Genomic DNA, 144,179 nt, shown 5'->3' on the forward strand with positions numbered 1-144,179 from the left:
AGATGCCATTCACGGAATACAGCTCTAAGGGAATACATCTCCTAGTTGGGGAATACAGATGCCATTTGTGGAATACAGCTCTTAGGGAATATGTCTCCTAGTTGGGGAATACAGATGCTATTCACGGAATATATCTCTTAGGGAATAAGTCTCCTAGTTATGGAATACAGATGCTATTTGCGGAATACAGCTCTCAGTGAATACGTCTCCTAGTTGGGGAATACAGATGCCATTCACAGAATATAGCTCTTAGGGAATATGTCTCCTAGTTGGGGAATACAGATGCCATTCGCGGAAAACAGCTCTTAGGGAATACGTCTCCTTGTTGGGGAATACAGATGCCATTCACAGAATATAGCTCTCAGTGAATACGTCTCCTAGTTGGGGAATACAGATGCCATTCGCGGAAAACAGCTCTTAGGGAATACGTCTCCTAGTTGGGGAATACAGATGCCATTCACAGAATATAGCTCTCAGTGAATACGTCTCCTAGTTGGGGAATACAGATGCCATTCACAGAATATAGCTCTCAGTGAATACGTCTCCTAGTTGGGGAATACAGATGCCATTCACAGCATAGCTCTTAGGGAATACGTCTCCTAGTTGGGGAATACAGATGCCATTCACAGAATATAGCTCTCAGTGAATACGTCTCCTAGTTGGGGAATACAGATGCTATTCGCGGAATACAGCTCCTGGCCAGGGAACACAAATCTGATTATGGACAATGGACTTCAATGCAGCACTCTAGTCTTCATGTACAACACTGTACAGATTTGTGAAAAAACATGCCAAGGAATTCATGCATAAGTATTGACAGTCACATCAGCACTTATCTGGTAGGTACAGTTAAACAAGAGTAGAACCATGATACTTATTGCTTTCTATTTACAAATATTCACAAGTCTAAAATCCAACTTATATATTACAGATAGATGAAATATACAGTTTGAATTCTCTATAATATAAATAACAACAACAGTCCACTCCACTTTATTGGGATAGTCAGGAAATGTTAGTGTTGTAGGTCAACACACTGAGGGAGACACCTCCACCCCTACATGGGTCCCCACCCCCACACCACCTTCACCAAATGAGATGTGTGCGTCCCCACCCTGTCCTACCCTTGTTATATAAGTGAAAAATAAATCAAACAAAATACATATTATATCTAAAAAAGGTAGAAAGGACCAATGCACAAAATATGTCAAATGCCAGCACGCTCTCACTCCTTAACACTGAACATGCATAATATTCTGATGATAGTAGATGTGAGGCTGTGCTACATCCATGCACAGCACCTTCTACGCTACATGACACAACCTTTGGATTGAATGGCTGTTGTGACCTGGGTTATAAGTGAGAGACTGAGTGAGTATTCCAGTTATATCATGGCATGTCAGCTTGATGTGGGATTAAAGACCCAAGTGATGCAGGTCTCAGACGTTTACCACTTTGGGGAACCCAAAAGCACGAGTATGATGCTGACAAACCTGGAGACTAATTGGAGTGAACCAGGATTCAAACCCATGATCTTAAGTTTCTGGCGTGACTAAGGGATGCAACTCTGCACAGCCAATCGGGGCTCGTAAGATGACTGGGCACCTGTGTCCCTGCTCTCTAAGTCTACTGAATGATGGGTCACAAAGAACCAGGCTTTGTAGTTGTTCAGAAAGAGACACAAATTGGTTACAAATAAAAGAAACGAAAAACTGAAGGTCACTCCAGTCTGCCTTCTACCTTCTGACTGAAGCTAATCCTTGACCTCCGTGCACACATAATACCACTTCTTTGGTTTGACAACTCAATGCAAATACTGTTATAAAATGCAAAAACTGTGTGCGTGGTTTGATATACATGACTGTACAAGAGATATAGTACATCAAGGCAGGGGAAAGAAATAGCTACAACTGACTGTGATATGTAAACTGTAAGTGTCTCCCTCAGTCCATGGCCTCACATCAAATATGTTCTCGGGGACCTTCCTGAGTAAGTTACTGTAACAAGGGAATCAACTCTTCGGGATATAACGTGACAATAACTTTCAATAATAACTTTAACAGAATGAGACTAAGTTGAGTAATCCTCAGAGATTCTGCCACTCTATGGCAGTGAAGTTGCTGTTAAACTCCAGGTTGTGTGCAATGGTTTCCGGGATGGCGTGCGAGAACCAGAGTTTCTGTAGGCCCCTGTACTTCTCCTCACACAGTCGTAGAGGGTTCCCGCGCCTACAACACACATGCATAAATCTCATGACGACTTGTACATATTGATTGTGAGTAGACTTTGCACACATATTTTCCCCATCAGCACTGCCCACACCAACATGCATCACTCAAATCACTCCTTGTGTAGAAATGTCTGAAACATCTTCCAGGTATTCCTCACCTCTCAGTGATTTTACACATGAACACAACTGCCAACTTTCCCAATTACAGTTAGTATTTTGTTACCACCTTCTGGTCAGGCAACAAAGTCTGACCGCCCCTTTTCGGGGAGGAAGGAGGTGGGGGTAGGTATAGGAGGGTGCACTTTACTGCTTAGTCTATATTTTGACTACAGTATCTTCGAGTGGTGTGTCTCAATTGCAACACTATAAGCAGACTTCATACCAGTTGATGAACAAGACGCTCTTGCATTTGTAGCATTCAGTGTAGGGCTAAATAATGACCCTCTCTTTATCGGTGTCTATGAAAATTTAGTCCAGTTATGCATTAAAAATGCTGACAATGTTGTGATGAGGACTTGACACTGATCCAAGCCACCACGATATGATCTAACACTCAACCACCCAGTCACAGTGACACCATCTATTAATCTGATACGTAACGCACTGAAGGCCAAAACACTGTGAAATAAAGGTGAGATCCCAAAGATTATCAAGAGTCTGTAGTTTCATCATGACTTGTGTGTACATTATTAAGTGGGCATGACTAGTATACATATATGCATTATTAAGTGGGCATGACTTGTATATATATGCATTATTAAGTGGGAATGACTTGTATATATGCATTATTAAGAGAGCATGACTTGTACATATGCATTATTAAGTAGGTATGACTTGTATATATGCATTATTAAGTGACCATGACTTGTATATATGCATTAAGAGGGCATGACTTGTATATATGCATTATTAAGTGGGCATGACTTGTACATATGCATTATTAAGTGGGCATGACTTGTATATATGCATTAAGAGTACATGACTTGTATATATGCATTATTAAGTGAGCATGACTTGCATATAAGCAATATTAAGTGGGCATGACTTGTATATATATGCATTATTAAGTGGCCATGACTTGTATATATGCATTATAAGGAGAGCATGACATGTATATATGCATAATTAAGAGAGCGTGACTTGTATATATGCATTATTAAGTGACCATGACTTGTATATATGCATTATTAAGAGGGTGTGACTTGTATATATGCATTATTAAGTGGGCATGACTTGTATATATCCATTATTAAGTGGGCATGACTTGTATATATGCATTATTAAGTTTACATAGCTTGTATATATGCATTATTAAGTGGACATAGCTTGTATATATGCATTATTTAGACTTACCTGAGCCCTTGATCAGTCTCGCCATAGTTGTCCAGATATGGGGGTGCTATGAAACAGCCTTTGGTTTTGCCTGCTAGCAGCAGTATCTGGCAGTCCCGCACCCTGCAACAGTGCGTCAGTCAAAATAATGATGTGCATATTCATCCTGTGCTAAATCCACAGTCTAAAGCATGCTCACAGAGCACCATTATTAACCGATCAGTGTGCACTCCATTGTCATTCTCAGCTCCCTGGGGAGTATACTACCCAAGCTACCTGTTAGGCACTAGAAGGTTAACAGTCACATTACCGTCTCATCCTACCAGGTACCTATTCACTGCTGCTTGAACAGAGGCATATTCAATGTCACTTGCTTTAGGCATCACCACATGTGGCAGCCTGAAGCCCTAAAAACTCTCAGGAGTCAAGCTGTCAAACATTGGTACCCATCAGACTAATCTCTGCAACCACTGTCACTGTCACTTAACTTCACCTGATTTGTGACCTGTGCACTGTACACCCGAGTATGTGCCATCTCTACACAATGGTCCACTCATATACACCACAATCGTGCCAGTCAGTCTTTATGTCACTGTCAGCAATATTTCATACACATTACATGGACCTGCTTTACACGAGTCATGGACAGGTGGTTGATAGTGTGAGCATCACCGTCTGAACACACCAGGGGACTGGCCAACCAGCCAGTACACACAAGACTCAAATTCTACACAAATTTCAAGATTATTATTAAATTGATACTAGAGTAATTGTTACGCTCTCGACAAAAATGTCTTACCCGAGATATACCTACACATACATCAAATATGGATGTGGCAAACAGTGGCTGTTTCAAACCTAGACTTACCCCATCCACCTACCACCTCAACATGCCCAAGGAGTAGTAACCTAATACTTATGCAGCAGTAGAAACTAACAGGTATGATCCACTAGTCCTTGTAATGATAACATATAGCAAAACCCTTAAAAAGGGCCAATTTCTACTAGTCCTTATGATACCTTAACTATTGGGCAGTTTGGCAAGGACTACAGGTCTAGTGCCAATTTCTAACGCTGTTGAGAATACTATTGTTCATGTAATAACAAACTACATACATATTACAAATTGATTTGCAACTTTATAAATGAAGTACCACAAGACTGACCGACTTGATGCTTGATTATGCCTCATCAGCATCCATCCAGTTACTCTCTGTCCAAATCATATCGCCATGGACACTTCTCCACTAACACAATTGGTTGACGTGTGTATGTTTGTGCATGTGGGTATTGTTTTAAAGCCACACTCTAAACCAGACAATCCAGTGACTGATATTGTATACAATGTTCCACGCAGTTGGGTACACTGACATGCTGTAAACTAAGTGACCAGGTGACCACCCGATCCATTAACTTGCCTCTTGAGACAAGCACAGGTTGCTAAGGACTACTGCTAACCCTGAATCCCCAGGGTGTGGGTAAACTTACCGCAGGAAGATGCCGATACCAGCGCCGCACCTAGCTGCATGTTCTGTGGCGGCGCCGACTGACAGCCCATCTAGATCAGTCTGACAACAGTAGCTCTGTGAGCACAACATCCGTCCACAGGCCAGGCACATTGTCGGGGCACGGCTGTCATCTCCGTCCGACTTGGGGCATCTGGGAACCAACAAAAGAGACACGTTAACCTCTCACTGGTTTGACATTACAGCACCATCAGCTATATTGGCTCATTATCCAGCTGGTGTATTGTCTGAGAAACACTCAAACAATAGTGTGGGGTGGAACATTATGTAAAAATTGTTACTATGGCTACAAAGGAGTTTAAATAGCCTTCTGTAATTTTGAACTAAACAACAGTTTTAGTGACATACACACCTCATTAATGTAAAATATAGTGCTATGGCCCTGTAGCTCACCTGGATAAGTGTTCAACAATCTGATTGTTACAAAGTTTGTTTGTTTGTTTGTTGTTAAACACCTCATAAAGCAATATTCCAGCTATATGATGGCAGTCTCTAAATAATTGAATCTGGACAGACAATCCAGAGACCACCTGATCCCACATTGTTACAATGTGTGAGTGAGTATGGCTTTACGCTGCTTTTAGCATTATTGCAGCAATATCACGGCGGGGGACACCGGAAATGGCCGTGACACATTGTACCCATGTCGGGAATTGAACCTGGGTCTTCGGCGTGACAAGCGAACGCTTTACCACTAGGCTCCCCGACCGACCTTATTGTTACAAAGATGGTCACTTAACAAAAGTTGCCAAAACTATTAACAAATATGAAACAAGAAACTAAATTTCCATAAACAGATTTTTCAGTATAGCTGCCATGTCGGCCATATTGAAAATCAGATTCAAACTTTGTGAAGAAATTCAGGCACTGGTGGGAACTAGCAGGTGAAATTTCAGTATCATTGGTCCAGTGGTTTCTAAGGAGGTGTTTACAGATGCCACCAGACAAACAGGTCAAGAAACAAGGTCACTGGACTCCATGACAGGATGTGGCAGGGTAGTGACATGAATTGGTGAGGGTACTCACGTGAAGGTGGACACCTGGTTGATGAGTTCGCTAAAGTCCTGGGGGAGCACCACCAGCGTGTTGACCTGCAGGGGGTAGTGGACCAGCTGGACGCTGCTGGCCGACAGGCGCTCCTTCAGCTTCCGACTGCAGCACCAACTGAGGTAAACAAGACCAACAAACATCAATCAAACATTCATAAGGAATGAAAAAATAAAAGAATTGGTTCTCAGGCAATGCCTTTTGAAATCATGTGCGGGTGGGCGGGCTGTGTCGTTTTTTGTTGTTTTTTGGGGGGAGGGGGGGCTTGTTCAAACTAGTATGCAACCCAATAAACTGTGTGTACCATCAATCTGGGATAGGCCTCCATGTATAAACAGGAATGCAAAGTCCCATTGCCACCATGAACATAATACAAGATGCACAGTAAAGCAGTGAGCATGAAAAGGGAAGTAACTGTGTTATATTGGATTGTAATGTTTTTATACTTTAGAATTTATTTTGTTGTTTTTATAATGTGGAAATAAAAACGAAAAGTGCGACAGACTTTATGATGATGCACCAGGTGCCTGAGAACCAAGACTATTATTTTTGTTAGCCTAGTACATCCTGTGCACCCTGATCTGTTGGTGAGACACTTAACACATACTGCAAGTAGGTCTCCGAGTGACCAGTTGAGCAAACATATAATGCCAGATCAATATTAAAATATTCTTGCCTCTGGATTAGAGTGCTTGTGATGTCGCCTTGCTTCTCAAACAGCTCCGACATGCAGACAGGCAGAGACAGGTACCGACACAGAATCTCAAACTCATGGGTCTTTTTCCCTGAAAGGTACAGATTCTGGGTTAGTTCTGTTCATGCTAGGAAGGAATCCCTTCCCCTACAAAGACTCACCGGTTGTGCCTTCATTCTTTAATATGTATGGTGCACCATTTCATATACAGTGATTGTGTTGCAGTCATTTAGATACGATCAAACAATCAAATAACATTTGACTAAAAGGGAGACAGCAGAGAAAACAAAGCTCTGAGAGACAGCAGTACAAAGCTTTTCTCAGTCCTACAGTGCTGAGGGTTGAAACATCAGGTATGTCCAATTTGTAACATAAATAGGAATAAGAAAGAAAAAATATGTGAGTTGAAGTTTGTTTGTTGTTGGAACACCACACAAAGCAATATTCCAGCTATATGATGGCGGTCTGAAAATAATCGAGTCAGGACCAGATAATCCAGTGATTGACATCATGAGCATCAATCCATGCAATTGGAATACAATGACATGGATCAACCAAGTCAGCGAGCTTTTTACAGCAACCCAAGAATGGGTTGCTGAAGACCTATTCTAGCCCGGATCTTCACGGGTCGTGAGTTGAAGTATGACTGTGCTCACCCTCAATGTGGAGATCCTCTGGTGCGATGACGCCAGTGACGTAGTGGTAGAGGATGGCGGCACAGCGGAGGAAGGGGAGAGCAGCGTGGTGGACGTACTGCAGCAGCTGGTGGGGAGATGGAGACTGGTCCGTCTTCGTGCTGCCAGATGACAAACATGCACTTCACAATCATTGACAACAGATACAGTTGGCCATACAATGTGCGAGAAATATACTGCTCAAAAGAAGGTAAGGACCACCCGATTCATTCATTTTACTCTAGCTATTCTGTCATGCCAAGACAGGATAACTTTAGCAATATTAGGGAACTGCATCTTTTCACTTGAATAGTTCAGCTAATGTTTTAATAAACATTTTAAAAAATAGTTTCAAGACATTTTTTTTATTAGGATATAATCTACAATACTTTCAGCCTGAAAGTGAGTGAGAGAGTTGGTTTTAATGCCACTTTGAACAGTATTTCTGTTTTATCACAGTATGTCAGCTAAGGGTGGGAGAAAAGCCTGAAGTGATGCAGGTCTCAGACGTTTACCACCACAAACCTAGAAACATAATCGGAGCAAATGGGTCTTTACACTATAATATTTCTAGGAGGAGTAAAAGCAGTGACAGCTTACCCTGCACACTCTCGGAGCTTGTTGTACACTCGGACCAGCGACTGTCCCTCGGTCTCCCCTTCAACTTCCATTGGCTCTGGAATGTCAAGGTGACATGAGTTAACACACATACAAAGAACATGATCAGGAATTCATCTAGACCAACCTAGAGGCTGATATTCAGCCCCAAGTCTTCAGCAAAAATTCCCAAACTGGAATTAGACATTTCACATTTGCACTGATCTAGTTATCACTAATATTATGTCTGGATAGGTGACGTGTATTTCACTGGTAATGACTTACATAGAGAAAAAGGCTTTCATGCTTAGTTTATCATTGAATGAAAAGTTAAAAATGAAGGCTAATTTTGGAAAATAAGAACTAAAAAAAAACCCAACTTTGAACAAAATAACGATTTTTCCCAAATTGCCTGCCAAGGACACTTAGTTTGGAATCCTAGCTAAATCCTTGCATAATATAGGCAATTATTGTTAAATTAAACTTTAATCCTGATATGCTGCAACATAAGACCTCATCATTCGATCAACTTGTTTGAGTAAAGTTTTCGTCTTCCTCCAACCCATCACTACATACCTTGTGGTGGCTCATCGAAGGCGAGCATCAGCTGAGTGATGTGAGCTGTCAGCACCAGCTGCAGAGCATGCTTGTTGTTGAGGCCCCCTGTTGGCAGGGTGGAGATAGACTTCAGCTGCTCCGCATACAGGGTCGGCAGGGTCATGGTCAAGGTCACCAGATAGTGGAAGAGGTCAAGGTCAAGTAGACATGGCGATTCCTTGTTCCTCTTCTCCAGTTCATTCGGTATCAAGGCTGAACACAAAGCAATTAATCACTTGATCAGCACAATCTGAATCATAACATCGTCTTGAGTAGCGTTTGTTGCAAGTGTGATCCTGTATCCAGACAAATGGACACTTGCATGCATAAAACAGAGTTCTCGCTGTCATACAACACAGAATATTAATCTACATTGAAAAGAAAATGAGCTATGGCACATCCAAACACCTCTTATCAGAACTGATTTTATACATGCTTCAACATGGGACCTGCATTCAACATGTTGTTTAACAAACACAGCAGTTTCAAATGGGATTTAGAACCATCAAATCTTATTAATATAATTGCAAACTGGAAACTACATACAAAATTTGTGAACAAATCCTTTGTCAAGATGCTTTGTGTATCAGCAGAGTATTGTACTGACCTTTGAGTAGCATTTAGAAGTTGGCAACCAAGCAACTTGATTTATGCCAAAATTTACACTTCCACCTAAAGTGGTCACTACACACATACAATTTGGATGGTGCGCTCATCAATTACAGCTAAGTGATGGGTAATCCACACATACAAATCTGATGGTGCGCTCACTAAGATTACAGCTACCTACCCGAGAGCAGCCTGACGCAGTGTTGCCGCACCTGGTCTGGGGACATCACCTGACTCACAACTGCCCCGAACCGCACCAGCGACCCGAGCAAGTCAGCCTGCCGAGTCGGCAGTGACCCAAACAGACTCTTTTCATCAGACTGTAGTACTTGCTCTGAAGATACAATCGTCAAGAATATTTCAGCTGTTCCCATACTATATTCCATAAACAAATACACACATAGTGGAACAAAACATAAGTACCCGTAAAGCTCTGTCATGCAATACTATATTTATAAAAAAATACAACAACAAACATATACAAGTTGCGTCCCTTAGATATGACAGGAACCTGTTTCTAAATTTCTGTACCTGTTGGTTTCACGAAAGTGGGAAACATTTAAGACCTGTATCAATTCAAGTTTTCCTCTGCTTGACTACTGACTGCCACCTACTTATAGCTTGTACAGTGAAGGCAACTTGAGGCTTTCCTCTGCGGAACTACTGACTGCCACCTACCTATAGCTTGTATAGTGAAGGCACATGTGCTCCAGGCCATCACAGACACTCTGGGGTTCTCGTCATCAGGGTCCACATTCAGGCCAAACTGTCAACAGAGGTCACATTTAGGAACACGGCACACCACATGACACTGACAATTGAACCAAAATTGTCTGTCTATAACTTTTCAGCAAACTAAACAACACTCTCTGTCATCATCAATGCTATTTGCAGTTCTTTATCAGGCTGCTTTTATCAAAGATATTAAAACATTTTTAATCCTAAGAGCCATTCATAAAACAAGGATTTCAGATCAGAATGATGTCATGATTTTGAGTTTACAGACAGGAGATGCTATGTGTTACTGTGGAAGGTGAGCAATACATCTAGTTTTGCCAGTGAAGACCTGTTTGTCATGTTCCTGCAAGATCCACTTACTGAGTACACATCACGAGCAAACTTCTTCAGCATCTCACGCATCCCCTCAGAGAAGTGGCCGCTGAAACATGAAGAAGATTCATTTAGTTCATCATACATTGTCTTTCTGTTCCCCAGGCCTACCAAATTGGGAGAAGATAGTGAAGGCGAGTTGTTGTACACTGCAGACAACAATGCTACAGATACACTCCCAAACATCATGAAAACCTTGGGTTCAACAGAAGTACATCTAATCATGGAGCCTACATGCCTGGCATTGTCATACATACGTCTACAGTAGTATATCAACATGGAGCCTACATACCTGGCATTGTCATACATACGTCTACAGTAGTATATCTAATCATGGAGCCTACATACCTGGCATTGTCATACATACGTCTACAGTAGTATATCTAATCATGGAGCCTACATGCCTGGCATTGTCATACATACGTCTACAGTAGTATATCAACATGGAGCCTACATACCTGGCATTGTCATACATACGTCTACAGTAGTATATCTAATCATGGAGCCTACATACCTGGTGTCATCATACATATATCTACAGAAGTATATCTAATCATGGAGCCTACATACCTGGTGTCATCATACATACTTCTACAGAAGTATATCTAATCATGGAGCCTACATACCTGGCGTCATCATACATACTTCTACAGAAGTATATCTAATCATGGAGCCTACATATCTGGCATCATCATACATACTTCTACAAAAGTATATCTAATCATGGAGCCTACATACCTGGTGTCATCATACATATATCTACAGAAGTATATCTAATCATGGAGCCTACATACCTGGTGTCATCATACATACTTCTACAGTAGTATATCTAATCATGGAGCCTACATACCTTGCATCATCATACACATACTCCCAGAGCAGCTGGAAGTTCTTGGCGACACTCTCGGCCATCATGCGTGTGATGGTGGAGATCGGGCATGGTTGGAACAGGGGGAAGTCTTCTGCAACAGAAAAACATCATCCTACATTCACATCACACTGACACAAGCCTGTTTAGCCCACATACTTGGATGTGCAGATATAAGAACATGCTCACTGCATGTGTTGAAGAGATAAGTATAGAAGTTGCAGAGCATGTTGTTTTAAGATGATGTCAGCAATATTCAAGCATGGGGGATTGGGGAGGTCATAGGGAATTGGGGACCACATGGGGAATCTGGGAACACTTTTAGCAGTGTTTAGAACTTAGGACTACATGTGGAATTGGGGACCACATGGCGAATTTGGGAAAATGTGGAGACTAGGGGCATTGGAAATTGGGTAAATGACGAAATAGGTACCACATGGGGAATTTGGGAACTACATGAGGAATTAAGGGGACCACATGAGGAACTGGGAACCACATGAGGAATTGGGGACCACATGGGGAATTGGGGACCACATGAGGAATAAGGGACCACACGGGGAATTGGGTACCATATGAGGAATCGGGAACCATGTCTGGAATTGGGGACCACATGAGGAATTAGGGACCACATTGGGAATTGCGGACCACATGAGGAATTAGGGACCACATGGGAAATTTGGGACCATCTGAGGAATCGGGAACCACATGAGGAATTGGGCACCACATGGGGAATTGGGCACCACATGAGGAATTAGGGACCACATGGGGAATTGGGGACCACATGAGGAATTGGGGACCACATGGGGAATTGGGCACCACATGAGGAATTAGGGACCACATGGGGAATTGGGGACCACATGAGGAATTAGGGACCACATGGGGAATTGGGGACCACATGAGGAATTAGGGACCACATGGGGAATTGGGGACCACATGAGGAATTAGGGACCACATGAGGAATTGGGCACCACATGGGGAATTGGGCACCACATGAGGAATTAGGGACCACATGGGGAATTGGGGACCACATGAGGAATAAGGGACCACACGGGGAATTGGGGACCACATGAGGAATAAGGGACCACACGGGGAATTGGGGACCATATGAGGAATCGGGAACCATGTCTGGAATTGGGGACCACATGAGGAATTAGGGACCAAATTGGGAATTGCGGACCACATGAGGAATTAGGGACCACATGGGAAATTTGGGACCATCTGAGGAATCGGGAACCACATGAGGAATTGGGCACCACATGGGGAATTGGGCACCACATGAGGAATTAGGGACCACATGGGGAATTGGGGACCACATGAGGAATTAGGGACCACATGGGGAATTGGGGACCACATGAGGAACTAAGGACCACATGTGGAATTGGGGACCACATAGGGAATTTGGGAACACATGGGGAACTAGGTGCATGTGGAACTGGGGACCACATGGGGAATTGGAGAAATGAGGAAATAGGTACCACATGGGGAATTTGGGAACTACATGAGTAATTGGGGACCACATGAGTAATTGGGGACCACATGGGGAACTGGGGACCACATGGGATGAACAAGTAAGGTGACATATGTCCTACCTTCGGACTCCTGATCCTTGGTTTCCTGGATGCTGTTCTGTACAGTCTTCTGGATGCCATCCAGCCAGTCATCATACTTCAGGTCCACCTCTTTCTCCCTACACACAACACACAGCAGGTCAACCTCAAACAGGTCAGACATTGGAAGGACTGACAGACACGAAATGAAGCTGATAACATTAATCTGATAAAATGTTCTTTCTGTGAGTCCTAGAATACCAAATGCTAGTGGATTGCTGCAACATCACAGCAATAGCATGGCAGTGGGTGCCAAGAATGTAGGGCAGGGGGATGAATCAAACTTTACTACCCGGGTACCTGACACGCTAAAGGCCTCAAGAGTTTGGTACAACATGTCTGATAGGGAAATGTGTTATCGGAACCCTAGGAAAAACTATTTAGATACACGTCAAAAACGATCTGATCATGCATACACTGATGCTTTATCTTTACTAAGAGGGAAGGAATGCGAGCATTGTCAGAAAGAACTGCCCTGATTAGCGATTTGTAATGTGACCATGGAATTTTATTGTTATTGTCATTAAACAATCTATCATGTGACTAACCACGGGTGTGGGTAGTGCTGGGGGTACAGACGGATCCTACACAGGAGCCACCTGACCCGAGTGCCTGAGTTACCCCTCCCAGCCCCACTAGAATGGTCTTTAAAACAGCCAAAGTGGTGTGAAGAACCAGGCTGCATGACAACAAGTAATTCAAAGCAAACGGTGACATCAAGTGTCCGAAATCGCATTGCTCATAAACTTTCTGTCACGTTAGAAGGAATTTATTTCTAACTGCTTGACTGTCTAGTGGAAAATTTAGGCACTTATTATTGTATCTATTTTGACAGTCAGTAATGATTTGCAAGGAAATGCAAATTTTGTAATAATGCCCAATGCAGCAATATTCCAGCTATATGACAGCATTCTGTAAATAATCGAGTCTGGACCAGACAATCCAGTGACTGATATTGTGAATAAAATATTTGTTTGTTTGTTGTTTAGCGCTGCACTCAACAAGTTTCAGCTATATGTGAAAGTTTGAAAAATTAGTAAAATCTAAATATTTTTTACATTTGTATACTTATCCTGCATTACTCCGTATTGCATTTACTGCTGTCTTTGACAGAGTGACGAACTGTGTGAGATCCAGCTGCTGAAGAAAGTTGTCCCAACCAGCTCAGGAGGCAGCGCACTCTCACAGTCGGCACGTGACCCGGAAGTCATGACGTCACACAAAAACACATAACTGCTTTAAACATAACATCTGAAACTTCGTGGGGAGGTAGCGTAGCGAAAGGGAGGGCACTTAGACTTCGTAATGCAGGATAAGTATACAAATGTTAAAAATATTTAGATTTTACTAAATTTTTTAACTTATCCTGCATTACTCCGTATTGCATCTTTATCAGACGGCATGGCCGGTGGGCATACCTGCAGATGTGAACCATATTAAACCCTCGTCAAGGTCCGATGAATCCGCACCGCATACAAGTGATGACCGGAACATCTACGACCATTCCTGTCTTCAGGAAACAAGAGTCGATGCAAAAACGAAACGCCCGAATAGGTAACCGAAATACAATGAGGCGTGTAGCCAAAATATATAACTTACCGAAGAGCGAAAGCGAAACGCAGTAGAGCCCTCTAATCTGAGGCGATAAACACCAGAGAGTTCGACGGGCCCCGCTCGGGGAATCGAAGAATCAGCGGCGTCGGCGGCAAAATCTACGACCAATCCCAAGAGCGAATGCGAAACGCAGGAGAGCCCTCTAGGCTGGAGGCAAGGAACACCGGTGAGGTCGACGGGCACCGCTCAGGTATCAGAGAAGCAGCGGCGTTGGCGTCGGCGCCGGTGTCCACATCTACTACCATTCCTGTCGTCAGGAAACGAGAGTTGATGCAAAAAGTAAAACCCGGATAGGTGACAGCAATAGAATGAGTCGGGTAACCCAAAACTAAAACTGACCTAAGAGCGAATGCGGAACGCAAGAGATCCGTCTCGTCTGGGGTGATAAACACCAGAGAGGTCGACGGGCCCCGCTCAGGGTATCGGAGAATCAGTGGCGTCGGAGATAGATGACCTGTTGGGCTATAACCAGGGACCAAAACTGTGAACGCCGGCGACAACTTTCAAGGCTACATCACGGAAGTAGTGGTTGGTGAAGGTGGTGTCCGATCGCCACGAACAGGCTTCCCTGAACGACTGGATGGAACAGTATACCGTGAAGAACCAGTGTAAATACGATCGCCCTGATCTCATTTTATTTCAGGTGATAGCCTTTGGGGGGAGGGTCCAATCCGGCGGCTCATAAGCTTTAAGGATGACCGTCCGGAGCCACAGGGAAAAGTATTCCGGCTGACCAACGACTGCGACGAAGGGGAGACCGGCAGAAAAAGGTGTTTCCTAGACTTGCGGCAGTCTTTAGATCGTAGAATAACCTTCAGTGCCCTTACTGGGCATAATGACGCTCATCCTCATCCTCGGCACCCACACTGGACGAGGGGGGAGGGGACAAGGAATGATCTATCAGGCTGTCCTGGGAGTTGAGTCTTTACGCTGACGTCCCAGTACGGTCCATGATGAACGGCGCCCTGGGTACCGCATTCGAACCGGGCACGGGAGACGTCGAGGGCGTGCTGTACATGGACTCGAGCGGCAGTAGTCAAAACCAGTAGAAACACCCGTCTTCTACTTAAGGTCGTAGAAGGAAGATGAGGGGAGTGGTTCGAAGGGCGTTGAAGACCACATTCAGATCCAACGCAGGCGGTCCGAACTTGGCCTTCAGGTCTTCAAGACTGAACGAGCGCAGCCAGGCCCGTAGGTCGGGAATTTTCGTCTTTCTCCGATCGTCCGGGATGGCCAGAAGTAGATGGCGACCAGGTGTGTGGGGGTGGTAAGCCCTTCAACCGACGGGTGCTACGCAAGTACAGAAGGAACTGATCCAGGATCTGCGGTGACGCTGTCATCGGATCCTGGTGTTTGTTAGAACAAAATGCCTGGAACAAGCATCATTTATCAGCATAGTCCCCCTGTAGATGGACGGTGGGCTGAAGCAATAGCCTTGGTCGCTCTAGCCGAATAGCCCTTGGCTTTCTGCAGGTGTGTCAGGCGTGCAGACGATAACATGCGGGTATGAGGGTGTGGCAACAGACCGTGTGGATGGAGCAGAAGGTTGGACCACACCAGAAGTTCCAGGGGTTGTCTCTGGGTATGTTTCGGAGGTCGATAACCCAACTTCTGGCTGACCAATAAGGCGAGACCAAAGTCAATGGCAGGGGTCGAGTGGCCTGGATCTCTGAAGAACCATGGGAGGGAGAACCGGAGTCGGAAAAGCGTACACGCGTAATCCTTCTCAGGAACGATTTAAGGCTTCGACTGCCACAGCGGTCGTATCCGGCACAGGTGGAATGGAAGACGACAGCTGGCCACATTCAGATATGAGGCAAACAGATCTAGGGTTGGGGTGTCGACCGTTTGACATATTCTGGCCCGAGGCGCCGGAGAGCGTGAGGCGTCGGAGAGCTTGAGGCGCCTGGAACGCCGAAGATGGTGATTCTCGGGGGCGCCGGTCGAGTTTGTAGCGCCGGGAGAGGGGCGAGTACTCTGGGTCCGCAAACACCACACTACGGTGACGTCGTCAGTGGACACGATCAACAGGGCGTGACCGAGAAAGCACTGTCAGCAAGCGACGTCCTGGATAAGCCTTTATCTCGATGCTGTTGCTGTGCCAATGGTGTTGATCTCTGGATCACAGGTGGTCACAATGTGGGCTAGTGTGGGCGGGGGAGGTAGTCAGCAACAGGGGTCTGCGATTGCGTACCGTCGGTACGATTCGGAAAAAGGTGTGATCGCCTGCGAGCCAACCTCAAGTAGACGAAGTAAACCAGCTTCACAATCGACCGCCGGGGCATCGACGTAACCGGGTAGTAGGAAGTCGAGGCAATATGGCCATTGCACGAAGTAATGAGATCGTTTTCATCCCTGAAGCGGCGTATAAGTACTCCTGTTCTTATATCGAGGTGACGATGGAGGACGACAACACGATACGAGGCAGGTATGCAACAGGGGTCAGTGGGACGGCCGAGGGACTTTAAGTATCAAATCGACACTGTGTCCGGTAGTCAAGGCGGAAGATAGGAAGGTGTCGTAGTCGAAAAGATCAAACCGGACGAAGGAAGGCGATCTTTTCCATCCCTTGAACGCCTATAGGCGCTATCGTTCTTATAGCGAAGGGTTGATGAAACAAGGTTCCTCGTGACAGCCGTGTTGGTAGAGGAGGTCTATTGTTTCCAACATCCGTGCATGGATGGACTGCGACAGGCGCCTGGTTGAGTGGTAGCACCAAGCGTACAGGTAGACATGGAAACCAATCTGTAGAAATACATGGCACCCCTTGCCATGGTAAGTTGACCTAATTCCGGTCGGAGTTGTTGACAGTCCGAGTACTTGACACATGACATGTAAATCACTCTGCGAAGTAGCTGAGAAAACCGCCTTGGAGTCGGAACTGAGGTGCAAACTCCACACACAGACAATCCTCAATGAACTGTGTGAGAGACGATCAAGTGGTGTACCCGAGTTTTGCGATAAAACACGGAACCCCATGGGCGTCGTGGAAAACCCGGTGAGCGCCGAGGAAGAGTCTCTTTCAGGAACGCTGGCGCTAGGGTAGGGTAGAACAGCGTTGGTGTCGGCGATGTCGACGAAGTAAACTCTTTGTAAGTGGATGTCGTCGTCGAATCTGATACAGACGCTGTTCACATGGCGCTCTGTTTCGATGGAAACCCGCAGGTCATCTCTCCGGAATCATAGCGCTTTAAACGACGGGATTATGGATAACGTCTCAGTGGGCAAGTTGAATCAGACCAACTGTCTATTGGTTGAAAAGATTCCACCCAGGAAGTAGAACGATAGTCACGATCCCGAAGACCGACGGGAGAGTAGCGACAGGAGCGGCGACAGTTGTTTCACCATGCTTCTCCGTGTGACGAGTTATGAGACGGCAGCAAGAGAAGAGGGCAGTGGCGCCGGGGAGGCGATTGCCGATGGTGCCCCTTAAGCCGCAGTAGAAGATCGGAAAGTCGGCTCGTTGATCTGAGCTTGATAAAGCTTGTTGATCTGGGCGCCGGAGGTCATCTTAGGCGCCGGATATATCATAGGCGCTTCTTCCGTAACTCTTGAGGCAACGGAGTAGTCAGAGGCGCCAGAGACATTAGAGGCGTCGAAGATCATGAGACCAAAGACCTCAGAGGCGCCGGGAGCGCCGAAGACATCAGAGGATGCGGAGGCGCCGGAGCGCGGAGACATCAGAGGCGCCGGGAACGCCGGGACATCAGAGGCACCGGGAGCGCCGGGACATCAGAGGCGCCGGAGGCGCCGAGACATCGGAGAGCGCTGGGAGCGCCGGGAGCGCCGGGACATCAAAGGCGCCGGAGGCGCCGAGCCATCGGAGGCGACGGGAGCGCCGGGACATCAGAGGCGCCGGAGACATCAGCGTTGGGAGGCAGACTCTACGTTGGGAGCCGCCGTTGGTGCTGGGAGCACTGCGAAGCTCCGCTGAGCGCTGCTGCCGTCAACGTAGGTGGGGGTCGACGAGCACGTTGAGCGAGGTGTGTCCTGGATACTCGCATGAGCTGAAGGATCACAGCAGCGAAGGACTGCAACATCGGCACTGCCTTGTGAAAGTACAGGGCATCGTACAATCACGGCAGAAAGGGGCGGCCCCGACCAGATTTGTTCCCGCGGCAACAAGTGCAGCGAGGCAGAAAATCTGGAATTTAAGCAAAACATAACTATGTGGCAAAGTGCGGGAAGCATAATGTGATTCAGAAACTTTGTATTTCAATGAAGTTTATGATATCAAACAATGACGCTAAAAGGTAGCGAAAAAGCATAGCTTTAAGCAAACACATAACCATGTGGCCAATCACAAAGTATGGGAAGCATAATGTGATTCAAAACTTTGTATTTCAATGAAGTTTATGAGATCAAACAATGACGCTAAAAGGTAGCGAAAAAGCATAGCTTTAAGCAAACACATAACCATGTGCAAACACGTAACCATGTGGCAAAACCACAGAGTACGGGAGACATAATGTAACTCAAAAACTTCGTATTATATTGAAGTTTATGAGAAGAAACAATTACGCTGAGAGGTAGCGAAAAGGCAAGGCTTTAAGCACACCAAAACAACATACATAAATGTAATGTATTACCCAAGCCAAAGAGAGAATTCAAAACGCAGAACACGACATTACGTGGCCACGTGGTGAATGGCCAAAATGGTGGGAAAGAAAACAAAATGGCGGGAACAACATTGCGCCCGTAAATTACTGTGACGTGAGCCACAGACGAGCGATAAACGTTACAATTTACGAATGGGAAGACCCTAAGGTCACGGCCCATAACAGGTAACAATGTAGCAGCATATAATGAATGTAGAAACACGCAAAATATAAAAAACAAATAATAAGCTTTAATTTCCACAAGGGATACAAAGTACGTCCGTCCGTGGAGGTGACAAAGCAGTTATGTGTTTTTGTGTGACGTCATGACTTCCGGGTCACGTGCCGACTGTGAGAGTGCGCTGCCTCCTGAGCTGGTTGGGACAACTTTCTTCAGCAGCTGGATCTCACACAGTTCGTCACTCTGTCAAAGACAGCAATAAATGCAATACGGAGTAATGCAGGATAAGTTAAAAAATTATATATATCAAATTTGGACCAGTCAATCAGTGACTGACATCATGAGCATCGTTCCATTCAATTGGGATACGATGAAATGACGTCAACCAAGTCACTTTGCCTGACCATTTCATCACCCCTTTCAATGAAATCTAAACCAGAAAATCCAGTGACTGACATCATGAGCATCGATTCACGCAATTGGGATACGATGACATGCATCAACCAAGTCACTTCGCCTGACTATTTCGTCACATCTTACAACAAGCATAGGCTGAATGGGTCTGCACTCCTCACAGAAAGAATGTTACAAGCAATGTGAGAGGTGTGTACTCACGTATCTGCCAGCATGGAGACGAGAGGAGGGACAATGGGTATCACAGTGTTGCTGAGGCCCTCACAGAGGGGACATAAATATTCCATCTTGTCTATGTCGTAGCTGTAGCTGTGGCGGAAGCGTAGAGGCCGCCGCCGCTCCTTGTTCATCACATTGTCAAAGTACCTGGGGATAAATCACACAATGGTAAGCACACACCCACTTTTCATCAATTCAAGTCAGCTTTACTCTGTCTGAAAAGGTTTTCCTTCACTGAATCATGGTTTTATTGTGGAGTAAAGAGTAAAGTTGCTAAGTGCCTATCACAAAAATGTCTGGATGACTACAACACATTAATAAAACAACACCAGTTTTTACCCTTTTCGATTAGGATCTTTAATTTAAACCAGGCTAGTGCCCTGTAAAAGCCATGATTCCTTCCCTAGGTTGGTTGGTTTGTTGTTTAATGCCGCACTCAGCAATATTCCAGCTATATGACGGCGGTCTGTAAATAATCAATCTGGACCAGACAATCCAGTGATTGATATCATGAGCATCGCTCCACGCAATTCGGATCAATGACATGCATCAACCAAGTCATACTGTGTTTTCAATTTACATGAATGTATATACAGTCTGGCCTTCACTACAAAGCATGTAGCACTGCAAATTGGTAAACTATCATGACGTGGGCACCCCTAAAGAAACCTAAGCAAGCCTTGTAAAGTTTCTTTCTACACTGCACTTCACTTATATGACGTCATATTGCTCATTGTGATGCAAAAGATATGTTGTCACAGTTGTATATAGACTTGAATTTGAAACTTGAAATACATTCTCCTTATAGATTTCTATCATGTTTTTTGCATAAAATGTATTGACACACATCCTTTGAATATTGTAGTAACTGCAACTTTGTAACCAATAATTGTACATATCATTATTTAAATATGCCTATCGACAATGACTAAAAAGGAAATACTAGTCTATAAATAATAGCTTCCATGGTGGTGCGGAATTTAAATCAGCAGTTTCAATCAGAGAGGGTTTGTTGTGATTTGATACTTTTGATTTGTCAGATTAGAATCGAGTATCTTCAATTTCCGGGTGGAATATTGCTATGGACCAAGGAAATAGAATCAGGAGTCAGGTGGCTTCCAAGGACAAATTCAAACTTTGAGGCTAGGTGGACACCTGTGATAACCAATTGATGAGGACAGAAATCATGGGCAACAATCCATGCCATCAGCGCAGGATGACAGGCATCAACCAGGAGATGACCACCTGATCTGAACTAATCACTTCTTTTGACAATAAATAAATGAGGCTGGGGACCGAAAATAACCTGGCTTCCCACTAAAGATTCCCAACACAACTGAAGGGAGAGCTTTGTCCTACCTCTGCCAGCAGTCGTGGTGCATCACGTGGCCACAGGAGCTGGTGTAGGTGCCGACGAGGAGGTCTGGGGGCATGAACATGGGGTCGAACTCTTCCTTGTTCTCTGCACATTTGCCCCGACACTGTGACAACACAGTGGATCTAAAACAATCAGGTTCACATGTCACTTGCTACGTTAACACACGACAAGGTTCATATGTAGACACAAAACAACTTGTAATGATAGTTACAAGGTACAATTCACCTTTCAAGTGGCTCTAAGACATCATAAGTACCCCACACATATCTGACATCACAATTTCAGATTACTGCAACTATTAACAACAGTCAAACAGAATCACAGCAGAGACATCATGAAGGGGCTTCACATGTCTTATACAATCCAGGTCTTTGGAATTTTAAGAATCTGTACTTTACCAAGAAAGTGTTATCCCAAATATAACATTTGTTACAATTGACTGCTTTGAAAAAGGGTTTTGTGTATTCATAGCTTTTAGTCATGAGAGCTGTGCCAATTTACACTTATCAGAGGGGTACACAAAGTATATGATCTAGAGAGCAATTTGTCAGACTTTCATTTCTGTGGAAGCCTCACTAGCTGAGTGGGTTAGATCGCTGACTTTGTTTGCTGGCGATTAGATGCCTCACTCTGGCAATGTGGGTTTGAATCCTGGAAGGGACTCTACCCCCACAAAGTACTAGAATCTGTTCTTTATCAAGAAAGTGTTATCCCAAATATAACACTGCCAAATGAAGTACAAATTGTTGAACCTACCGCTGTACAAAAGCTGCTAGGACCATAGCTTTCCCGCTACATGTGACTTCCTGCTCCTCCTGACACAGGATGCATGTGGCGTGGATGGGCGCCGTGACGACCGCGCTGCTGCGACAGCTGCCCAGGGCGACAGGGAACCCGACAAGAAGAGAATCACTGGAACAGAGGCAGCCTACGTGTCAACACTGAGGGAGGTTTATTCCAGTGGTCTGTAAATAATCTAATCCAGACCAGACAATCCAGTGATTGACATTGTATGCAACAATCCATGTCGCCAGGTTACAATGACACGCCATCAACCAAGTCAACTGAACCTGACCATTAACTGACCAGCAGAGATGCTAGGGACCAATTCTAGCCTGGAATCCCCATGGGGGCTTTACTTCCGTAGTATAAATCACCAGTAGAGTGATTCAGTGGGTGATTCAACAACATCCCAGTTGCCATGGTGGCCATGAATAAAGTCTTATAGGAATAATATTTTCATGTCATCATTGAAGGTATTATCCAGCAAAGGTGAAGACGTCATCCTTACAGCATAGAGCATATTACACATTATTATTTGCAGAATGATAGATTCAGCATGGTTTCCCTGTAGGAATCTAAGGCATGGGACTTAAAAGTGACGATGGGTAATACAGTATGCGATTTTCGTCACTAGTCCGAACACTGAGTAAAGTAAAATTCTGTTTGGTCAAGTAAGATCTAATAAAATACAATATAAGACAAAAATGAACTAAAAATGATATTAAGAGCCAAATTTGGCATGGTAGACTCAAAAGCTTTTGGTAATGACATCGAAGAGCAGAACTCACAAGGGACACTCAAGCTGTTTTAATCATTATTACACTTACAATCAATACAACTCACCTCAGATCCATGTCAGAGGTGGCAGCCTTCAAGTCTGTGCTGGTGTTTTCAAAGAGGTCAGCATTCTCTGCAATGAAGTTCCTCTGCATCTTGGACATCTGGGCCATGACCCTTGCCCTGCGTTTAGCTGCCCGCTCGGCCTTCCTCTTCTTCTCCGCCTCTGTCTTGTGGTCCCGGCCACTGGTGATATTCCCCAGCGTCCCCACATCCACAGAACTGTCCTTCATGGCACAGATCTCCGCAAATTGCTGCACAAAACATTCTTGAATAAGTGTTTGACCAGGGCCATGTTCCACAAAGTCATCTTAGTGCTATGATAATTGTATCTCCCATAAACAAACAAAGTCATTTAGAAAGTGGTCAAATGAAACAATGATATATTTGGGATAACACTTTTTTAGTAAAGTACAGATTCCAGTACTTTTTTGGGTTGAATCCCATCCGGGATTCGAACCCACACTGCCAGAGTGAAACACCTAATCGCCAGCACACAAAGTCAGAGATCTAACCCACTCAACCACTGAGGCTTCCACATTTATCTGACTCTTATTTTTGTGGAAACCTTGGTGGCTGTGTGGGTTATTTCATTTTGGTAAATGGACACTTCGATCACCATGAATCTGTGGCAATCTTCTGGAACATGACTTATTTAAAAAGAAAGCTCTGGTAATTTCAAACTGTATCCTCAGCACTTTGTAAGCAAATGTTAAATGGCAAGCATCCTTTCACTTAAAATCATAAGTGTTTTACTGTAACAAGTTTAAATCCCTTCTAAATATTGAAAGTATTTAAGCATAGGTGATCTCCCTCAACATTTGAGAACATACTATTCTTGATTCAGATGTTGCTGTTGAGACTGGCAGAAAGCTGAGAGGTTATTTTACTGTTGAAGATGAATTGCACATCTTCCATGTATGTGACTCCTATTCTGAATTAAGAAAGAATTGAACTGCTAAATGTTTTTTAGTAAATATCCTTCAATATTATTTTTTTTCTATGATGCAGAGTAAAAGAGTACTGATATAATCACAAAATATTTGTTTATTTCTATATCCTGTAAATAAATAATGAAACACCCAATTGTAAATCTGATATAGACTGTGCATGCATGATCATGGTTTTGTATGTATTTTGGGCCAGCGTCCATTACGGACTGAAGCTGTCTGTCTGCATTGTAACTATTTTAATAGGCTAGAAATAAATAATAACAGTAGGAATGAGGAACAAAGTGGAAAGGCCACAGAACATAACATGATTTGATTGAGCAAGTTAATGAACATGGTATTATTCTGCTCTTAACACTCGAGCCCATCACAACAGAGGGTAGTGTTGGATTCACTCGTTGTACCCATGTGAAGAATCAAACCAAGCTGTCAAAGGAACCAAGGAATGTTTAACCACATCGCCACCCAGCTGCCCCGTTCTACAGCATCCTACAGATCCTGTCCTCCAGTGTGACCCACCTTCAGCATCCAGGTGAGTAGATCTTTGACTGGGTCCTGGCTGACGTTCTGGTTGCCCACCAGCGTCTGCAGCAGTGACAACAAGCCATTCTCTGCAAACACAACACAGTCACCATAAACTTGTGTCACACCACCGGCCTGGTTGAAACACTTCACAACAAGCCATTCTCTGCAAACACAACACAGTCACCATAAACTTGTGTCACAACACTGGCCTGGTTGAAACACTTCACAACAAGCCATTCTCTGCAAACACAACACAGTCACCATAAACTTGTGTCACAACACCGGCCTGGTTGAAACACTTCACAACAAGCCATTCTCTGCAAACACAACACAGTCACCATAAACTTGTGTCACAACACCGGCCTGGTTGAAACACTTCACAACAAGCCATTCTCTGCAAACACAACACAGTCACCATAAACTTGTGTCACAACACCGGCCTGGTTGAAACACTTCACAACAAGCCATTCTCTGCAAACACAACACAGTCACCATAAACTTGTGTCACAACACCGGCCTGGTTGAAACACTTCACAACAAGCCATTCTCTGCAAACACAACACAGTCACCATAAACTTGTGTCACAACACCGGCCTGGTTGAAACACTTCACAACAAGCCATTCTCTGCAAACACAGCACAGTCACCATAAACTTGTGTCACAACACCGGCCTGGTTGAAACACTTCACAACAAGCCATTCTCTGCAAACACAACACAGTCACCATAAACTTGTGTCACAACACCGGCCTGGTTGAAACACTTCACAACAAGCCATTCTCTGCAAACACAACACAGTCACCATAAACTTGTGTCACAACTAGGGGTCCGGAAAATTTAAAATCCCAATCGGACATTTACATTTATGCCACGCCCCCTTCAAACAGCGTGTTTTAGTACGACTTTTTACACACAAATTACAAGTTGTTACGTATTCATAATATGATGAATTATGAATTGTTTCAATTTAAATTGTTTAATTCACCAGACAATTAATAACAAATAATATCACTTTAGATATATATGGAAAACATACGTTTGTTTCGGTTATAATAACGATCTGTCAACGTAGTGAACGGTCTAATTAATATTCATGAGTCTGCTCAAGTGTATGCGTTGTAACATTTGGATCGAGACTATTATCCCATATTTGGTGACCTCACGGGAAAAGTTTGTTTTTTTAAGCTAAAGATTATTTAAAAACAAGACAGATAATATAATCATAAATCCTAAACTATCGTTGATAGCAATAGTTATTTGAATACTTTTTCATCTATACTTAATTATTGACCATAAACAAATTTGATATCGATCGTCACAGAAAGCAAAATGGCGGTCAATCAAGATTCAATATACGACTAGCTACTGAAAACAATAAAATCTGCAAATCCTCGTTGTATGTCAACCAAGTGAAAGTCGTTAGCCACGACTTACAAAATGATCATTCAGACTTTGAGGGTTTGGCAGATCCGCTTGACTGATCTGCATCTGTCGACTAGCTGTCGTCACGCTTTCGCTTCTTGACTGAGGTTACGTATCGTAGCATTGTGAGGATAATGAGGTACATCGATGATGCAAGGTATTTATGTACAGTTGTAAACACATTTTACTCAAATTAACAAGATGTTCTCAGTAATAAATCCTCGATTAATCAGTGTCAACTCAGTTTATTGCCTATTACAGTGATTGACCGATTGGACTATCATTCTAGGTACGACGTATTTACAGCAATCAAAACAAACAAAGCTTGTCAGTGTAGATAATCTTCATTGTGTTACAACTGCAGACAGAAATTGCTCAGTCCTAACTGTTGATCATGTCCGATCAAATTTAAGAATGTCCGGACAATACTTTTTAAAATGTCCGGACAGAAAAATTTAAATGTCTGGTAAGCAATATTTTAGACCGGACATTTGAGATTCCCAATCGGACATGTCCGGCGCATATGACGGTTTCCGGACCCCTGGTCACAACACCGGCCTGGTTGAAACACTTCACAACAAGCCATTCTCTGCAAACACAACACAGTCACCATAAACTTGTGTCACAACACCGGCCTGGTTGTAACACTTCACAACAAGCCATTCTCTGCAAACACAACACAGTCACAATAAACTTGTGTCACAACACCGGCCTGGTTGTAACACTTCACAACAAGCCATTCTCTGCAAACACAACAGTCACAATAAACTTGTGTCACAAGACTGGCCTGATTGTAACACTTCATGACAAGCCATTCTTTGCAATTTATTTAGTGTTTTCATTTTTAGGACATAATTTTTGCACAAATTTAATCTGGACACAAGAAGAAGAGAGTGACTTGAAATTACCTTTTACAGCCTTATTGAGGAAATCAAAACTTGTGTTGTTCATATCAATCGCTCTGCGCTGTTCATGGAGGGCTATTCCAATAATATATAGAATCTGAAAACAAAGATGTACATGTTTTGATGGCAATCTGGAGCAACAAGCATAAATTACACACATCAACAATAAGTTGTCTTGTAAGGACAAAATGTATAGGAATACAAGACCAGTGTTCTCCCTTACCCTCTCAAACTGGGCTTCTGACCATGATCTTGACCTTTGGGCAGCCGTGCGCGTGAGAACAACTCGCATGATATGCAGCATGACGTCACACTGTAGGATGTCGACCAGAGGCTGGAACTGGGAGGTTAAGGACGGAGGCACTGGAGGGGGGAGAGCTGCAATACAAGACATAATAATAGATAGTGAGTGAGTGAGTGAGTGAGTGAGTGAGTGAGTGAGTGAGTGATCATCTTCATTTACTACTGATGTATGAGATTGGCAGCAACACCATAACCTGTGATTCTACCTCAGACAATTGGCTGTTTGGCATTTTTCATGATCTTATGAAACTTTGATAGGATCTTTGGGACATTTTAGAATACAATGAGTCGATGTCCTAGTAAAAGAATTGATCTGAAACACTAGAAACAGCTGTAATAGTTGTGATCCTCCATTTAATTAATGTTATGTCTGATCAATGTTAATTTAGTAAACATTATATTGTGTAATATTTTCTTGAGATTTCTTCTTGATTTCCATAAATAAGAGTAAAAACAGACTAAAATGATGCTTAAAACAAGCATATTTTATGCAAAATTCAGTATTAATTTTTCCCTCTTGTGTAGATCTGTGTGTAAAACAGACAAAGTGATTTGCTTCGGAGACACAAACAGTGTAACTGACAAGTGGACATCTAGCACCCTCATCTCTACTATTATCAAACACTTGCTAGTGATAAGTGCAACTTGTGACTGATAACAGTAATTCATGTTATCAGTAAGTGGATGCTCAACAATCTTGTGTCAAGTGTAAAGTTTCAAACCTTGGTCTTCATCCTGTTGCTTCTTCCTCTTTCTCTGGGTTTCTTCAGACTGAGGAAAAGAGACACAAGGTCAAGTACGGTACATCCCCTGGATTGGTATTGACACAGGTCAAACAATACTCAAACATAAGCATGTTCCCCACCAGTAGCATGTTTGACTGAGTGCAAGACTCAAGCCTGACTACAAGGGCTTTGTGGGGCTTGTTACAAAGTCAGTGACACTTGAACTTATTTATACACTCCAAGCTGACTTTAGTCATGTCAGTAGGGTTGTGTTACTTGAGATTATCACTCGTAGCTAGGGTTATCCATTGGATAAACTGTCAGTTTTCATTCATTTCATTAAAAAAATAGAAATGATAAAAAAAACCTAAAAAAACATTAGTTGAGTACTTTATTGATTAGTGAGGAAAAACAAATGGTTCATTGCTTGAAAACTTGAACAAATTGAAATATTAGAGTAACGCCCTGGAAACAAACCCTTCCCTTGTTTGAACCTACATACAATTTGTTGTCATGGAAACCAGAAGAAATAAAAAGGCCAACATTCCTAAATAGCAAAAGGAAACAGTCATGGCAAGATTGATATCTGTGTGCAAAATTTTATAATGAAATATTGAACAGTCTTTGAGTTATGCCCCAGAAACAAAACAAGATTTAAGGAAGTATGGACTTATTGGCGGGTATAACAATATAAGATTGTTTGAGTGAAACTAAAAAGGATTACATGTAAGGTGGGACTGATTCTAAAAAAAACTTTATTATTTTACCATGTTTATTTCAAGACTTTGAGAGTGCCTTCACAATGAAAGGCCATACCTTGGACTGGTCTGTTTTGGTGTAGTGGTAAAAGTATGGGCAATACTGGCTGTAGAACTCATCCTTCAGCTCGTACTTCCCCTTGTCAGTCGATGATGGCTTCCTGTACAGCAATACACACACAGTTTGAGAATGAATATGGATTTACACAACTTTCGGCAGCATGGCATCATGAATTGTGATCATGTAAAGAAGTGATCCTACATCTTTAGCATCATGGTCCGCTCAGCTCTCCTACATCCTCTATCCACACAGTCCACACAGGTCACACTAGGACACAGACAGTACCGAGCACGTCTTGAAGACCGATGTTACAGATTAACTGGCACAATTTCATACTTAATCTTTCGTCATGTTCATGGTACTGTGTAGACTACCTTCCTCAATAGAACATGCAAACATTGTAACCATTTGCCATGTAATCCTGATTAACATCTTACAATAACAAGCCACACAACCGCCTTGAAGAGGCAGGCCAATCATGTAACAGTTTTCAGATGAGGTCATTCTGAGTATTTTAACTTTCCCCTTCCTAATAGTTTCCAGACAAGGTCATTCCAAGTTTTCAACTTTTCCCTGGTGTATCAGTCGGCTAGCGCCATAAAACCCACATAAATCCAGACTAGTACAAGCAGCCCAACACACGTACATGCACGTCAGTATATAAGGGAAATAATCCTGAATGTGACAATAAACCCCATCTCACCCATCTTCTGACTATAAAAGTCCTGTTTTCACCCTTGCCAAACTAGACTGGGATTCCAGAGTTATATTTTGGAGTCTATGCATGGTCCAATCAAAATCACGTAAAGAACTAGACATTCGGTTCGTAAACAATATGGATTTTAACGTGCAGATTTCAGTCGACTGCAGGATTTGCAAAGCATTCGTAAAGTCAACTGGGCATCGACAGATATATTGCAAATCATTTCCTGTTTTTAATCAAGTTGCTCAAGTGATTTGATGTACTTCGCAGGGTAAGACCTTTTTATTACAAAAGAGATCTTGATTATCAATCAGATCGTTTTGACTGGGTGCCACCATTTTGTTTGAAGCAAATGCAAGTGATATGAGCGAGGGAGTCTGATTGGTCAATAGAAGGGACATAGAAGGGCCATAACTCGTAATAGCCACTGTTGGCGCTACGATCGAACCCAGAAATACCAGCCTAGTTCGGCAAGTGTGGAAACTGGACTTTTATAGTCAGTTAACGCCATTGCCTTGAGAAGATGTATTTCACCTCCCATTTACTTCATGTGTTTGACTGGCTAGATATTTCAAATTGTGACTTTTTAGCAAATTGCACTGAATCGAGGAAACCAAGGGAGCTGACTTTTTCCATGGCTGTACATCGCCTGTCCTATCAAATGAAATAGATCTTGTCCCTTACCTGAAGTTGGCCACCTCGCTGACAACATCTTCAACCCCTGTCTCATTGTTGTGCTGGAAATACATATCACACATGCATCTAGGATGGCAGAATACTGCACCAATAAAAACCATACTGATCACACAATGTAACGATCAAACGAATAAGTACACAAATTATTCTTGACGAGGTCAATATGCAACAAGAAGGACCCTTGGACCTGACCCTCTTTTCACATATTGACCTCATCAAGATTAATCATTTGTTTTGTTGTACCAAAATTCACTTTCAAGTTTAAAAAGCCTTTAAAATGTCCTCTGCTTCATTACAATAACCTGCAAACCTTGAAATGTTACTCCCAGATGCTATCTTGTTTTCAAGCAGACGAGAGTCAATATTCATCACGTGACGAGCCAATGTTCAAGGTCAGTCTCTGTCACGTGACTTGGGGGGTCTACACTGAAATGTGCACTCAAAAGAATAGCATTGTTTCTTTGCCTGCTATGAATTAACCAATGGATATGCAAAATTGTATCTTTATGACTTGCTGTCCCTCCTTGTTGCTGTCACTTAATGGCCACTCGTGCACTCATCATGTTCATTTCATGCTTTGGGTGTAATGGATATAATTAATGTGTCTTTCATTCAGAAACAGGTTAATGATAACAAACCAAAGAGTGTAAGACATATATACTCACATCTTCTGGTAATGCCTTGACAAGTTCACTATGGGCCATCGGTGCTATACACAACTGATGGATTATCTCCCTTTTCACTACATCCTGCTGAGTGATCTCCCCTATGCCAGGCACATAGCGCTCCTCTGCGGACAGAAACCCAAATCTCTTGTACTGTACACGCCTACTGCTGATTAACAAGACCTGAACATCATTTACAGTGAAACCCGGAATCAGCCATCATAGTCACATGATGGGATTCGAATAAAGGACCATCTGAACAGAGGTCTGACGCCTTGTCCACATGACCAAAGGGTAAACCCCATTAGCACGCTGACAAGGTACACATGTCAACTGTGGGATGACTCAATACCCTGCTACAATGTGAATGCAAAGCCATACTTTGTTCCATGCCAAGTTATGTGGATTCATAAAGTTCCAGAATCTGCTTAGCTGTTACTCGATCATTGCTGACTCAACGAGAACGGTTAACTGTTCATTGCAACCCAACAAACTGAGACCAACCAATTGGATTGGACTGCGTTCTCATTGTACGAATGCCTGGGGAACCATCATGGTAAGTGAGTGAGTGAGTTAGGTTTAATGATGCTTTGAACAGTCTTCCAGTCATATCATGGCATGTCAGCTTAATGTGGGAGGAAAGCCCCAAGTGATGCAGGTCTCAGACATTTACCACTTTGGTGAAACCCACAAGCATGAGTATGGTGCTGACAAACCTAGGAACATAATTGGGGCAAACCGGGATTTGAACCCACAATTATAGATTTCTGGGGTGCCCAAGGGGCACAACTCTGCACAGAGAATTGCAGCACCTCAGACGACTGGGTCACCCGTGCCCTTCATGATAAGTGAGGGAGGGTGATATGAATGCCATATTCAGCATGAGTCCAGTCATACCAAAGAGAGGGCAGTCAGCCTCACACACAGCGTGTTCACTGATGGAATAGAACTGCTTTCATGACTTTCATGACTTTCATACATTCATCACATATTGTCCCCTAGGGAGTCTGTTAGAAATGATCCCCAGCAACCTATGCTGGTTGAAGAGGTAACTTAATGGACCAGGTGGTCAGGCTTGGTGCCTTGGTTGATGACATGTCAACATGCACTAATGGCGTGGATCGATGCTCATAATATCAATCACAGGAATGTCTTGCTGAGACTCGATTATTTACTGCTAGAATATTGCTGAGTGCGACATTAAACAACAAATACAAATACAAAGAAATGCAAAGACAATATATTGAAAATATCGCAATGTGACAAGGCAGAAAAAATAAAAAAACATTTTGCTCTCCTTAAGGTAACTTGAAGCAGTCATGTGACCCTTGTTACAATTATTTATATGTTTTCTTCTTAAAGTAGGAATAAAGTCTTTCAGAGTGATGTCCTCCTGATGCAGTGTAAGAACAAGAGCATGCTTGACGCCGACTGATGAGATGTTCTACTAACATGGACAACAACCATCACCACATTGTACCCACATGTGGAACTGAACCCATGACGCTGACAGCAAGTAATGCTGGAACCACTATGCCACCCAGCACCCAGCACCCAGCACCCAGCGACTCACCCAGGACGATGATGAGGAGGTTGAGGAACTCCTCCGCTAGCATGACGGTCTGCCGGACTGAGTCCTCCTGCCCGCCCGGTACATCATATTCAGGTCTACAAAAGAGAGGCACCATCATGTCAACAGAGAACATACATTTCCAACACACACATGGCAGTGAATACTTCACAACTCATTAATAGATAAGCAAGGTTTTAGCTGTGTACTTCACAAATCATTAGAATACAAAATCATTCAACATTTTCCATTCATATAGTGAGGAAAAGAGTTGGCTTGTCTGCTCGTCAGTTTCTAGAATCTCCAATGGTCTCCTCGATCTCAGTGGCTGGCTACATAACATTCATTCTCCTCCTGCTGCACTTATCAAACAGGGTCTGGTTCAGCTGCTTTTCATGCCACAAGCTCTCACTCACTTGCTCATGGAGTCAAGGATTTATCTAAGATTCTGCACCAATTGCCCTTGGCAGGCAACTTTGGAAAAATATTATTTTGCTCAAACTAGTTTTTCATTTTCCTAATTCCTGAGGTATTTTATTATTGCATTCGGTGCAACTAAGTCTTACGGCTTCTTCGTCTTTATTGGTTCTGTTATCAGTGATATACAAGCTCCCTCTACAAAGCTATAACATTAGATATAACTAAACGATACATCGGTGCACCTTGCATCATGAGTTTTCATGAGACGATAAATTACACGATATGTTATTTTCTGTTTTGATACAAAACGATGTACGTTACAAAAATTTACTTGCTGCTTGTTTAATGACATCCAGCATTATTGTCAGTGAAATATCGCGAAATGTGTTGTAACTAGGGTTTGAAGTCCACCACTAAAAATAGCCACTGCGAACATGTGTCTACAGCTAGCTTTCCCTATTGAATCTGCTCTGAAATATTTCTACACAAGAAGTTTCCACGTGATTTGATGTAAATATGCGTATCATGATATGTATTGTATCGTGACCTACACACGTGATATGTATCGTGTGGTCACCTTGCTGTATCGTTTCTCCCCTAGATATAACTATATTAACTTGACTTGGGACACTTGTAATTCAAGGCTGGGAAACCACCAAAACATTTTGCTGATATCAAAATGTCTGGTACTTCAGTTTATTGCCTCCATTACCTGGCCCAGTGTAGTAGGTTGAACTTATGCAGGAGAGACACAATGAAGTCATCTGGGTTCATCAGCGATGCACCAATCTACAACATAAACACATGGGAAAATGTATGCTTTAGCATGTAGGATGTAATGGATCATGGAAACGGAAAATATACACGGGTATAGGGTCCAGTTTCCCAACTAACGGGTTCAGTTTCTTAACAAGGTCTGGTTTCCTGACTAATAGGGTCCAGTTTCCTGTCTAACGGGTTCAGTTTCCAAACAGGTTCTGTTTTCCTGACTATTAGGGTCCAGTTTCCCGACTAACGGGTTCAGTTTCCAAGCAAGGTCTGGTTTCCTGACTAATAGGGGCCAGTTTCCTGACTAACAGGGTCCTGTTTTCTGACTAACAGGGTCCTGTTTTCTGACTGATGGTGCCAAGTTTCTTGACTTACGGGGTCCAGTTACAAGACTATAGCGTTCAGATTCCTAACAGGTTTGGTTTACTGACTAACATTGTCCAGTTACCTAACTGACAGGGTCCAGTTTCCTGACTAATGGGGTCCGGCTTTAGGACTGACAAGGTTTCAGTGTATAGATCTCAGCTATGGGTGGAATTTATTTGTGTCACTTTCCAAACTTAGTATCGACAAGTTAAAGTAGGCTGCCTATTTCTTGGGGACAGCGACTGTGTGTCGTTCTCACCTGCAACATTGCTATATCCCTGTCGTACATCTCGCCACGACATCGCACATTATGATAAAAGAAAATCTGAAAGAAGACACAAGGAAATATCAAACATCCATCTGCTTGCAATGCTGCTACATGAAGACTTATCGACAGACTACTGGCTACAAGGCCACAACTGACAACTGTGTTTATATTCTACATTGACTGTAGTGTATTCAGCTGAATCAGCCGTTTCCTGCAGCTGTGCACACCCAGTCTTACACTCCAGTGCTGGGATGACTTAGCATCGTTCCATTGCCACAAGCTAATTTGCATATCACGTGATAGACTTTTCTCTTGATTGAAAACAAACACACTAATACTGAAATCAGAATTCTCAATAATGATGGATATCTTTCAGTGTTATTTACACATTGTGTTGCAGAATAATTAAAATATCCCACTACAAAAGTGACGAGGAGTGGGACAACATGTCGTTGCACATCAAAGTGACCACATCGCTAGCTGTCCAGATGTGTTGGCTGTCTACACTAGGAACTGTACAACCAGTGTAAACAAAGGGTAAATACGAAAATCGTCACATCTTGCTGGCCTGTGGCCTGTGGCAAAGGTGCTCAGTCTGGGTAGGAGAGCAGCGATAGAAATTGGCACTCGTCCTGTAGTCCTTACCAAACTGACCAAAAGTAAAGGTATCCTGAAGACTAGTAGGAATTTGACCTTTTTAAGGGTTTTGCTGTACGTTATCATGATAATGACTAGTGGACTAAAACTGTCAAGTTCTATCGCTGGAGAGTGGTCCAGTCTGTCATTACCTGGTTCAGCAGAGCAAACCCATTCCTCCTCCACATCCCGGCCTGTGTCTGGGCTATCATGACCTGAGTCCGCAACGGAGCCTCCATTAGCTCCATGGGCTCCAGACGTTTCTACAATAGTAAACCCATAATTGTACAACCAGCATGCTACATTGAAGAGTACAGGCTTCCATATCAGTGCTTGAAATAATTCTACAACCCAACAAGACCGAAGGGCATGTGACCCGAACTCAGATATTATAAATACTGAAAAGTCATGAAACATAAGAGTCTTGATTCAGTAGAAACAATGCAAACAATCACATGAGAATCTACGAGGAGTCATGATAAAACTGAATATGTAAGTAGTCTTAAAATTATCAGCCAGACAGTCGGGCAGGTGGAAGAAAATTTCATGCAGCCTGACAGAAAAGTTACCAGCTACGGGCTGGTGGGCAGGCAGTTATTTCTGACACAGGCTATTTGGAACACGAACTGAACAAATGACAGTCAGTTGAGAACCACACACACACAGTGTGGACAGGACCACACACAGACATCTAGGCAAGTTTCCCTGTTGTAATATATGTGGTCCATACAAAAAGGGGTGCCAGAATCTGAAAACTATTCAGTTGAAAAGCCAAGAACTCAGTGTCTTGAACAATTTTAAAACATTCCCCCAAATAATCAAGGTCTTTCAAGCTGACATTCAAATCTGTGGATTATTGTCTCGCAACCATAGTATGCCCTCACCTTTGTACTCAGCTCTGGGGAATTGAAGGAAAGTCCAAACTTGCCAAGGTGTAAATGTAAAGCTGAAAGAAAATGAGAATTTCTTTATGAGTGAGTTAGGAGTAAGTGAGTATGGTTGTACGCCGCATTTAGAAATATTCCAGCAATATCACAGCTGGGGCACCAGAAGTGGGCTCCACACATTGCACCCATGTGGGGAAGCGAAGCCGGGTCCTAGGTGTGACGAGCGGACACTTTAACCACTAGGCTACTTCACCACCCCTAAATTTCACGTGAAAATATTGAAGTAAACATGAGAACATACATCATTTATATATCCTACCATGTGTGACATCATTTCGACCTAAGTCACAATAAGATTGAATGAAGTCTACAATCTTCAGCTATGACTTTTCTAGTGTGATATCATTCCAACCTTACGTCACAATAAGATTCAAATAAAGTCAACAATCTTCAGCAATGACATTGTTCCTAGTGTGACGTCATAATAAGTCATCAATATCCCCCACCCAATCTTAAAGAAAATGACACGTGCAATCAAATGTGACTGTGTAGAGTATCAGTTTCTCCACCTGCTTGTGGTAGAGGTTGAATACAAGAGCTACTGTAAAACATCTCCATAAAACATTGTATAAATATCTGCTTTAAGAGCATGGTCACAGTTTAAAGTTCAAATCAAAGTCAGGTGAGCTAACAATTAGGTAGGAACTATTTGTTTGTTTGTTTGTTGTTTTATGCCACTATCAGCAATATTCCAGCTATATGACGACGGTCTGTAAATAATCGAGTCTGGACCAGACAATTCATTGATTGTCATCATGAGTATTGATTCAGGCAATAGGGACACATTGACATGCTTCAACCAAGTCAGCGAGCCTGAACACCTGATCCCATAAGTCGCCTTTTACGACAAGCATAGTTGCCGTTTACGGCAAGCATGGGTTGCTGAAGACCTATTCTACCCCAGATCTTCACGGGTCAGGTAGGAACTAAACTCATCAGAGCATTAACATGAACAGCCTAAAGACAAATGACAAAAGCTGGCTGAATGTCCCGGTAAACTCGATGGTACATGACCAGATGAGCCAAAGCTGAGACAAATAATTTTAGCACTAATGCATCCTTGCTGCCACATTCTCCTCACCGGACAGGAACCTTGTGAGGGGTAGATGGATTGACGTGGGCTGACCAGACACATCGTACTTGACACACTTGGTATTGTAGCCAGCAGCTGGAAGGACACAATACACGTACTCACCACCAAAACAAACACAAACCATAGAAACATATACAGAATGTTTACGTTAAGAAGTGATGTTTCCAATGTGTACCGCTTAATGACAAAACTAACAATCAGTGAAGTGTTACCACAGTGTGTCCTTATGGTTATCACGATATGCTTCACGTGATTTCCGAACTTTCCACGCTAACCCTGCATGAGACAAAGGGTGCATCTCGAGTCATGGATCTATGACGTCACATGTGATGCGTTCATGAGCGTCGGATCACTCAACATACCAGTGTGCTGTTTGTGCATTGAACCAATCTAACATCTCTTGAATATGTGTAGTTCTTCATATATTAACTAACATGTATGGCATGAGCGTTTCGTTTGCTGGTGGAACAGACACATTTCACACACAGCTATCAGGCCTGGCCACTGCTGCTCTGCCCCACTGTAAGTAAGTGATGACATAAGAGTTTGTGACCAAATAATTGCCTTACACTGGCAGTATTGAAGCTATATGATGGTTAAGAACTGGTTCCAACACATGCAATGATCTATCCATCATGTTATGCTGAAACACACTGGTCGTGCCAACATTACACAGCTTTGGTTAATAAAGACATTCCCTGGAATACCCAGGTGGGACAAGTGGCATGTGATAAAGATTAAATGACATTGATGTTGGTATTGTCACAGCAATCACTGTTATGACTGGTTGGAAAAACAATAGACAGATCGTCAAGTTCTACAATTGCATGTTCCTAGGTACAGGTGAGGTGAGGTTGGTGAAATCTGGTTTAACGTCGCGTCCAAGATTATTGCAAATATATAACGACGTGCATGCACGTGTGTGTTTGTGGCTGCTTGTACGAGTCCGGACTGATGACGATTTATAGTGCTAGCTCACTGAGATACCATGCCACAGGTTAACATGAATATCCCTAACAGACACAGTATACTGACTTCACCCGAACAGGCTTTGTTTTTGCCCCTTAATGCTGAGCGCCAGACAGGGTAACAACAAGTATCATCTTTTAACGTCTTTTGTATGATGTGGGCAGGGATTGAACCCTGGACCTACCACTTTCCGGGCGCAGGCTCTACCACTAGACCATGGAGGCGGTCCCTTGGTACAGGTAGGACCTCACCACTGGTTTCCTGTTAACACTAAGTGTGTGAATCAGAGGACTGGTCTTACCCTCACACTTCTCCCGTTTAGCCGAGTCCCTGCACTGGTACAAAGCCTCTAGTGTTTCCTTGTAGGCTACTGTCAGAATGTGTTTCTGAAATCAAAGTTATTTCAGTTTGTACCATGAACTGTGAACATTATTATGTTTTCCCCAAATTACAGGCATGAAAGGACCTGATTAATTTCCTCAATCTTTGCATCAATGTTCAAATTCTAGGAATAAGTAAAAATGAGAAGACAAGAGGATTTTAAAAAAACTACTTTAAAATTCCATATACACGTGATATAACAGATTATGCAAAGTTTAACAATCAAGATGATTTATTATCATGTTACCTGACAAAATGAATGGACAGTCACTTTTTTTATACTCTTGAGTCTTAAAGTATGTTATCCATATCTGACTGTAAACAATTGTTTGTTTATAAAGAGCAACAATAATGCGGGAACAAAAACTATTTCAGGTTGTTCATACAATGGTCTATTAATAACAGTTAATTTCTTTACAATAGAGAGAGATGGGCAGCTTTGTGGTCTAAGTCAGCAATAATTGATGTGCAGAGTTGTGTCCCTTAGCTTTGCCAGGATCCACAAGTGTTGAATTTGAATCCTATATCTGCCCTGATCATGATCATTGGTCAATCAACGCCAAACCTAAGTGGTAAACATCAACAACTGGGCAGTAACTCTACTCACTCACTTATCATTATTATAGACATGATCCGTGAAGATCCGGGGTAGAATAGGTCTTCAGCAACCCATGCTTACCGCAAAAGGCGACTTTGCTTGTTGTAAGAGGCGAATAATGGGATCGGGTGTTCAGGCTCCCTGACTTGGTTGATGCATGTCATCGATCCCAATTGCATGGATCGATGCTCATGATATTAATCACAGGATTGTCAGGTCCAGACTCGAGTATTTACAGACCGCCGTCATATAGCTGGAATATTGCTGAGTGCGGCGTTAAACAACAAACCAACCAACCAATCCTATGGACACCTTCATCGACCTTGGTTGGAGCACTTGGTGCTTTCCTCCCACAATATACTGACACTCCATGGCTGGACTGTTTAAAGTGACATTAAACTCCAGGCTGGTAACTGGCACCGAACAATCCTAATTCCAACTAGTGCAGCATGATGACAACAAGGTGTTGCAGTTCCATCACTGTATGCTTACATCCTCGGCACACCAGCTGGCAAACAGCTTGAGGTCATCCTCCAGCTTCAGCTGCAGGTTAAAGGCCCCCTCCCACTCCGGCTCGAACTCCAGGTGCTGCCCAGTCTGCCTCGTCACTGCGTCCATCCCCTGTCAGACAAACACCACACTCAAGTCTCCACATACAGGACATCCGGTGATTCTCACGATCTCATTATACAATTACAACTAGCATCATGTGATTTAATTCATTTCAGGTGTTGATTTTCAATGCAAATAATGTCAGGATCAAATGCATGTGACACAGTCAATGGAATGTCACGATACGATACGTATCATCATATTTTGTTAGCTATATGTTACATATCGAGATACATATTTCATGGCAATTCCAAAGACTTGAAATTTCCTGAATATCTGCTCTCATATTTGAAAAAAATAAATGTCCGGTTTTAAATCAATACTGTATTTCATATGAAACTGAAGTGTCAACACTATTTAGAAAAAGACTACAACCGAGGCTTTGATCACTGTGAAGTTAAGAATACCAAATAATCATGATAACGCTTCCATTATCATGATACCAGTTCTCCCGAAGAATGCGTGAAACGATATGGGAATAAACACAGGTAGGTGCATATCGAATATCATATTGTCTGAGAATATTGTCTATGCACTGATGTAAGGGTGAACAGAATCCCTATAATACATATAGCTGACAGTCACAAGTTTTCTGATTTTACCTTCTACTGTAGAGGAACAGAGGAAAGGTTCAACCTGAATTTTATTGTTCAACTTTCTCTGTACAAACTTATCAAAAAGGTCAATACTACACAATAATATATCTTACTTGCATAATCTTTAACAAGTCTAATAAGGCCACCACTCCATTAAGAAAGTTTGTGCGTAGTCCATCAGACCATTCTTCTGAACTGGTTGGTTTCGCAAGGAGTGCATATCTGAAGAGAAGAATGGCAATGTAATGGCAAGGTGTCATCCACAAGTCCAAACATAACACAGTGTGTCAAAACCCCCAAACTGTCAAGGAGAGCTCCGATTCTGAAGGGGGCACGGGTGGCCCTGTCATCTGAGGCGCTGTAATTCACGTTGCAGAAACCTCTGATTGTGGTTTCTACTCCCAGTTTGCCTGATTATATTTCTAGGTGTGTCAGCATCATATCTGTGCTCGTGGGTTTCACCAAACCTCTAGACATCAGAGACCTGCATCACTGATCTGTCCTCCCACATCAAGCTGACACGCCATGATGTAACTGGAATACTGTTCGAAGTGGCAAAAAACACAAATCACTCACTCACCCCAACTCTGAAATGCCAGTTGAAGTCTCCACATAACAAGTCAGTCCGCTACCAAATACCCAAATAAGCTACCCATCAAGACGTTATCCTTTACTAGTGTTAATTAATGGGGTCCCAGGATGCTTATTTTTTGCTCCTATAGAATCTGAATGTAGGTCCCCTTTAACTTGTCACATGGGTTCATGACCCCTTGACTTTCATGCTGATACCATGCTTTGCTCTGTCATAATGTCCAGCATAATCAATCTGACCTTGACTGGTCAGTGTGCAACTTACTTGAGATCATAGAGCATGTACCATGCCCGCTTATAAACTGGGTTGCGATCATTCCGGTCAAAACAGAGTTTACCATCCTCTGAAAAGGAGATGCAAAATGACTTTGAGAACATCTAAAGACGAAAATATCATGACTTTAATAACACTAAACATCTTTTGGAGTTAATAACTTCATAAAAAATGCTTTCGCTGTTGTGAAACTAGTTGAAAGACTCACTGTTTTTCTTGTTTTCACAAGGTCTGAGAAATGACTTTAGTATGACACTGAGCAGATCATACTCCACAATGAGGGACCGAGCCTGTAACACAGAAGTTAAAGGTCAAGTTCTCACATACAGCTAGTCAGCAGGGAACACATGGGATGTCCACCTCCTGGTCAGCAGGGAACACTGGACACTGTACTCATCTGTGGTTTCAAAGGCCATTCAGGACAAACGATAGAGAAATAGAGTCAAATATATAAATTGTACCAATATCAAAAGCAATATTACAAATTTTGACAAAAAGCTATCAACAGTTTTCAGGTTTTATTACATGGATATATTTAGTCAGTCAATTTTCGATTAAAAAGTATAATTGATTGAACATGCTGAAAACAGCTGCCAATTGTTGATGTGGTACAACACGGTTTCCTCAAAATGCAGGATCTTTCAAACCCTGAAGACTGGGCTTGTGTATCTTAAACACTGGTTCTATAAAGACAAGTAAAATACAAAAATGTCGAAATATGAGTGAGTGAGTGAGTGAGTTTGATTTTACGCCGCTTTTAGCAATATTCCAGCAATATCACGGCGGGGGACACAAGAAATGGCTTCACACATTGTACCCATGGGACTTCGGCGTGACGAGCGAACGCTTTAACCTCCAGGCTACCCGATCGCCCCGTCAAATATGAAATGTGATCAGTCTGAACTTTGAAGTAACTCAAAGGCTTGTTAACATTAATCATCTGTTATCATGATCATAATCATCAAATATGACAGATATAATTTCATGCCATTTGTTAACTCTCATTAAGATACACATACCAATTTCTTAGATCTGAAAGAGAGGTGTATTGTAACTGATTGTTGTTTTTTAAAAATATGAATAAAGATTATTTTGATAAAAATTGAAATGAAGGACAATTCAGAACCAAATGGAAGGTATATACAAAGTATTAGTATAAACAGGATCAAAACAAGCCTGCAATTCTAGATTATAGAAAGCAGGTGAAAAGGTAACAACCAAGTGGCATACATACAGTGAAGTCTTGTTCTCTCAATACTATTCGGACCAACAGTATAGATACAAATTTATGCGGAGTTCCAGGCAAACCGGTGACAAAAGTGACAAATAAATGTACACTTAAAGCACAAAATAAACAATTAACAAAGAGATGTCATTGCAAAGTAAAAAAATAATAACAACTTAAGAGGGGCGATTGATAACTTCTAAGCCTAACAAAGAAAACAAAGTCAGTTTGATAACAAAGCTTTTTATTTTTCGACATAGTCCCCTTTAAGGTCAACACACTTCTGCCAGTGATGTTGCAATGTCATTATGCCACTTTTGTAGAAGTCAACTTCTTGGTCACTCAAATGACGTCATCATCTGACTGGAAATGAGTTCCAGCTAAATGCCTTTTCAACTGTGGGAACAGATGATAGTCCGACGGAGCCAAATCAGGTGAATAAGGTGGATGTTGGAGAAGTTCAAAGCCACACTCATGGATTTTGGCCATTGCTATCAGTGATGTGTGTGCTGGGGCATTGTCGTGATGATAAAGCACACCTTTCGTCAACTTTGATTTTCTCTCTTGACTGTCTCAGAAGTTCCACATAGTAAGCCCCTGTAACAGTACGGCCTTTAGGAAGCCAGTCCACCATGATCACACCTTCAGAATCCCAAAACACGGATGCCATGACTTTCCCAGCTGAAAGCACAGACTTTGCTTTCTTTGGAGTAGGAGATGTGACATGTTTCCACTGTTCAGACTGTTATTTTGATTCAGGTTCAAGGTGGTGGACCCATGTTTCGTCCATTGTAACAAATCGTTTGAGAAAGTTATCTGGATCACCTTCAAAAAGCTTGAGGTTCTCCCTTGAGAGATTCTGTCTTTTGACGTTTCTGATCAGCTGTCAACAGTTTGGGGACCCATCTAGCAGAAACCTTGTGCGTTCCTAGAATATCTGTCAGAATGAAATGCACTCGCTCCTGAGAGATGTCCACTAAGTTGGCTATCTGTCACTGTGTCACTCGTCGGTCGTCCATGACTATGTCCAGGATTCGCTGTACCATTTCAGGTGTTGAAGACACAACAGGTGGACCAGGATGGGGTTCATCATCAGTGCTCGATCGCCCACGTTTAAACTCTGCAACCCATCTTTTCACTGTTGCATATGACGGAGCATCTTCCCCTAGTGTGGATAACATATCCTCATATATATATGGCATTGGGTGTTTAGCCTTTCTTGTAAAGGTATTTGATAACAGCTCGCTTTTCCTGTTTCTCCATTTTAAGTCATCTCACAACCCCCCTTGCAGTCAATAGCTTATACTAAACTAAATAATGTGTCCAATACAACAATCCTCCTGTGTATGTCACTGTACTTGATCAGTCTATCTCCACCACAAAGGAATTCATCCGTACCACACTCCTTCAGAGGTAGGCTCACAACTTATCAATCGCCCCTCGTAATAACAACAAACCAGAAGCAGCCCTGTCCCTGATATTATCTCAAAGCTGTAATATTGTACCACCATGTACTTCCAGTTAAAAAACATCATTTCCAAACCCTAAAATTAATCAATACAACTTCTAAAGATCCAACAATTTCATGGAACAGCTAATAAACTACTTATATCACCTATACATGTTCAAACATAATTAATATGTGTTTATCAAACTGTTTATATGCTAACAGTTTGTTATCTTCCCAAAAATAGTTCAGAGTTGTTAAGCTACAAAGAAACTATTAAAGCTTGGTTGATTGTTCCTGAATAGTGTTCAGAGATTTATCAATGAATAATAGCCAACCTCACAGCCAAATACATAATGCAAGTCAATGACATCCGAGTTAACAAGGCTTCACTGTACTACGAAGTATTTTCCGGAATACTGTTTGGAATGATTTTGGTTTCAAATCAAGCTTTCAGCAGTTTATGTTTTGGAATAGAGGGAATAATATTGTTAACACTACGAAAAGTGCTCCAGGAACATTACTCTACATCTAAAGGCGGCAGCTGCATATAGTTAGCACATTGGTGGCGTTGGCATACGATAGTCATATAACCATATGCTGCATAACCTACCAAAGTGGGAACTGTGAAAATTTGGACTGAGATACATGTTATGGACACGGATCGGTAATGGTCATCCCGTATAAAGTCCTTCATTACTGTTGCATAGTGCTACAAATATAAAACAGCAGTTTAGAAGTCAGAACATGTGAGACCATTAATTGCTAGATTTTCATCTTCACCTTCAGATATTTGAATTTCCCATTTCCCCCCTCGCCCACTTTTTGCTTCAATGATGGTGACATAAAAAACGAGCAATCAAAATATTATGGCCTTATTGGGAATTAAGTTAGAATGATCACAGTCAAAAAGATCTTGAGGAAAAGCTTTCTTGCTTTTTCTTGCCACTTTTGACCAATAACATTATTAAATTTCATCCTCATCTTTAAACAAGACAAATATGTAATTCATTGGTGCACGGCAATGCAATTTGCTTTCATTTTTCCCTCAAGAATTTCCCCTCTTGTCCTGTGATCACTCTAGACGTGAAGCATATAGAGTTTTGAGATTTTCCATACAGTCAGATCAAAATATTATGAAAAAACAATCAATTTGATCACATTTCCTGAAGTCAATAAAAAGAAGACTCCAATTTGAATGTTTACAAGAATCTCAGAACTCTCTGTGCTATTTCTTCCCTCTGGAAGGCAAAGATGTGGTGTGACGGGAGATATCACAATCATCCCTCACACTGAACCTACCAGACTGGGCACTGTAAACATTTGTACTGTTAACGACGTAACAGACACGTCGTGATCATGGTCGTCTTTGCAAAAGTCCTGAAGGAGTTGATCATACCGCTGTGGAGAGGCACAAAAGCATGTGACATCATCACAACCACTCTCAAAACTACCGACCCTCCACCAACTACCAGCAGCATAGCAACATGTTGGCAGCAAGCACTTAGGAACTACAGTGTAACACGAGGACCCCTGTGTCAGTCATACACAGCAGTGTACAGCAACATGTTACCATGTACTAGCAGGAGTTCATCTAGGATTCCAAACTGAGTCCTCCTGGTAGGCAAATTGGGAAAACGATCTGTTTGATTGGTATTTTTTAAAAGTGGGTAAGTAACAGGAAAGACAAGATATTTTAATGTTGACAACGTCTTTATTCTAAGAGGGGCCACGTTTCGCTATAGATCCTTATACCATCGTCAAGCAAGAGTGACTCTTGCATGAAAATGGTATTAGGATCTATACCGAAACGTTACATCATAATAGATTAAAGAATTGTCATCCATAAAATATCTTGTCTTGACTGTAAAATTCCGAAAACATTGTTATTTTATTCACATTTGCAATATTTCTTCAAGATGTTATTTTCCTTACTTCAGAGGTATGTTAACATTGCATGCAATATTGTAGGACCAAGCATTACATCATCTTCCTCTTTATTGGTCCTGTTATCATTGAAACAACTTGACCAAGCCATCACATTAGTTATCACCGTGATAACTATAACAGCAGGAAGTGGGAAATATGTAATTTCAATTTGGGAAATTCAGCTGACATTTGCTGCAGACTTCGGGCCGAATTTCAGCCTCTGATCAGGTCTAGATACCCCCCTGCTAGTCATGGTGAACATCACCTACTTAACTACTTAACTGTTACAAGGCAATGGAGTCTTTGGAATTTTCTGTTCATGTTTGTTACAAATTCTTTTGGAGTAAATGGTTTCGAATCACTATACTCTGTTTAAACTTCTATAACTGCTGTTAAAACAAGATGGAAATTATTGAGTTAAATCTTGTGTCAGATTGAACTACTCAGTCAGGAGCAGCCTTCTACAACCTTCAAGCCATTTCAAAACTGTCGAACAGTGAAAGGCGTGAGCAATAATTCCAATCAATATTACTGCTGCAACCATGACCTGCAGATCATCATCAGACATCAGCAAACAGTAATCTACTGATGTACCTGGCCAGGCAGCTGTCTGTCACAGTCGTCAGTGTATATATACTCACCGTCAAAAGAAACATGAACCATAGAAACTATTAGAGAAGTATGTACATTAAGAAGAGATGTTTCCAATGTGTACCACTTAATGACAAAACTAACAATCAGTCAAGTGTTACCACAGTGTCTTCATTCTTATCACGATATGCTGCACATGATTTCCAAACTTTACACGCTAATCCTGTATGAGACAAATGGTGCATCTCGAGACATGGATCTATGATGTCACATGTGAGGCATTCACGAGCATCAGTTAAGGCAACATAACAGTATATTTGTTTGTGCATCGAACCAATCTAATATCTCTTGAATATGAGTAAGTCTTCATATATTAATCAACATGTATGGTATTCATGTTTCCTTTGGCGGTGACTATATAAATCTCCTCCTAGTCTAGTCATGGCTCATTATGTATGCCAGCCTCTCACTGAGTCAGTACATAGAGGCAGGACACTCGGTGATTGGTCCAGTAGAAGTTGTGTATGGCAATAAGAAGCAATGCGTGGGAGTAACAACTTCTTCATTTAAGTAAGGATAAGAATTTATGGATGAACAACTTCTTTATTACAATATAAGAGCGATGTTTCTGTGTAGGTTCTAACACCGTTATCAAGCAAGGTGTTAGAACCTACACCGAAACGTCGCTCTTATATTGTAATAAAGAAGTTGTTCATTCATAAATTCTTATCCTTACTTAGTACTCCAACTTCTAAATGCCTATCAAAGAAGTTATTCTTCATTTAAGGACTGGATTTATAGGAAAACTGTGCAAAGTCTCAAGGGCCCCGATCCATAAAGGCATCTTAGCACTAAGGTGATCGTAACTCCCATGAACACTGGCTTAGATAGTTGTAGCGCTAAGATTGGATTGTGGAAGGATGTCCTGATCGAGGGAGCGTGTCCAGCTACAAGTCTGTAGTGATGCAGACAAGGCTCATCCTCCATCTCCAGGAAAACCTTACTTTTGTCTCGTTGAGACTGACTTGGCCTTTAGTTTGGCTCTCAAGGTCACTTGAAATAGAAATTCTGTTTGAGATGGCCATACTTGATAGTACTGTCTTGCAAAGAAGTCTGTGTGTTAAGTTGTAATGTGCCCCTTGTATACTGGAGGATTGAGGAATTATGAGGGTCCTGATGGGGGGGGGGGGGGGGGGGGGTGTCCCATAAGCAGTAAGTAGTAAAATTTAGGGTACTTTTTCATTAAGCAGTAATTTTTTCTTCTTTTTCAATAAAATCGTCGCTGTATTATTTATGGGGGGGTCCTAAATAAATTTTTCAACAAATATCATAATATTATCACCTTTCGTTTCATCCAGACAATTCATATTTTTAACACCAGGTAAAATCTCAAATCACTAAACATTCTAGACTGGTCCCCTGCGTCAGTTGCGCAGCCTGCTTTCTGTGGCGAAGCATTTGGGTCTTCAAGATAGTCTGTTTTTGACCATTTTAATCATTTTACGATATGCAGTAAATTATTTATTTATGTTAAGCAGTTATTTTTTGGTATTTTCTGTTAAGCATTTACGATAAAAAAAAGATGAATTTTACGTTTACGATAGTGTTTGAAGGGTGTTTTACGTTAAGCATTGAAACCCATCAGGATCCTCAATTATCTGAGCAACCTATTCTTAATGTTTTGTCTCTCAAGTTTGGACTTTTCAAGAGCTTGGAACATAATGAATGAAGTGGTTGTTACCAAGATTATGGTGTCAGAAATATTCCTGAGAGCTGAATGTACATAAGCATAGATACCAGAAACAAGACATGACGTCAAATAGCATTGTCATACATATTTCATCTCTTACATGAGACATGTTGAAGATGAAGAAAATAAACATTTCAACATAAAATTCACAATGCCTTTCAGAAAGTAGTCAAATGTAACACATTGTATTTGGAATTACACTTTCTTAGTAAAGTACAAATTCTGTTACTTTAAGGTGAGAGAAGTCGCATCCAGGATTCGAACCCACACTCTCAGAGTGAGGCACCTAATCGCCAGCACACAAAGTCAGGAATCTAACCCACTCAGCCACCAAGACTTCCACACAAGTACATGCCCCAAAGACTGGCAGTCTAGATCACAAACCTTGTGTACCACTCTGGTAAGTGTAAATTGGCAATGGCTCCCAGGGCTGGAAGCTACGACTAGTAGAAGCCCAACAACTGGCAGTCTAGATCACAAACCTTGTGTACCACTCTGGTAAGTGGCAATTGGCAATGGCTCCCAGGGCTGGAAGCTACGACTAGTGAAAGCCCCAACAACTGGCAGTCTAGATCACATACCTTGTGTACCACTCTGGTAAGTGTAAATTGGCAATGGCTCCCAGGGCTGGAAGCTACGACTAGTGCAAGTCTTGAATGGTCGCCGACATTGTGTGCCAGCAATTAGGTACCTCACTCTAAGAGTGTGGCCTCCAATCCTGGATAAGACTCCACCCAAAAGGTACTTGAATAGATGAGCTGTTATAACTTCATAGCAGTGAAAAAATACTAACTATTATAACAGTGACCTTGATAAAGATTAATTGCCTTCAATATGAGTGTTAGAACTTACCTTAGTAAAAATGCCTGCAAACAGTTTCTTGCACTCTTGGTCCATGAGAGCTCTGAAATAAAGGGACAGAACTCTGATGTTAACACTTTGGGATGTAAAGCAAATTACTTCAGCTGCATCGAACAGAATGTATGTACTTGTCTTTTAAGCACTGAAAACTGACACATCACTGACATAAAAGACAATATCATCTGATGCAGACTACCATTTGACTAAGTCTATCTACATTCATGCAAATATTTAGCAATGTCTATGATCTGAAGCCAGTTATGAAGAGCTGAAGCCAAGGCTAATGACTTTATTCTGCAGCATTAAAATAAACCATAGTTTCTGTATTAAGTCTGTGTTGGCGTTCACATAATGTCCAATACATATTTTCTTGACCTTGTGATTTTCACTGGTTCTTCAGATGCACTGTGCATATAAAACAATAAAATCATGTTCTTCTCATAAGACTTGAAATTCCAAAATAATTGTTTGTATAAAATGCCCTTATTTGTTTCATCTAATCATGCTTATTCCATCATGTCTATCACAAGAAATTTCAACTTAAATACCTGTTCTAAATATATACTACTCAAAAGAAGTTTTTTTCTGCATGTTCAGAAGTCATATTACTATAGTTAATCTGTAATGGCATAGCTACATGAAAGAATCAGGTGGTCCTTAACTTCTTTTGAGTAGCATATAACAAAAGCTTTAATTTTGGTACTGTCAACCGAACTGTTCTAGTTTTCATGGAACCTTCAATTTCCATTACAAGCTAAGTGACAGGCCGTGCCGTCCTACAGTCAAGCATTGGTTAGTACATACCCAGCCATAAGCAACTGATGGCTCTGTACTCGAGCAACTGAAAATACAAACACACATATACTGAGACACCGTCCATGATCCAGGTCACATACGTTAGTAGCTAGGGATATTGTGGACTACACAGATGCTTAACACTTGATAGAATTCACATCACACAGCATTCACTGGAATGCTGGCTGTTGAACTTCGCACACATCTTCACAGTCATTTATCTAGGATGCTCAACTAACTGCAGCTGCCAGTGAAAGGCAAATTGGCAAATTGAGAATTTCTTTTTTTTTAAATTCTTAAATTTTAACATTGTACTTTGAGACTTCATTCAATGCAATTATATAAAACTAAGCATTAAAACATCTGCCTCTAAATTGGTGCTGTTATCAGTTAAATACAGCTTACATCTTAATAGGTCACAAAGAACAACGAAGAATAAGGTAAGCATGGTAAGGTTTATGTCACAATAAAATTTCTATCATGACATAATTTCTGGGGATTCGGACATACACTTCCCACTTGATGACGTCGTAAATTTGACAACATTATTCTTCAAGGGGTAGTGACTTGTTCCCCTTAGATATAGCTGGGCAACGCAATGGCTGAATGATCGCACCCAAAAGCGGGCGAGATGTGGCAATCGTTTTTGGGAGAAAAGGTGCCAAAAATAGACATGAGGATTGAGAAAATGCAGGAAATACCAAAGTTACCCCCATGTGCATAAAATTGACTTGTCCAACATGGCAAAGATCTGATGGTATTCAGGGAGTCATTATTTTAACATGGGAAACTATGTTTAAAGCCTGTAGATTCTAAATAATGTTGATATCTCATATATAAAAATAAAGACTCGTGGACATTGTTTATAATACAATAAACACTGCAAAGAGAATAAACCACTCGGGGCTGCATTCATTTATTCCTTAAATATATTGACAAAAATTTGGAAATCTTAAATTCCAATTTGGGAATTTTCAATGACATTTGCTGCAGACTTGGGGCTGAATATCAGCCTCTGAGCAGGTCGAGATAAACCCCTGAAACATGCTGGTAACTCAACTCTGGAGTGATATATTTCACTGAGAACTGAGGTTCACTGTGATGAGAATGGGGTTTAACATCCCATTAAAGATGATTGCTCTTAAAAATAGCAATGCACATGCACCTGTGTGTTGATGATGTGTGTGTGGCTGCTTGTACTAGTCCGGACTCTGGCCAGTTTTATAGTGCTAGTCCACCCAAGTTTAACATGTTGACCCCAGACACAGAATACTGACTCAGAGCTGACCAGTCCTTGTTTTAGCCCCTTAATGCCCAGCCAGGTAACAACAAGTACCATCTTTAATGTCTATTGGTGTCACGTGGCTGGGGACTGAACCCCTGACCTTCTGCTCCTTCGGCAGACAAGGCCATGGATCATTAAAACTTTCTAAAAACTGAGCTTTTTTTATATATGTTTACACATGAACATGCCAGCATAACTAGCAAACAAAGGAAACAGATCTTTCTCTATGACACTTCACCAGACTTTCAAATAAGTGAGTTTAGGTTTAACACTATTTGGCCAGTATTTCACTTGTATCAACCATGAAGATCCGGGGTAGAATAGGTCTTCAGCAACCCATGCTTGCTGTAAAAGCGACTACAGGATCGGGTGGTCAGGCTAGCTGACTAGGTTGATGCATGTCATTGTATCCCAATTGCGTAGATCAATGCTCATGATGTCAATCACTGGATTGTCTGATTCAGACTCAATTATTTACAGACTGCCGTTGTATTGCTGAGTACGGCGTTAAACAACAAACAAACCAAAAGGTTGTATCAAGGCATGTCAGCTTGATGTGGTTTGAAAGCCTGAAGTAACTTAGATCGTAGGCACTGTTCACCTTAGCATGTTTGGTTGAACCAATGAGCAAACAGGTGGTGTTAAAAGATCAAGGTCCTTCATTTGAGTGAATCGGGGATTCAAACCCGGGACCAGCAGATCGTGGGAGATTAGTGACAGAATACCGCACCTTAGACCACAAGACCAAGAATAGTTATACTTAGCAATAAGTAAAATATTTTGGTGACCTCTCATTGTGGTCGTGACCTCTCATTGTGGTTGTGGTTGTGGTCACTCCAGCCCAGAGTAGAACCAGTGACCAATAGTGCTTGCTGATAAACCAATTAAGATAAGGATCAGATGGTCACAATTTGGCAGTTTGTTACAGAACTGATTGTGTGTCATCACAATTCAGTCACATTAGTCACTAGTCTGTAGCCCGAGTCTAATAAATTCTGTTTGGCCAAGTAAACTCTGCTAATAACAGTTATTACCACCTCACGAAGATACAGCTGATATATGAGAGGCTGGGGCACAATACATCACTGACTGGCTGTCTGAGTAATCTGCAAGGGACACTGACCTTTCCACAGCTGGGTGTCTGCCAGGAGAACCCGCTCCATGAGTGACAGGGGAGCATCCTCGTCTTCCACCTCCATCGAGCTGGCACTGGACCGTTTCGGCACCTGCATCGACAGCATGCAGAACAACCGCCGCAAACCGTCTGAAAGTTTAAGTAATCCTGTCACATTTGGTCATTTCATAATTAACACAAACCCTGCCACTGTACATACTGTAGATCTATCTCTCAAAATCTCTGCTTAACGTTATGATATAATCAGTCTCTTTGATTTTAAAACGACACAGTTACTCTACAGAGCTCATTACAATATTTCTTTACGGTCAAAATCCTCAAACATGAATTCACTCACAAAATGAAGCAAAATGAATGAGTCAAAAACTGTGTTTACGTCAAGTCACCATGGTCAGCAAAGAAAATTAATCAATCAACATCTTGTTTTGACATTTTTTACAACAAAGAATCCTTACATTATTGTTTAAAACATCTTACATAATTTCAGGTAAAACGAGTAAAACTGTAAAATGACTAAAACCATAATCAGTCATTAACGAGTTGCCACATAATGATGACTGAGTGAGATATTGTAGTTACTAGTAGACACAAGTCACTTCATGAGAAGAGTCTCACCTGACTTGGAGATGATGTTCTGCAGCCACTGAATCATCTTCATGGCAAAGTTCTGGTGGGCTACGACTGAGTTGTGCATCACCAGCACCTTGAGGGGCTTGCTCCCGTGACGCGAGGTGTTCCGCTGTCAACAGACGCAAGTTTTAGACGGCAGGGATAGACACGGACACAGGTCTGTCCGGACTAGTGACCATATAGAGGGGCTCGTTGTTCCCCTCACAATCTAGTCATATACCATAAGCTGATCGTCCAAAATGACCTGTGGACTAGTCAGATATGACCTATGGTGTCTACCCCCTGACTGCGGCATACACAGCAATGGCATTAGGGCTGTAACGATTCACTGATACCTGCGATATCATCGATACTTAGGTACATATGATACTCAAATGATCAGTTTGTGAGATCGTAATACGTTATATTTAGAACAGAAACTAATAGCGTTACATCCTATAATGGCAGAAGTAGCACAGCACCACCTGTCAGCATGGCAGAACACAAGGACGTGGTATCTGACGAACTGTTACATTTAATAACCATCCCTTCATTTTAAACTGTTTTGTTCTTGTGGTTTTCTTGATAGTTTTTGAGATAGTAATAAATAAATGTATGAAGAAAGATGTTTTAGAGCTGTATTTCAGTGATTTTATCATTTCTGACTATTTGATGTGGTGTATCATGATACCAGTGGTATCATAAGTCAGTATCAGATACGAATCGTTTTGCACGATACCAGGCGATACTCAGCTCCAAATGACATACTGGTGGAATGTTACACAGTCAAGATGCAGCTTCTATATGAAAGCAAAACATCAATACTTAACTTTTATGTCTTGAGATTAGTTTTATTCTAATAGATGTGAGGTGACATGGGGTTTGTGTGTGGCTGCTTATGAGTCCGGACTAACACCAGTTTTATAGTGCTGAGACACCATGTCGCAGTTTAACATGAATGCCCCACCCATAGACAGTATACTGACTCCGACCTAACCAGTCCTTGTTTCAGCCCATTGACATGAATAATGCTGAGCGCCAGGCAAGGAAACAACATATTCTAATAGACATGACAGGTTAACTGAACAATCCACTTAAATTCTGTAATCTCACCTGAATGATTTCCTTGGCTCTATCACATTCTGCCTTAGTTCCAGTCCGGACATTGCTTCTTCCCTACGATGATAAATTATTTACATAAATATCCTTAAATTACTTCCAAATATTATGCTATTGAAGTAAATGCTTCCAACAAAATAACCAGTTATTTGGATATTTCAAACAATGTTCTGATTTACCCAGTGTTGAAATACAGGTACATTCACTGACGTTAACTTCCTAGTAGGTATTAAAGCCACTGATGAAGCTTACCTCTCTGTCTACAATGGTGGCAAAGTCTATAGCTTGTCTCGGGGTACAGTCAATGGCTCTCTGGAGGGTTGTGATAACCTGAATAAGCAAAATGAATTATTAGGGTAAAAATATAGTTCATACATATGAACTACTAATTGCTTATCTCTTCTCATTCCTGAAACTTCCTGTGCTGTGTTCTGACATCTCCCCCCAAATGCACCCCTCTCACATGCAGGTGCATCGGAACCACGTGACTGCACCACTTGACTCACTCTCGGTCGGTGTTTGTTGGGCCGTAACCAAGTCACATGATTGTGGGTGAATGTACCTCTAATCTATCTACTGGTGGGTATCTTTAGTTGCTGTGCTTCTACGAGTGGACCAAGTTGGTGAATGCCAGCAATGCCTGGCGATATTTCTGAGGAAAAGATTTGCAAAGATGGAAACAGATCTCCAAAAACATCCCTCCATAATGGCTGTCATAGAGCAGTTCCAGTGTAGGGCTGGAGTCGATCCTATCGCTCTGACTTCGAGCGGGTCGGACACTGAAGGTGGGCCCAATCTGCTGTCCTGTAGTCTCTAAGTATCAATCAATCAATCAATCTTTATTGTATGAAAGGCCATTGGCCCATATACACATACAGATAAACAATATTATTTACAGCTGTACAGCGCATTTTATAATTATTTGATAACTAATATGATACTTGACATATAATAAAGGTATTGTAATAACATTGGTAATAACCACAGTGGCAGCAGTAGTAGAAAAAATACAAAAGGAATACCAAAGGAATGGAATGGAAATATGACGTTTTACGTCGCAAAGGCTTTCAGCCATAGCGCGACATTCAATACAGAAGGATCTATCAGAAATATACTCATCATGTCAGGACAATTAGACAATTAAAATGTATATGCATTTCTAGTAGAAACAAACAGACAAAAATGAAATGTAGATACTCCAGATCTAGATGCGAAAGTTTCAAAACAACTTATTATTTCTGGACATATCGGATTTACTAAGTAGTTTACTACGCACTCGTAGACTTTGATAGATGTATTGTAATATCTTAGTTAATTTTTTACTAGAGATACCATTAAAAGATAATATTTTGTTCATGGAATAGTGGTTCTTAGTTATATCAGGCATATATTTCAATCTTAGGTTGTCGTAAATTGGACATATAAACAAAAAGTGTAATTCGTTTTCAATATGGTTTTCGCAGAATGGACAGAAACGCATATCCTTAGGAATAGAGGAGAAGCGACCCCTGTTGCACATCAAATCATTTAACCCTAGCCTAAGTTTAATAAATGTGTCTCTAATTTTTCTCTCTGTTATAGTATGCAGGTAAACCTCTGGTGTTAGACAATATTTAAAGGTTTTATAAACGTCGTAGCGTGTACTGTTATCTAGTGACGACCTCCAATTTTGAGTAAACATATCAATTGCTACCTGCTTAAAAGAGCTAAGAAAATACATTTTGTCTCCAACGCTTTGATTAAGCCAAACATATCCAAATCCGTGAGAGAAGAGTAAATGCTTAATGTTTGATGCCCAGGTTACGTAACCAACACTATCGCGATAGACAAGCATTTCGTAGCATTTTTGGGGGATTCGTTCCCGCGACATCTCTGTTATTTTGAGCCAGTATCTGAGTAAACGTAAATATGAACAAATATATAACGGGTATCTGCCACATTCGCCATAGACCATATGATTTGGAGCCGATTTAGAAACATTTAGAAATCTTTTACATGCAGTTAAGTGTACCTTTTCAATATTGTAATAGGTTTCAAAACCCCAGACCTCTGATCCATATAATAAGATTGGTTGAACTTGAGCATCAAACATTTTGAAGAAGATAGTAGGTGAGATAACACGCAATTTATCTAGAACGACAAATAGATTTATTAGGGCCTTTTTTGCTCGTAGGACGAGATCGTTAACGAGATGTTTAAGATTAAGGTTAAACGGTAAAACAACACCGAGGTATTTATACATGTTTGTAACATTTATAGGTTGGTTATTAAAGAACCATTTATCTCTCGATGCAAGAGGACCTCCCCTCCTAAATACGATAATATTAGTTTTTTCCAAGTTAACAGATAGCTTCCATGTAACAGTGTAACTGTATAGTATATCAATTTGTTTCTGAAGTCCGATAATAGAGTCAGAGATTAGAATCACGTCATCGGCAAAAAGTAATATAAGTAATTCATAAAGGTCAGGGTATAATTGCACTCCGTGTTTACCGTTTTGTTGAACATCAAAGGAAAGCTCATTAATGAAGAATGAAAATAGGAGAGGACTCAAGATACAACCTTGTTTAACTCCCATGGGGCAGTCAAAATAATCGGTGACTCCACTATTATGTCGTATACAAGATTTTACATTTTCATACATTGATTTTAAAATGGTAAACATTTTCCCACCAACACCAGCCGCCCTAAGACAATCCAGGAGATTGTTGTTCTGGAGACTTTTGAAGAACCTCCCGGGATGTGTCTTGCTTTGATCAGACTATTTGTTAATTCATACATCTGAAAAGTTATGGGTTGCCGAATGTGTTGTGCCTTGGAGGTTTATAGAAAAGGCCACAGTTGAGTTATCTGTTCTGATCATCAGATACTTGTCTCTCAACTGTAATGCCCAATGAGATATTGCCCAGATTACTGTCTCGAACACAAGGTTGTTGATGTGGAAGAGAATTACTTCTATGGACCACACCCCTGATGCTACTTCTAAGTCAAGGTGGGCATCCAATCCTTGTCGTGAGGCGTCTACAAGTAGGTGTTGATTGTATTCCGGCTCGTTCAAATAAGTTTCTCCACAGATATTTGACTTGATTGTCCACCATTGGAGATGTTTCTTCAGGCATGGAAGTGGAGGTCTGAGTTCTTGATGGTCCAAGAACGGTTTGAGAAACCTTTGGATGGGATGCTGATCAAGTCTGCCCTGTACTGTCAAAGCTTGGGTGGAAGTAAGCCGACCTAAGATCACTTGCCATTAGTTGACTGATATTTGTTTGTGAATAGCTTCTGGAAGCCTTTGATATTGAGCCAACAATCCTCTGGAACTTGAATAAGACTCTGCCCTGTTAGGAACCTGATTCCAAAGAACTAAGAGATTGATTAACCATCCTAGATGGGTTACATCCTAGATAGGTTAACAATTTCAGAGTGAAGTTCAGCTGGAGTGTAGCTCAGTTTGTTGAAGAGCTTGAATCCCATCGTCCAGGTTGAAGGCAGAACAGATCCCCTTGTCGTTCAGAAAGGCCACAATTGGTTTGGTCTCCCATGTAAATAACCATAAAGCAGTAGAAATTCCAAAGGGCAGGACTGTCCATTGGTAATGTTGACCTTTGTAAAGGACAAGTAGATATTTCCAGAAGGCTGGATGAATGGGGAAGTGAAGATCAGCATCTTGAAGATAGATGCTTATAAGATATGCATTTTGTCTTATCATTTGCTTTAGTTGTGGTAGGTGGATCATTCTGAACTTGTCTAGCTTAGTCATTCATCAGCTCCCCTTCATCGTTCGGCATGGAATCCTCTGGATCCTCGGCCTTGACTAAACAGAGCAAATGGTCTGTCCTGAGGTCTACGAAAGGCTGAAGTCTTGCCTTCTCGGTAGCCGTGGATCGCTAGTCTTTAGAAACATCTTTTCCCAGGCAGTCTGGGGATTCTTTAGGGCTGCAAACATGGCTTCATTAATGGAGCATGACAGGCTATGGCCAAATAAAGAACGTCTGGTAGTGGTATCCGGCTGAGCCAGCTTCTTGTTGTCGACACGATATCTCTTAATAGCCTTGGCAAAGGAAGCATCCCAATTTTATGTTAGCTGAGAAATCGTCTTAATCGGAGGGATCAAGGTCTTTTCCTTTGATACAGTCAGTATTGCTGGAAGGTGAAGAAATGGGAAGTCATTCGGCAACCCAAGCCAACAATTCATGGTCTTCATACATGGAAGGGAATTCTTCTGATTGTGGTGACTCCTCTTCATTATCCGGCTCAAAAACACTCCTCTTGGAGGAGGTGAGAGGCATTGGCGTTAGGTACTGTGGGAGATAGGGGAGATCACAGAAATCTCATCAGAGATAGACGTCAAGGAGTTGACTACTCACACAGTGTGCTCACAGGCTGATGTTGCTGCATAGCTTTAAGAACCTGCTGTGTAATACTGGCTACCAAGACAGTGTTAGATGATGAAGAAGGAATTGAACCCTGTGGGAAGAACGCAAGCTGCGCAAAGGTTGATGGCTGCGTGAAGGCAGTCATAAAAGTCTGAGGTTGTGCGAAGGCCTGAGGTTGCACAAAGGTCAGAGGTTGCACGAAAGACTGAGTCGGCGTGAACGGTTGAGCCTGAGAAGTTAATGGGGATTTCATGAATGATGATTCTGTATTCGCGGAAGCGAGAGCCTTTGCATCTTCGTGACAGTAGATTACTTTGATGAAGAGGGAGACTTTTTCTCTGCTAGGGTCTGAAGATTGTTGCCAGGGATGGATAATGCAACTGGAAATTTCTTCTTAGATTTTGTAATGCCCTGCAGTAGTGAGTCGACATTCTTGCTGCCCAGAGAAGAAATCTGCACTAGGATGAGAGGAGTAGTCTATGGAGAACGGAGTTCAAACGGCACTTCCTCTGACGTGTCGAACCCCATCCCTTCATCTAAAGGAAGCGATGGTGTTATCTGATGCTCTTCTGTCTTCTTCTTCGAAGTTGTCTCTGATGATGATAAAGTTGATCGTGAAGAGTCCCTTCTCTTTCCGTCAATCTTTTTCCTCTGCACAGCTTAAAGATACTGTGCAAATTCCTCCTCCTCAAGAGAAGAGCAAAACTAACCTAGAGTGGTGAGTACCGTGAGGAGACATGTGGAGCAGACAGGGTGAGGACGCGATCTGAGATATGATGATGACTAGCGAGAGTGATGAGTCAGACCGTGTGGTCACATGGTTCCGGTTCGCTTGAGTATGAAAGGGGTGTGTTTGGGTGAGGTGTTTTTCTGTTCTCTGGGAACACAGCACAGGAAGTTTCCACCACCTTCTGGAGATAAGCAATTAGAATGAGTCAGGTTAAGGTGAAATCTGTAGTGTTTGAAGCTAATTCGCTAATATTACCGTGATAACATAAAGCCAGACTTTTTGTTTTGTCTGTTGGTAGGGGGAAAAATAATTCAAGTTAAAACATTTTTTATGTGCAATGTTATAATCTCTGTCACAAGCCACGACATCGGCTTGCTACTGCCTTATCACAAATGCAATTACTAATACACCCCAGTGGCGTCGACTGATCAAAGATGTAAATCTCACCTGATCGTACGTATGAACCTCGTCATTGAACAGCATACAGTGATACAGGTTACTGTCCACGGAGTCCTCTGCCTCCAACCCCTCGGGCAGGCTGACCGTCTCTTCCCAGGTGAGCATGTCCACACAGTAGGTCAGTGTGGCCAGAAACAGAGCACTACCGCGGTCAGTCAGCTCGGACGGGAGCAGGTCAATAGGGTTCTACATGGACACAAATTTATTCACAGATTAATGAAATATTAAATGAATTGGCAAGTTTTGGGGTGTATCACAGTGGGAATATGATTTAAAGTTCTGTGTTCTGTGTTGTAGCGCGAAGGTGAGCGTAAATCCAATATTTTAACAAAGACTTACGACTGTTGTTGCGCTATGATCGCTATGTGGAACTGACATAACATGAAAACGACTTGTACGACACTATTTTTTTTAACTTTTCTATTTCAATCGATCACATTTTGTCCACATGTTGATAATAGCTTTAATGCTGTCAGGAATATGACATTAAATAGATACTTCTACTTATCATATCTTCCTTATATGTTTAACAGATATTGACTGATTATACTCCAAAGTGTTTTTTTCAAATTTGGCAATGATATAGTAGAATGTCCTATTGAATGTTGATGAAATCATATGTATGTCCTAAAGCCATTTGCCTTCAGCTGAATCACGGTAGTATATAACATGTATGAGACATCCTGTTGTTGCTCTAGTGGAAAGATGGAGATACTGAGAGGAGTTGTAATCACCTGCTGATGGCTCTGGTCTAGAGAGGACCTGTGTATACTACAGTAGGGCTCCATCTTCCACGCCTCCACGTCCCCACAGTCGCAGTACCCGTTGCCCCCCGATGTGTGCATCTACAATACCAAACATCACACATGTTGTGAAAGAATGCATGCAAACGTGAGTATACTTACATCTCAGACACGAACCTCATCTTACCTGACCTGCATTTTCTAATGTACAAGGCAGCATTATGATACGTATCACGATATTGTATGATTCTAAATATTAAATTCAGAAGTGCACTCGCGACAGACTGCAATATTTGGTTCATCAAAGGTGTCATCTGTTTGTTTGAGACCAAAGTGCTTCCACATGTGGCAGGGAATAATTAATTCTATCTTTGGAACTTGCATTTTGGAATTATGGACATATTTTGAAGGTATTGGGCAAGTGTATAACATTAAAATTTGCTATTTGAAATCACCCGAAATAACGCGCATAAACGATGACATAGTGATACGTATCGTGGAAAGAATGAACTTTAATTTACCGGTAATACTTTGCACTCTTAGTTATTAGGCTAATTCCACATGTTGAAAGGGTTGTGGCAGTACAACAGACATGGTTATTGTGAACATATTTCTGCATGTTTACAAGCACTGACTATTTTAAAAGTAATTAACAGTTTCAATTTAATGCTTAAATATTGTACTGCAAAAAGATAATCAGTGCTTCAAGTACTGGAACTGAGACCACTTAGTTCAAATGGACTTACTCTGTATCTATGCTGCCTATGAACGCTGTTCTGGAAACAGTCAATACACAGTACACATGTCGGATCATTGGCACAGTCCCTGAAAGAAGACATGTAACGGGTCAGACATCAGTTGAGAACTTGGAAATGTTCGTTTATTTGTTAATGCCACAATCAGCAACAGGGTTTTAAGCGACACACATCAAATGTAGAGAACTGATGTAGAGAAACAAAGATACTGCATCCCCAGGGACGCACAATAATATTCATTGTACCAAAAGCGCATCAAGAGCAGTGATGGGTGTCTGTTATTTCATACATCACCATTCCATTATTCTACAGGACCCTGATATTGCCCACAAGGACCCTTAAAATTTAATTTGCAAGGACATCCCCCACCAATCAAGGGTTAGAACTAAACTCAAAAGCTTTACTAGCCCAGGTAAAAGCAAACTGCCTTTGCAATGTCAAAACAATGGGGAAATTGGGAAGTACAAGCCCCAGGTTCTTGGGTGTCAAGTTCTAACCCTGTTAATCACCTAGTGTCAAGTTCTAACCCTGTTAATCACCTTCCAGAATGATATAATCACCTACCATGATTCAGTACTAAGTATTGAGTATTAAGTATTATGATCAGATCTGATTATGGATAGGATACAGCAGTAAGTCCAGATTAATTGCCATTAATAAATTTACCAGGACTTGGCATATTGGAAGTCTAGAGTATGGAAGCCTGCGAGGAATTTGTTGAGTGCAGTGTGAAAACAACTCCTGACTTCAACGCCATTAGATTTTGGTTCAGGTACAAAGGTACCTGTGCTGATAATGAACCCAACAGCACAGACTGCCAGCCACAAGGATGACTTGACAACATACCTGCAAGAGTAGGTTGGTTCTCCTGATTTGAAGACATGGCCACATATCTGAGAAGGTTGGTTTTTGGCCTTGAGTTGTTGTAGGACACTTTCCGAGTCAGCTGTTCCACAGAGGAACTCCTCCATAGGCCGGAACAGGTACTTGCTGCCCATCTGCTCCTCCTTGCTGGAGTCATGGCTGGTGGAGTACACAAGCGGCACGTACACACGGAAGTGTTTCTTCAGTCCCTCCAGGAGCTCGCCCTTCTCACAACATGCCCACCACACCTGAATATGGAGAAAACAGATTTCAGCATACACACAACACCGTCATGCCCACCACACCTGAATATGGAGAAAACAGATTTCAGCATACACAAAACACAGTTTCAGCCTAGATACAACACGCCCACCCCACCGGAATATATAGACAAATAATATTGCAGCATACATACAACATTTATGAGTGAGTGAGTGAGTGAGTGAGTGAGTGAGTGAGTGAGTGAGTGAGTGAGTGAGTGAGTGAGTGAGTGAGTGAGTGAGTGAGTGAGTGAGTGAGTGAGTGAGTGAGTTGGGGTTGGGGTTTAACACCACTTTGATATATTTGGGACGTGTGAGGTTAATTTATGAAGAAAGCCTGAAGTGATGTAGGTCTCAGATGTTTACCACTTTGATGATACCCAGAAGCCTGGGTATGGTGCTGACAAATTAAGAAACTGGCATGCCCAAGGGACACAAGGGACTGAGAATTGCAGTGCCTTAGACGACTGGACAACCCCTGGACCCTCATCACATATGAACAGTAAAGTTACATAAAAACATCTGAAAACTAATTGTGCTTGTATGAAGTTAGTACCGATCAAAATTGAAACTAGTAGTTGTGCTGGACTATATCATGAATATGATTTAGAAATTGACCAATCCTCTGTCAGTGTATACAACATCCTTATCACGATAGACCAATGTCCATGAAGAGGTTATCTCCCTTGGACTCTGTTGTCAGAGTCTGTTGAAGGCATTCAGAAGTCTTGAGAGGATATCCTGACACTGTTTAATATGTACTGAGGTAATCAGAAAGTCAAACCTCAAAATTCATTTCCAATTGAACATGCTGAAACTGCTGTAGATCATTAAGAAATTTAACTATTACTTGCAGGGATTTACTGTATGTGAAAAACCAGCATCCCAAACACATGAAAAAGTCATCTTCCCCAGGCAAGGGCATTAACTGACTATAAAAGTCCAGTTTCCACCCTTGCCAAAGTAGGCTGGAACTTCCATGCTCGATCATAGCGCCACCAGCTGCTATTTCAAGTTATGTCCCTTCCATGCCCCTCCTATTGACCAATCAGATTCCACCACTTGCATTTGCTTCAAACAAAATGGCGGTACCCAGTCAAGACGATCTGATCGATAATCAAGATCTATACTGTAATAAAATGGCTTTTACCATTTGCATCAAATGACTTGGGAACCTTCATTAAAAACATGAAAAGATTTGCAAAATATCTGTTGATGCCAAGTTGGTGGTACCCATGCTTTGCAAACCCTGCAGCTGATCGAAATCTGCTCGTTGAAATACATGATGTTTACGAACACTATGTCTAGTTCATTATGCGATTTTGATTGGACTATACATAAACTCCCCTGGACCCAAAAATACACAACATTGGAAAACCCCTTTACTTGTCCACAGAATACCAAAATTTCTATACATGAATATGAAATTCAAATTTGTTTAATGTAAACCATGTAAAGTTAATTTTTTACCCTCATGATGACAAAACGTTTAACATGTTTAAGTGTAGGCCTGTAACTGTAGCGTAATGTATTAATATTGCTGTTTATGAACAATGCTGAAATTGTGTGTGTATGTGTCACTGAGCGCGAGGGGTATCTTGATGTCCTGGAGACATGCTGGGGTATTTGAATCTAAGAACTCTTTCAATCTTAAACATTCAACATTCAAATAATGACATGGTACCCGACTTTCAGGCCTAACTTTGATCACTTGATATGAACACAGATAAGGGAGATTTCACTGAACGCAAATGTACCACCCTATTTCTGATAAAAATAAACCCCATTCCAACAAACATACATAAATCTTTACTGACCATGCTCATGAAACTGGTAAGTTTATTCAGCAAAGTTTTGTCATATCCTCATCTCTGCATTTGTATGACACCTCAGTAATGAGGGCTTTATTGCCTGAACATTGGATAATAACCATGGACTAAGTGGTAGCTCTGCTCATTCATCCCAATTATGTTGACACACATCTCCAGTACCACACAAGAAAGTGAAAACAGACCAAAGCTGGTGCAAGATGGATACATATATTTCAACTAAAAATCTTACTCTCCTTAAACAAACATGACCAATTAGCATGACTAGTTGCACAAAAATGATAAATTCTGTTCTTGATCTGAGGTACTCATTCTTTTACTCTTTAAGCTCACAACATGGTTGTCAAAATAAGTGGGTAAAGAATCACTGCCAGGTGTTTTCATTAGGGGTGAGACCCGTCAAGATCCAGGGTAGAATAGGTCTTCAGCAACCCTTGCTTGCCGTAAAAGGCGACTATGCTTGTCGTAAGAGGTGACTAACAGGATCTGGTGGTCAAACTCGCTGACTTGGTAGATGCATGTCATTGTATCCCATTTGAGTGGATTTGATGCTCATGATGTCAATCACTGAATTGTCTGGTCCAGATTTGATTATTTACAGACCGCCGTCATATACATGTAGCTGGAATATTGCTGAGTGTGGCATTAAACAACAAACAAACAATAATTTGGGGAAAAACGATACAACAAAATCCTGATATGATACATATCAAAATACATGGGTCACGTGCAATACGTATCGTGATATTCATATTTACATGTAATCACGTGACAACTCCTCGTCTAGAAATATTTCAGAGCAGGGTCCAAAGATAAAGCTAGCTGTAGATTCGTGTTCGTAGCGTCTATTTAGTAAAGAACTTGAAAAGTTAACTACAACACATTTTGCAATATAAACTTACAAAAACACTGGGGTGGGGATGGGGGTCATTAAACTAGTAGTAAGTAATTTATTTATACAAGTGTATCATCTTGTATCGATACAGATATAAATGTATTATGTATCGTATCATTGAATGAAATCTCACAATGCACCGGTGCACCGATGTATCGTTTCACCACTAGTTTTCACACTAACAAGAACAGTGTGTTTACCAATGCCTACCTTTAACGAGTCTAACTGAGAACTGTCTGTTGCCATCATCAACAGTCACATACAAAGGGGTAAATGGCCTCCAACAGTACTGGACAGATAGGCAAGCTGGTGTTGAAAAGAACTAGCCCTCCAAAAGCCTCACCAGCCACCAGTGTATTTTGAACTGATAAAAACATCCTGCCACTGTCCTTTGTCCATATAAGGCCTGATATGATTATTAAACAGCATGTCAATAAATCATATTGCACTGTGAATAGAATAACTACGACATACAGGCATGTGTGGTTAGAATATGTGTGCTTTTGTCTGGTCCACTGAGTCACGGATGTTAAATACAAGTAGGATGTAAAACCCACAATCATACATGTTTGGCATGCCCAAAGGATGCAATTCTGCAACAGCGAATTGTGGCACTTAGATGACAGGGCCACCCAGTTCTTTTTAACACCGCACTCAGCAATGTCTGTCAACAATTGAGTCTGGACCAGACAATCTAGTGATTAACATCTAGGCATCGATCCATGCAGTGGGGATACAATGACATGCATCAAACAAGTCAGCGAGCCTGACTACCCATTCCCATCAGTCGACAAGCATAATTACCTTTTACGGCAAGCATGGGTTGCTGAAGACCTATTCTACCCCGGATCTCCACGGATCCCAGCCCCCCCTCCCTTGGCCTATGCAGAACATGGGCACCAGAACATCAACCAGAGTCATAAGTTGAGCCATTTATCAAACTATCTTTACAAACCTGAAGTCCAAGTCTTTTCAGTTTTCTGACTGGCTAAAAAGATTGTTAATTGGAATTAACAATGGGAGAAATATTAACAATTATCGATTTAAAACTGTTGACATCGATAATAACTCACATAAACTATTGTGATGAAATAAAGTTTAGATCTACCAAAACAGACTTGTCATTGTCAATAATGGCAATTGTCGAAGACGGAAAGCAAGTGTTTTTGTTATATCTCACATGTCCACAAAGTAATCCATACATAAATGTGTCACTGCTCACCAGTGGCGTGAAATATATTGATTTCCTTCAGGACTTTCTTGCATATTTGTTTGAAATTCCTTCTCCGATATATATCGACAATTGATCGATATTTAATTAGCTATTTTCCATCTCTATCATCTATATCGATAGCCATCCATGGTAATTTCCCACTGAGACTATATGTAGCATATCTGACAATTACATGATTCAGTACCGACATGATGCTCATATGGAACAGTGAGTGTAAAATCTGCTTTAAACAGTTGCTGAAAGATTATTTCTACCAGCTGGCACAGCTTGCAGGAACATAAATAAATGTTTGTTGATAAAATGGATTGGATGGGCACACAATCAATGACTGTAACTGGCTATTGATTACCACTGTATGTCACTACTGAGCATTGTTGAGACTCTTAAACATAGGGTCAAGGAGCACCTGAATCAGGTCAACTTGCAGTGATGATCAAAGTCACTGTCTAAGATAATTACACTTTTCTTGTTTGTTTATTTAAGTTTTATGAGATAAATTAGCGATAAGTGAATTTATTATTACAATTAATTACATAAAAAAAATGTTTCTATGTCACAATGAAAAAAAAAGTCATGCCCTTAATGCCTACAACAGAAAGTAAACTCTGGCTGGTTCAACTTAGGTATAAGGTTAAGGTGTCCTTGTCATAACCCAGATGTATAATGGGAGAAAAACATAGTGTGTTGTCAATGTGGCACTAACCTGTAGATTTCACTGCATTAAATTGAACTTGGAACACTGATAATACTCCTTGAACGAAGTATTGTGTTTTATATGATTGAAGATCCAGGTTAGAATTCGTAAGACTAGGGGACGCTCGGATGATGCATGTCACCGTATCCCAATTTTGGAGATGGATGCCCAAAAGGACTGGGAACATAGAAACATGCGCGATCCGATACATATCTCGATACCTTGCACACGATCTAATACATATCACGATACCTTGCACACGATCCGATTCATATCACGATACCTTGCACACGATCCGATACATATCTCGATACCTTGCACACGATCCGATACATATCAAGATACCTTGCACACCATCCGATACATACTACATTACCTTGCACACAATTTGATACATATCACGACACCTTGCACACGATCCGATACATACTACATTACCTTGCACACAATTTGATACATATCACGATACCTTGCACACGATCCGATACGTATCATGATGACTTGCACACGATCCGATACATATCACGATGCCTTGCACATGATCCGATACATATCATGATACCTTGCACACAATTTGATACATATTACAATACCTTCCACACGATCGATACATAACACAATACATTGCACACGATCCGATACATATTAGAATAACTTGCACACAATATGATACATATCAAGATACCTTGCACACAATCAGATACATATCAGGATACCTTGCACACAATCAGATACATATCAACATGATCAAGATACCTTGCACACAATCAGATACATATCAGGATACCTTGCACACAATCAGATACATATCAAGATACCTTGTACACAATCAGATACATATCAGGATACCTTGCACGTGATCCGATATGTATCATGATGCCATGCACACGATCCGATACACATCACGATACCTTACACGATCCGATACATATCACGATACCTTGCACACGATCCGATACATATCACGATACCTTACACGATCCAATACATATCACGACACCTTGCACACGATCCGATACATATCACGACACCTTGCACACGATTCGATACATATCACGATACCTTACACGATCCAATACATATCACGATACCTTAAACAATCCGATACATACATTTCATCATGCATGTGATCATGGTGATACGGTCCTTGTAAATCAAAATACCACATAAGCATGATCACAATCATGACAACTGGTGATTGTATTGCAGGTGTATAATTACAGTCAACTTACACCACAAAAAACATTATGTGTGACATACATGCTGCAGTGTGTGCACATGACATGCGGAGTGATCCATAGTTTAGATCCACATGCACATCTGTCATAATGTATTGGTTGTCTCTGTGATTTGATATGCCCAAATACACTCTCATAATTGTTTGGCTCAAGATTACTGATGAGAATATGTACAAGAATCAATATAGTGTATTCAGGAATATATACTATGTATAGATAAAGGTGATGACATCACTGTGATAGGGGCTATGACTGTCACGACATATTTCGAACACTACAACATTGTATGTACATATATATACATATATAGAAACTCACGAAAACGTGAATACCATACATTTTGGATTATATATGAAGAATTACTCACATTAAAGAGATATTAGATTGATCCGATGCACAACTAACATACTGGTATATTGTGTGAATCGACGCTCATGACCGTATCACATGTGACATAATAGAGCCATGCACCATTTGTCTCGTGCAGGATTTGTGTGTAAATTTAGGAAATCACATGCGGCATATCATGATAAGAACAAAACCCCTCTGTGGTGATACTTGACTGACTGTTAGTTTGGTCATTAAGTGGTACACATTGGAAAACTCTTCTTAACGTACATACTCCTCTATATGTTTCTATGGTTTGCATTTCTTTGGTGGTGAGTATATATATAGGCCTACTTTGATATATAGGTTTTGTTTGAACGAGAATAGATAGGCTATTTTAGGGTGGGAGTTGACATCTATTGAGTGTGACAATTGAGGGTCAAGTTAAATTCTGCCCAGTAATCTGTCTCAAACTCACTGGGTGCCATTGTACAAAACAGCCTTATCAATATGACTGTTGTAAGCCTATGTTAAGGTATGGGAGTAACGATCACCTTAGTGCTAATATTGCTATGTTCAACAGCACCCTGGTTTGCAGGTCTGATTGTATGACATTAGATTACGGACGAACCATTCTTACTATAAATAATAAATAGAAGTTAGACAACACATGAAATTCATGTCTTTTCTCTTTCTACAACAATCTAACAATACGTTGATGCGTTTTCTTCACTGGGATCAGACGTATATAGCAGTGATTAGTAATCTCTGAGTAATGTCACTAACTGGGTCACTACCGACTGTCAACTGGTGCACTCAATCCAACCACAATAGTTATTGAAAACGCTCCACATTCAAATAAAAATAGAATACACTTGTTACCTCTTGAACTGTTCTTGCGTTAAATTCGTGTACAACTGCATGTCCACCAGTGATCTGCGCCATCCCTGTTTTATTTTGATCAGAGAGTTTTCATTTGTCCTCCATCTGTTTCCCATTCGGTCAGACAACAGTCGCTTGTTTGGCAATCGTTAATTGCGGGCACTTTAAATCGATCGTCTACTGCAATAACGATGCTCTTTGAACTAATAGTACCATCAATATATGTATTATATACAACAAATTGCCCATTAATTACATTAGTCAGTTACTTCGTCACAAAGCACCATTTTCTGCAATATTTCAGTTGTGTACGAAACTGCGGCTAAGATGGGTGCATTAAAAATAGGTACTCCGAAATAAGAGCGACAAGTGAGTATCAGTAACAGGTTTCTCGTATCCGTTAACAAGCAGTCATATAGTTTTCAACGCTATAATGTACTACACTACAAACTTGTGGAAAATAAGGAATAATAACGATGCAGTGTAATGTTTCTAATACTCTTGTTTTTAACATTTTAATTGATAACGCTGAAATAATATATTTATACAGATAAAATTCCCGACGAAGTTAAAAAAACATAAAATATAACATATAACACGACAACGCATATGATTCAACCAATACATGTGATACCCCGCCCAGCTAAAAAACGTCCCGTGTTCAGCTTGTTACACACTGACAACAAATATATTCACCAAGCTATTGTGTACAAATGTGCGGGAAATTAAGTCGATTGAAAAATTATGCGTAATTACTCTTGTGCTGACCACGTTAGATACTGTATTTTCTTTATATGAATGGTACAATGTTACTGGACCGGTTACTGGAGTTTTAGATGGATCTTTCATTGTCTATAGTCGGGTATTAGCCATCTCTTGCCTCATTTAGGGTTCATTCCATTCAATTTTGGTACTGTATAGTATTAATAATTGAAAATAACATATTAAACCTTCATATTAACGAAATATTTATCGAGTTTACGTTCATTTCAATGTGTACTACGTTCATCTTTAATAATTAATAGCAAATGTCATGACTACACAGTTTAAATCCTAGATTTAAAGTATCATTTGTAAACCTAGTTTCCAGTAAATTATATTACAAGCAGTCTTTGTCCAGTCTATATCAATCTGTCAGACAATAATCGAATGCCTGGATATTGCATTGATGTCAGCCAGCTCAGTTTGAGAACTATACAGTTTGCTCTAATTTCATTAGTTTCCCAAGTCTTCTTTCCTATATTACCAAGGGCAGATAATGCTTTCATAATAAACAATATCATGTTTGCGCGATTGTGTTACGTTCCTGGTCACCGTTCCACGAAGAACATGTTCCGGTTGGGACAAACCAGTAAGACAACGACAGAGTTAAAGAGGAAGAAAGATGTTCTTTAAGGTTTTCTTGTTGTCAGAGAAATACGTTGTTTTCTCTGTCTGAAAATATTTTTTCTTCACTGGGATCAGGTTGAAACGGGACCAAAATGATTGGCGAAAACGGCACCGGATCTGGTGGAAAACGATCGGCACCACATATAAATTATTAGCAACAGAAAGAGATTAATTAATTTCTCATTCACCGTGTATTAAATTTACACAAACACACAACGTACATACCTAAACCAAAATATAATGTTTTATGTCGTTTTGACCCATTTCTCTCACAAGTACGCACTTCTCAACAATCACATCTTTGTCCTCACACAACACTAAATCTAACAATTATACACATTTCCACTAGGCATACATACTCTAACTTCATTCTGTGCATTCGTTGCAAGATTTATACAAACATGTTTATATATGTAGAACTTAGATAAACACATCACCTATATATCAGCCTAGACTTATAGTTGAAAACAATCTACTTTAACAGTTATAAACTATAAACATGACATGCGTGATATAGGGAAGGTATGCATACATTTCAACCTGTTTGATAAAATCTTTGGAATATTGATTCACAAATTGTGCACGTTTTTTTAATCGAAACACTTGTTTTAATCATAGTTTGACTTGCATCGAGACATATACGTGTATTTCTCTTCTTGTAAAGTTTATAGCTATTTAAGATTAGTCCGGACCAATTGCAAGTTTCAATTGTAGCTGATATCGATCTCAGCCCGCAATCGCTTTGTGCAAGTGGATGGCGATTGTATCCCCAGCCTAAGATCGCGATCGTAAGGATTTACTATCATTGTAGCTCTAAGATTGTTTTGCGCAAGTGGGCCCAGTCGTGATATTGCTGAATCATTGCTAAAAGCGGCATAAAAACATACTCACTCACACCTCCTCTCCAAGATTTCTTTCCCCCATTGTCCATAAACACATTACCCATACAGTCCTGCCTTGTGTACAGGATACGCTGTCTTCATAGTTTTGGTGAGTATTTATTTCCTTTAAAGAACGTTGCATGTGTTTTGAAGGTCGGATGGCTTCAGCGTGGTTCCCTGGGTATGCTGCGCTGGCGCTTAACAGGGAAGCAGGCTTGGGGCGGCTTCAAGCGCCACGTCAATGCATATATTCGCCTTGAGATTCCGTGTCCTCGCAAATATATAAGTAATGGCGGTGCGCTCGGAATTGTTTTTAATTATCCTTCATTTTGATGTGTAAACTGATAATGTCTTCAGTCTCCCTGGTTTGATATAGCTGTTTCTGTAGGCAGACCAAGTGCGTGGGTGTTGTCTAACACAACGATCAACACTACTGATCCTCCGTAGACCTGCTCATGCTATATATATATATATATATATATATATATATATATATATATATATATTTGTATGTAAGTCTCGGGGTGTACGTAAACAACGGGGCAAGGAATGTATACATTTGAAAATTGGATTTGACCAAACAAGTACAAACGTTACCAAAACGTTACTAGGTTGAAAACAGTCACCGAAACACTGCCAAATTTAAAACCACAACTGTGTTACCCGTATCAAATACATCACGATCGAATAATCATTTGTTGTTCGTTTGATTTTAAGCCACCATAAAACTTGGGTGTATTTTATGTTTTTAAGTTTTTCTACACATATGTGTGTGATTTGTATTTCCTGATTTGCATAACGAAACATTTAACGTAATATTATGTCCTATGGGGGTGTATGGCCTCTGACGCAATAGATCATTATAAAAAACATGTCGTACACCCAAAGGGGCGGTTGGGTAGCCTAGTGGTTAAAGCATTCGCTCGAATCGCCGAAAACCCGGGTTCGATTCCCCACATGGATACAATGTGTGAATCCCATTTCTGGTGTCCCCCGCCGTGATATTGCTGGAATATTACTAAATCGGCGTAAAAGCATACTCACTCGCTCACTCGTACCCCAAATGTAACCCCATGCAGTAGGCGATGAATTACGCTATATAAATTATAAACTTAGATTTGGATCTAAACAAGATATAAATGATATAATGTAAATGCATAGCAGCGAATAAAAAGAACATATGGGTGTATCAGTTGATCGAAGCTTACAAGAAAACACTGTTTCAGTTTACAATTACTTATGGTCTCTTTAATTTGATCCCAGTAGCAGTTGAGATGTAGATTGGAGAGGCTTATTTAATTTTAAATTAATTTTATACGTCTAATGAGCCGAATGATTAGAGAGAAAGTTTTTCACGTGATTCAGTTTAATTCTATTCCCCATCTGTTTGATATGCTATTCTCTTCATAATTTACAGATGTTTTTGTCAATCTTTTTTTACGTTTTCTACGCAAATCAATTATTGAAACATTATGTTTATTATTCATAGGCCATTAAAACACAAAATATAAAAAAAAAACATTGGTGTAAAAACACCGTAACAGCTTAAGTGTAGGAAAGCGGTCCATTCAAACAAAAGAGTCTCGACTTCGCAACACGTTTTCTAACCGATGAACATTGTAGATGGAATTTGAACATTCGTCAAAATTCACCTAGTCTATGAAACTCTGGCAGAGTTGTCGCGTTGACTGCGACAAGATGGATGAGATTGAGGATGTACATGTCTGCCCTTGTACAGAATCTCTTTACATAAAACCAATGAAGATCAACTATAAACAGGTGGACAATCTGTTGAACTGAAAAGTTTCTAACCTTACCTTGGCAAAGTGTTGGTAAAGCACCAACATGGTGCTACACGTATTTTTTTGGCTAGCTCTCTCTATATAATATACACAATCATATGTATCATATATCGTGATCCCCGGTAGTCACTACAAGTTGTTTGGGGTATTTTAGTAACTGAAAATTTATTATCATGTCAAGTATAACCTTATTTCCCAAACCTACTAAAAAAAAGACTATTGTCGAAGTTCATTGCAAATTAGTCCACACTATCAATAATATAATTTTATTAAGCCTTAAAATGTCTTCTTTGTACACTTCAGAACCATGAGATTCATTCTCGGGACATTATTAAAGAACACGATGAGTAAGTTGTAAAGATGTGAAAAATGAAACTTTTGATTAAAACTAGGTGCAAATTACTTACAATATGCCTTCCATTATTGTCCCATTATTGCAAACGGAAAGATGAAACTCAGGACAGATTTTAATCTCTGGACTATGTGACTTGGCTTTCAGGATGGTAGATCAAAGTATTGAGTTATCAAATGAGTTTGGTGAGATAATGATGGGAGAACAGGATAGGAAAGAGTACCTGTAATGTCTTTAGCAGGTTTCATATAGTCTCATGTGTTGTATTTGTAGAATGGAATACAAAAAGCGTGGGACGCCATGAAGGTTCATGATAGGTATGTGTTCACTTGTCACTGTCAGTCCCTTTATGGCCCCCGTGGGAATTTTGGGGCAGAAGGGGGCACGGTTGGCCCAGTTGTCTAAGGCGTCGCAATTGGCTGTGCAGAGTTGAGTCCCTTGGGCGTGCTAGAAACCGAGGATTGTGGGTTCGAATCCCTGTTCAACATGATTATGTTTCTAGGTTTGTCAGCAACATACCCCTGCTCTTGGGTTTCACCAAAGTGGTAAATATCTGTAACCTGCATCGCTTCAGGCTTTCCACCCACTTTAAGCTGACATGCCATGATATAATTGGAATACTGTTAAAAGTGGTGTTAAAACCTAACTCACTCACTCACTCCAGGGCAGAATAGAGCCTCAGTTGGTAGTAGTATCCCTTTTGTTGTAAGAGCTGACTATTTAGGAACCAGGGCCCCGTTCCACAAAGAGATCTTAGCGCTAAGTGGATTGTAACTCCCATACTTTAACATAGACTTACGGCAGTCGTAGCGCTAAGATCGTTTTGTGGAACGGGACCCAGATGGTTCCAGTGTGTGACTTGCTGCCATTGTACCTATATTCCTTTCTGTATCGGCTGGCCACTTCTTTGCCTGTTCTGAAACTTGATTATTTACAGGATGTCTTGATGTGGCTGAAATTTTGCTGACAGTATCGTACAATGTGTACATCAACAACTACCATGCATACATATGCTTAAGGTGTGAAGGATATTTTGACTTGATTAATGTATATTTAGCACATTTTTGCTCTGATTTGAAATGGGTTTGATAGCCTACTGTCAGTATACCAGCACAGGTAGGAGTGCGCAATGTGCAACCCCCTTTTTTCAGACACCTTACATGTTCACTGCACACTTCGTCAAGTCACTATGTGATTTGGGTATTATGTGCACTCCCCTTTTCCCGAACCCTCGATCAGCCTTTGACCACTACATACAACTCACCAGTATGATGGTCCAATTTGTCAATGACCATTTACTGAAACATGACCGGCTTACCTGTCATGCCAGAATGAATTCATTGCCAATTTTGAGATGCTCCTGTATGTGTCCCAAGTAACAATTGTATTTGACTTAACCATCTTTGACAGTCAGTATTTAGGCCAATTGTTCATTTTCAAAACTCCAAACTCTCTTTCTGTAATGCAAGAAAACATACAACACCCTACCTGCTCATCAAGATTCATATAACTGGGAGTACAAGTTGACCCAGTTGTCTGAACTACCACAATTCTGCAGAGCAGAGTTGTGTCCCTTATGCCTTATTCATACCAGAAATCTTTTAAGGCCGGTTTGAATCCAAGATTCACCCTGATCATGTTTATAGGTTTGTCTGCACCATACCCATGCTCATTGGTTTCAATTAAGTGGACAAATTCTTGTGACCTGCATCACATCAGGTATTGCTTTCACACCAAGCTTACATGCCATGATATAACTGAAATACTGTTCAAATTGGCGTAAGATCAAAATTACTAATTTGAATGGGTCGCACTGCACGGAGCAATATTTTTATTGATAGAATGATGTGATGTGTTGCGTTGGTGAATAATGAATGAGTGAGTGATTATTACCGCATCCTTCAGCTATTTGTGGCCAGGGAATCTATATTTGTATCCGGAAATTGGAAGCATTGTATGATCAAAAGAAGTAATATTGTGAACCATTTATTACTATTCTGATAAGGCAACTGATAATACATTTCAGCAAGTTGTATACTGTGTAAATATTTATGTGGTAAAGAGAGATCCCAATGTCAGTCAAAATGGGGCTGGGGGGCTGCAATGATTAGCATGAAATCATTTTGAAAATCAGAAATTGTGGAAAGAAATTTGGCTTAAGGTCTATCCATAATGTTCTCTGATTTATCAAGAAGAGTTCATGATGCTTCAAGCAAAGGTTCTGTGATGCATGCATGTTTTGGTTTCAGTGTGGTGATCCTGGTTTATAACAAAACAAGAAAGGTCTTTGTTTTAGTGAAGCAGTTTCGTCCAGGTTAGTGAATGTTATTTCAGTCAGCAATATTCCAGTTAATGAATAATATCACAGCAGTTTGAGTATGATCAGAGGAAGGCGTGGCTCAGTCACCTTAGGCACCGCCATTTGCATTGCAGAGTTGCATCCCTTGGGCATGCCAGAAATCTATGATTGTGGGTTCGAATCCCGGTTCAACATGATTATGTTTCCAGATTTGCGGGCACAATACCCGTTCTTGTGGGTTTCACCAAAGTGGTAAATAACTGTGATCTGCATCACTTCAGGCTTTCCTCCCACATTAAGCTGACACTCCGTGATATAACTGGAATGCTGTTCAAAACATTGTTAAAACCTAACTCACTCACTCGGGTGCAGAATAGAGCAGTATCCCTTTTGCTGTTAGAGCTGACAATTTGGGAACCAGATGGTTACAATGTCCTGGTTAGCCCCGATCATGTTTCTCGGTTTGTCACCACCATACTCATGGGGTTTGCTAAAGTGGTAAACGTCTGAGACCTGCACCACTTTGGGCTTTGCTCCCACATTAAGCTGACATTGATCCCAACTCACCAGTGACCACTCACTGGTCAAATCAAGTCTTGTTTTCAAATGGACACCAAACATTTGTAAGACAAGAATTGCAATAATGCAAAAGTACAAATTCATTTCATTTATAGTTATTGGTGATGTTCATTTCATTTCAATGATAATGTTTAATTCATTGCCACCTGTGAACGGCAGTTATATTCAGAAGCTTATCATTTTCAGCCATATACCTCACCTGTGCTGAGATAGAGGAAAAAGATGGTCAAACAGTCATTGACACTTCCAAATATCCAGGATCTCTTGGTGTCACTTATGAACTTTGTGCGGGCATAATTGACAAGAACCACAGCACACAGGAAATAGCCCAGATGGAACTCCTTGAGGAATGTGGCTACAAGGTGGCCCTTGACAGCATAGAGAAGGTGGCTTCCTACAGGTGAGTGAATGTGTGAATGTGGCTACAAGGTGGCCTTTGACAGCATAGAGAAGGTGGCTTCCTACAGGTGAGTGAAAGTGTGAATGTGGCTACAAGGTGGCCCTTGGCAGCAAAGAGAAGGTGGCTTCCTACAGGTGAGTGAATGTGGCTACAAGGTGGCCCTTGGCAGCATAGAGAAGGTGGCTTCCTACAGGTGAGTGAAAGTATGAATGTGGCTACAATGTGGCCCTTGGCAGCATAGAGAAGGTGGCTTCCTACAGGTGAGTGAAAGTGTGAATGTGGCTACAAGGTGGCCCTTGGCAGCATAGAGAAGGTGGCTTCCTACAGGTGAGTGAAAGTGTGAATGTGGCTACAAGGTGGCCCTTGACAGCATAGAGAAGGTGGCTTCTTACAGGTGAGTGAAAGTGGCTACAAGGTGGCCCTTGGCAGCATAGGGAAGGTGGCTTCCTACAGGTGAGTGAAAGTGTGAATGTGGCTACAAGGTGGCCCTTGACAGCATAGAGAAGGTGGCTTCTTACAGGTGAGTGAAAGTGGCTACAAGGTGGCCCTTGGCAGCATAGAGAAGGTGGCTTCCTACAGGTGAGTGAAAGTGTGAATGTGGCTACAAGGTGGCCCTTGACAGCATAGAGAAGGTGGCTTCCTACAGGTGAGTGAAAGTGTGAATGTGACTACAAGGTGGCCCTTGACAGCATAGAGAAGGTGGCTTCCTACAGGTGAGTGAATGTGGCTACAAGGTGGCCCTTGGCAGCATAGAGAAGGTGGCTTCCTACAGGTGAGTGAAAGTGTGAATGTGGCTACAAGGTGGCCTTTGACAGCATAGAGAAGGTGGCTTCCTACAGGTGAGTGAAAGTGTGAATGTGGCTACAAGGTGGCCCTTGGCAGCATAGAGAAGGTGGCTTCCTACAGGTGAGTGAAAGTGTGAATGTGGCTACAAGGTGACCTTTGACAGCATAGAGAAGGTGGCTTCCTACAGGTGAGTGAAAGTGTGAATGTGGCTACAAGGTGGCCCTTGACAGCATAGAGAAGGTGGCTTCTTACAGGTGAGTGAAAGTGGCTACAAGGTGGCCCTTGGCAGCATAGAGAAGGTGGCTTCCTACAGGTGAGTGAAAGTGTGAATGTGGCTACAAGGTGGCCCTTGACAGCATAGAGAAGGTGGCTTCCTACAGGTGAGTGAAAGTGTGAATGTGACTACAAGGTGGCCCTTGACAGCATAGAGAAGGTGGCTTCCTACAGGTGAGTGAATGTGGCTACAAGGTGGCCCTTGGCAGCATAGAGAAGGTGGCTTCCTACAGGTGAGTGAAAGTGTGATTGTGGCTACAAGGTGGCCCTTGACAGCATAGAGAAGGTGGCTTCCTACAGGTGAGTGAATGTGGCTACAAGGTGGCCCTTGACAGCATAGAGAAGGTGGCTTCTTACAGGTGAGTGAAAGTGTGAATGTTGCTACAAGGTGGCCTTTGGCAGCATAGAGAAGGTGGCTTCCTACAGGTGAGTGAAAGTGTGAATGTGGCTACAAGGTGGCCCTTGGCAGCATAGAGAAGGTGGCTTCCTACAGGTGAGCGAAAGTGTGAATGTGGCTACAAGGTGGCCCTTGGCAGCATAGAGAAGGTGGCTTCTTACAGGTGAGTGAAAGTGTGAATGTGGCTACAAGGTGGCCCTTGGCAGCATAGAGAAGGTGGCTTCCTTCAGGTGAGTGAAAGTGTGAATGTGGCAACAAGGTTACCTCTCATTCTGCCTACAGTTTGTAGGTCGCGTCATACCAAAAGATGTTAAAAGATTGGACTTGTCGGCTCGGAGTCAGTATACTGTGTCTGAGTGGGATATGTTTTAAACAATTGGTAAACAAGCAAAAACTTATTTGAATACCGCTCCAGAATTAGAATACAATATAATATGACAAAAGTACAGTCAAGGAATACAATTGTATACATGTTCTTATTATAGAAACTACGTTAAAACTACGTTGTCGGCGCTGTCAGGTCGCATTTTTAGTAGTAATAGTGTACTGCAATATACGGCAAGGAATAGTATTATAAATTTAAGATGCTATGTAAAATCACAAAACCTATTGGATAGCTGAATGTAGTCTTGTACTGATTTAAGAATTTCTAAGTTTATTTTTGACATCCTTTCTGGATTACCTAATAGAATTGAATTTAGATCATATCCCTTAAAATAATAGTACATATTCTGTCTTAAATCATTGTAATTTGGGCATATGAGAAAGAAGTGAAGTGCATCTTCAGTGTGATGGCCACAGCTACATGCAGGATTATCTGATAAATATCGTGCGACCCGGTCTGCATTAAGATCACTGCATCCAAGTCGAAGGCGGGCGTGCACAATTTGACAAAATCTGGACCCGTAGTTTAGATCAAAACTTATCATATTTTTTTAAGTCCTCTTTATATGTTTTTTGAAAGTACTCAATGTATGTGCATCTGTATATTCGTCTGATAGGGAATTCCAAATTTGGACAGTATCAGGAATAAATGATTTCGCATAATTTACCATTTTACAGTTAACAGTTTGCAAATTAGAACTATTTCTCAAATTGAACCTACTCGTTTCTGAGACTTTTTGAGTGGGATATTCATGTTGAACTGCGACATGGTATCTCAGTCAGCTAGCACTATAAATCGACATCAGTCCAGATCAGTACAAGCTGCCACACAAACACACACACGTAGATGCACATCGCTATATAAGTGCAATAATCTTGGTCGCGACGTTAAACCCCATTTCCCCTCACCTCACCTCACTAATGATGTGATACGATGTATGATAATGATATGAATACAATGCAAATGATGAGATTAAATATATATTAATAACAAAATTATCAAAAGTTTCTGCAAAAAGTATATCCCTCCCATTATCTTGAATCTTTGACATGTCACTTGAATACTGTATCTTTAATCTTGAAATTAAGGCTCCAAAGATACCCTCCTCTCTCTCTACATATCACTAATTAGATCAAAACTAGACTACGGCTGCGCCATATACATCACCCAAAACAACTCTCTATCTAAAAAACTTGACTCAATACAATATCAGGCTCTCAAACTAATTACACGCACCCAAAATGGCACCTCCTACACTTCACTTCAGGAGAAATGCCACTAAGTCTGCGCAGGGAACAGCTAAGCTTAAATTTCTGGGCCGCGTCCCGATCAAACCCTCTTATCCAAAACTTAATAAACCAAAATATCAGCCCCAAAAACCAAGCTCTAGCTCGTAAACACCCCTTTCTTACCCCAATATCCCAAAGAATAACATACTACCTAAATGAACACCAAATTAAAAATCTTAAACAAAACTGCAAACAATCAAATATCTTCACCCCTAAACTTAAAATACCCAAAATAGACACAACAACTATTAAAACACATCTAAAAACACAATAATCTACCAAATCAAAATCACATAAACAAACAAACATCCACCATATCCAGCTCCCTTAGTTCTCCTCCCCAACCCCATCGACGTCTATTCCAAATCTCAACATTCCAAAATTCTATATAAGCAACCCCTAAAGCCCCCTCTTGGGTTGCACACACCACTTTCGCCCCTTTCAGAAACACATTAAATGGTCTGGCCGGGCCTGTGTGCGAAATATGCATCAGTCGGAAAGCGTACGTTAAATCTCCAAAGTAAGTAAGTAAGTAATTCTGAAATAGACCTCTCACTCATTCACTCACTCGTTTGTGTGTCCATCGCTCTAGCTTTAGTTGGAAATCCTGTTGGCTATTTGTTTACACAAAGTATGGTTGCCTGGACTACAAATATTTATGTATGGAATTACTTTGCAAGTAGACTATTAATTCGAGACATGTTATTTTCTGTTGTCGTCCATGTCTGTAATTGTTCTGTTCAGGAATGGAGTTGGGACAACAGGATCAGTGCAGACGATGTACTTTGTGGAGGTGACGGACGCAATGAAGGTTGGGGAAGGAGGGGGCGTGGCACAGGAGGGGGAGATGATTGAAGTTGTAGACATCCCTGTTAATGAAGGAAGAGATTTCCTAAAAAATGAGAAGTATAATATTCCATTACCAGTGTTATTTGGCATCAATTGGTATTATGAGAATAAAGCAAGTCAGGACTGATGGATGTTATTTGAATCCATGTTCATTACATTTTAATACATCTGAGCCAAGAATCATATCAATTTATGTCATTGTGAATTATCTGTGGTAAACTGTTTGGTGTAATGAATGATGTGTGATTGAGGTTCAAACATTTGTCATCCATAGAATTGTATTTTGTTGTTGTTTAATGCCATATTCCAGTTATGTGACAGCAGTCTGTAAATAATCGAGTCTGGGCCAAATTATCCAGTGATTAACACCATGAGCATCGACCCACGCATTAGGGATACGATGACATACTGTGAACCAAGTCACCCGGGTCTGACTACCTGATCCATTGGTTGCTGGGGTCCTATATTGTCACCTGGGATCCAAAGTAATTGAAAGAGTATGGTTACTATGTTCTGATGTGAAGATCAACTTCTTGGATACTTTATGAATATTTTAATGTATGATTATCAGTATTCCAGTATATTGGTAATACAACATTGTCTTTAACAACCATTTAGACATAGCTGAAAATGATATTTTTTAAGGTTATTACATGTTTGATGTCATTATGTATCCTATACCCAAAACATTACAGAGTTTATTGCTCCATATTTGTACGTATTTTGATACTCTAGAACTGAATAAAGACAATCATAATATTCCTAGAGTTGTTCATCTGTCAAGTTCCCCAGAACTCCTGATGACTCCAAACGAACTGAATAAAGACAATCATAATATTCCTAGAGTTGTTCATCTGTCAAGTTCCCTCCTGATGACTCCAAACGATGTTAAAAGATGGGACTTTTTGTTACCCTGGCACTCACGATAAAACATGGACTGTATGGCTCGAAGGGTCAGCATACTGTGCCTGAATGAGATATCCATGTTAAGTCCTGACTAGTACAAACACATCCTCCCACCCGCCCACATTTGTATGCACGACCTATAAGTACAATAACTTTGTTACATTTCACCTCACCTGGATTCCCTAGATGACAACAGTGTGTGAATCCTTTTCTTCAATGCCAAGGGCGTGTTGCGAAATGCCAATCCCTTGCAAGCGATGTACAGCGACTCCCTAACAACTTGGCAACTTTCAGTAGCTTGAAAGCGCACTAACTGCTGGCTGAGGTCGCTTCGTTCTCAAACCAAATAAAAGTGGCGACTGAGTTTGACAGCGCACAAGAAATTCATCCCAGCATCCTCAGTCTGCTCCACATCTTCAAAGTAGTCATAAATTCTTCGGCACGCGATCGAGGCTGTTGATTAGGGCAAGGTAGTTGTGTATTATGGAAGAGTGTCCAAGCACTTTGAGCTTTTGCTAACCCCGGAAAGAGTGATTCATTTGGTTACCCTAAGCAATGCGTGGCTTGTAACACAACCTATTTTTGGTGTCACACCACTGGGATCAGCTTATACACGCCGTGATATAACTGGAATACTGTTAAAAGCAGCGTTAAACTCAACTCACTCACTAAAACACTGATGTGCAGAGTTCACTTAATGGATTATTATACTGGACCTGTCCGCACTGAAATACTGTTCAAAGTGGCCTTTAACTCCAAGTCTGTAGTTCGTCCACAAGGCTCATCTCATTCCCACTGATAATTTTGGCCAGCATTAGGTCATCTTCCCGAGGCAAGAGAGTTAACTTACTATAAAAGTCCAGTTGCCACCCTTGCCGAACTAGGTTGGAATTTCTGGGCTCTATCGTAGCGCCACCAGTTGCTATTACGAGGTATGTCCTTTCTATGTCCCTCTTATTGACCAATAAGAATCCCACCACTCTATCATTGCATTTGCTTTAAACAGTATGACTGCACCCAGTCTAGACGATCAGATCGATAATCAAGATCTATGTAGAAAGAACGGGTCTGACTTCGTGAAGTGCACCTTGATTCATCTTCCCAAGGCAAAGGAGTTAACTGACCATAAAAGTCCAGTTTCCACCCTTGCCAAACTAGGCTTGAATTCCAGGCTCGATCGTAGCGCAACCAGTGGCTATAACGGGTTGTGTCCCTTCTATGCCCCTCCTATTGACTAATCAGATTCCATCATATCACTTGCATTTGCTACAAACAAAATGGCGGCGCCGTGTCCAGACGATATGATCGATGGCCAAGATCTATATTGTGATAGAGCGGGTCTTACCTCACGAAATGCATCAAACAACATGAACACCTTGATTGAAAACGTGAATAGATTTGGAAAATATCTGTCGACAACCAGTTGACGGTACCCATCCTCTGCAAATCCTGCAGTCGACTGCACGCTAGTATCCATATTGTTTACGAACCGGATGTTGATTTCGTTACGCGATTTTGATTGGACTATGCATAGATTCGTCAGTCCAGCCAAACAGTTACTCCATAATACCAGCCTAGTTCGGCAAGTGTGCAAACTGGACTTTAATAGTCAGTTAACTCCCTTGCCTCGGGAAGATGACTTTGATTAGAAACATGAAAGAATTTGGAAAATATCTCTTGACGCCGAGTTGACGGTACACATGCTTTTCAAATCCTGCAATCGACCGAAATATGCACGGCAGTTAGCGAACCGATGTCAATTTCGTTACGCGATTTTGATTGGACTATGTATAGACTCGTTAGTCCAGCCAAAATATAACTCGATAATGCCAGCCTAATTCGACAGGGGTGGAAACTGGACTTCTAAAGTCAGCTAACTCCCTTGCCTCGTGAAGATGGCATGGTGTGGAATCCACAGAAACTAGATTCATACCCGGGTGTTTGTTGGTGCTTTTTGCGGTTTTACTGTTGAACTGCCTGTTATCAATTGGGATCAAAACTTTAAATGAATGCTGTCTAAGCGTGTGCCAAATATGGACCAAAAGAGAAGATGAACATATTGCATATTTAGTGCGTTAAGTCATTGTGCGATGTTGTCATTGGTAGAATGCGCAAACTGAAAAAGAGGAAACAATTGGTACAAACCTGTTCTGTCCCAGACTGTGGTTTAAAGTCTGGCTGCCCTACATGAACACTTTCTAGTTGTTCCCACTGACACGGCCTCATAACCATTATATGTAATTACTACATTCATTATTTGATCAAAGAACTTGGTGTAAGTGGCATATCAAATAATGTCACATATGAGGCCAGTATGTCAACGGAGCAAGAAACCAGCCATTGTATCAATACTATACTACTCACAGTTTTCTGAGGATTACCGCCGCGATTCGCTGTGCAGAGTTGCGTCCCTTGGGTATGTCAGAAACCTATGAGTGTGGGTTCGAATCCCGGTTTGCCCCAATTATGTTTCTAGGTTTTTCAGCACCATACCCGTGCCCCCGTGGTTTTCACCGAAGTGGTAAACGTCAGAGACCTGCATCACTTCGGGCTTTCCTCCCACATTTTAGCTGACACGCCGCGATATAACTGGAATACTGTTAAAAGCGGCGTTAAACCCAACTCACTCACTCACTCACTCACCGCTGAGGATTACGTTTTGATTGTATATTGAACCGCAAAAGAAACGTCACCATGGATAGATATATGAGAAACCTTATTTGTCCAAACACTGTAAACATACTTTGAGACATATTAAAAAGATGAAACTTGGAAAACTGATCATCAAAGTTGAAATTAAAGTGTCAAATGTTCTTCAAGTGAAACGCAACACCAGTCTCTGAGAAAATGGCATCACAAATCAGTATCTCGTGTGTCCGCCTTGTACATTGATGACTGCCGTGCGACGTCGATACATGGAATGGATGAGGCGGTTGATGAAGGCCATAGGCACTTGAGCCCACACTCTGAGGAACGCCTGACGCGGTTCAGCTGCAGTTGTCGGCCTTGGTCGGACGTCATTCAGCCGTCTTTAGATCTCGTCCCAGAGGTGCTCAATGGGATTTAAATCAGGACTGAGGGCAGGCCACTGCATGGTTCTGATACCATTCTGCTGGAGGAAGTCTCTTGCTGCTCTCGCAGTGTGGGCACGGGCGTCATCATGCTGAAACTCCTTGTTGCGGCGACGTGCTAAATGAGGTATGGCGTGTGGTCTCAAAACTTGATCAATGTACCGAGCTGCTGTGACACGTTTGCCTCTCCCTGGACCGATGTTCTTGAAGACCACACGGCCGACCCTCTGCGCAAGACCAATTCCACCCCACACCATGATGCTCGTACCACCACACGAGTCTCTCTCAAGAACACAAGCATCCGAATAATGTTCCTCACGGCGTCTCCAGACTCTCTCTCTCTCTGCCATCTGCTGTTGAGATACAGTAACGGCTCTCGTCTGAGAAGAGGACTCTTCTCCACTGCTGGTGGCGCCAATGCTGGTGCTGTATTGCCCACTGAAGGCGGTCCCGGCGATGACGTGGTGTCAGAATGTGTGGTGTGGCCTGTGACAGTGGAGGTGTCTGCTCGTCAATCGTCGACGCAGGGAGTCCGCACTAATGTGTCGCTGTCGAGCAGTTTCCGCAGCAGTAACAAAGCGATCTTGAAAATGCTGTCGCACAATCTGACGATCCTGACGTCGGTTGGTGACCCTTGGTCTTCCACAAAGTGGTCGATCATCTGTAGCGTTTGTGGTCTGGCAACGTTGCAGGAGCCTGTAAATGGTCCTTACGTGGACTTCAAATGCATTGGCTGGGTGGATTTGTATAGGGCAAAAAATTGGGGAACGTATGTGCGTTTCAATTTGCACTGAACTCAAGTGCATCGGGTTACCATGGCTGTTGTCGTGATGCGTTTTGGCGATCGTTTTATTGTCATCTGCTTTGTTTTCTTATCAACAATCTTCATTTTTCCGAACAAGGTAATGTTAAATTTTAGAAACTTTGACAAAAATTACCTAGATATTTAAATGACAACTTTTCCTGCAATGTTACTTGGGATGACGTTTCTTTTGCGGTTTAGTATATAAAAAAATCTTTCCCAAACATTGAAATATCCCACTACACAACAATTGGGAAACCAATAGGACCTCAATTTCATGACAGATTTCACGGACAGATGTGCAGTCAGGGACACGATGTGCACGAGGTGCTTGAAAATGTGTCTGTATATATGTAGTGTGATAGACCCGTTCACATTATCCGAGAGCACCACATTTGCTACAGAGGATAGCAAAAACTGAATGCACTAATGACCCCTCAGCGCCAAAGACGTACTTTGACGACCGCTGCGGAACGCCAGTGGCGTTGACGTTTCTACGCTGACACTGCGTAGTCGTCTCCGCAAGGCTAGTCTCCTGTCACAGTGGACATGCATTCGCATCCTACTGACTCACAGGCAGGCAAGCTGGAATCGGGCTGAACATCACGGCAATTGGACAGGCAAGGACGGGCACCAGTTCTTTGCAATGATACTGTCTGCTGTCTAGACTTCACAGATCGTCATGCCCCAGGGTGGCGAAGACAAGGAGAAATATTTCAGGATTAAAACGAAGTGGAACATGACCGCTATGGAGGAAGCTCAAACATGATTTGGGATGGGATCAGTAGAGCTGGAAGAGCCGATCTCCATGTCTTACGGTGGGGCACGATGACAGGTGTGCGCTACGGGGAAGACATTGTTGGTGTCTATTTGAGACCAGAGACCATAAAATATTTTGTTTTATGGTCTCTGATATGACCGTATACAAGTTCAATCGGACCGGACTTCATCCTCATGGATGATAACGCTCGACCTACCCCATCGTACCAGGGTCGTTGATGCCTACTTAGAGCAGGAGACCATTGTCTGCATGGAGTGGCCAGCCCGGTCACCAGACCTCAACCCTATCGAACATTGTGGAACGAGTTGCAGATCCCCCTTTCATGACGCCATGTCCATCCGGCGACTCTACAGGAACTCGGCAAAACCTTCACTGAAGAGCGGAACCAAATAAGGCAATGACTGGCGCAAACTCGGAAAGGTCGCATGCGCTGTGAAAGACAAAGACTGTGGTGTTTTTACAACACAGTAATACACCTGAAACATGTCTGAAACATCGCCTGTGGCTTGTTGTAAGAGTCAGTATAATGTTTATTCCTCATTAAAGTAATGCTTGTTGTTAAGTCACAAACACCGCCATAGCTACTCGACTATGAAGCGTTGACGAGGTTTTGTTTGTTTCGTAAACGCAAAACATTTACCTTGCATCGCTTCCATGATGTGTTCGTGTGCGCGTGTGTGTTTGCAGTATTTAGCCACAAATTGAATTGCATTTAATACCTTATCTACATATAAAAAAGCCATAGAATTACTTCCCCATTAGACTCCCAGTAGAAAGATATATGAAACTAGATATCCATAGACATTTTGCTATTTTTATATGAAATGTATAAATTTAAAGAGTTGTCAACTGTGTGCACGAAAACAGCCTGAAACTAGCCTTGGAGTACTACATATTTGTTCTCCGTTGAAAATGTCGTTCATTGTCTGATGGGAACTGAAAAATACACACGGAAATTTGTGTGTCTACCCAACATTCATCTTCCCGAGCCAAGGGAGTTAACTGACTGTAAAAGTCCAGTTTCCACCCTTGAAGAACTAAGCTGGCATTTCTGGGCTCGATCGTAGCGCCACCAGTGTCCCTCCTATTGATCAATCAGATTCCACCTCCCATATCACTTGCATTTGCTTCAAATAAAATGGCGTCGCCCAGTGTAGACGATCTTATCGATAATCAAGATCTATTTTTTAATAAAACGGGTCTTACTTCGTGAAGTGTGTCAGATCACGTGAGCACCTTAACATGTAAAGATTTGGAAAACATCTGTTGACGCTAACTTGTAGGTACACATGCTTTGCAAATCCTGCAATCGTCAGAAATCTGCACGGTAGTTTACGAACCGGATGTTGATTTCGTTACGCGATTTGATGGGACTATGCATAGACTCGTTAGTCAAGCCAAAATATAATTGCAGCCAAGTTCGACAAGGGTGGAAACTGGACTTTCCTAGTCAGTTAACACCTTGCGTCGGGAAGATGCACAACATTAGAATTACAAGGGAGACACACAAAAATAAAATAAAATGTCCAAAAAAAAATCCTACAAATAACAAAGTTATAAAACTAAAACCTTAAAACTTCAGTGTCAGTCTCAAGAATAATATTTCAGGGAAGATTTGCGTTTTTCCAGAAAATAACTATTATTTTGAGAAATAAAAACTACCCACATTTACTTTTTTGCTGGTGTTTTTTTTACTTGGTGATATGTGTATTTCAAGTTTTACACTGTAGCTGAGGTGATAAATATTTTTTTCTAAACTGTAACTTGAGTAGGGTTGTTAACTATCTCTACCTAGATCACTGACGCACTAACCCAATCAGCTGGTTTCAGTTTCTTTGACACTGGTGTCATTTTCGTGTGCATTGAACACATCTTTATAATGTCAGTACTGTTTAACGACATGCCTGCGACGGATAGCTGTACTAAAGGGTAGAAACGTGATACATCTTTTTGCAATCACAACATGATAAGCCAAAAAACTACCTAGAGTATCATGTTTAGGTGTGTAAAATTGATTTTTAGAACAATGCTTTCATTCAATTTATAAAACTAAAATTGTTTGACATGATCACATTATATGGATAAATTCAGCTATTTGTAGCTCAAAAAGTATATATATCGTTATATTCAGCTTTTTTGTCTTTAATTCAAGATTGTGAATAAGTCTTTACTGGAATTGGTAGATTTTTACATCTTTAGTACGGGTCTTTGCTGAATTAATATTTCTTAACAAAGAAGGTTATAAATGTATGTGCTGTGTGTCGTCCCGTTTCACACACTTTCATTAGGATTTGATAAGAAAAAAGTCATTTGGAGTCATTTTTGTATTTTGAGTGCATACATATTACTGAAAAAATGTACATTGAGTCTAGCAATTATTACATTTTTTATTTCGAATTTTCTAAGTTATCCTGGGCGCTATAGGTGGAATATAAATACAACGGTCATATAGAATTTGTTTTGGTTCGTCGGAAATTGTTCTGTATATGTTACCATATTATGTACCGTGTTAGGGAAACTTTCCATGTTCCCAGATTTGTTTCTGCACTTTTCATTTTTAGGGTAGGCAGAATCCGCATTCCATTTGAAAAAAGATGTCTTGCCAAGGCCAAAATAATGTTTGGTATCTATAGTATCCTTCTATTCCCTGGGACTTGATCTACAAAGCCATCGAGGAGATAGTAACTCCCATACACTGAGGCTGCCAACCCCCTTTTGGTACGCGGGATTCAGGGTTTGTTTTTTCCCCCTCCCCCTCATCCTTTTCATTCATTTTTGTTTTGTATTTTGGATGAGAGATTGTTAATGGAAGTCTGTGCATTATTTAAATCTATTATGCACAAGAGATCTGGGATTCTCAGTTAGCGACACATGCGGGTTTGTGTAACTGTTGACGCCCTGCGGGCTATGAAGTGTATATGACCATATGAGAACCTCAAAAGTAATTTCAGGGGATATGTCTAAAAAACTTAATGTTAAATCAGGGAATATGTATAATACCTGAAAAAATTAGGAATTATGTATATTCCCTGAGTGAATCAGACATTAAATATATTTCCTGAAAATATCTGGGAACACACATATTCCCTGATTATACATATTTCCGGTAACATATACAAGATTTTGGACAAGATTAATCGAACTAAAGCGGACATTTATGACTTTTAAGTCTTTACATTTGATTTGTCCTCACTGTAACGCTATAGCCCTAAATGAAGCAAGTTTAAATTTTCCACAGTTTCATCTGATAGTAGCAGAATGTGGTTTCTATTTTATAATTGATAATGACCCCAGCATGTGTAGCCCCATTCAGATGGTATTGGTCTCCGAATCCCCCGTCTCACTGGGGGTGATCCCTTACAGTTAAATGCAGTTTGTTTCTATCAGAATGATATGTTTCCAGAGACATAGCTGCAGTTGTATATATGTTTTACAAATGACGATGAAGTGATTTCTGAAGACAATGTAATGTGGTAAAAAATACATGCTTTTTTAAAATCCACTTAACTGTAACATCCGGGTAACTAGACGACACCTACTAGGAATACCCGGGTAACTAAACCTCACTTAACTGGAACATCTGGGTAACTAGATCACACACACACACACACACACACACACACACACACACACACACACACACACACACACGAACGCACGCACGCACGCACGCACGCACGCACGCACGCACAAACACACACACACACCACACATACATACATACATACATACATACATACATACATACATACATACATACTGGCCGTGCATGACGATACAATTTGTATATTGGAGAACGCTCCTCGATAAAGTGTAGTATTTAATTAAATGAAATGAAATTACAGTTCAATCCGGTTAACAATAAAAAACTGTCCGATCAATGTCTTGCTGCACTGAACCAATCAAAATCTACTTGTATGCGATCGGAAACAGTTTTTATTGATTCAGCTCTGAGCGGGTATTTGTGTCTTTGTAGACGAAAATGAAATACAATTATAAACCAATATACGAGAGAACTGATCTTTTAAAAAAATGTAAACGAAGTACAAGACATTTTAGGTTCATTGTCTTTTATGGATGGGTCAAATGGCTGAGTCGGTATATTGGCAAGTTAGATTATCTAAAGGTTTACGATGAAATGATGAGGATGGCATCCAATATTTTATTATCGACATATAAGGGATGCGTACTTGTGTAGGCCGTCTCCACACAAACAACATCACTATCCCTTCCGCAGAAAGAGGAAAGTTATTACAAGGATATTTGATAACAAATTATATATATTTACAAGAGATATAAATTTGAGTGTTTAAAAGACTTAATTTAAAGTTCCGGGCAAAAGAGAGTATACGCTCATGTTTGATGGTGACTGAAAATTAAACAGACAAGCAATGGTTATCCGAGGGCGGTGTATTTGATACGGGTGTCATAGTTGACCTAAAGTTCCAAGTGTTTCGGGGTATGTTTTCAGCTTAGTAACGTTTTTATAACATCTATAATATTTTTGTCCAATCCAATTTTTAAGTGTATATTTTCTTTTGCCCGGCAGGTGATTCTGTGTACATGTAATGACAAAAAGCAACAGTAATCTGTTTGAACGAAAAAAAACCAATGTTTTTGAAATAAAAAAGTTTTTCCAGGCAATCATTTCGGCCAAGCAAATCACTACTAACCCATTTGGTCTTCTCGTCTGACTATAGAAATGGTAGGGAGAATGAAATGAGTTGTATTAAACTGGTTGCTTTATCCCACCTCTCATAATTTTATGCTTTTTGATGAACATGGAAAACGTTTCGTCGCGTTAAGGGATTCGTTTTGGCAAATATGTGTTTTATTTAAACCACTAGCATTTTAAGTTGTCGGGCTCGGCGAACTAATATGGAGGGTTCAACAACTCATGCCATTTGAGGGACCAGTGGGCAACACAATAATCTTACAGCACACCTAACTATATTGCAGGTTATAGATGCATGGTTTAGTCCGAATCGATAAGAATACCTTAGTTAGACATTTATCCACTTACTTAATCAGCCGACGACAGGGTTATTCCCCTTTAGAACTATTTCATTCGGAAAATATCGTAAATATCCGGAGAATGGTTTCTTACATAATTATAACGAGATACAAACTTACCGTTCGGTATGTTGCAAATGTAAAGCGAACAGTTCGGCAATTCGCGCGGGGGAACGTAAGAAACGTGCCTTACTTGTTAGGGGTACATTGGAAATAATAGAATGGGTCTCAGCCAATCAAGATCTAACATTCATGTGCGATAATATTATTGTTATCGATATATCCGTAACTGAAGTAATGCAAGACTAAGGAAGAAAGGACTAAGACACCTCTACACCTGGCACAGGTTATTCGCGATAAACAACTTGCATATTCCCAACAATATCAAACAATTCAGAGAATTCCCCATGATGTTTATATCATTTTTTCAACCGCCTCATTAACTTTCCAACTTTGTACTCCCCTATCCCACATGACAAACTTGAGGAAACACCTCATTCCTTAAACCAAGGTGAACACTCATACAGTTAGGCCTGTGAAGATCCAGGGTAGAATAGGTCTTCAGCAACCCATGCTTGTCATAAGAGGCGACTAACGGGATCGGGTGGTCAGGCTCTCTGACTTGATTGATGCATGTCATCGATCCCAATTGCGTGGATTGATGCTCATGTTGTCAATCACTGGATTGACTGGTCCAGATTCGTTAACTTACAGACCGCCGTCATATAGCTGGAATATTGCTGAGTGCGGCGTTAAACAACAAACAAACAAACAAAGTTACAGTTATGTATAAGTCTTCAGTGTTTCAGGACAATTTGTCAGAAATGAAAGCAAATACCATCTGAAGTTTACCTAGTAAATAATGCGTGAAATGCTGGTCTTCCTCATTGATAACATCCATGTAACATACTAGGGTAAGACATTTAGGCAAGAAGTTGGCATTCCTACGGGCACAAATTGCCCTCCAATTCTTGCTGAAGTGATTCTTTATGCAAATGAAACGGATTTTCTAAAGCTTCATGTATATCGATAATATATCGATAATCTGATATCGTTCAATAACTTTCAAACAGCCAGTTTTCTTCCACCAGTGAGACCGCCTCGTCTGTTTCATAATTAGATTTATGCATAAAGATTCAGAGTGACAAAACACTCTCCACAAGACTGTATGACAAGAGGGATGGCGTCAACCTTCCAATAGTCAACTTTCCCTTCACGTCGAGCAATATACCTGCATCTCCAGCCTTCAGTGTTTACATTTCACAACTCTTAATATACAACCGAGCATGCTCTTTCTTAAATTTCAAAGCTTTCACAATGTTTTATGGCAGATGTGATTGTGGAGGCGGTATCCAAATTTGATGCATCAGTGACAATACCGTCCGATGCAATTCCCTACTTTCACTCGTACTTTATGATCCCGTATTTTCTTAAGGTGAACAATTGACTTGATTTTGCATGTGTTTGTGACGGATGCCACAGATTGGACAGAATAAGCTCACCTTTTCACGAACACCTGGTATCACGATTACAATGAGTGGGAGTATTGCTGCTTTTAGCAATATTTCAGCACGGCGGGAGTCATCAGAAATGGGTTCACGCATTGTACCCATGTGGGGAAACGAACCCGGGTCTTCGGCGTGACGAGCAACGTCGGTACATGGAATGGATGAGGCGGTTGATGAAGGCCATGGGCTCTCGAGCCTTCACTCTGAGTAACGCCTGACGCAGTTCAGCTGCAGTTGTCGGCCTTGGTCGGAGGTCATTCAGCCGTCTTTGAATCTCGTCCCAGAGGTGCTCAATGGAATTTAAATCGGGACTGAGGGCAGGCCACTGCATGGTTCCGATACCATTCTGCTGGAGGAAGTCTCTTGTTGCTCTCGCAGTGAGGGCACGGTCGGCATCATGCTGAAACTCCTGGTTGCGGCGACGTGCTAAATGAGGTATGGCGTGTGGTCTCAAGACTACTTGATCAATGTACCGAGCTGCTGGGTCACCATTGCCTCTCCCTGGACCGATGTTCTGGAAGACCATAGGGCCGACCCTCTGTGCAAGACCAATTCCACCCCACTCCATGATGCTCGGGCCACCCCACGAGTCTCTCTCAAGAACACAAGCATCCGAATAACGTTCCTCACGGCGTCTCCAGACTCTCTCTGCCATCTGCTGTTGAGATACAGTTGAGTGGAGGTGTCTGCTGTTCAATCGTCGACGCAGGGTGTCCGCATTAAAGTGTCGTTGGTGTATCCCCATGGTCTGTTGAGCAGTTTCCGCAGCAGTAACAAAGCGATCATGGAGATGTTGTCGCACAATCTGACGATCCTGACGTCGGCCGGCGACCCTTGGTCTGTAGTGTTGGTGGTCTGGTACCGTTGCTGGAGCCTGTATAGGGTCCTTACGTGGACTTGAAATGCATTGGCTACTTGCCGGGCGGTTCGTCCAGCTTGCAATCGTCTAAGGGCTTGGTGTTGCTGCTTTCTTGGCAATTGTGGTAGCAATTCAATAACGAATGGATGTTATCCGATCTGGATGGATTTATTTAAGGGATTTGTTGTCATCTGCTTTGTTTTTGTACCATCAAACTTCATTTTTCCGGACAAGCTAATATTAAATTTTCGAACTTTGACAAAAATTACCTACATATTTAAATGGCAACTTTTCCTGCAATGTTAGTTGGGGTGACGTTTCTTTTGCGGTTTAGTATATAATCATAGCCGGTCTCTGATATGGGATCGGTTGGTGACAATGTGTAACCCAGATTGCTGTTGTAATAAATATGACTAAAAGTTGACTCTTCAATTGAACATTTCATAATTGCTTTCCTGTTATATGAGAACATTAGATTAGCTTGCGTGTTGTCTATGTTGTTCACGACTTAATTTGATTTGTTTAATATATGAAAACGTTGGGTATGACAATGACAAATGACTATCAGAGCAGTGCGCATCATATATGATGAACACCGGGTGTTGCACTGTCGCTGATACATCATGATCATTTTGATTAACTTCTTATTGAATAATACCAGCTAACCTATACTCGAGATTACGTTTGTATCCAACTGGTGCGTAGGTTGATTGTTCTAACGTTAATTCACATGTTAATGTTACCGTATTAATGCAACAATGTGTAAACGTCTATAGGTTGAACAACACGTGTCTGATTTATCAATATAAATAAATATAAAACGCCAACACCGAGAATAACCAATCTTCCACGGAAACAAATTCCATTTTGCATAATAGGGAAAATAGCGGTAAAAATTATATGAACGAGAATCAATGATGGCACTTGATGTGTGTACTAATGGCACAGGACCTTATTGTATTGTAAACGAAACCCTGTATGTGACCTATTACAATCGTTATTGTTGTTATTGTTACAAATGTTATATTTGGGATAAAACTTTTCTTATAAAGCCAGTGATGACTGCCGTGACGCCGAATACTCTTACCCCAGCTAAATTATTTTCTTTGGGAGTCAATTTGAATTTCTATCCATTTCAACTATCATGTAATTGGTGAAGTAAAATGTAAGGAGGAAGTTGGCTGATTTTCCGTTCAAACATCTGATCAAACAAACACAAACGTGGGAAATCAGGTCAGTCGTAAACCTTTTTTTAGAATTAACTATGATGACATTCCCAAAGAAATAAACAAAAGTATAAACGTTACTTCATTTGGGGGCAAATTTCAAGATTCTTGTTATGGCCGCGCCCACACTGACACTGACAGATTAAAACAGTTGTTCAATTATCTTAATAAAAATATGATAACAGGGAGCCCAGTGACTCTCTTCATTTTAGACTGGCCAAACATTATAGACTTGCATGGGCTGTATTTGATACATATTTGTATCAGGATCTGTAAGACAGACTAGTTGTACATCTGTTTCGGCAGATAACCTAAGATAATTCTCTGGCGTTGACGTGCATTTGTAATGCGCCAGATTCCATTCACCAAGGGGATGCTCACAGCGCTACACTATTATTACCCCGGTCAATGGATCAGTCAGCACTCGATTTTCATTCTCATCTCCCTGGGGAGTATACAACCCAAGCTGCCTGTGAGGCGCCAGAAGGTTATCAGCCACATTACCATCACATCCTACCGGGTACCCACTCACTGCTTGGTGAACAGAGGCTCATTTCGAACAAAGTCACTTGCCTAAGGAGACACCACATGTGGTAGATATGTTCAGTGTGGACCGAAGCCCTAGAAACTCTCAGGAGTGAAACTGCTTAATGTGGCCACCCATAACTCCCCCCGATTTGTGATCTGCGCGCTGTGCACACGACCACGAGCCACCACAAATGAATACAAATACGTGTCTTTTAGAATGATGTCAGCCTCGGCAGTGTCTATACAGACATGTGTATTTTCAGCGTAAAATACGTAAAAGGGCGCCACCGCTCGGACAGGATACGCTCACTAAATGCGAACACCTGGTATCGTCACTATTTGATGGTGATTCATTAACACATGAAGATCCGGGGTAGAGTAGGTCTTCAGCAACCCATTCTTGCCGTAAAATGCGACTATGCTTGTCGTAAGAGGCGAATGACGGGATCGGATGATCAGGCTCTCTGACTTGGTTGATGCATGTCATCGTATCCCAATTGCGTGGATCGATACTCATGATGTCAATCGCTGGATTGTCTAGTTCAGACTCGCTTATTTACAGAGCGCCGTCATAAAGCTGGAATATTGCCGAGTGCGGCGTTAAACAACAAACAAACAAAGATACAGTTACGTTTAAATCTTTAGTGTTTCAGGACAATTTAGAAAACAAACAAACAAACAAACAAAACATGTCGGTTCAGAGAGCACCACACCCGTAAGTTATTGCTGTTTCTGTTGATGGTCGTGTAAAAAACTGACAGGACTTTGTCGAAACCTAAGAATAACTGCCAGGAAGGTCAATAAATAAGATAAACTGAATCTTTGTCGTTTTATAACATGTGCTTGAGGACATTTAATCTTCTACTTCTCTCAACGAGAACGGGATAAATCGAGAAGAAATGGATAATGACATCCATGGCTCTGAAACGTTTGCTCTCATAGCCTTAAAATATTGACATGAGTCCACTGAAGCTATGATAGATGTTACTCTGAGGCTTCGGGAGAGAGGCAAGTTTGAGTTGCCATATCCAATCTTTGGAAATGCTAAGAATATACTGTTACAATTTTGTGCAAAGCTATATGTCCATCGCCTTAATTACACTCTACAAACCAGATGTGATGCTTATAAATCCCATAATAACAGTGTAGCACTTTTACTAATAGTCTTGAAAAGTTGATTCTATACAAAAACGTATTATTACATAAGAGATAGAAATGGAGAAACAAAATCTGATTTTGGAAATATTACTTTAAAGTAGGTCGTATATCTTAAAAAGTAAAATGCAAAATAATATGGCATCCAAAGCTTTCACAAAAGTAAGGAATTGCCCTAACAGTATGATTGATGTTGGAACATGATTTCCTTAGTGTAAAGGCCCGAACAATATGCAACACTAGCAATTAAAGGAATTGGCTTGGAATTGCTATGGAACCTTGTTCCTTGTCCAATATTAGTAGAGGTGTTGAAATTGAGACTCAGACGCTGTTATTTACTGGTGCTGTAGACGTGGTTGTCGGCTTATAACCCACGGATCAACATTTATGAAGAAACAAAAATTCCTTAGAACGGACGCTGGCAGTGAATTCCGACAAACCAGCCATGTTATTTCTGGGATGGATGAAGTCAAGGATGACGAAGTAACGCTGACGTTGCGATGATAGCAAATGAGTGTGAAGATCCAAGTGTGAGGTTTGGGCACAAACTTAACATCAATGATAAACAATGGCTGCTGATGAACTTTGAAATATGAACTGATCACAATTTAAAATCAATTATGCACAAGACACGTCGGTATGCCACACTACCATGTCAACAATACACGTCGGTAGGACACATGTCCACACTAGACCTGATTAAGACACATGTCCACACTAGACCTGATTAGGACACATGTCCACACTAGACCCGAATAGGACACATGTCCACAATAGACCTGATTAGGACACATGTCCACACTAGACCTGATAAGGACACATGTCCACACTAGACCCGATTAGGACACATGTCCACACTAGACCCGATTAGGACACATGTCCACAACAGACCTGATTAGGACACATTTCCACAATAGACCTGATTAAGACACATGTCCACAATATACCTGATTATGACACGTGTCCCGACTAAACCCGATTAGGACACTATCCACACTGGTCCTGGTTAGGACACATGTCCACAATAGACCCGATTAGGACACATGTCCACAATAGACCTGATTAGGGCACGTGTCAAAACTAGACCTGATTAGGACACATGTCCACAGTAGACCTGATTAGGACACATGTCCACAATAGACCTGATTAGGACACATGTCCCCAATAGACCTGATTAGGACACATGTCCACACTAGACCTGATTAGGACACATGTCCACGATACGTATCGATAGGAGACATATTATTATGACAGCATACTCCCAAAGGACATACTGACATGTCGAAACCCAACTTTGATAAATAATTAAGATATTCATGTTTGTTTTTTTAAATTATGAAAGAGGTGGTGATTTAAAAAAAGACTGATTTTATATCAAATGACGTAAGAGAGGAATAATTCCTATGTCTTGATCTAACAAACGATCACTCACTATCCCGATCTCCACATGCTCACTGTCCAATTATCCAATTTTTCGATATTATTGTTTAAATTATAATTTAAATTCTCAAATTGTGACCATTGTTAATGTGTTTTGTGCGTGCGCCTCCACTGAAAGGGCCCCCATAAGACTGTGGTCTTTTGGTTGTAATTATGCTTCGTGTTAAACACCCGGGAACAGCTCCCCATATCTTGGTCTTTCATCACAGGAAGGCTGATAATTTACCACAGCTTTTGTTCCGATATATCCGTTGGGCAGGAGGAAGGCGTTACATATTGAGAGGGTGTTTTGTTTTGTAGAGAAGCATCAGCAGGGGGTGAGGCAAGGCGGGCAAAATCGCAGCTGAGCCGCTGACAATTAGCAGCAAATATGGCTCATTACGCGTTCTCAGTGGCTGACTTCAAGAGAATAACATGTTCCGAGAACAGGCTGGCCAGAATACATGTATTTATATGCATCCATGCTAGTTCGGTGGGAGGAAGCCAGAATGCTGCATTACATTTGTGGTATTGTTGAGATAATTCGATTACGTCCAGCTAGGAAGCATTCAGGTTGAAAAATGAAATAAAAGCAGGCGAGTCATATATAGTTGATGTAAAATGTTACCTGAATGCAGATCTTACGTTATCTCCCCTCGGGGATTCTGGGTTATTAACAGATTCCTAATATGCCTGTCGACCGCTGAGTGGTCAGACTCGGTGACAATCAAACTCACAAATCAACAAACTATCTGACACAAATTACTTATTGGTAGTGACATTAGGAACGATCAGGAGTGGTAGTGAGATTGAAACGTTGTTTTCTCACTGGTATATCGGAAAATGTTCAGAATCATAAGTTTTACAAGTGACATTTACAATGGTTTACATTCACATATAATTGCGCCATTACAAGAATGACATTTGGCAAGTTGGGTGATGCCCACCGACAGTATGTCATTTTAGTCAGAGTTGTTGCAACAATATAGTCTACAACAGATACATCCACAGTACTGTCTCTCAAGAGACCAGGCATTCCAAAGTGGCGAGACTGATACAGCAGTAATTACACACATTTACAAGGAAGTACATACATTTAAAAGGGAATTACACACATTTACAGGGAAGTACACGCATTTACAGGGAAGCGCTCACATTAACATGGAATTACACACATTTACAGGGAAGTGCTCACATTTACAGGGAATTACACACATTTACAGGGAATTACACACATTTACAGGGAATAACATACATTTACAGGGAAGTACACACATTTACAGGAAAGTACACAAATTTACAGGGAAAAGACTTCATACATTAAAAAAAATATCATCTCCAGAAGAGGTGGAAATGTAGCCTCAAGAGAGAAGTGGTATTACAAAGGTAGACAGGTTGAGGTGGTAAACGAATATTATGTATTAACTTCTGCTTCAGTGAGATATTGGATAAGAGTGAGTGAGTGAGTACGCTTTTAGCAATATTCCAGCAGTATCACGGCAGGGGACACCAGAAATTGGCTTCACATATTGTACCCATGTCGGGGACCGGGTCTTCGTTAACCACCAGGTTGCCCGACCGCCCCATATTGGATGCGAAGAAATCCTCGCCCTTGATACTAAACTCACGACCAAAAGAAAATTTACCATAGTCTAAATCACACTAGTTTCAAAACCATAAAAGATAGAAGCACGAAATAAACTGTATCGAAAATATCAAATTCTCAACGAAATCAACATTTAAAATGACAGTCAAACAGCCACCAATATTGTCATGACAGTTGCCCGAAGTTGGGTCGCAAAACCAAGCTTTCAACGTAATGGACAAAAGACGCTAACATCTAAAATCTAAGTTCAATGACACGTCACATTAATAGCGTGTATGACCACCCGCTGCTTTAAGACACCCCCAGCTTTAAGATGGCTCACAGAAATGGCCATTCGTCTGATGACGTCACGCGGGATAGGTCGCCAGTCTACTTGGAGGACCAGGATCAGTTCTTGTCAGTTGGCTGGGGGATGTGGTCGATCCATGACACCAAAGATGTGTTCTATAGGGGACATGTCTGGGGTGCGTGCAGGCCACGGCAACACGTTGACGTTGTTGTCTGCAAGGAAGTTCTGTACGATTCGGGCTGTACGGGGCCTGGCGTTGTCATGCAGAAAAACGACACCACAATAGCTGTTAATGGACAATCGGACGAACAATGTCGTCCATGTAACGCTGAGCTGTCAAATTTCCGTTAACGATGACTAGTGATGTTCTCATCTGCCTATTAATTCCTCCCCACACCATAACACCCCCTCTTCTATACGACACGACCCCCTGAACGCAACGTGCCTCCGTTCGTTCTCCCATTTGGCGGTAAACGCGCTGTCTTCCATCAGCTCTGAACAGACAGAACCGGCTTTCATCACTGAAGACGAACCTCAGCCAGTCTCGTCGCTACCAAGAACGTACAGTCCGGGTCCATCTCAATCTTTGACGACGATGTTGTGCTGTCTATAAGTGCCCTCTGTAAGGTCTGTAAGCTCTAATTCCTTGAACCCTGAGTCGCCTGTACAATGTCTGTCGACTAACCATATGCCCTGAGGCATTCATTGCTGATGACGTCATTGTCAGAAATCGATTCCGAAGATTCAAAGTACGCAGTCACCGGTCTTCATTGGGCGTAGTTACCCTGGAGTCTGCCTGTTTTAGGTGTCTGCTCGAACTGTCTTTAACGTTTGTTACAGCAACACGGGAGCAACCAAAAGTTATATCAATGTCATCCTCTATATATCCAGGGCTAGCATTTCGGTAAATCTGAACTAACCCCTGGATTCATTCCCGTGGCTCTCGCTATCTCAGATTACCCGCCCATGATTGCCATTTGCCAATTTGATTGGCTACGCTACTAGGTCTAACGTACCAATCAGAATGCGAGTTACAAACCAGCCTCAATGGTGGGTTGGGCAATCCTATTTGTCATGATCAAGTTTGCAATAAATTAAACTTTGAAAAACTGACTAACACGCAAAAGAAAGTCCTCAAAAATCGTTTTTATGGAAAGGATTTCTGAGGTGTCTGAGGATATATATATATACCATTATTGCATGTGTAGTTTCTGCTGTTCAAGCGGCATGTCGTTTTGTATGGAGTGTTGTTTTTGTATATTAACGTATTACAAACCCTTATTGCACAGTGCACGGACCGCCACCGTAGTTTAGTGGTAGATCGCCCGACCGAAGAGCTGCAGGTCGGGGGTTAGATCCCCGCTCGCGTCATACCAAAAGACGTTAAAAGATGGTTCTTGTTACCCTGCATGGCGCTCGGCATTAAGGGGCTAGGACAGGAAAGATCGGAGTCTGTATACTGTGTCTGATTGTGGTATTCATGTAAAACTGCGACATGGTATCTCAGTGGGGTGGCACTATACAGTCGGCATCAGTACAAGCAGCCACACACCCACGCATGCACGTCGCTGTTTAGGTGCAATTCACTTTTATGCGACGTTAAAGTCCATTTCACCTCACCGCATAGTGCACGACACATTCATAGTTGAACTATTACATATCACGATCAACTATCAACTTTTTGAAAGCTTTTGAAAGAGTTGAATGACGCTGTTTGAATGAAATCTTGGTAGAAAGAGCATGCTCAATTGTATCTCAAATGTTGTGAAAAGGTTGGAGCTGCTAGAATATTGTACGACATAAAACAAAAGAAGTTGACTATTGGAAAGTTGATTGGTTGGTTGCTTTGTTGTTTTACGCCGCGCTCAGCAATATTCCAGCTCTATGACGGCGCTCTGTAAATAATCGAGTCTGGACCAGATAATCCAGTGATTAATATCATGAGCATCGATCCACGCAATTGGGATCGATGACATGCATCAACCAAGTCAACAAAAACTGACCACCCGATCCCGTTAGTCGCCTTTTACGACAAACATAGTCACCTTTTTCCGGCAAGCATGGGTTGCTGAAGACCTATTTTACCCCGGAATCTTCACGGGTCTTGGAAAGTTGAAGTCAGCCCTTATTGATCAGTATACCTGAAGCATAAGTTGTCTTGTACGTGTATGTGTTTGTGTGGCTGATTTTACTAGTCCGGACTGATGCCGATTTATAGTGCTAGCTCACTGAGATACCATGCCGCAGTTTAACATGAATATCCCACTCAGACTCAGTTTACTGACTCCGAGCCGACCAGTCCTTGTTTTAGCCCCTTAATGCCGAGCGCCAGTCAGGGTAACAACAAGTACCATTTTAAACGTCTTTTGGTATGACGCGGCCGGGGATCGAAGTTTATGACACACATCCTTTTCATAAATCATTTAGTTTACCAATAGAATTGTGACAATCTTCGTGCGAGGACTCAATAATAATGCGAGAAAGAACACTGATGGTAGAGCGTACGCTGGCGCCTCACAAGTATTAGTGGCCAGGCAGTTCAACGTTGCCCAAAGCACAATTTCCCGAATTTGGGCAGATATCAACATCATGGCACCGGTGAAGGTCATTCAAGATCAGGCACCGCATCACCACAGCAACACAGGAATCGTACATCCGGGTCCTTCACTCACTGCCTCCACGCTCCGGCGCAGTGATGTCGTAGCGGTACGCCACTACCACTGCCACAAGCTAATTTGTATGTCACGTGACCGGACCTTTCCCTTGTAAACAAACACGCTAATACTGAAATTAGAGTAGTCGGTGATAATGGATGTCTGTCAGTGTTATTTACAGATTGTGTTGCAGAATAATTAAAATATCCCAATACAAAAACGACGAGGAGTGGGACATCATGTCGTTGCACATCAAAGTGACCACATCGCCAGCTGTCCAGATGTGTTGGCTGTCTACATGTGGAACTGTACAACCAGTGTAAACAAAGGGTAAATACGCATATACTGAGTCACGTTTCACGTTTTATGATATTTTCCCAATGAAAGCTATCGACAAGTGAAACGGACGACAAACAATATACTTTGCCGAATGGACTGTGTACGATGTAACAACCGACTAGTAAGATTGCCATTAGTATGTGTTAGGTTTAACGCCGCTTTTTAACAGTATATCAGTTATATCGCGGCGTGTCAGCTTAATGTGGGAGGAAAGCCCCAAGTGATGCAGGTCTCAGACGTTTACCACTTCGGTGAAACCCACGAGCACTGGTATGGTGCTGACAAATCTAGAAACATAATCGGGGCGAACCGGGATTCGAACCAACGATCATAGGTTTCTGGCGTGTCCAAGGGACGCAACTCTGCACAGCGAATCGCGGCGCCTTAGATGACTGGGTCAACCGTGCCCCTAAAATTGCCATTAAGGAACAGTGGGGAGAGAGAAGACTACAACGTATACAGCAACATTGGCATCATTTTACTTCAAAGTAATCGACTGCAGTGGTTTACCAAACGTTGACGTTGAGATTGGTTTCGTGACGAATCTCGTTTCCTTCTCCGAAGGAGAGATGGGCGGATCCGTGTGTATCGGCGACGGAATAAGTGTTATGCCAGGTGCTGCGGACAGGAAGTCGACAGATTCGGCAATGGAAGTGTCCTAATGTGGGGAGACATTCCTTATGGCCGAAGAACAGATCTTGCTCATATATAGGGCATCTTCCCGAGGCAAGGGAGTTAACTGACAAAAAAAGTCCAGTTTCCACCATTAACGAACAAGACTGGAATTTCTGGAACCGATCGTAACGCCACAAGTGGCTATTACGAGTTATGCCCCTTTTATGTCCCTCCTATTGACTAATCAGATGTCACCTCTCATATCATTTTCATTTGCTTCAAACAAAATGGCGGCACCCAGTCAGAACCTTGAACAGACTTGGAAAATATCTGTTGAGGATAAGGTGACGATACACATACAAAAACTTCTAACCCTAACTGTGATGGACTGTCTTGATGGAGTTGCTTGCTGATTATTTTTCGACATTATCCCCTCCGAGGCAGACACGCTCCTGGGACTTTGTATGGAGACTGGACATTTTTAAACTACAACCGCAAAACCAGAAACTTATTAATTTAAAGTATGAGTCTAAATATTTTTATTTATTTTTAAAACCCATCTTGCAACAATGTATTTTTTGTGCAGGGCAATGTTATCTCCTTAACCGATCGGAAACATATTTTTCTTTCACGGAATACCTTCGCCAATGTATAATTATTCGATAAAATACCTGGTCCTCCCTCGCCCCCAATAATACCAAATGTGTCCTTCGGCTCACAACATTTCAGCCACCCCTCGGATTAATCAGTTCAGTCAATGTGTTCATCATTTAAGTTCAGGTATTCATCATCTGAGAGCCCAATGGCCGTTAACAGAAAACAATCACAACATATATACTCTTTCATTTCTTTCGTTGACCTAATGAAAACATTCTGAAATTCTGAAATATACACCAGTAGTCGCTGTCCCTGTTGTCCACGATGATGCAAGGGCATATGATAAATAAACACGATGTAGTTACATCGCGTTTCTTTCGAACTATTCATATGTCTAATTACATTTCTTGTTAATTATTCATGTTTTTTTTATTTTCAACAAATCCTTGCTTCTTGTATTATGATAAAAATATTATACTAAATGGAAACCAGATAAAAATATTAAAATAATCATAGTTATCAAACCTTCATATTACATTAGGATAACCATTTATTTGGATCATACACATACAATGTTATTACATGACCTAAGGTTTTACAAAACATGCGTACTGATTTGTGTGATGATTACAGCAAGACGGGCAATCTACCACAAATGGTGTGGGTAGTGTTTCAGTCCATCATTACATCGACGAGGCGATTTCCAGACAAAATCACTTTTGATGGATGTAATTGGCAATAATAATGTGTGCTGGCTTCAAGAAGGGTGGCGTTTATAGATGATGTATTACCGGAAGATGACCTAAAACAAAACTCATTAGCTTTGAATTAGCTTGCAGCCTTCCGACAGGAGACTTTTTTAATATCTTAAAATGTCAAACAATGCAGGTGTCCTAATCCTTTCACGTTTTAACGACCTTTTACGGAATATTAAAACTCGAAAGAAATGTTTATTAAAATAGCTGATGCTCAGCAAACTCATATGGCATCGAAAGACAATAGCCTTTCGTTTGGTTGAATTTCGGTAGCGTTCTTTTCGCACACATTTCTAGAACTTGTCTGTCATTGTCTCTTTTTATGACGGATCTCGCGTCATTGAGACCATATTGGGTTGCGATCGCTACCGGTGGGATATGCAATAACGTTAATTGCTCTCGATGAAGAGTCCCTTGTTTCTGCTGCTTTAACGCCTACCAAGACGCCGGAGAGCCACTATATTGAGTGAATTAAATGTCATTCCTTTAAGACGTGATGTCCCGTATGTCTTTTTTAACCAAGGAAATATTTTTTTAAATATTTGGTTTTGGATAGCTAAGAGAAAGATTATTTTTCCTTTATTATAATTTTTACAGGTTGTACAGAATGTTCTTATGCCTTTAAAAGTGATATATTATTGTTGTGTCTTAAAGGGTGATATATACTGGGAGTGCGTCTTTGATATTGATATATTGTTGGTTTCCGTCTGTAAGATCTTTGTGTTATTTGTTTATGTCTTTAAAATTTTTATGTACTGGTCTGTTTCTTTAAAGCTGATGTTATAATGGGGTTGTGTCTTTAATGCTGATATATAATGATGTTGTGCCTTTTATGTTGACATATGAGGGGGTTCTGTAGGTTGATATATAAAGAGGCTGTGCCTTAAAGGTTGATATATGAGGTTAGGTCTTGAAAGGTTGATATATGAGGTTGTGTCTTTAAGGTTGATATAAAATGGGGCTGTGCCTTTAAGGTTGATATATAATGAGGTTGTGTCTTTAAGGTTGATATATAATGGGGTTATGTCTTTAATGTTGATATATAATGAGGTTGTGTCGTTAAGGTTAATGTAAGTTGGGTTGAGTCTTTAAGGTTGATATATAATTAGCATGTGTCTTTAAGGTTGATTTATAATGAGGTTGTGCCTTTAATGTTGATATATAATAGGGTTGTGTCTTTAATGTTGATATATAATGAAGTTGTGTCATTAAGGTTGATATATAATGGGATTTTGCCTTTAAGGTTGATATATACTGAGATTCTGTCTATAAGGTTGATATAGATTCGGGGAAGAATAGGTCTACAGCAAACCATGCATGCCGTATGAGGCGACTGTGCTTGTCGTAAAAGGAGACTAACGGAATCGGGTGGTCAGGCTCGCTGACTTGGTTAACTGACATGTAATACAGTTTTACCAAAGATTGATATATTATGGGGCTGTGCTTTGGAAGATTGATAAGTAGCTTGGTTGTGTGGGCAAGACTGAATTTGAATGGTATTGAGAAATGTCATGTTGTTATTTTGGATAGCGACTACTCTTGTACAAAGACTGTATACTACTGATCAAGATACGGATTCATCATCGCGTAGAACCCAGGGCCTTTAAAGACAATGCTGGGTTTGTATATATTTGGACGTTTGTCTTTCATTACGTTAATATAAGTTACATATTCCCATGACGAATTTCTGACGGAGATGCTGTATACATTATTTTCTGAATATAAAAATATTAGTGAAATGAACATTTGATCTTGGCTGACTTTGGGGGATTTGTTATGTCTACGTTGTTATTTTCTAGTGAAATATTGCTTCTGGTTGAATGACGCATATAAAAACTCACTCGTTGAAAACCAACGTAAAAGTGTCAGGAAAGCAAGCTGCTACGGTTATCGTCTCAATTTCCTTACGGGAACGTTGCCACAGTCAACATACTTTATTTTGCAGTGTTCGCATGAATTAAAAAGCAATGGTACCTCCAGGAGTGTGATATACATATTTCACGGGAATACATTTTAGACTCTGAAATATACGGGGAAACTAGAGAGCTATAGCGGAATGACTTGTTGGCCAGAGGAAGATGTGTCGGTGGTGTTTCAAATCAGATCATGTAACACGTTAAACAATTAATTCATGTTTGAAAAAAAACATAATGGCACAATTATATGTGTTGTGATGAATTGACGATGTGTTTCCTGTGTTTTTGTAAGCAGATGCTGGTAGAAGCGTCCTATAATGTTCTTCTCGTGGTGGACGTACGTGTCGTTGCCGTTGAGCTTCTTCATTGTTCTCGTGGATCGATAAAGCAGAGACAGATCAACTTCGACAGTCAAATGAGAGCCAGAGAGAGAGCGAGAGAGAGAGAGAGAGAGAGAGAGAGAGAGAGAGAGAGAGAGAGAGAGAGAGAGAGAGAGAGAGAGAGAGAGAGAGAGAGAAAACAGAGACCATCTCGGTATATGGTCTCTCGAGAAAACTCTAAACTCAAATTCACACTCACACACAAACACAATACATTATATAATTTTTGAAATCTTAAAGTCAAATATTGCCAATAAAGTGGCAAGTGATTTATTCGTTATAACAGGGCACGTCACGATTAAAAAAAGCCCATTACATGCTTATAATTCAAACTTATCGTCTATAACAATAAATGTAACAATGAATCGAGATTGTCTGTAAGCGAAAGTGCTTTCTCCTTTTTTCGGTTTAGAAATTATGTAATATAAATATGCATCTAGTGTTCACAAATCATTCTTTGAAGATAAAAAAAAATAGCTTCAATATCAACTTCAGTGGCGTCTTTTGAGTTTCATATTTTTATTTTCTCCTTTTAGAACATATGTATTTTGTATTGAAGAATTGCAAAATAAAACCAGAATATGACCAAAAATATGTAAAAAAGATATCTGACATTTCTCTTCCTCCAGCTTGAAGAAGGATGTGCATACGCATCGATGCCTGGGTGAACACCGTCCACCCTATCGTGACGGAGATGAAACGGTTTAAAATGTTTTTTTACGAATGATTATATTTGTATGTTTCAATATACGTTTTCATTTCCATATGATATTCTATACATCGCTTTACAACATAAAAATAACCGTTGTTCGGAGGGGGGATGCGTGCTATAACCAAAGGGGAAGTAACACGTCGCAATTTGACCATCACCAACTATAACCGCCTGAGCATGTGTGCAAACAGTTCAGAAGTACAATAAATACTGTTTACTCAAATAGATATAATATTACACGTAGTTTCCAGGCATAGTTTGAGTTTGGACTTGCAAAGTGCTCCAGAAATATTTTATAATATTTTAAGGGAAACCTAATCGTAATTGTTTGATTTTATCGTCAATGGTAATTTCAGAAGATTACAAAACGTTTTATATTTAGATCTATGCATACAGATTCAGAGTAACAAAACACTCATCACAAGACTGTATGACAAGAGGGATGACTTCAACTTTCCAATAGTCACCTTTCCTTTCACGTGGAACAATATTCCAGCTGCTCCAGCCTTTGGTGTTTACAGTTCACAACGTTTAAGATATAATCGAGCATGCTCTTTCTACCAAGATTGTAAAGAGCGTCAAACGACTCTTGCTCAAAGGTTGTTTGATCAAGGTTACAACATCCAAGGCCTTAGTGAAGCTTTCAAAAGGTTTTATGGTAGATGTGAAGGACATTTCCAAATTTGACACATCAGTGACAAAAATGATATCTGATGCAATTCCCTCTTTTGACTTGTACCATATGTCACCGTGGTTTTTTTCCAGGTGAACAGTTGACTAGCCTTTGCATGTATTTGTGACGGGCGCCACCGGTGGGGCAGGATACGCTCACCTTTTCGCGAACACCTTGTATAATAACTATTTGATAGTGATTCATAAACATGCTCACGATATAGTCGGAATCGTATAATAGACTCTGCTTTATGCAGAGATTTCTATTGGATATGGAAAGGGTTTTGTCTCTTTATTAACTTAATGTCAAAAAGAAAACGTATGCACAAAAGACTATTTTTTTGCCGATGAGGCCTTATCAAGTCACTGTTTTATGAACAAAAAACATGTCTATTTGGATAACATTCTTGGGCTCGAAAGAGCGGTGCCAAGAGTTAACACACAGGACATTTGCCATAAGGCATGTCAATATAATAACTGTGATCAGAGGGGTGTGGCCAAGTTCCAGCACCCACCCTGACCTGACAGCTGACTTGCCCCCCCGACAAATACAAGTAGGATCGCATTTGAATGAGCAAATTTCCGCTACAGCGTCAAACCAATTTTTCAATTATCCCAGCACGTTTGTTAAGCCTGGAATGATTTCTCTGTATGCTTGTCTTGGACGGTCCAGTCTGTTAATTACTGTGGCCTGGCGAAGCCCACCTCTGACCTCGCCCACCTGCTCACAGCAGCGCTAAGCCCAGCTGTAATTTAAGGTCAGAGATGAGAGGTCAGTCTGGCGATTTCACCATGCTATGGAGAGGGGGAGGGAGCGGTCAGGGAGCGACAGAAGTATGGGAGGAGATTTGGAGGGTCAATTAAATGGATACTATGACCTGTTGTTATGGAGTGTATCGACCGTGTAATCCAGACTGAGCAGAACACATTTCTTCTGATGGCTTTCGAAGCAACATCTAGACAGTCACACGTCTTAAAAGTCTTATCGCATTTTCTAAAAAGGCAGATAAACTAAAAATATTAAAAGTATTGATCATACAATACCATGTTGTAATAATGCCGCCATTCTAGGGTGATTTACTGAAATGATGCATGTACGTATATGTGAAATTGGGTTAGCGAATTTCTCACGTGAAACACGGTGTAAGTTGATGCCCAGATGTTTCCTCGTGCAACTCGCTACACCAGGTTTTTGATTTTTCTTACGTGCCACCAAGTATGCCGTGTGATCGTTGGCGTCGAGATTCCCGCGTGAAGCTCCTTACACCGGCTTATCGAGTTTCCGCGGGGCATCCTAAACGCGCACCCCTGCTCGTCATACACGCCCTCGCCGTCATTCAACAACCACCCCTATCTCCCAACCCCACTGCCCCCTTTACACATGCGTGTATTCTTTTTGGACATCTTAGAGCATCCCGAGTTTTGCCAGGTTGGCTGTCCGATACTATGTGCGACTCTGTGTGTGTGTGTGTGTGTGTGTGTGTGTGTTTGTGAGTGTGAGTGTGCGTCTCTGTTTGTAAGTGTGCATTTATGTGTAGGTGGGTGCGTCTGTGTGTGAGATTGTGTGTCTGTGTCTGTGAGTGTGTGAGTATGCGTGTGTGTGTTTGTGAGTGTGTGTGTGTCCGTGCGTGTGTGTGTGTTTGTCTGTGTTCATCTGTGTTTGTGTGTTTGTGTGCGTCTGTGGGTACGTGTTTGTCTGTGTTCATCTGTGTGTGTGTGTGTGTGTTTGTGTGCGTCTGTGGGTACGTGTTCGTCTGTGTTCATCTGTGTGTGTGTGTGTGTGTTTGTGTGCGCCTGTGGGTACGTGTTCGTCTGTTCGTCTGTGTGTGTGTGTTTGTTTGTGTGCGTCTGAGAGTACGTGTTCGTCTGTGTGTACGTGTTCGTCTGTGAGTATGCGTATGTGTACGTGTGTGTGTGTGTGTGTGTGTGTGTGTTTGTGTGAGTGTTTGTGTGTGTGTGTGTGTGTGTACGTGTGTGTGTGTGTGTGTTTGTGTGTGTGTGTGTGTGTGTGTGTGTGTGTGTGTGTGTGTGTGTGTGTGTGTGTGTGTGTGAGTGTGAGTGTGGGTGTTGGGATTGGTCGGTGGTGGGCACGTTGGTAGACGGTTGTAGGGTGTGCTTTGTTGTGAATTGCCAGTATGTGCTCACATACCTTTCTTATATGGATTTCCTTAATCAAAAGAGGGTCATTATACAGATTATATATATACAATGTCATTTGACAAATTACGCACTTGATATATTGATAAATATTTAATACTTTGTTTTATATGTTCAAATGTGTAATAAAAACATGTTTCGTTAAATAAAGCAAATTTTATTATCGTTTGTACAATAGTAAAAACTTTGATTCGACGGATTAGTAAACAAGTTAGTGTGAGGGCACGGGTCGTGTAGGGTCCGCTGAGATGGGTGGGGCTTACGATTGGGGGTGTTGAAGATACTTCAACCCTCATCCGGGTACCTAGAGATAGAAGACTTCTATTAAAAGTGAGCCCGAGGAAAACTCGAAATGAGAAACAAGTGGTGATTTGGCTCAGCGTTCCGCCACGCACACAATGCGGTAATTAGCCACCGCGCTAGGGGGTGCGGACCGGGCTGAGCGGCAATACACACTCAATACAGGGCCTATTTACCGCTATATCAGCTCATGCAGCGCAGATTTCTACTCAACGCTGAACGCGTCCATGTGTAGTATCTCTATTGTGTGGCCGGTGACGCCGACAGTGGTGGAGCCCCTCCACGTGACCTACATCGCCAACAACATCACCCCTCACGGAACTAAGTAAACCACGTCTTCTGTGGGTGACAATGGCAGTTAAATATACCTGTTGTATGGAGAGAAATGTTAGGAAAAAACTGTTTTCTTTTAAACTCGAGGTGTTATGATACCGCTGTACACAATATATACGTCGAGTACATATTAAGCTGATATGTTCATAGGCGTTGAACCAGGTCTGACAACACACAAACATACACCTTCATACATGAACACACACGAACACACACACACACATACACACACACACACGAACACACGAACACACACACACACGCACACACACACATGAACACACACGCACGAACACACACACACACGAATACACACACACACACACACACACACACACACACACACACACACACACACACACACACACACACACACACACACACAGAGTCAGGCTGGTTAGGCTCATCATCAGCCCAGACAGTAAATGGGACTTCTCCCAGGAAGCGCTGCCTAGTCAACCCCATCCAGAACTTTTCGGAGGATGTGAAGACTTCTGCATTACCCAGATTTTCAGAAGGGCTGTATTCCTGGTAGCAAACCCGGGTACTCTCCCAGTGTCAGTCAACATATTGCGAGGTACCAAACCTAAGGCATCGAGAACAATGGGGAGTCGGAAAACTTGGTACTTGGGATGCAAATGTGACATATCGAAAGCGAGGTCTGCATATTTGCCATGTTTTTCCTCAATCTTGTCAATCACATTACTGTCAAAAGGGACAGAAATTTAATGATGTAAATGATTTCATTGGATTTATCAAAAGGACAAGATCAAGTTTGTTGGCCTGGATATGTCCGAGGTTATATACGGGCCTATTCCAAAGGATTTTGTATTTATCTTGTCCATGACACCCTCTACATATTCAGGGTCGTACCATGGATGGACCTTTGTGTCAAAACCACAAGCATATGGCGAAGACGGTAATAAAATGAACGAGCCACCCCATCATGTCGCTTAAGATACTGTGCCTGTGCCAAAGCTGGACATCCACTCACAATGTGTGGGACAGTCTCATTAAATTCATTACATAATCTACATTTCATATTCACATTTTGATGCAAAATCATACATTGACGGTTTCGAGTTGGAAGTGAGTGGTCCCAAACAACAAACAGAAAGCCTTCTGTTTCACTTTTCAGGTTAGACGACTTCATCCAAGCAAAAGGCTCTGCATGATTGCTGATCTTCTCAACACACTGCACACAAACTCGATGCAGTGGTCGTTCAGAAAGCCTCTCCTTGAGTCTGGGCGGATTTGATGATATTATTATTATTATTATTATTATTAGTAGTAGTAGTAGTAGTAGTAGTAGTAGTAGTAGTAGTAGTAGTATAGACTAAGAGACAGACAGTTTATGTAAGTGTCACCTCTGGTACAGCAATGTTATAAATGGGTAAAACATATCCGCATGTACACAACCCGTTCTTGTAGAATTATGAGAGACTATTGTATATACGCTATGAAAACAACAACATTTTTTTACATGAACGTAAAACTAGCTGTTTAAAATATGCATGACGTCGTAAAAATACTATCCAAATGTAAAGGACTAGATATAATTTTTCAGGCATTAATGCCAGACGGCGAGATAACAAATGGTAGAGGGTTTTGGCAACGTTGAAACAGGTGTTTTGACTTGTACTATATGTCCCCGTGTTTTTTCCAGGTGAACAATTGACTTGCCTTTGCATGTGTTTGTAACAGGTGCCACTGGTGGGGCAGGATATGCTCACCTTTTCGCGAATCACTATTTGATAGTGATTCATAAACACATGCTCGTGATATGGTCGGAATCCTACACTCGATTCTATTGAATATGGACAGGGTTTTGTCGCTTTTATTTCCGCTGGTTCGCTCCAGGCCATGTGTCACCACCCCAAGCACGTATATCGACAGGGGTGCCACAGTTATGCGCTGTACACAGGTAAACTAATCGCTAAGTGTGCGTGTGATCTCCAGCAGGTAACCTGTCGCCTATCATGCCTGTCTGTTTCAGTACCTGACCGCCTCCTTGGTAGAGCGTCCGCCCGGAGAGCGGAAGGTGTCTGAGTGGGTATTCATTTTAATCTGCGGCATGGAATGAATGAATGAATGAATGAATGAATGAATGAATGAATGAATGAATGAATGTCTTTATTTCCTCCAGATAAATCCGATATACTCTCATAGCATCAAGATCAGGTAACTAGATAACACACACACACACACACACACACACACACACACACACACACACACACACACACACACACACACACACACACACACACACACACACACACACACACACACACACACACACACACACACTCATAAATATATATATATATATCAATGTTCCGCATATTTACAGGCTATAAACATTGAGAAATATTGGTAAGGCTATCACACGTTGTTTAGGATATGTTCAATTTGATATAAATACTTTGAGAATTCAATAATAGTGAAAAGCCACGTTATTTCATCAATGTCATTGTTATCTGCACCAAGAAAGAATGCTGACATATCATGGTCTTCCATCATCTCTATCTTAACATACATTTCAACATCAAGATTATCAGTTAGAGTGGAAAAGAATACATCTCTCTCTGAAAGTAGACATTCACAGTTAAGATGACATGATGGTAATAATCATGAGGAAAAGTATTACATTTTGTACATTCTTTTGATATTTTGCTTCTGGATCCAATCCTTATTACATACTGCACGCACGCACACACGCGCGCACGAACACACACACACACGCACACATCCACGCACACACGCACACACGCACGCACGAAAACACACACACACACACGTTTCATGCACGTCGCTATATGAGTGCGATAATCTTGGACGCGACTTTAAACCCCATTTCACCTCACCTCACCTGTCTCAGTACCATTCATTTGCTACATCATGTATACACAGTAGCGCCTTTTTGGGGTTCCGAAAAAAAGTCCTCCGGAGAGTAAGGTTTCTGGACTGACGAGGCCTGGATTTGCGGTCTCCTCATCAGCTTTTGGCATAAATTAAAGCCCCTTAAGTTATCACAAGTTATATTTGTAAAAGTTGATAGCTATATAAATTCACAAAAATACCAATGGCTTAGCTGTGTTGAAGATAGGTTTGACCTCCTGTGGTCTAACTGACGTATTTCATTCACCCTATTTTAATAGAGACTGGGTTGTAGCAGCTATTGAGAGAACAACGAACGATCAATCTGATCAAACTTGGCGTAGTACAGGCACAACACGCTCTAAGGGATTTTACAACAAATATTTTAAGCATATACCTAGTTTTGAAAAGTACCTTTTGCTATCCAAATCACTATAATCATACCCAGAACTAAAACCTAGAGCGTCAAACCATCATCCCACTGAGACCGGAAGATGAAACAATGCTCATGGTGAAGATCGCTTATGTAAATTATGTCACTCACCAGGCATTGCAGATGAATTTCACAATGTATTTCGTTGTGAGTCTTTTGTTTGATTGTTTGTTGTTTAACCCCGCACTCAGCAATATTCCAGCTATATGACGGCGGTCTGTAAATAATCGAGTCTGGACCAGACGATCCAGTGATTAATATCATGAGCATCGATCCATGCAATTGGGATCGATGACATGCATCAACCAAGTCAGCGAGCCTGAGCACCCGATCCCGTTAGTCGCCTTTTACGACAAGCATGGGTTGCTGAAGACCTATTCTATCCCGGAATCTTCACGAGTCTGTGAGGCTTTTAGAAAACAAAGAATAACATATATCGATAGTAAATACCTAAGCTGCCCAAACATTTCGAATCTAAAACTCCACTTATGTACTCCTAAATGTAAGGACTTAAAGCAGATTGGTTGGTTACTTGCAGTTATTCATATAGAATTAAGTAAGTAGTCATGCATACAGAATACAATCTGAAGTCGCATTAACTAATCGTGTATATCCATGGTATGTATCAATATATCCCTGTCATCATGATTCATTGGCTCGCTGTACAACGGAAGGATATTAAAAGGGAAATAAACAATCTGAATCTGTGTAGTCGTTGCATCCCCCGTTGCACTTAACAACACTCAAGCCAAAACAAGCACATCACACCACTCGTTATTTGAATGGCGTTAATAAAGAGGGAAAATAAGTTAAAAACGAAATAGTAGTACCACTGTCATCCAACGCATCTTTATAAACTGGTATTAATGGCGATTAATAAAAATCTCTAGCAGATTAATCTGGGGAAAATGACGAAATAACATCGCTGTTGTGTTACATTTCAACATCCCAATGATAATAAAAAATGTACGTGTACATTTTATAATGGTATATGACATTTAACATGACTTATTAAAACAGAAAACTAAAATAAAACTTAATGAAACGTAGCATATCGCAATCCGAATCCCAACAGATACTTAATGGGAATTAAACAGGCATCCATTCATGGTTTAATACTCAATTTTAACTTCGAGTCGCGGATGTTTATTTCACATAAATGTCGTGTTATGTCATGGAAGGAATAGCGTGGAAAGTGACAAACCCACGATAAACAAATATGCATATATACTCACCATAAAAAGAAACGCGAACCATAGGCTGAACGTTAAGAAGAAATGTTTCCAATGTGTACCACTTAATGCCAATTTAACGATCAGTCAAGTGTTACTACAGTGTTTATTCTTATCACGATATGCTGCACATGATTTCCAAACTTTACACGCTAATATTGCAAGAGAAAAATGGCGCATCTCGAGTGATGGATCTTTGACGTCATAGTTGATGAGTTCACGAGCGTCGGTTCATTTCTCTAGAATAGGAGTAATTCCTCATAGATTTACCAAAATGTATGGTATTCGCGTTTCTTTTGGAGGTGAGTATATTTGATCGTACTCACCATATCTTGTTAGTTCATCTTAGCCACCATCAAACATGGGTGTATACTTTCTTTTGTCCGTAAATTTAAATTTGTGTTGGATATATCTTAAACTAGGCATTTTTACCTGTTGGCCAATCCCGAATTGGTTTTTGATGATACAATATTGCTTAAATCAACCCGCGATCACAGATGTAACATCTTCGCGAGGCGAGGGCGTAAACTGGAAACTGGACTTATTTAGTCAGTTAACTCCCTTGCCTCGGGAAGATGTGATATGATGTGACACACCAAGGATCATAATCGAAGGAAATTCAGGATTCGACCCAACTGACATGACTAATTAATGCGCAACTCTGCACAGTAAATGTGGCGCCTTAGACCACGTCATTCTTAGCCTCTATGATATGTTTGTTTGTTTGTTGTTTAACGCGGCACTCAGCAATATTTCAGCTTTATGACGGCGGTCAGTAAATAATCGAGTCTGAACCAGACAATCCAGTGATTGACATCATGAGCATCGATCCTCGCACTTGGGACACGATGACATGCATCAACCAAGTCAGCGAGCCTGACCACCCGATCCCGTTAGTCGCCTCTTACGACATGCATGGTCGCCTTTTACGACAAAAATGGGTTGCTGAAGATCTATTCTACCCCGGATCTTCACGGATGGTAACTTCTATGAATAATTAGCAATGAAGAAATTTGAGTAATTGGAGTAATTGGACGGCAAAAGGAATGCGCGAGTGATAATATTGTATACCTTTCACTCTAGACTAACATCTAGTCTCTGAAATGAAAATATTAATAAAAAAATTAGTTGTTAAATTATAGTTATAAAATATAATAAATAGGAGCCAGGAGACTTTCTCCATTTTAAGCCTAACCCGAAACTGCAGTAATCTAGACTTGACAAATATTATAGACTTGCATGGGCTGTATTGGATTTATTTGTTTCCCTCGTTCATTGACGACAAAGCACCGTGTTGTGGACAAGCCTGTATTGATGTTTTGACATCAATGTCTTATATGTATTTTTATCGCATTTCCATCGGGGGTAATCTCCGATTGATCTATGATGTGTAAGGCTGAAAGGACAGACCTTGACACCGCCACCCCACCCGTCGTGTCAAACAGCTGGTTATTGCCGCGTGTTCATCAAGTGTGAGAATATGGAGTCTAACCAAATTCGCATGCAGTATTAATTCCAAGGATATTGTCTTGCTATGGACTCCACCTGGCCGGTACTAGGCCCCGTACCTTTACCACAGTGTCCTACGTTTATCTTAAGCACCGTCCGTATCTTATATTTTACACACTTGATAAAAGGCACGCGCTTCAACAATTTTCTATATTCTACTCAAAATCTTTTCATTTCGTGTTTTTGACCCGAACACCGACTTGTATGACGCGCACGATCATCATTTAATGGCCATCAGTGCCTCAAGCCGGGAAATGCTGCGTATTCAGTTTCTGTCTTTGAATCTTTTTAATGAAAAAAGGTATTTCTATCTACCAGTGTGAAAGAACAGGTATTTATACGGGTGAGTTGCGTTGTCGAGCTTCAGGCCTAAAAACATGTTCCCCCGACACAAAAGCGTTTCTCTGTGATCTCAGCGAGATCGCCGACGTCTTCCTGGGCAATTATTTCTCTTAATTATTTTTTTCTGATGACAATTCATGCTTTATGGATTTAATTCTTTTTAAGGTTAGTATCACAGAGAATATGAAAGTTGATTAATTTTCATTTTGTTTGATAAAGGCAGATGTACACAAGTGCCGGGAAAAAACAGGTGACTCGGGCGATCAAGCGACGTCAGATATGCTGTTGGTGTTTACTGGGGATGGGGGAAGGAAGAGGGGGGGAGTGTGTGTGTATGTGCGTGCGTGCGTGCGTGCGTGCGTGCGTGCGTGCGGGTGTGTGTGTGTTAGTCATGATAAACAACACAACATACAAACCTAATACCGTAAAATACTAAACTAAGCCAAAAACATTAATATGTAGGTACGGTCAATTCAGAATTAGTATGCTTTTTCATATTGTGTAATATCATCAGTAGCAGAGTCCGTACTGTCTCCCTCCACATCCTCATAGGTATTAAATACATAAATGATCACAAATCACAAAAAACTAATACTATATATATATTACACATGTAATATAGTATGAATTGTTCTCCTATTCCATAATAAATACTCACAATGATCTTTAACACAACACTACCGTGACCCCTATGCAAGAATATTAGAAAACAAAGGGGAAAATTGCTGTGAAATTTATATAAATGGACCACCGAAAACCAATGATGACACCAAGTGTTTGCGAAAAGTGTCATCATCTCCTGCCCTGCCGGTAGCCACCACCATCCCCACAACTTGGACACCAACAGTGAGTGATCCTTGGACTAGAACGTCCAGTGATTGTGCATTTATTGATTTTGTTGAAACTAACAAAAACAGTATGTTAGGTTTGAACTATAAGAAGAATAAAACGTTTGAGAAATATATTCGTTTTGCAACACCATGGGGACAGTTTTAAATGTATGAGCAGTTGACCCAGCATAGACAATCACCACAGAAACTCGGGGACCAACATAGAATTATCACATGGTCCTTGCCTGACTTTACCACACAGAAAGTATTAACACGATGTTTTCATCAATCAATTGTTGGATTGTACATGATCGACATAATTCACCAAAATTAAGTCAGATATATTTTAAAGTCTGGTATTTAGAAGTTGGAAACATGGAGACATGACATTTCCATGGATACCTACTACTCTTTTTGTTTGTAATGATGTTTCATGTCTACGTCTTTACCATTCATCCATTCAATGGAAAAGAAATAGATCTGGGTCCCGTTCCACAAACGATCTCAGCGCTAATCGTAAAGCCCATACTCTAACATTGGCTTGCATTAATCGTAGCGTTAAGATATGGCTTTTCCCCTTATGACTTATTCTTATAAACCTCTTCTCTTACGACAAGCCCAGTATGGAAATGTGGACTGGTATGCTCCAAAAGATCCTCTTTCATCCGGGTTTCCTTGCGTGTTAAATCATAATGATATACAATGTCAGCCAAGTTGTTTGTTTCCGCTCCGCTGACCACACGGAGAAGGGGTGTCTGCCCCATCGTTGATGGGTTGTGGGGTTTTCAGTATATCTCATTGTGCCTATGTACAGCCGGTTTTATGGCAATTTTTATGCGAATAGTTGCGTATTACTTTTAATCGACATGGTTTTATTAAAACTTGAATATATCAAATGCAGCGGTGATTTCACGTATTTAATACAATTTTTTTGAAAGGTTATTGACGCGGACCGATAGCGCTCACAGATTCAATGTAAGCTCCACTCCTACACATTCCCATAATCACCCATTTTCAACCTGAATAAGATTATGTTGGGGTTTAGATTGTATATCGGGGTTAGTCGACAGGTAATGTTGAGGGTAGTTCGAGTAGCGTTGGCCTCGCGAGACATCACGTGCTGTTACGATACCGCGAGTATATAAGTTTAGTTGGATCAGCTGAGAGAGAGAGAGAGAGAGAGAGAGAGAGAGAGAGAGAGAGAGAGAGAAAATATTTTGTATTTTTTTTAAGATTTAAAGTCAAAATTGCAAATAAAGCGGCTAGTAACATATCAATCGTTATAATAGGGGGCTAGTCACAATTTACATAGAAAAAAATCATTGCATGCTTATAATACAAACGTATCGTCTATAAATAAATGTAACAGTGGAAGGACTTTGTCTGTGAGCGAAAGCGCTTTCTCCTTTTCTCGGTTTAAATATTATGTAATATAAATATGCATCTTGTGTTCACTAATCATTCTTTGAAGATAATAAAATTAATATAATTTTCTGCTGCGTCTCTTGAATAAGCAGGTTTCATATTTTTAATTTTCTCTTTTTAGAACATATTTATTTCATAATTATTTAAAAAATGTAAAATAAAACCGAAATATGACAAAAATATGAAAAATGATATCTGACATTTTCTTCCTCCACCTTGAAGGATATTGCACATTTTCTAACAATGAATATTTTAACGAACTATATATATGTGACATGTACAATATCTTCTTCTTCTTCTGCATCGATGCCGGCGTGTCTACCGTCCACCCTATCAGGATGGAGATGAAAGGAGAGAGATACTAAAAACTCGGGTATTACCACTTTGGTGAAATAACGGCTACCCAACATTTACCACTTTGGTGAAATAACAGAGCGGAACAGACCAGAACATAGGTTTATTCATAAGAAACCTTGTGCAGAGCCCCTCTTCTTGTAATACAAGGTATCCAGTATGGAGGTTGAAGACAATTTCAATTCGTATTTACGTTTATTAACTTAGCAATGTACATAAGATGTTATTTAGAGTTGCTCTTTAGTAGGTGAAACAATTTGGCTTCATTTGGAGTCTCTCGGAAACTAATGTACTTAATTCTACTGAAACTGTATTTAGGACACATTGGCAGAAACTGATATTCATCTTCTCTGGGGTCTATTTCTTGCGGGTAGCAGACATTTACCACTTTGGTGAAATAACGACGACGGCTACCCAACATTTACCACTTTGGTGAAATAACGACGACGGCTACCCAACATTTACCACTTTGGTGAAATAACAACGACGGCTACCCAACATTTACCGCCTTAGTGAAATAACAACGACGGCTACCCACCATTTACCACTTTGGTGAAATAACAACGACGGCTACTCAACATTTATCACTTTGGTGAAATAACAACGACGGCTACCCAACATTTACCACTTTGGTAAAATATTGAGCGCAGATACGATGCCAGCGTCTCGCATAGCAGCATAATCCTAATATGTAAAAGGCTCGGTTTCCTTTTGAAACAGGTATATTATCTTAAAAAATGGCATTGACCTAAAATCGATGTGATTAGAATAATTTGCGGAAAGTAAACCTAACTAACCTGGTACCCCATCGACAGGCGACACATATCAGCTGTTTAATGTCATGCATCACATAAAACATACTTGTACGAACAACGGGAGATAACTGCTACGTGACATGTCCAGCAAATCGATCATCTCATTTTCATAACGTAATTGGTGTATAGTTGTGCCAGCACTCGGCATGGCGTTCTGCCATTAAGCCTAACAAAGTGGTGGGGGACCCCAGCGTCGCTATCCTGCCCCCCCACTGTGTGGGGATGGGGCAACGGCATACACACATACACCTTCCCTACCGGGTAGCGACACCTCCTAAACACACGCCAACAACCCTGGATGCCCAGTGACACTTCCACGTGTGTCGGGTCGTGGAGGAAAAACGTAATAGGACCGAAAAGTATGGAATAACAAAGTCATGCATATTGCCGCATTCATTATCATAAACTAATCCTATTTGAAATCTAAATTAATTCATTTGAATACATTATCGCTGCTAAGTTGTTTGAACAATTTATTTCCTTAAAAAAGTGGGAAATCAATTTTTAGTGATGAATCGTTTGCTCTGGAAAACAATTACACGTTTTCAAACGTATTCGGTAACATCAGGACATTACTATCAGTGAAAAAATACATAGCCATTAGTTTACAAAGTTTAAATATCGTTTATAATCGTAGCTATCTTTAAACATGTTAGAGAATGTCAGACATCTATCTACATTTGTCAAATCCATCAAGGTTTGAATTTTAAAAAAATAGCTATTCAAGCGTAATAAAGACGAAAACTTTAAAGCGAAATATCTGAATATCTGATATATCCTTATCTGAACATTAGCTCAATAAGATTTTATTATACATATATTTTCTTTTGTTAAAAAGTACTGAAACTTGAGAAAAATTCCTGATGCGAACTTAAAATGTAGTTTCTCTCACATAGCTAATATCCCGGAAAAGGGTCGCCTGGTCTGAATAAGACATTAGAAGACGTATTTCTATTTCCATTGGACCTGGCACGGTATTTATGCCTCTTTTGGTTTCGTAGATCCAAAAGTTAATAGTTTGAAAAAGAATATATTTATTTAAGAAAATCGCAGATTTTATTTGCATTTGACGGACAATGTACAAGGGGGGGATTTTGAATGGAGACTAGATTTCTTTTCAGGTACAGCTGCAAGACCAGATATATTTTGGTACTAAAATTATGAGCCTAAATATTTAATTCTCACTGCAACAATGTATTTTTTTCAACAGTCTGAAGCATAATTATTTTCTTCCAAGAAATGTCTGGGACAATTTTTTTTCCCCATAGAATCACAAATGAAGCTGAAACAGGAAGGGGAAATACTCTGATGTAAAAGAAAGAATTTGCATTTGATGAGATCAAAGCGATGTTGAAAAGAATATCATATTTTCAAATGCTATGCAATTGCATATTCCAATTCTGTGCAATGATGAAACTGTTATCTCTCCCAGTTAACCACAAGCATGAACATACAATTTCAGTTGTACCTGGCATGCTGTGGATATCGGTCAGGGCGAAATGAAATTATTTTGCATTTTTATTATTCATGCAAACAGCTACACACTTTATTTACAAATTAGTATCTACACTCTAAAGTGCTGACCGATGCTGGTCACTGCTTGCCTATGCTGACCACTGCCTTCCAATGCTGATCACAGCTTACCAATGCTTGTCGCCGCTTACCAACGCTAATCACTACATGTTTTTACTCGCAGATGCTTGTCCCTGCTTATAAATGCTGACCACTGCCTAGTAATGCTTACCAACGTTTGTCAGTTCTTGTTCATACTGGTCGATGATGGTTCCTGTTTGCTAATGCTGGCCTACGTTGGTTACTTCCGGCCACTGCTGGCTACAGCTGACCGATGATGGTCACTACTTATTGCCTGTTACTGTTGGTCTATTGTGGTCACTGCTGGTCACGCTGGTCCCCACCCCTGACACACCACGTGACATCAGCCGCCTGGGTGACACCTCATTGATCCGGTGATAATGCACATGGAACTCACTGTCGACTGATTGTCAACACAGGCCAGCTCTATCTACGTCGAGCCCGTTCTCTAATGACGTTGACTAATATTTCGTCAGTGCCGAATGTTTGATGAGACAGAATAAACACATTTACAAACTAGTAGACGCCATCGAGCCATTCTCTCCACTGTTTCTAATTTTCACACCCTAGCTTTTTTACAAGGGATTTGTAATAGCCTCAAATAACAAAAACAAAATGGCAATTCCGACCTAGTGATTGTCCCCAGGACATTAATTCTCGGCATCGCGTCATGGGGGAAGCTACCTCGATGTGGAGAAAGTAACAGCTTTCCAATTTGATTTTTATGTAAAAATACGTGATCTGAAATTAATTTTTGCTTTTCTGTAAGCAAGTGCACGTGCTAAAATCTTGTCGAGACAGGTGATTGTGTTTGGATTTCCCCACTACAAAAATAGAGCAGAGACCGAGATATGGGGTGGCATTGATTGCGGGAGAGCGAGAGGCATTGAGATGAGGGCCCGTGGGTGTTCAGATCAAGGCAGGGCGTGACCGTAGCGGGGTGGGCCATCTCCCCCACACCACTCCCCGCACTACCGTCCTGTCGGTGTTATCTTTAGACTGTCACAACAACTTGGACTCTCCATACAGTTCCAGTGTTGGTTTAATGATACTTATAGCCCTGATTGTAAACACATTCGACATGTGTTGTTCGAGTTTACATACATGAATGTTTATTCTCAGCTAGGTTTTAGAAGGGGAGCCAAGCACTTATGTATAGTCAACTATATAGCAGAACAATGGTAAACAAAGTAGTAATTCTACTGAATAAAAATGAAATCGAATTGCGATTCATAGAATAATATTGGTTTTGAAATTGACTGATGAAAACTTCGTGTTAATACTTTCGGTCTGGTGGTATGAGTAAAGTCAGGCAAAGACCGTGTGATAATTCTATGCTGATCCCCGAGTTTCTGTGGCTATTGTCTATGCTGGGTCAACTGCAAAAGAAATGTTGGTGCTGATGCATTTAAAACTGCCCCCATGGTGTTGCAAAACGAATATATTTCTCAAACGTTTTTATACTTCTTATAGTTCAAACCTAACATACCGTTTTTGTTAGTTTTAACAAAATCAATAAATGCACAATATCTGGATGCTCCAGTCCAAGGATCACTCACTGTTGGTGTCCAAGTTGTGGGGATGGTGGTGGCTACCGGCAGGGCAGGAGATGATGACACTTTTCGCAAACACTTGGTGTCATCATTGGTTTTCGGTGGTCCATTTATATAAATTTATATTTATATGTTGTGTAAAAGATCATTGTGAGTATTTATTATGGAATAGGAGAACAACTCATGCTATATTTCATGTGTAATATATATCTAGTATTAGTTTTTGTGATTTGTGATTATTTATGTATTTAATACATATGCTAGTGTTGATCTTATACAATATGAAAAAGCATACTAATTCTGAATTGATCGTACCACACAGTAATGTTTTTGGCTTAGTTTAGTATTTTACGGTATTAGGTTTGTATGTTGTGTTGGTTATCATGAAGAACACACACACACGCACACACACACACAAACACACACACACACACACACACACACACACACACACACACACACACGCACGCACGCACGCACGCACGCACGCACGCACGCACGCACGCACGCACGCACACACACACACACACACATTCCATTTTAGATTAAGGCAAACAGTCTATCCAGTACCGAAATTTGAAAAATCGAAATAGTTTGTGTTGTTGTGGAGCGGTGATATAAAATTGAACAGTCTTCAATCAGCATGTCGACAGACAGTTCAATCTGATAGTGTTAGGAATTAGCTTAAATTAAAAATCGATAACTCTTTCACCACAACCAGTCGATCATGATTGGAATCGATTTCCAGCTACGTTTTGTAATCCTACACTTAACGATCCAAAAGCTGTTAAACTTTATCACATTTTTAGTTTACCTTTAAGAAAGAACAACATTAGATATGTTAACACAAATGAAAATTTGATGTACAAAACATAGAACTACCATTATAGTATCTGAAATTTATGGTAAATCAATACGTTTGGATATTAGTCATTGCTTGGCTGTGTGATACTTGTCTTCAACATGCAAATAAATTCAACAATATGTAACAGCATTTCTTTCACAAAACATTCACCTGTCTTTGACAAATATCGCATATCTTTGACAAGATGAACTACATGTCCATTTCTTTGACTGCTGTGACATGTCTTGGAACCTCATGCTTGATGTGGGGTGGTGGGTTAGCCTAGTGGTTAAAGCGTGTCCCGAGTTCTATTCCTCACTTGGTGAAGCCCATTTCTGGTGTCCCCCGCCGTGGTATTGCTGGATTATTAGTAATAAAAATATCATTACTCAGTCACTCAAGCTTGTCCGTAGTCTAATGGTAGAGCCCGGAGAGCGGAAGGTCCGTGGTTCGATCCCCGGCCGCGTCATACCAAAAGACGTTATTAGATGGTACTTTTTGTTACCCTGTCTGACGCTCGGCATTAAGGGGCTGAAAACAAGGACTGTTCGGCTCGGAGTCAGTATACTGTGTCTGAGTGGGGTATTCATGTTAAACTGTAATATAAGTGCAATAATCTTGAACGCGACGTTTAACCCCATTTCAGTACACTTCACCGATAGCGTGGATAGTTGCTCATGCTTTCATTCACTGGTTTGCCTGACCCAGACTCGATTATTGAAAGGCCAAAGTGATGGGCGTATTACTCAAAAGAATATCTATGACAACAATGTCGATCACGTATTTGACAACAATATCTATAATATATCTTTGACAACAATAAATATCGTATATCTTTGATACTGTCTTCCATCTATCTTTCACTCCAAAGTATATCATATGTTTGACAGCTATCTTTGACAATACTGTTCATCAAGCATCTTTGACAACAATGTATATCATATGACTTGACATCAATATCTAACACAGTGTTTGGCAACAATGTGTCTTAAATATCACTGACAACAATGTGTCAAATATGTTTGACAACTATGTGTATCCTATATCTTTGACTTCTGACTGTGAGTCATGTATGTCTTTAATCGGTTGTTTGGGAGCGGGCGTTCTCCTGCCCTGGGTGGCGCGCGGCTCCTTCTGTCCCCGGGGCACCCGACTCTAGTTACCGCATTAAACCCCAGTGACACACCAGTCAGCCGGCCCCGTGCCATACTCACTGGATCAAGTCTTGGATTACTCGATCACATTTCGGTCTTTTAAGCTTCATACGGCATCTTGTGGAAATCGATAGCCTTTGTAGCAACGAGGCTGACAGCGATTCACCTGAGATAGGGAGGCCGACCGTCGACGATTAGCATGAAGAAAGTTGATCTGACGCCTTTGGGGACGCGCCCTGTGCCAAGCCAGGCTGCATCAATTTGAGTACAAGCTTGGGCGTCATGGCGGATTTAGACATACATTAACAGTAAACTAGTTAGATCCATTAAGAATATTGGAATATGCAACGAAAATAGTGTATACATTAGTGATTGCTATCTTAGGCGATGGCCAAAATGTCAAAAGTAATGACGGCCAATTTTAACATTGACAAATTATGGATATTAGGAGGGAATTTATATGAATGTACTTTACAAATCTAGAATGATTCTTTGTACTTGGTCATCCAGATGGTCATTAAATATGTTTGGTTTTACTGCCACGTAAACCGCCTGTAAATGTGTGGAGTTTGAGTTGGTGTTGAAACCACCCCCTATTAATACATTTAAGGGTGGCGCAATGTCGCTGTGCAGGCTCTAACCCGTTTCAGGATACGCTGATGGGTCTGCATCCCGATCCGCTCTAATCATTATCCTTGGTTTGTCAGCATCGAACCCGAGATCATGGGCTTCAACAAAATGGTCAAGTCGTGACTTGACTGCAACACTGCAGTGGTGGTGTTCTACATGAGTGAAAAGGTGAAACCTGCATATTTGCTGCATCATTTTAGTTGCTTGGTTGGTTTGTAGTTTAACGCCGCACTCAGCAATATTCCAGCTATATGACGACAGTCTGTAAATAATCGAGTCTGGACCAGACAATCCAGTGATTGACATCATGAGCATCGATCCACGCAATCGGTGTCGATGACATGCATGAACCAAGTCAGCGAACCTGAGCACCCGATCCCGTCAGTCGCCACTTACGACAAGCATAGTCGCTTTGCGGCAAGCGTGGGTTACTGAAGACCTATTCTATCTCGGATCTTCACGGGTCACATCATTTTAGTGATACGTGCTCAGCCATTTAGGGATTCGTGTTACGCCTTTTAACGATTCATGTTTAGCCTTTTGGCGATTCGGAAAAGTCACCTTTTAGAATGCATGCGCGGATCCAGAGGGGTGGATTGTGCGTGCGTGCATGCGTGCGTGCGTGTTTGTTTTTTTATCTTTAAGCATACTAACACATATAACTTGGTGTTATGTTTTGAACAAAAATAGCAATTATTTTTCAATACATAGGCAAACAAACACCAAATGTATACCTGACAGTGTATTGGCATTTTTGTATGTTAAGTTAACTCTTTTTGCTGAAAACCATGATTTCCCCGTGGACGTCAGACGAGGCAGGTTTTATGCTCTCTACAATGTACGTCAGTCAAAAAAGTGGCGCTTTTATTGTCAATTTCATACGTATATTTACTCGGTAATACAAGTATTTATCAAACGAATTTAGATATGTTGTATTTATTCAAATCAGAAGTGATAAAATATTTTGGAAATAAAACTAAAGGTCTTGATAATTAATTTGAAAATTATTGATGTCGGGGAATATTGAAGTGTTCGAAAGACCGAAAATACTACTGGCCCCTCATTATAACCATACAGTTCGTGATAGTGAAGTAATATTCGAGTACTATTCCGTCATGACAGAGTTACAGCTGCTGTTTAGAGTTTGGCAATGAATTATTAATTAATTATTTGTTTAAACCTAACACCAACTGTTCCACCAGGTAGATTGCTTTGAAATTGATGATAGCATTCGGTTGAAATGAATATGCAGTAGATTTATCTAAAAGTGTTAATATTATATAAAGTGGCTGGAGTTATATTTGTATCATTACAGTTATCACGGAACATCTCAGTACAGGAAAGGCGACCGCATCCGTCCTTCCATCAGCCATAAACCGTAGTCTGTTTTAAGATGTAGTTGTGTTGGCGAATCCGAGAGGTGTGTCTCACAGCACTATCAAACAGCCGCACCCACCACCATCACCACCCCCACACAACACCCGCACCCCCATTCCCACACACACCACACGTACCCTCACCCCAACCCCACACACCACACGCACCCCCACACCTACATCACACGCATCCTCAACCCCAATCCCACACAACACGCACCCTCACCCCCACCCCCACATCACACGCATCCTCAACCCCAACCCCACGCAACACGCACCCTCACCCCCCACCCCCACATCACACGCATCCTCAACCCCAATCCCACACCACACGCACCCTCACCCCACACCTACATCACACGCATCCTCAACCCCAACCCCACACAACACGCACCCTCACCCCCACCCCCACATCACACGCATCCTCAACCCCAATCCCGCACCACACGCACCCTCACCCCACACCTACATCACACGCATCCTCAAACCCAACCCCACACCACACGCACCCTCACCCCCCACCCCCACATCACACGCACCCTCAAAACCCCCCTCCACCATCCCCCGCTCCCCCAACCCCCCACTACACGCACCCTCAACCCCCCCCCCCCCCCCATCACCACCACACGCCGCCCCACCCCCCCGCACCCTCCACCCCCACCCTGTGTTTTCTAAACCATATCGCTGTGGTGTGGTATGTTTAGTCTGTGTGACATTCGCGAACACCTGGAGTCATCACTGACTTTTAGTGATGCATTCATATAATTATCTCCGCGAATTTGCCTGTTACGCCCAAAGGAATCTGTTTCGGTGGATAATCGAGACTGGTTATTCTCTGGCGTTGACGTTTTATTTCAATAAAAGTCTCATTGACATCCTCCACTCCAACCCCATCGCACCCCTCCCATTCCCACTCTACCACCTCACACACACACACGCACGCACACACGCACGCACGCACACACAGAGTTTCACACATCCGTCTTGTACATATAGGTACTGGTAAGTGTTATTTCAAAGTCGCCTTGTGCTAACGGGACGCTTGGTGTTTGCGCTGATATCCGGCAAACCGTTTCTACCTCGTTCATATATTCTATTTTTAAAAATATTCATAATCAAGTCTATTATGTTTTTAAAATGATTTTAACTAAAGATGAGAGTTGATAGGAAAACAGTATATCGTCTGACTAATGTACCATGAAAGGGACAGTAGATGCGTATTGCATGTCGCTGCAATTTTCCAGCATTCACGACCTGAGAGCAAAACTGGACATTACATTGTGTACCAAGAGTGGAATGAACCTGGGTCTTTGACTTTAAACGTTAGATTTCCCGAGGCTTTGATCAACATAGAATTATGTGTTGTCAGCATATACTTTGATATCATTATTGTAACACTATCCCATTATATGATATATCGTAAATTGTAAAATGTAAACGATATATAACGGTCATATATCATGTAATAATCAGATATATGCCTGAAACGTTATGTCATAATAGCTACATGTAGCAAAACCCGAACGTCTAGAATTGAAAGCGCTAAACAGACAGAAGTAAAATAAACTTGAACCCAGAAATAATCGATTATCCTCCGAAACAGTTTCATTTGAGCATAAAACGTAAAATAACGTGTCGGGGCATAGAAATACAGACTCATCGAGTATACAGCTTTATGATGATACTTTATAATAATACTGTAATTATTTGATTAAGTATTTGATAATGCATATTTTGATAACTTTATTTTATATTATGTGTAAATGCTGAAGTGTGTTGTACATGTGAACCTAATGCAGAATTGCTATACTATTTTAATATTTCAGATGGGACAATCCGATTTCTCGTCCTTATTTCACCGACCGAATTTGTGCGGTAATCCAAATTCTCCTCTACTTCTACTTAATAATAAAAGCGGCAAAACCCTTCCCATATTCCTACGAAATCTCTGCCAAAAGCAGAGTCTGCAGCACGATTCCGACTATATCATGAACACGTGTTTATGAATAACTATCAAATAGTGATGACGCCAGATGATCGCGAATATTCGAAATAACAACTTCTTAATGATGCATACAGGGAATAAAGAAGTTCTTATCCATGACATTCCTTGTAATATTTATATACAACTTCCAAATGCATAAAGAGACTCATCTACATTTGTGGTTTTCATAGTCTGTATTCACAACATTTGAGATGCGAGCCGGTGAGGTGCTGATACGAAATCCAACTATTAAGTTCAATCCGCATCTAGTTTTAGGTGCCTGTATATCGTATAAGACAGTTCTGTTAGTGCGGCAGTGATCACATACATGTCATGTAATCATATAGTTCCAATGTCAAGCATATTGCGCCTGTTGTTTTGCCTGTGCAAGATTAAAACATATATTCTTTAAAGTAAATTAATCGAAATCTTCTCATACATATTGTAATTGTGAATAGAAGGAGGTTAATATCTAATTATTGACTAAGATGTATGTGGATAAATTTATGAGCAAATCCGTTCACTTATATGCTTCAACTAAACGCGTTAATAATACCTTGACCTCTTTGAGAGGCATTTAGAAGTTGGAGTACTAAGTAAGGATAACATATGTAGATGAACAAATTCTTTATTACAATTAGGAGCGACATTTCGGTGTAGATTCTGCTTGATAACGGTGTTGGAACCTAGACCGAAACGTCGCTCCTAATTGTAATAAAGAAGTTGTTCATCCATATACCTTATCCTAACTCAATAATACAAATACAAATTATAATATTGTGTATATCCATAAATAAATGTGATTTTTTGTTTTTTGTTTGTTTGTTGTTTCATAATGTAAATAAAACGTGAAGGGTATATTTTGTGTATTAACAGTTATTTATGATTCCAAGTTTTCTTCTGCTCATAGTCTACAGAAATGTTCTTGACAGGATTGTTTTTTGGAAACAAATTCCATTCCCCGTCAGATGAATAGTCTAATCCAAACTAACTCACTAAGTCATTGTAATAATATTACAAATGAAAATCAATAAAGTTCAATTCAATAATCAATTAATATTAAATTATATTATACTTTAAATATACTCTTCCTATTTTCAAATATGATCATTATTCAAGCCAGAACGAATTTATATTACCCGATGTCTGAACCTTTTTTTTGTGTGGTTTATAGTTGGCAAAAACCTTAGATAAAACGTAATTAGTGCAATAGATTACTTATCAGTTTACAAATCCAAACAATTTGTTCTCAGTATTGCTTGGAAATGTACACCTTGCACACAAGGTAGGACTACAGAGACATAATAAATGTTTCAACGCGTGAGCATCGCCAAATCTGTACCGAGATTTTGAGCAAAGTCCAAAATATTGTTGCAAGGTATTTGCATTTGTATGCCTTTGCATGTGTTTGTGGGGCAGGATACGCTCACCTTTTCGCGAACACCTGGTATTATCACTATTTGATAGTGATTTAGAAACTAATGCTCATGATACAGTCAGAATCGTACAATGGACTCTGCTTTTAGTAGAGATTTCTTATGAAGAAGGAAATATCGATATTGAAGCGATTTTGATATGAATCGATATTGAAGTAGAGTTTGCTATTCACTTAGGATCTACTGGTCTTCTTTTTAATTTGACGATATCAGCTCACACAGGTAAGACACCGCCGCCGGGCACGTTCATTAAGTTAAACTGACGCAATGTGCTAATTTATTCTACCATATCAAAACAAACTATTTTTTGTTGATAAATATTTAACAAACAACTACGAAATGTATGTTTTTCAATATTACAATTTCACATGTATGAATATAGTATAGGAAGTAATAAATAAATTATTCAAGAATTATTAATATAAATAGTTTGAAATTTTGAAAACGATGACCACAATTAATTTCAGTGATTAAAGCAACAGATAAAGTAACTGTCCTAATTTTATAAACAAGAACTACTACACTGGTTGAAATCAAAGTAAGTAATATCTATATTGTCAGTAACAGAAGTATTTGTTAGAAATCGCACTTTATCTATGTCTGATGTCTGTAATGAAGTTTAGCGCCCAGGAATAAAGGGGTCCATTGCAATCAATATCAATATAAAGGTGGTAAACGAGAAGGGTCGTTTGAGCTGTATCCAATATCAATTTAACAGTTACGAATAAGAGAAGTCCGCTCCGTAACGGTTCTCCGCAGTTAACATTACACATACTTTATATGATTAAAATTTTGATTTTAATAAGAACAAGCATTTACGAAATGAAACTGAACAAGTTCTGCGGTATTGATGGTAATTTTTTTTATCAAATTATACTTGATCATTGATGACAAGACGAGATAAATTAGAGCACCATGTTTTATTCGGAGAGTAAGGTCTGTTATTTCGGCTTTGAAGTAGATTAACTCGAGAAGTAGTAAACGCGATACTTGAAATTTCAGTTCTACCACAAATGAAAAAACATGATATTAAGAGAATTAATTTTTTTAATGAGGACTGGGACTTCAGCAGGTCCCGAAAGTTGTTCGAGAGGCCTTATGGGATTTTCTCTGGAGTAGGATATCCTAGCCAATTGCTAATGAATTGAAGACGACGGACCCAGAGAAGATGAAAAGTGCTTTCGCAAGCTTCAAGCACAGACGGACAAGTATAGACCCTGCTCATAGGGCAAATCTAATTGGGTTATGTTTGTGTAGGTTAACTGTCAAGGTGTTCATTAACGCCAGGCTCTTGTAAGTACGATTTTAAAGTGTGTATTAAACATCGTAATTTATATTAGCGATATTCGTTATATTTTTAATTTTGGGTATCAAACAAATCTTTCTTAACAACAAAAGTAATATATTTGTTCCTGTCTATCCTGATTTTCATAAATGCAAGACGTAAAACTCTTATTTTCTTCAAAGAATATAAACGTTCTGGTGTATTTTTGTTCAATGTGGATACCATTGTTTTTTAATGTTTTTAAGTTTAGAAAATACATAGAATGTTAGTCAATTAAAGAAATTGAATTAAAATTCTGGTTACAAATTGTATATCTTTAAACAAACAAGTTATGGTGAAATAATTATTTCCATTACTCATTCTGCAAAGTGATTTGACAATCGAAGAGAATTTAAAGTGATCATTATTGTGCGCACAGTAAGAAGAGCAGGCGTCATAATGTATATTAACATTAATATTTATACACGACCACGGTTACTTTTGCCTTTGAGCAAAAATATCAAACATAAACTTAAAAACACATTGAACATTTTCATGAGAGTATTTATATGTAAACTGATTTGACAACCTAAGTTTACACGGAAAATATTTGAGTACGGTGTCGTTTTAGTGTCTAATTGCGGACTTGACGTTTGTAATGTCCGAATGTATATAATATTCTCTTCTCCTATCTACTTTCAGTCTCGTACGTTAGATAATTTGAAGGTAACACCGTCAGAAGTTGTCTAAATACTTTCCAACGTCAGGAAACTATACTCCCTTGGCCTTTTACGATCGGAACATTTTTCACTGTCTTGTTTTCTTGAATCATGAGCTTTAAGTGAAAAACGACAAATATATTCTATTACTTATAATTACTCATACTTATGTCTTATGGGTTAACACGGGAAAGATAAACAGACGGAGATCTTATTAGCGGTTCTCTGTGTTCATGATTTAAAAATCTAGCATTCCATTGAGACTGTCTCAAGACTAATTGTAGAGTAAATGTTTTGTTTTTGACATGCACGAAGAAACAGACACAAATACTAGTACATCATAATATTTTCATAGAACAGTATTTATGTCTAGTAGCGGATAGCATAGTCCGTTATACAGGCAACAGTCGTCTAGACTGTATACAATATTGCATAATTCTAAATATCAATAAAAATAATATTATTATTTCTTCATTTAATTAGAGTATGAACACAGTATGTCAGCCGGGTAAAAAATGACATTTATCGTCAACGACATTCTTGCATTATGGAGGCGACATGTGAATTTAGACACGTCAGTTTCTTTCGACAAAAGCAAACTGCCCATTTCTGCGTTGTGAAGTGTTTTTTTTGGTCATTTAATGTAATGTAACTTACTCAGCAACCTTTTAAATTGTTTTAAAAACGTTTTACTATTAACATCCGTTTTTTTCAGGTGAACAATTGACTTGCATTAGCATGTTTGTGCATGCCCGTGATGGTTTGTGCATGCCCGGCATGATCGCGAACACCTGGTATCATAACTATTTGATAGTGATTCATAGACACATGCTCATGATACAGTCGGAATCATACAATGGATCTACATCTGCTTTTAGTAGAGATTTCTTATCAGTATGGAATATACGTTGTAGCAGTATAACTCGGGGTATACCCTCTTCAAAAAAAGAAACGCACAGGTAGAGTAGTAAATTTAGTAAATTTATTGTACCTAATAAATTGGTATATTTAATTTAATACCATAGATACAAATATGCAATACTGGAGCTCGATGGTCACATGTTGTCGTTGTACAAAGGCAATGATAACTGTTCATTGTCATGTCACATAAGACCACAAGGTTGCACTGAACTCAGTATCTCGTGTGACCGCCTCGGGCAGCACTCACGGTTCTGCATCTCCTCGGCACTGACTGGATACGAATTCTGTCCTGCGGAATTCTGCGCCATTCTGCTTGTAACGCGTTGACTAGTTGTGCGAGTGTCTGTGGCGTGTTCTGACGTTGACGTACACGTCGATCGTCATCCCAGTGGTGTTCGATTGGGTTGAGATATGGAGATCTCGACGGCCAGGACAAGACGTTGATGTTGGCATTATGAAAATGGTCTACCGTGACACGAACTGTGTGCGGTGGAGCGTTGTCCTGTTGAAACGGCTGCGGTCAATGATTGGAAGAAGGTGAGGTTGAAGAATTTAGGGAAGAATTCATGTAGCGACTTTACTGTCGAGTTTCCCTGAGCCACAACCAAGTCAGACCTCGTGGTGGAGGATATGGCCCTCCACACCATGACACTACCGCAACCGAATTTGTCGAATTCACGTCCACAAGTTGGGGCAAAACGCTCATTTCGACGATGACAAACAGTTGTCTTCCATCTCGCCGGTAAAGAAGGAATCGTGATTCGTTGCTAAACTACACTCGTCTCCAGTTTCTCAAATTCCAAGGCTGTAAGGTATGGCACCAACGCAAGCGGGGCTGTCGATGGATCTGTTGCAGGGACGATAACTTGTCTTCTGGGTTGGATTCCAGCTTCGCGAAGATGGTTCCTGTCAGTCTGGTGCGATATCCTCCTAAAACCAGGGATGCGTCCTGCAGTCTCCGTAGCTGTGGCATTGCGATTACATAGGTGGAACAGTTGAATCTAGCGATCCTGTGCAGGGGTGGTAACTCTTGGTTGGTGGGTTCTCGGACGGTCTGCAGTGGAACTGAACTGTGTGTAACGGTCCTTGGGCGGTCGGGTAGCCTAGTGGTAAAAGCGTTCGCTCGTCACGCCGAAAACCCGGGTTCGATTCCCGACATGGGTACAATGTGTGAAGCCCATTTCTGGTGTCCCCCGCCATGATATTGGTGGAATATTGCTAAAAGCGGCGTAAAACCATACTCACTCACTCACTCACTCATTGTAACGGTCCCAAAGGCGGCAAGTAGTGCTTTGGTCCTATGATCCGATCAGAAGCGCTGAGTCTTGGCATTTTCGAACTTGAGAAATGTTGACAATTGAATGACAAATTATTGGCTTATGCTTGCCTTTTTATAGCCACTATCACGAGTTACGAATCCAATAACTTTCACGCGCATTATGCTTTCCTGTTTTCCTCCATGACATTTTTTAACAAGTGTATAAACAATGCCGTTTAAAACATTGTAAATCGACAATGGCTGCGTTTTGATTCACCGTTTGTCGAATATCAGGCCACCAACATTTTCCAATAACATATATCCAATTTTTATACCGTGTAGTCATACTGCATGTGCGTTTCTTTTTTTGAAGAGTGTGTGTGGTTTTATGCCACTCGCCTCCAGCCTTGTCACATACATCCAAAGTTATACTGCTACATCGAATTAATGTAGCCGACATCTACCATTGTGAAAGAATTGAAACAACTTTAAATATTGAAAATTGATAGAAAATATCTGTCCAGCATTCATTGACTCGAAAGCAAAGTGTGGCTTTTTGCTTCGAAGCCGGGTATGAGGTATTAATCTCCCGCTCAGAAATGTATTTGCCTTCCAGGCGGGATGCACTATAAGCTGTAGCAGTATAACGAGGGGTGCATGTGGTTTAATGCGTCCCGAGTTTTATACCACGAGCCGGGCTGATAAAACAACCTATCGCGGGACGCATACAACCACATTTACCCCGAGTGAGGTGAGGTGAAATTGGGTTTAACGTCGCGTCCAAGATTATTACACTTATACAGTAACGTGCATGTACGTGTGTGTGTTTGTGTAGCTGCTTGTACTGGTCCGGACTGATGCCGATTTATAGTGCTAGCCCACTGAGATACCATGCCATAGTTTAACATGAATATCCCACTCAGACACAGTATACTGACTCCGAGCCGACCAGTCCTTGTTTTAGCCCCTTAATGCCGAGCGCCAAAAACGAGTACCATCTTTTCACGTCTTTAAGTGTGACGCGGCCGGGGATCGAAGCCCAGACCTACGCTCTTCGGGCGGACACTTTTTCCATCGAGTGATACAGCTACAACGAATTTATCTTACCGACATGTTTTAATTTGACATTGTAAAAGAATTAAAACGAATTCAAATTGATAGATAACAGATGTTCTATTGAGCTGCTTCGAAGCGGGTATATAAGGGATGTATTCTCTCTCAGAAATCCACGTGCAGCCTGTTTTCTTCGTGGTGGGGTATAAAGGATTTATTCTTCCTGCTCAGATTTTATTCTCCATCCAAGGCGGGATTCAAAGCATTTTATCAAGATCGCGTGAACCAATCAGGTCTCAACATTCTGACATGGGGGTTCGCGAAAGTGTTTTGTCGCTTTTATTATTAAATAGCGTGGAGGATTAATTTGAATTAGTTTTTTACTGCCACACAAATTCGGTCTGTGGAATACAGATGAGAAATCGGTTTGTCCCAACTGAAATATTTAAACAGTTTAACACGAAATATGAAATAAAGTTATCAAGATATGCATTATGAAATAATTACAATATCATTATAAAATATCCATTTAAACATCTCGACACCTAATCTACTGATGTGATCGATTCAAATATTATACATCGTAAAAAAGTCGAGTTAATGTGAATTTTATTTTCAGCTGTAGACACTTACGTATTTTGTGCGTGTGCTAATTTACAAACCACGGTCGTGTTTTCCACCTGAACGAAAGAAGTTTAATGATACGCAAAACTGGTATATGCTTTCGGATTAATTCGAGACTCTCATATTCTATTTTGGTATTGACATTGTAATGAAGTGGAAGTTAAATCATGCTGAGTTTTATTCATGTAATTATAAATTCATGCTGACAACATTCTCGCACTGTTCTCAATAAATACAACGGTTTTCTCATAAAGGCCTCGACCCCACCAATGAGTAAATACCCACGTCCAAACCGTGTTATAACGTAATTTCCGACCATAATGTATTAGGGGCTGATCATTTAATAAACCCCTTCTGAAATCCATACCATGTGTTATAGACGTACGGAAAGCTCTTGGACATGTGCACTCGACAGTATCACTGAAATAATTCAAAACGAATAAAATAATACTTTCTATCCATTTGAAGTTTTAACTGTCTTTCAGTAACCCCATATACTTCAAGACCCATGTCGAAAACCCCTACTAGTATGGTATCTGCAGAAAGAGCAGACCATGGGCAGTAATCTTTATACAGACAAAGGAAGATCGGGGGCACAAATGTCTAAAGACATATTTAAGAACCTTAGGGTATTAGCTCTGTGACTGCATACGAGAAACTAGTGTTTTGTCCTATTTCAAGGGATTCATCTGGGTAATTTCCGATGCGACCATACTTTAAGTTTTTTCGACAAACCTCATTCTATCCCAAGGATAAATCATGTGGATCAGAGGAGAGTAAGTGAGTGAGTTGGGTTGGTCGCCGCTTTGAACGGTATTCCAATTATTTGGTGCGGACAAATGGATCAGAGGACAAAATTCCGCAAAGTTATAAATATAATTGATTGTTTTTGTTATGTTTAACGACGCACTGAGCAATATTCCGGCTGTATGTATAGTTGACTCTGGACAAGACAATCCAGACAACGGAACTATTGTTTTTTACGTTAAATTCTGATTGACAAGGCAAAATAATGACAGATGGTCATTTATGGAGTAAATATAATTTCTTGCCGTTCGTTATTCAATCAAAAATGTTTCGTTATAAACTGTTAATTTCTCTCTAATTTAACTCGTCAATCGAGACTTCGTTTCGCAAAGCACCATTTTTGTTACCTGACCGGGGTGTATTCTTTCGCTTCCAACAGCGGTCTCCTAGTTTTCAAGAATATGTTTTGTTAAAGTTGATTTTGTATATAATCATATCGAAATGTTAGACTAAGAATTTTCGGGACCCTAAATATTTTTTTGTACCTTTGTTTACATTTGTTAAGATTTTGCAAACCCGAAACTACATTTTTAGTTGCAAATACAAGGGGTAGTGAACTGTCCTTGTGGGCTAGGTAGGGAGAATTTACGTTATAAGTTTTTACAATTGTAATGAAATAATTTAATTTTCCGGGACAAAACTACATAAAAAGTGCATAATAAATAGAGGATATTTCATGTGTCTCTTGAAATATCATGTTTCTGTCATCTAGTGACGGGGGCAAGGAGATATTGTCACTCGTGGCTACGTCACTCGTGAAAATATCTCCTTTCCCCCCGTCATGAGATGACAGAAACATGATATTTCACGAGACACCTGAAATAGCCTCTATTTATTATTCAGACTGTGTGAGTGGTGGACCAACCTTGGCCAACCTTTCTCACGAACACCTGGTGTTATAGCTGATTTTCTTTGCTCTATTCATTTGGTTTTTATCACCATTTTGCCTTTTACGCCCAGTGGAATATGTTTCGGCTGATAATCGGGACTGATTGTTCTCTGGTGTTGAAGTTTTTACAATGGCTACATTTTTAGCATCATTGCTTGCTGTGATTACCATGGCGTATGTCCGGGCCGCTTAGTGGTAAAAGCGTTCGCTCATCACGCCACAGTCCCGGTTCAAATCCCTCTCCATTTGGCAGACACTGCATAAAGGTACAATGTTGGAAGCGCACTCCATGTCTCTTCCTCCGCGATTATGCTTAATATTGTCTCTAAACGGTGTAAAACCACACACACGCACACTCTCACTGGTGTAATTAAAAGTGACAAAGCCATTTCGATAATCATAAGGAATCCTTAAGAGTCCATTGTAGATTACGACTACTTCTTCAGCATGTGTTTGTTACTAGGTGTTTGCGAAAAGGTGGGCGTATCCTGTCTCGCAGGTGGCACCCGTCACAAACACATGCAAAGGCAAGTCAACTGTGTAACTGAACAAAATCCCACGGTAACATATGTTACAGGTCAGAAGAGGGAATGGCTAAGGATATACGTTTGGTCACTGAAGTCCCCAATATGCCTACCATAAATCGCGGTCAAAGCTTCACTGAGGACAAGAATGTTGTAACCCTGATCAAGCAACTTTTGAGCAAGATATATATGGCACCCTTTAAAGGAAAGACCAAGCTCGATTTTACCCAGCACATGTCTCGGTTAGTGGTATATTGCCCAGGGCATTCTTGGTTCATGATTTATAAAATGTTGGAAAATATAATAACATATGACGAACTACCAAATTCTCCCGAAAAGTTAAGTGAAATCCGGGAAGGGGGAGCCGTGTGCAAGGGGTATGACCCCGACCCCCTTTTGACAAATGACCACACACATTAATTTAACATTGCTATTCCATGCTGCCCATACACCCCCCAACCCAAGTCTAACCCATCGTACCCACACACAACCCTACCCTAGTCTATCCTAACCTACCCACACACATCCTCCACCACAGTCTACCCAGCCCTCCCCTCCCACAAATTCCACCCTAGTCTACCCCGCCCTACCCCACACACCCTCTGCCCCAGTCTACCCCGCCCTACCCTCCACACCATCTGCCCCAGTCTACCATTCTACCCAATTAAGTTAATTATTTAGAGTCTGAACACCAACACCCAACCCATCCATTCGTATAAACTTAACTTATAAAAAGTTGAAGCAACTTGAACCAATATTAACCTTTTTTTATTTTTTTAAGCGTTCTTTCTTGTAAATAATGTCATGTTTTGAATGTTTACTGTCTGTTTTTTCATATATAATGCGAGTTCAACACAAACACTGAAAAACATAGTAATATTAATCTCCAATCTCTTTATTGTTAAAGGGTAATGTATGTATTGTGAAAAAGATTTACAAAAAAAACCGTATGAATCATACACTGTCAGTGTTTTTTCTAGCCTAAAAGAGTTTCTTAAATCGTTGATATTATAATCTGTGTTTGATGACAACTTTCCAGAAAATACAAGTATTTTTAGTATCATAGTTTCAGACATGTAGAAAAAATGAAAGAATATCTAAACGAGATAATAGTTATGGTGTCCTTTTTCAAGTATTTTCCAATTTTTTTTTATAAAAAATAGGTTTGAAAATGAGTTTTTATGTATATATAGAGAGATAAGTATGTGGAAGTAAGAAGAGATGTTTCCAATGTGTACCACTTAATGACAAAACTTACAATCAGTCAAGTTTTACCACAGAGTGTCTTTGTTCTTATCACGGTAATCTGCTGCACGTGATTTCCGAACTTTCCACGTTAATCCTCACAAAGAGTACGTCTGGAGTCATGGATCTATGACGTCACATGTGATGCGTTCATGAGCGTCGGTTGACACAATATGCCAGTATGTTCGTTTGTGCATCGAACCAATCTGACATCTCTTGAATATGAGTACGTCTTCATATATTACCAAGATGTATAGTACTCGCTTCTTTTGGAGGTGAATACACACACGCACGCACGCACGCACGCACGCACGCACGCACGCACGCACGCACGAACACCAACACACCGATCATACACACACACCGATCACACACTCACACACACACACACACACCGATCACACTTAAGAAATTTAGAAATTTTAATGTCTGAATGCGCATGGAAAAAAACCAAGACAAACATTGCAAAAACAAGTTACCTACCATGCAGACACCCACGCATCAACCAAACATTGTCTTGCATCCAGAAACCATCTAGTCTTTCACCTGCTCATCCATTGCGGGATTGCTGTTACTGTGTACAATGCCACACATACACCTTAGCTCATCACTTGTTTTCAGTGATCCATTCATATAAATCTCACTGCTGTTTTGCCCAATGGAATTTGTTTCGGCGGATAATCGAGGCTGTTTTTTCTCTGGCGATGATGTTTTATGTTTATTGTACTTTGCGTTTACCCACCCAAAATCCTTCTACATTATCACGCTGATATATCAAATGAACATCCTTCTACTTACCTCTCTCTATATTTACTTTGAGGTAGTGTTTAAATGACAACTCTGTGCTAATTGGCTGCCTACAAAATGATTTAATCGAAAATGGACAGTAACACCTATATCTAGTATCATTCGTAGCAAATTTCACACATTGTACCCATGTGGGGATCGAACCTGGATCTTTGGCGTGCACGACTATGGACTTGCTGTGGGTAATTATGGTGCTGTAGTATAAATATCGTTGATTAGGTCAAGACTATCCCCTTCTCCCTCGCTGCTCCCTCCTACAAACCCTCTACCCCCAACACCACCACAACCACCACAACATTCGTACACGGATAATAACTCCTACTCATTGAGTAGGTGTCAGTTTAGTGTATCACCGGGTGTTGTCGTTTGAAGTCATTAATAACGGTGGCGTTTTACTCGAATGTACCGAACAGCGCTGCCAGTGTACAGAGGTAGGCGATCCAGGAAGTTACCGACGGATTTGATCATACTTTCTCGCTTTAAAAAATCGATTGGAGTCGTGGAACGTTGTGTTTGAGCCGAGATGGAACTACCGGTGTAGTTGTCATGTAGAAGATGTTGATCGAGGACGGGGAGAACCGCTCTTAAGGTGTCAGAAATTCACCATTTTATCAAGGTGAATGTCTCGGAAGCCAGGCTTGGGGCATGTGTTGACACCGGGTGTTCATCAAATGTGGGTATGTCCTAGAAGCCAGACTGGGAGGCACGTGGTGACACCGGGTGTTTATCAAGTGCAGGTATGTCCCGGAAGCCGGGCTGGGAGGCACGTGGTGACACCGGGTTTTCATCAAGTGTGGGTATGTCCCGGAAGCCGGGCTGGGCAGCACGTGGTGACACCGGGTTTTCATCAAGTGTGGGTATGTCCCGGAAGCCGGGCTGGGAGGCACGTGGTGACACCGGGTGTTCATCAAGTGCAGGTATGTCCCGGAAGCCGGGCTGGGAGGCACGTGGTGACACCGGGCGTTTATCAAGTGCAGGTATGTCTCGGAAGCCGGGCTGGGAGGCACGTGGTGACACCGGGTTTTCATCAAGTGTGGGTATGTCCCGGAAGCCGGGCTGGGAGGCACGTGGTGACACCGAGTGTTCATTAAGTGCAGATATGTCCCGGAAGCCGGGCTGGGAGGCACGTGGTGACACCGAGTGTTCATCAAGTGTGGGTATGTCCCGGAAGCCGGGCTGGGAAGCATGTGGTGACACCGGGTGTTTATCAAGTGCAGGTATGTCCCGGAAGCCGGGCTGGGAAGCATGTGGTGACACCGGGTGTTCATCAAAGTGCGGGTATGTCCCGGAAGCCGGGCTGGGAGGCACGTGGTGACACCGGGTGTTCATCAAGTGTGGGTATGTCCCGGAAGCCGGGCTGGGAAGCATGTGGTGACACCGGGTGTTTATCAAGTGCAGGTATGTCCCGGAAGCCGGGCTGAGAAGCATGTGGTGACACCGGGTGTTCATCAAAGTGCGGGTATGTCCCGGAAGCCGGGCTGGGAGGCACGTGGTGACACCGGGTGTTCATCAAGTGTGGGTATGTCCCGGAAGCCGGGCTGGGAGGCACGTGGTGACACCGGGTGTTCATCAAAGTGTGGGTATGTCCCGGAAGCCGGGCTGGGCAGCACGTGGTGACACCGGGTGTTCATCAAGTGTGGGTATGTCCCGGAAGCCGGGCTGGGAGGCACGTGGTGACACCGAGTGTTCATTAAGTGCAGGTATGTCCCGGAAGCCGGGCTGGGAGGCACGTGGTGACACCGGGTTTTCATCAAGTGTGGGTATGTCCCGGAAGCCGAGCTGGGAGGCACGTGGTGACACCGGGTGTTCATCAAGTGTGGGTATGGCCCTGAAGCCGGGCTGGGAGGCATGTTGCGACACCGGGTGTTCATCAAAGTGCGGACATGTCCCGGAAGCCGGACTGGGAAGCATGTGTAGACACCTGGTGTTCATCAAGTGTGAGAATGTCCCTGAAGCCAGACTGGGAGACATGTTGCGACGCCGGGAGTTCATCAAGTGTGGGTATGTCCTTGAAGCCAGACTTGCTTTAATTTAGAAAGAAAACAAGATGCGTCAAATACTAGTTGCTACAAAAGCAAACATGTCCAACTAAAAACATTTAAACGTGGGATTCTTTTAACATTGTAACAAAAATGTGAATAATGATTATAACCTTATTAAAAACAATCAACTGCTAATTGTCATCCTTCCCGCGAACTTTCACAACAATGCGGCAATTCTTGTGGGCTGATTATTTCCTTATCAGCACTGTGCTGCTATCATTAAAACTGCACAGTGCGCCGCATTTTAAGTCGCCCATTTACACATCGTTATGCTCTCAACTTGACGGAGGATTACCCTGGTTAACTGCCAGTGTGCATTCAAACTGCATTCTCAGCTCCCTGGGGAGTGTTCTGCGACTGGTAGTGATGCTATGGTTGTGTGCAATACTCATATATGCTTTCAATGAAAACATCATCTTGACAATTTAGGGTATATCAATTTTAAGTGACCTATAGTCGCAGGTTCCTTGGGGAATTATGGAAACTTTCATCTTCCTCAACTGCGATGACAGAACTAGATTGCTTGGTGATCTCCTCCCCGATAGTGTAACCTGATATAGCAGGCTTCTAACGACTCCACCCTACCTCACAAACAGCCCCATCCCCTAAAGTGACCCC

The 144,179-nt window shown here is 41.1% G+C and overlaps 2 protein-coding genes across 4 annotated transcripts; one reads left to right on the forward strand and one right to left on the reverse strand.

The window, feature by feature from the left end:
* Positions 1–1,130: 1,130 nt before the first annotated feature.
* Positions 1,131–69,055, reverse strand: LOC139442130 (E3 ubiquitin-protein ligase UBR2-like). Of its 2 annotated transcripts, none has more exons than XM_071222932.1 (47): positions 68,745–69,055; positions 61,368–61,633; positions 60,513–60,591; positions 59,758–59,868; positions 59,012–59,209; positions 53,714–53,791; positions 53,456–53,518; positions 52,349–52,472; positions 51,722–51,862; positions 49,323–49,359; positions 48,510–48,561; positions 44,001–44,099; positions 40,924–41,005; positions 40,707–40,785; positions 39,964–40,072; positions 39,135–39,263; positions 37,965–38,049; positions 36,683–36,769; positions 35,539–35,600; positions 34,807–34,917; positions 34,010–34,075; positions 33,329–33,405; positions 32,200–32,294; positions 30,627–30,751; positions 29,950–30,002; positions 28,560–28,662; positions 27,741–27,789; positions 26,939–27,093; positions 26,719–26,812; positions 24,385–24,476; positions 22,922–23,169; positions 22,052–22,207; positions 21,277–21,417; positions 19,900–20,064; positions 12,874–12,971; positions 11,267–11,378; positions 10,405–10,465; positions 9,985–10,072; positions 9,488–9,640; positions 8,677–8,910; positions 8,104–8,179; positions 7,486–7,625; positions 6,812–6,920; positions 6,115–6,252; positions 5,051–5,221; positions 3,584–3,685; positions 1,131–2,228 (listed from the first exon to the last, which is right to left on the reverse strand). In XM_071222932.1, exons 1-47 carry the CDS (start codon positions 68,805–68,807, stop codon positions 2,087–2,089), a joined length of 5,298 nt encoding a protein of 1,765 aa, XP_071079033.1. In that variant the 5' UTR covers positions 68,808–69,055; the 3' UTR covers positions 1,131–2,086. The 2 variants fall into 2 exon arrangements, with proteins under 2 accessions (XP_071079033.1, XP_071079032.1); XM_071222931.1 differs by lacking the exon at positions 44,001–44,099 and adding an exon at positions 44,690–44,788.
* Positions 69,056–72,680: 3,625 nt separating this feature from the next.
* On the forward strand, positions 72,681–81,137 carry LOC139442817 (uridine diphosphate glucose pyrophosphatase NUDT14-like). 2 transcript variants are annotated; one of them, XM_071223714.1, is made up of 5 exons: positions 72,681–72,793; positions 73,120–73,163; positions 75,418–75,482; positions 76,233–76,446; positions 80,321–81,137. In XM_071223714.1, the coding sequence occupies exons 1-5, from the start codon at positions 72,713–72,715 to the stop codon at positions 80,550–80,552; spliced, it is 636 nt and encodes a 211-aa protein (XP_071079815.1). In that variant the 5' UTR covers positions 72,681–72,712; the 3' UTR covers positions 80,553–81,137. The 2 variants fall into 2 exon arrangements, with proteins under 2 accessions (XP_071079815.1, XP_071079814.1); XM_071223713.1 differs by lacking the exon at positions 73,120–73,163 and adding an exon at positions 73,442–73,485.
* Positions 81,138–144,179: the final 63,042 nt, after the last annotated feature.

Source organism: Haliotis cracherodii, unplaced genomic scaffold, assembly GCF_022045235.1.
Source record: "Haliotis cracherodii isolate W230 unplaced genomic scaffold, xgHalCrac1.p SCAF_5, whole genome shotgun sequence".
Classification (NCBI taxonomy): domain Eukaryota; kingdom Metazoa; phylum Mollusca; class Gastropoda; order Lepetellida; family Haliotidae; genus Haliotis; species Haliotis cracherodii.

Bases quoted from the DNA above. Each gene is read 5' to 3' on its own strand.
- LOC139442130 (XM_071222932.1), bottom strand. From the start codon at position 68,807: ATGGCGCAGATCACTGGTGGACATGCAGTTGTACACGAATTTAACGCA. The intron at 26,813-26,938 runs GTAAGGGAGAAC...CTTTGTTTTCAG, and splicing joins CAGAAGCCCAGTTTGAGAGG to ATTCTATATATTATTGGAAT. The intron at 5,222-6,114 runs GTGAGTACCCTC...GTTGGTTCCCAG, and splicing joins AACCAGGTGTCCACCTTCAC to ATGCCCCAAGTCGGACGGAG.
- LOC139442817 (XM_071223714.1), top strand. From the start codon at position 72,713: ATGGATGAGATTGAGGATGTACATGTCTGCCCTTGTACAGAATCTCTT. The intron at 72,794-73,119 runs GTGGACAATCTG...TGTACACTTCAG, and splicing joins TGAAGATCAACTATAAACAG to AACCATGAGATTCATTCTCG. The intron at 76,447-80,320 runs GTGAGTGAATGT...TGTTCTGTTCAG, and splicing joins GAGAAGGTGGCTTCCTACAG to GAATGGAGTTGGGACAACAG.